We start from the raw sequence: 131122 nt of genomic DNA, 5'->3' as shown, positions 1-131122 counted from the left end.
ATGAATGAGCTTTGTTTCATGTTTTTTGTAGGCTCTTTTCTCCTTTAATTATCAATGCTGTTTTCCTAATTTACCTAACACAAACCAATTCCTGCGGTGATAATGAGAAAAGGAAATCTGATTCTCACCAAATCCTGTAAAAACTAAGAGAGATTTAGGGTATGGTAGAAGAACAGGCCAGGATATAAGGTGAAGGAAAGACGGGGTCCCCATCTCCAGGCCCCCTGGCTCTGGGCCAGTCCCCCCGAAGACACAGGAGCCTCCAGCCCCACATCATCCCGGCCGGTTCTCCTGGTGTTCTAGAAGACCGTGTGAGCATTTCATCAGGGCGCCCTTCTCGCTGGTGTTCAATCTGGTTTCAGCGGTCATATTTGCAGAATGTATTTACTTAAAGTAGCTCTTACAGAGAAATATTTGAGGAAGGTTTTGTTCCTCATATAAATGTATTTAGCACTGCTGGCAAAACGGGGGAGATGGGGTGAGAGGATGGTTTAAACGATAATCCAAAGAAATGAGCCTCTTCTTACAAATGTGTCCTAGAAAGTGACCCTGTAGAGCAAGATCTGAATTCTCCTCACAAAATGCTCCCTCTTCCTAAGTTTTCAGAGGACTTCATGTAAATCAAGTCTGACACTAAAAAACAAAGAGGAGCACCTGGGTGGCTCAGTGGTTGAGCATCTGGCTTTGGCTCAGGTCATGATCTCACGGTTCGTGGGTTCGAGCCCCGTGTCGGGCTCTGTGCTGACAGCTCAGAGCCTGCAGCCTGCTTCAGATTCTGTGTCTCCCTCCCTCTCTCTGCCCCTCCTCCACTTGTAGTCTGTTTCTCAAAAATGTACACATATTAAAAAAATATATTACAAAAACACACACAACAACAAAACCCAGAATTACCAAAAAGAGAAAATCAAGTTGACGGGTTTTTTCCCTGGAGGATTTATTGGCGTGCTGAGTTATGTGCGCAGACTGACCTAGCCCCTGAGTGCCCGGGGGCTGTTCATAATGGCCATGACTCTACTCGATTATTCCATTAACAGAGCGCTCTGGCCGCCGTGCGCGCAGCCCGGGGAAGGGGCTCTGGCCCAGGTGTGACGGACGAGTCTACAAGCGCAGTGTCCTTCTCTGAATACATGACCCAACCCAGCACTCCCCGGGGACTTGCAGGTCTTGGAGAGGACCGCTCCTGTCTTCCCAGGTCCCGGGAACCCTGCCGACAGAGGAGCTACACCCCCTCTCCACCCTACGCCCCCCTCCCCAAGCTCCTTGGGTCTGCTCCCATCAGCCCCTCTGCCCTGGGCCCAGGGGCAGCTGTAGCCATTTTGTTCATCAGAGGAAAGAGCCAATGCCTACTTTCGCCCGCGGAGCTAGGAAATTTGGCAAAAACAGGGTCGGGCGTGTGGAGCTGGGTCATTTCCAGGACGAATAGGTTGCCGAAGCTTCTTCAGCACAGCGAGGAGCTCCCAGTCTGAAATTTTCCCTTTGGGATTCTGTGTCTTTTACAGCGATCCTCCGGCACCCCCCGTAAGTATGTGTTTTCTTTGTCTTGGTTTTAAGGGGCCCCTGTAGCCCAGGGTGTAATGTCCATCTTCCTCACGCACCTGTGAGAATCACCTGGTGGCCTCGTCTGCTCTCTGGGGCTCTGTGGTGACCACGGCTTAGCCTCCAGCCGGCCAGACAGAATGTTGGGTGGGATGTGCTTTGTGTGGGAAGGTCACATGGGGTGGAGGAAGGGGAATCTTCGTTTCGACACCGGGAACTCCAAGGTGACAGCAAGGAGGGCCACCGTGGCCTGCCCCAGCTGTGGGCCAGGGGGCCTGTGGGCTGTGGGACTGCAGAGTCATCAGGATCAGGACTTTGAAGGGAAGAAGGAGAAGAGAGACCTCTAGCAAGGCAGAGAGTTGGCTCTGGGGTGTGCGAGTTGAAGTACACGTCGTGGGCCTTGGCCTTTGGCTTGTGAGTGGTGGGGATGCCCCTGAGCCAGCCAGGCTGTGCTCCCGCGTGTCCTGCTTGGCTCAGAAGGGTGTGGAGCATGATTTAGTCTAGCTTCTGCCACAGAGGGGACCAGGACATGGGCAACAGTCTTTTTTAATTAAAAAATAATTTTTTAAAAGAAATTTATGCTTGAGAGAGGAGTGCAGCTGGGGTAAGGCCAGAGAAGGAGACAGAGGATTTGAAGTGGGCTCTGAGGACATCAGACAGCCCAGTGCGGGCCTCGAACTCACAAACTGTGAGATCATGATCTGAGTGGAATTCGGACGCTGAGCCGACTAAGCCCCCCAGGTGCCCCAAGGGCAATAGTCACATAAAGACCTTACCATCTAACTTTGGGAGACTTGGGATCCCAGTGAAGGGATAGGATAAAGCTTTTTATCCTGCCTGCTCTATTTTCTTTCTTTCTTATTTAATTTTTTTTTTTTTTTTTTTTTGATAGAGGAGAGAGAGAACATGAGCAGGGAAGGGGCAGAGAGAGGGAGACACTGAATCCCAAGCGAGTTCCACACTGTCAGCACGGAGTTCCTCATGGGGCTGGAACTCACAAACCGAGAGATCATGAACTGAGTTGGAATCAAGAGCCCCACACTTAACCTGACGAGCCCCCAGGTGCCTTTCTTGCGTGTTTCCATTCCTTTGTTGAGTGCCTCAGTTTGCCCGGGCTAGATCCCGTGCTCCCCAAAGGCGTTCTAGAGAGGGCTCTGCAGTGAGAACACCTGCATTTGAATCTTGCTTCTGCCATTTACTGGGTGATGGATTTGGGCAAAAAGTGACTTAGATCCTGTGTGTCTCGGGGCCCTTCTGTGTGTAGTGGAGGTAGTTACTATCTCCTTGTAAATGTTACTGTTATAAGCAGATGAGTGAATGCACTTAAAGCGCTTTATATCAGCGCCCTGTGCAGAGTAAGTCTCAACAAGTGGCAGCTGTTACATTTGCACCTCACTGAGTTATTTGAGGAAGGCGTTGAGTCTCTTCCCCCACTTTCTTTTGCTAAGGATACTGAGGCTCAGAAAAGCCGAGAGAGTGTCAGAGCGTTTCCAAAGCCTGGTCTATTTTGTCTCCAGACCTTGTATTCTCTTCTTCCACTTTCCGCCACCCTGCTGGCTGTCACCTGATTGTCCCTGAGGGCATACTGGATAATACAGCCTAAGGGGTTAGAAAACAGTGAACTCAGAACCTTTCCCTGGAGTGACAGGCAGCTAAGATCTCTCGACAGAAGCTGGAATGAGGTTAACCGCTTCTTGTTGAGCCAGCGGGAGATCTTTCTGCTCTCCTTTCCTGTCACCGGAATATCATGTTTGTAAATAGCCTAGCCTATTTAGGAAGCCGGCTCCCTTCCTCTGTCCCCAACTAAATATCCCTGTTCCCTTTTCTCCGGGAACGGACACTTAAAGTGGTTATCTAGAACTGAGAGTATTACCACACCTATTTCAGTGGGGTGACTTCCAGGGACAGACCACGTGTACTGAGAGACGTTGCTGGACGTGCCGGATTCATGCACAAGGGGCTCCCCGTCGTAAAAGTTCATGTGACATTGCACAGAGGCTCAACGAGGGCCACTGATGACGTCCTTTGTTCATCGATTCATGCCGTCCCCCAGCCCTGACAGTTCACTACATTGATTCCAGTGTCGTATGGAATCACTCAATTTGTATGAAGCTCCTACTATGTGCTCAGTGTTGTATTGTGCCCTGCGGGTGAGGTTGGGGCATGGGTGAACTATGTAAAGAGTATAAGATCCAGGGGTGCCTGGGCGGCTCAGTGGGTTAAGCGTCCGACTTCGGCTCAGGTCATGATCTCGCTGTTTGTGAGTTCGAGCCCCGTGTTGGGCTATGTGCTGACAGCTCAGAGCCTGGAGCCTGCTTTGGATTCCGTGTCTTCCCCTCTCTTTACCCATCCCCTGCTCATGCTCTGTGTCTATCTCTCAATAATAAATAAATGTTAAAACAAATTTAAAAAAAGTATAAGGCCCAGCCTGTGCCCCCTCTGGACTCACTAGGGTGATGACATACTGCAAGTGTGACTTTCAAACTCTGTTACAAGCTCCCGTCTTCAGGGCCAGGCAGGACTCATGGCTGTGAAGCCAGTGGGGTTTGAAATAACTGTGTGTGATGGGGACCGGGTGAAGTGCACAGTGGAAGTTGACCCCTACCACTTCCTGCAAGGCATTCACATTTTTCTTTTTTCAATCTTTCAAGTTCAACTCTAAAACAACAAAATGCTCTATGGTCACATCAAGCTGGGCTGAAACTGAATCTTGCCCACAGCCACCTGTTTTGACTTGTATTTAAGAATATCGAATAGATACTGAGTTATTATCCATAGTTTATAGAACTCAATTTTATTATGTCATCATATCTCATTAATTAAATTAATAGGGTAGTATCTGATTATGGACCAAGTACTATGACTTTTCTAGGGCCTCTGAGGTAAGAAATAATGGGTTAGAAACGATGAGGTCTTGGGGCTGAGGCCTAATAATTTATTTTTTGACACTAAGGAATGGGAAGATCAGGTGGAGAAGAGGTTTGGAAAAAGGAAATTGGAATCTGATGAAAGATACGTGTATGGAGAAGGAAGAAACATGCTCTAGCAGTGTCTTCCGAAGTGTCATAAATATCAGGGCAGGTAGTTCAGACTCTGTGCTGTAGGCGGTAAGAAGCCAGTAGAACTTGGGGGATGGGGAAGCAGGCTGTTCATCTGATGATCCTTGTTCAGGGCCATTTGGGGGTGGGTAGAGGCTGGCGGCAGGGAGGCCATGACAAAGCCATTGAAGAAGTCTGGGAATTAGGACAGTAGAATCTGGACAGGGTGGGAGGGTCATAGAGAAGAAAGGAGTCATTAAACCTCAGGGTGGGAAGACTTAATCAGGCAACTTATTTTAACGGTGCTTTCATGGTGCGTGGGGTGCAGGGAGGGGGAGACTGGCTCCCTTAAGAAAGAACCAGCCGGCCTTGGCTGAGTTGTGAAGTGAAGGCGGATTATTTAATCATCAGGAATGAAGCATTGATTGAGAGAATAATTACTCTGCCAACATAAGGACATAGTGGCCTTTATTTTATAGATGTGTAGAGATACATGACCTGAGTGAGATGAACTTTGGGCAGTAGGGCGAGAGCAGGGAACCCTGGGATTATACTGTGCTTTGGGGTGCTCAGAGGCAGTGGGGCCTCCCCTTGGATTTAGCTGTGGGTTCTTGTTTCTGTGGAATATTCTTCCTATTGTGAAGGTGCCATTTTGGTAAATAGAATTTAGAGGATTATCAGGATACATGTTGCTCATTCCAAAATTACGTGGGAAGAGAAGATGGAGGGATGCACCCTGCCCGGTTACCGCGTCTGAACACAGGCTCAGCCTTGGGCTGCTCACTTCACAAAGAGGCAACGCTGTTGCTTAGGGGCTGCCCCAGCCTGATGCACCCACCAGAGTGGAAGGATTTAAGTAAATGAACGAGCCTCCGTAGACCTGCCTTGCAACTTCAAACCGTTTGAGGTCAAAGAGGGAAGACATTGTAATCATCCTACGTTTCAGTGGAAATAAAGGTGATTTTGAAAACACGATACCCAGTTTTGAGAAAAGAGACTACAAAAGAAATTTATAAGGTTGATTTTTGGATAAGCTCAGTTTATTTTATTTTTTTCTTTCATAGTTTATTGCCAAGTTGGATTCCATATAACACCCAGTGCTCATCCCCACAAGTGCCCTCCTCCATGCCCATCACCCTCCTTCCCCTCCCCCCCACACTATCAGGCCTCAGTTTGTTCTTGGCATTCAAGAGTCTCTCATGGTTTGCCTCCCTCCCTCTCCCCCACTGTTTCCCCCCTTCTCCTCCCCCATGGTCCTCCGTTAAGTTCCTCCTAATCCTCCTATACGTGCAAACATATGGTATCTGTCCTTCTCTGCCTGACTTATTTCGCTAAGCATAACACCCTTGAGTTCCAACCACATTGCTACACATGGTCAGATTTCATTCCTTCTCATTGCCATGTAGTATTCCATTGCATACATGAACCATATCTTCTTGATCCATTCATCCGTTAATGGACACTTAGGCTCATTCCACGATTTGGCTATTGTTGAGAGTGCTGCTATGAACATTGGGGTACATGTGCTCCTATGCATCAGCATTTCTGTATCCCTTGGGTAAATTCCTAGCAGTGCTATTGCTGGGTCATAGGGGAGTTCTATTGTTAGTTTGCTGAGGAACCTCCACACTGTTTTCCAGGGGGGCTGCACCAGTTTACATTCCCACCAGCAGTGTAGGAGGGTGCCCGTTTCTCCAGCATCTAGAGTCTCCTGATTTGTTCATTGTAGCCACTCTGACTGGCGTGAGGTGGTATCTCAGTGTGGTTTTGATTTGTCTTTCCCTGATGAGGAGGAGGGATGCTGAGCATCGTTTCATGTGTCTGTTGGCCATCTGGATGTCCTCTTTGGAGAAGTGTCTGTTCATGTCTTCTGCCCATTTCTTCACTGGATTATTTGTGTTTTGGGTGTGGAGTTGGGTGAGTTCCTTATAGATTTTGGATACTAGCCTGATATGTCTGATAGGTCATTTGCAACTATCTTTTCCCATTCCGTCAGTTGCCTATAAGTTTTATTGATTGTTTTCCTTGGATAAGCTCAGTTTAAAAGACGAAGTGGGGGCACTTGAGTGGCTCAGTTGGTTAAATGTCTGACTTTGGCTCAGGTCATGATCTCATGGTCCGTGAGTTTGAGTCCCATATTGGGCTTACTGCTGTCAGATTGTCAGCATAGAGCCCACTTCGGATCCTCTGTTCCCCTCTCTCTGCCCCTCCCCCATTTGTGCTCTCCCAAAAATAAATATTAAAAAATAATTTAAAAATTTAAAAATGAATGTCTTTTAAAGAGGTAACGATTGGATACTATCATGCTTTGCCTTTTTACGTTGCAGGTGTTTTTTCCCCCAGCTTTATTGAGATATAATTGACAAATAAAATTGTAATGTAGTTAAAGTGTACAGTGTGGTAATTTGGTATATGTAAAAATGGTGAAGGGATTCGCACCACTGAGTTAATGAACACATCCATCACCTATGTACTTACTCTCGGTAAATGTCAGTTATACAGTACAGTGCTGTGAAGTATAGTCACCATGTTGTACATTAGATGAAAGTTTGTACCCATTTACCGACCCTTCCCTCTCCTCCCCCATCTCCCCCCCACCCCCGCTGCAGCGGAAACCACCATTCTACTCTCTTTCTATGCATTTGACTTTTTTTTCCCCCCTGATTCCATATATAAGTGATACAATGCAGTGTATTTTTTCTCTCTTTCTCTCTTCTTTCACAGCAGAATGCCCTTCAGGTTCATCTGTATGGTTGCAAATGGCAGGATTTTTGTTTTTAAGACTGCGTGACATTCCACTGTGTGTGAATGTCACTTTCACTTTATCCACTCATCCATCAGTGGACATTTAGGTTGTTTTTGCGTCTTGACTATTGTGAATAGTGCTGCAATGAACCTGGGAGTCACATATCTTTTTGAAATAGTGATTTCATTTCCTTTGTATATGTACCCTGAAGTGGGATTGCTGGATCTTATGGTAGTTCTATCTTTAATTTCTTGAGGAGCCTCCATATTGTTGTCCACAGTGGCTGTACCATTCACATTCCCATCCTTACCAGTAATTGTTATCTCTTCTCTTCTTTGATAATAGACATACTAGCAGCTAAGAGGTAATATCTCTTTGTGGTTTTGATGATTATTTCCCTGACAATTAGTGATGTTGGGCATCTTTTCAGGTACCTATTGGCCATTTGAATAGCTTCTTTTTGGAAAAATGTATATTCAGATCCATTGCCCATTTAAAAAATTTTTAAAAATTTTATTTAGGGGCGCCTGGGTGGCTTAGTCTGTTAAGCGTCCGACTTTCGCTTAGGTCATGATCTCGCGGTTCGTGGGTTCGGGCCCCGCGTCGGGCTCTGTGCTGACTGCCAGCTCAGAGCCTGGAGCCTGTTTCAGTCTGTGACTCCCTCTCTCTCTGACCCTCCCCTGTTCACGCTGTCTCTCTCTCTCTCTCCTAGAAATAAATAAAACATTAAAAAAATTTTTTTATTTAAGTCCAAGTTAGTTAACATATAGTATAGTAATCATTTTAGGAGTAGAATTTAGTGGTTCATCACTTAGAGATAATGCCCAGGGCTCATCCCACCAAGTGCCCTCCTTAAAGCCCATCACTCATTTAGCCCATCTCCCCACTCAACACACCTCCAGCAACCCTCAGTTTGTTCTAAGAGTCTCTTATGATTTGCATCTCTCTCTTTTTATCTTATTTTTCCTTCCCTTCCCCTATATTCATCTGTTTTATTTCTTAAATTCCACATATGAGTGAAATCATATGATATTTATCTTTCTCTGACTGACTTATTTTAAATGGCATAATACACTCTAGTTCCATCCATGTTGTTGCAAATGCTGAGATTTCATTCTTTTTGATCACCGAGTAGTACTCCTTTTGACACACACACACACACACACACACACACACACAAACACCCCACATCTTCTTTATCCATTCATCAGTCAATGGACATTTAGGCTCTTTCCATAATTTGGCTGTTCATAATGCCTGCTATAAACATTGGGGTTCATGTGCCTCTTTGAATCAGCATTTTTGTATCCTTTGAATAAATACCTAGTAGTTCCTTTGCCCATTTTTAAAAAAATTTTGGACATTTATTTTATTTCTATTTTTAAAATAGTTTATTGTCAAGTTGGTTTCCATACAAACCTTTGCCCATTTTTAAATTGGGCTCTTTTTTGCTATTGAGTTGTAGGAAGGCTTGTGTATTGTGATTATGAAGCCCTTGTGGAAAGGTGGCTTATCTTCTCCCGTTCCTTATGTTGCCTTTTCATTTCATTGATAATTTCTTTCACTGTGAAGAAGGTTTTTAGTTTGCTGTTACACCCGTTGTTTATTTTTGCTTTTTTTTTTCTTTTTAAATATTTTTATTTTATTTCTAGGAGAGAGAGAGAGAGAGACAGCGTGAGCAGGGGAGTGTTAGAGAGAGTGTGACACAGACTCTGAAACAGGCTCCAGGCTCTGAGCTGGCAGTCAGCACAGAGCCCGACGCGGGGCTCGAACCCACGAACCGCGAGATCATGACCTAAGTGAAAGTCGGACACTTAACCGACTAAGCCACCCAGGCGCCCCGTTTATTTTTGCTTTAACTTTCACTTTTGCTGTCAAATCCAAACAAACCATTGCCAGGATGGATGTCAAGGAGCTTTTTCCTCTGCGGTTACTTCTAGGAGTTTGACAGTTTTGGGTCTTACATTCAAGTCTCTAATCCATTTTCTGTTGATTTTTGTGTGTGGTGTAAGTTAGGGTTCCAGCTTCATTCTTTTGTATGTGAATGTCCAGTTTTCCCAGCGGCATTTATTGAGGAGACTGTTATTTCTTCATTGTATATTCTTTGCTCCTTTACCAACAATTAATTAAACACATATGCATGGGGTCATTTGTGGGCTCCCTCTTTGGTTTCACTGATCCATGTGTCTGTTTTTATGCCAATAACATACTTTTTTGATTAGTATAGCTTTGTAATATTATTTGAAATCAGGAAGTGTGAGGACTCCATCTTTTTTTTTTTTTTTTTTTTTAACATTGCTTTGATTATTTGGGGTCTTCTGTGGCTCCATACAGAAATAGAAGATTGTTATTTCTGTTTGCAAAAAATACCATTGGAATTTTGATAGAAATTGGGTTGAATCTATAGAAAGCTTTGGGTCATATGGACATTTTAAAATTCTAATTCTTCCAATCTGTGAGCTTGGAGTATCTTTCCATTTATTTATGTCTCTCTCAATTTCTTGCATCAGCGTTTTATGTTTTCATTTATTTATTTAAAGTTTTTAATGTTTGCTTTTGAAAGACAGAACAAGTGGGGAAGGGGCAGAGAGAGAGACACACACAGAATCTGAAGCAGGCTCCAGGATCTGAGCAGTCAGCACAGAGCCTGACACAGGGCTCGAACCCATGAACCGTCGTTGAGCCAAAGTCAGATGCTCAACCAGCTGAGCCAGTCAGGCGCCTTGGGTTCCATCAGTGTTTTAGTTTTCAGAGTCCAGGTCTTATAGGTTCTTGGTTAAATTTATTCCTAAGTGTTTTATTCTCTTTGATGCTAGCCTAAGTAGAATTGTTTTCTTAATTTCTTTTTCTAATAATTTGTTGTTAGTCTATAGAAACTCAACTGATTTTTGTGTATTTTATGTCCTGAAGCTTGACTGAATTTGTGTATTCTAACAGTTTCTCAGTGGTGTCTTTGGGTTTTCTATACATAATATTCTGTCATTTGCAAAGACACAACTTTACTTCTTCCTTTCTGATTCGGATGCCTTTTATTTCTGTTCCTTGACTAATTGCTCTGACGAGGATTTCTTGTACTGTGTTGAAAAAAGGGGGGTGGTGGGCCTTCTTGTCTTATTCCTGATCTTGGAAGAAAAATATGTTGAGACTTAATCATGAAAGGATGTTGCATTGTGTTGAATATTTTTTTCTGCATCTATTGACACGATCATACGACTTTTACTCCTCATGTTGTTACTGTGGTGTATCACCCTTATTAATTTGCAGATGTTGAACCATCCTTGTATACCAGGAATAAATCCCACTTGATCATGGCATATGAACCTTTTAATGTGTTGTTGAATTCAGTTTGCTATATTTTGTTGAGGAATTTTGCATCTGTGTTTATCAAGAATATTGGCCTATAATTTTTCTCATAATGTTCTTGTCTGCCTTTGATTTCAGGGTAATGCTGGCCTTGGAAAATGAGTTTGAAAGTGTTATCTCTTCTTCTGTTCTTTGGAAGAGGTTGAGAAAGATTTGTATTCTTTAAGAAAAATTTATTGTTTCAAGTTTTTATTTAAATTCCAGTTAGTTAACAGTGTAATGTTAGTTTCAGGTGTAGAATTTAGAGATTCATCACTTACATATAACACCCAGTGCTCATCACAAGTGCCGTCCTTAATGCCCATCCCCCATTTAGCCCATCCCCCAATGGCCTCCCCTCTTGGAATTCTCCGTTTGTTCTCTATAGTTAAGAGTCTCTTTTACGGTTTGTCTCTTTTTTATTTCCTGTATGTTCATCTGTTTTGTTTCTTAAATTCCACATGAGTGAAGTCATATATTTGTCTTTCTCTGCCTGACTTATTTCACTTAGCATAATACACTCTAGTTCCATCCATGTTGTTGCAAATGGCAAGATATCATTTTTTTATTTATTTGTTTGTTTATTTTTAGAGAGAGAGAATGTGTATGAGCAGGGGAGAGGGGAAGAGGGAGAGTGAGAGAATCTTAAGCAGCATGGAGGAGCCCGATGTGGGGGTCAATCCCACGACCCTGGGGTCGCAGCTTGGGCTGAAATCAAGAGTCAGACACTGAACTGACTGAGGGCCTAAGTGCCCCAGATTTTATTCTTTTCATGTTTGAGTAATACTCCAGTGTGTGTGTGTGTGTGTGTGTGTGTGTGTACACACACTGCACCTTTTTTTATCCATTTCTCAGCTGATGGACATTTGGGCTCTTTCCATAGTTTTACTGATAGTGCTGCTATAAACATCAGGGTGCATGTGTCCCTTTGAATTGTTACGGAATCTGGTCTGGATCATCTGGTGGAAGAACCAAGCAGCATTCGAAGATCTTGGAAAGCAGGAGGTTTATTTTACACTGGTGGGCTCAGAGGAGATCACTCTCCAGAGGGCTGAGCCTCGAATGCAAGTGGGAAGAGTAATTTATAGCGTCATCTTCCACATTGATGGCGGTTTTCACGTGTGCGGCAAACAGGGCAAGAAGAACCCAGAAGAGGAGTCTCTAAGCCAGGAAGCAGAGCTTGTTTTCATCTTGTCGGCCATCTTATGGTGCAGAACTTTACTTCTTTTCCCAACAGAATCAGCATTTTTGTATCCCTTGAATAGGACTGGTATTCTTTCAATGTTTGGTAGAATTCACTAGCAAAGCTATCTAGATCTGGACTTTTCTTTGTTGGGAAGTTTTGGATTACCCTTGCTTTCCATTTGCATGGATTTTTTAGACACTTTGAGGCACTGCCTCAATGGTTGGGAACACCGGCTCGGCACTCCGGTTTGAGTCCCAGCTGTGTGAATTTGGGCAAATCACCTCATCTCTCTGAGCCATAGGGTCCTTATATGGAAAATGGAAAAGTAGGAAGATATAATACCTGCTTGATAGGGGATTGAAAAGGATAAATACCATTATGCATGTAAAATATTTAGGACAGTGACAGGCACACAGTTAACACTGGGTAGGTGTTAACAATGATGATTATTTGTCTTGAAAATTATAGGCCACTCCACACTTGAGTTAGAATTAATCCTCTAGCTTCCTGGCCCTCTCTGGTTGTCAGTGTCTGGTCAAGAATGTCGACACTTTGGGGCACCTCAGTCAGTTACGTGTCCGACCTTGGCTCAGGTCATCTTCTCATGGTTCATGGGTTCGAGCCCCTCATGGGGCTGTGTGCTGCCAGCTCAGAGCCTGGAGCCTGCTTTAGATTCTGTGTCTCCTTCTCTCTGCCCCTCCCCCACTCATGCTCTCTCGTTCTCAAAAATAAAAAAACAAAAATTAAATACAAAACAGAATGTCGATACTGGAGCCAGACTGCTGTGTGACCCCTGCAATTGAACCTTTTGTACCAGTTTCCTCGCCTGTAGAAAGGGGATAAGAACAGTACTGACTTGGTGATGTTGTTGAGGTTAGATGAGCTAACCTGTGTTAGGTGCTAAGGACAGTGCTTGCCACATAGTAACTGCTGTGCAAACATTTGTCAATAAAAGTGAGCCTCCTCTTTGTTGCTGCTGCTGTTCTGAAACCCTCCCCCTTACCCGCCACCCCCCTGCACTCATTCTGGTGGGAGAAAACAGCTCACTTTGTGCCTGCAGCAGTTGGGGCCAACATCTGAAGAGGAAATGGACTTTTACTTGCCTTTCAGTGTCATCTTTATGGAAGGTGATGATGCCTAAGGATAGAGTATGTGGCAGGGGCGCCGGCGTGGCCCAGTCGGTTAAGCATCTGACTTAGGCTCAGGTCATGATCTCATGGTTTAGGAGTTCAAGCCCTGCATCGGGCTCTCAGCGTTGGGCTCTCTGCTGTTAGCACAGAACCTGCTTCTGATCCTTTGTCCCCTCTTCTCTCTGCCCCTCCCTTGTTCTCTCTCTCTCTCTCTCTGTCTCTCTCACTGTCTCTAAAATATAAATAATAAATAAGCATAAAAAGGGGTGCCTTGGTGGCTCAGTTAAGCATCTGACTTCAGCTCAGGTCATGATCTCGTGGTTCATGAGTTCAAGCCCCACGTTGGGCTCTGTGCTGACAGCTCAGAGCCTAGATGCTGCTTCAGATTCTGTGTCTCCCTCTCTCTCTGTCTCTTCCCCTGCTAACACACACACACTCTCTCTCTCTCTCTCTCTCTCTGTCTGTCTCAAAAATAAATGGTAAAAGAAATAAGCATAAGAAAGAAAAGAATCAGGTAGGTGGCCGTCTGCCAGGAATGGTATTTGAGCAAACCTTTCCTTCTTGCCAGAGGCAGACTCCTGTTCCCTTGCAGCCCAAGTTGGCCTTGCTTGCTTTTCAGATGTTCTCATCCACGACAGGTGGCAATGTTTTCCGGGCTTAACTGGCCCCTCCTGACTTTGCAAAAGAGCTTGAGTTTGTGTGTGTGCTTAATGTGAAGTTGACACATTCTTATCTGTCTTAACCTTCTGGTGACATTAGGAAATGGAGGATTAGCGTCTAAACCCAGGGAATTAAAGCCAATTTGTGGTGCCGGGAAGACAAAAAGGCAAGTGTTGGGGAAGGATCAAGCCTGTGTTCCTCTTGCTCACCGGTGCTGCTTTATTAATAACTTAGGTGTGAGTTACACATACCGGGTCAGAGTTCTTTGACACCTGTCAGACCCACCTGGGTTCCCAAAGACCTGGACATCATTACCCACAGACTCATTCTGGAGAAACACTTTCCCTCCCAGTCTTCAGCTCTGACAAACCTTGCTGCCGGCCTCTCATTATTCTTGCCGAGCTAAGTGGCTGACCTTGGAAACACAAACACTCCTTAAATGAAAATTACATTTGAATGCTTGGAGGAAGATCAAAGTCATCTTTGAAAGGCACGTTGTGAAGAAGGCGTGCCCATAAAATGAAACAAAGCATGTTTACAAAGAGGCAGTGGTGCCTTTTCTCCGGTGCCCTGCCGGGACCAACCGCCCCATTCATGCATGTCAGTTGGTCGTCTCCTCACCTGGAAAACAGGCCTTTTTTTACAGGGCGGGGGTGAGATAAAGCAGATGCTCCCTGGTGCCAGGATTTCAGTCTCCCGCTGGCAGCCAGACCTTTGACTCTGGAATTCCCAGAGGATGCAATTTTGCATTCCCTAAACGCCCTGAAATGAGGAGAGGATGTGACCTCCTCATAACCTTGCCGGGAGCTGTCCCGAGTCCTGAGGCACGGAGGAACGTGCCGCCAGTGTGTCCGGAGAAGGCAGCTTCTCGGGGGGAGAATGGGGGGCGTGTGGGTGGGAGCGGGTCAGGAGTTGGGATCTGGACATGACCAGTGAGAAGTCTGGTTGATGCTGTATATTAGTTTCAGGATTTCTTTGCCTCCATCTTTCGATAAACGGTACTTTTCTCTCTAGGTACTATCACCTGATTGTGCGTGCTGCCCCCCCCCCCAACCCCCCAGGTCAGGGCTTGGAGCCCCAGGCCAGTGAGGCCCTCTAGAGATCAGCGAACCCTCTTTAGATGAGGCCACGGCTTTTCCTTCCCTTTTCCTCCAACAAGATTAACAGAAAGGATATTGGTTTTATCTGGGCTTTGGGGGTTTACTAATAACGGTACGGAACCTTGCAGTATAGTCGGCAAAGTGATTTGTAGATGAATCGTTAGCGTCTGGGTAATATTACCCCAGTTCCTCCAAGTTCCGCGTGGCCTTGGATTTGCCCAGCGAGAGAAGAAACAGTGCGTCAGTGGTGCGGTCAGATCCTCCCGCCTGCTTATGAGTTTTGTGGCCTTGTTTTCCCTGCTTCGGATTCTGTGCCTCCCTCTTCTCTCTGCCCCTCCTCCATTCATGCTCCCTCAAAAATAAATAAACATTAAAAAAAATGTAAGTTTACATATTTTGGGGAGTGCAGAGTGGGAGGAGGAGGGAAGGGGAGAATCCCAAGCAGGCTCCACGCCATCAGCACAGCGCCAGATGCAGGGCTTGAACCCACCAACTGTGAGATGATGATCTGAGCTGAAATCAGGAGTCGGATGCTTAACCGACTGAGCCACTCCCCTCCCCCCAACATGATCTTTTAGGAAAGAGGAAATATTCTAGGTCTTACACTGTTTGAGAATGCCCCATTTTCAGCAAGAGCTTTCCCCTTTATAGAATGGTGGTTGCTTATTACGTTTCACCAGGTTGGATTTATTGTTTGTTCTTTTGACCCAGGTAAGGCCAAGCGGTCAAAGTCAAAGCTATAACCCTCAGCCATGTCAGCTGCAAGGGCCCTAACATTTCTGAACTATTGCAGTTGTGGGTTACCCCTGTAAATGGGGGGTGAGCGTGTGCGGACTTTCTGGGGGGAGGCACTCGCATTTACAAAACACTTTATGTGCTAAGTGCATCGCGTATGTTTTCTCACCTAATGCTTAAAGCAGTCTCCCGGGTGTCCGTGATCCCTGGCTGGGCAGTTAGAGGATACAGAATATTGATCCTGATGCATAGACTCTTCTTTTTTTTTTTTTTTTATTTTTTATTTATTTATTTATTTATTTAAAAAAAATTTTTTTTTAAATTTATTTCTAGGAGAGAGAGAGAGAGAGAGAGAGAGAGACAGCGTGAGCAGGGGAGGGTCAGAGAGAGAGGGAGTCACAGACTCTGAAACAGCCTCCAGGCTCTGAGCTGGCAGTTAGCACAGAGCCCGACGCGGGGCTCAAACCCACGAACTGCGAGATCATGACCTAAGCGAAAGTCGGACGCTTAACCGACTGAGCCACCCAGGCGCCCCGCATAGACTCTTCTTGGCATTGTGTCAAGGCTCTGCATGACCATTTCCTCTTTCCGTTCCAGAAGGGAAGATTCTTAATATGTGCAAAGCCAACACCACTGCTGGCCCACTGCTTGATTATATATAAGACAAACATAATTTTCTCAAGCTATTCTAAGAATGGGGTGTGTTTTTAATATAGGTTCTTGTATAATGATTTGCTGAGGAATAGTCATTTATTAGAGCCGATAACACCATTCCTCTGGAAAGGAGTAGACTGTGGGCAAGATCAAAACCATTGGCGGGGGTGGGGGTGGGGGTGGGCTTGCTCAGGTGCACTTAATCTTGCAAACCAATGTAAGTAATTGTGGTGTTGGGTGTTTCTGTGCCATTGCCTCGAGGAGATAGTTCTCAGTGAGTCTGGCCAGGAAATGACAAACATTTCTGTGAGGCCCTGCCCTCCCTCAGTAGGGCCTAGGGGGTTGTCCATCTGTTTGACTAGTGAAGGCACCAGCAGAACCCTGTGGTGACTCAGATTTGGGCAGGGCATTCCCGAATGCAGCATTTGTAGTCCCACTTCTGAGGGCAGGGACAGTCCTTCAGTGAAACCAGGTCGCCATCATATTGAGATAAGACTACCTCCCTGTAATTTCTGGCCAGCTTGTACCTTCTCCTTCATCTCAGCCATAAAATATGGATGAACTCTTTGTAATTTCTGGCACTGTATTTCATAGTTCAGCCTTATCATCCCCACTGATTAACATGAAGAATAGATTACTTCTCCGCAAGCCCCACTTTTTCATTCTCAAGCATAAACAGTCTTGAAAACAGTAATCCGTTTACGATCTGAATCAAGTGACCCTGTCTCCACCTTCCCACACCCCACCTGAGTGAGATAAGAGATCAAGGAAGAAAGAGGCGGCGGGGAAGAAAGAATGATGGAAGTATTTATTGAGACTGAAATGGAACATTGTTTTTTTATGAGTTAACAGCACAGTGTGTTAAGAGGCTGGTTACAAACTCACTCCAAAATTAGGATGACCTGCAGTTCGCCAACAGCTCTGCCAACTCCAGCGCCTCCAATCAGAGCCAGGGGTGGGGGTGGGGGGGGAGGGGTAGGACCTTTCAGACCCGAGATAAATTATGAATATAGTTGCGTTGATAGTTAGGTTTACCTCCAGTGAACACCACAGTATTTGCAACTTAAAACACACATGGAATCACCAGTCCCTATTTGTGATGTTTACATGACAGCCCAGGTTCATTCTCTTGTATGTTTCGGGGACAGGCGGTCAACATCGAGCATTTATTTACTTGTCCACGATCTTTGGCACATTTTCTGGTTTCTTCAACAGAAAAGCACAGGCTTAAACTGACTACTCAATTCTGCAGAAACAGGATTATTTGGGATCTCAGTGTAAATACAAGTTTTTTTCTGTTAAGCGTTATTTACAAGATGAGAGGCGAAGCGTAGACTTTTTAAGAGGCCATCTTCATACATCAGAAGAAGAATGACAGGACATAGAGTTTAATAAGCAGGGCCGAGGTGACTAGATTGCTAGTTAGGACAGTCCTCCCTGCAGGAGGAGACAAGTTTCACACAATGGAAGAACCTCCCTGAACCACGAATACCAATGTCTCGTGTTGTGTGTACCAACTCATGGACTTACTCTGCGAGAATCCAGGGTAGGGACTGTGCTCTTCTGGCCAATGTGACTTGTTAGATCCATCAAACCCATATTAAAAGTACAACGTGGCTGGCAGTTTGCCACTGTGGTTTGGGTCCTGATGGGTACGAAATGGCAAAGTACCGTCATTTTTTGAGTGGGTATAATTGACCTTGGAAGAACGAAGCCTTCCAGTTGGATTAAAAACACATCCAGCCTTACGTGAGTGACACGTTTGGATACAATCTCGTACAGAGTTGATACGGATTCCCTCCCGGCCGTGAAGCCTGGGAGCTGAAGATGAATGGGCACCAGAGTATCCCCATAATACATGTCTGCTTTGAGGCTGATACGCAGACGTGGAACGGACAAGATGATTTTTCATTCTCATGCTTCTGAGAGAGGAGTTCCGATAAGCCCCAAAGCAGATGTGGATTGGAATCGCAGTTATTATTCAAGTACAAGGAGAGCTCTTTATTTCACATTGACAGTTTGATTCTGATCTCTGTCTGGCAACTTATATGAAAATAATAAATATATACATATATATATATCTAGCTCTATACTCAGCACTGGGGTTATAGTTCAGTGTTCAAATACAGTACCTTGAAAAAAGGACCCTTCTCGCTTCCTACAAGACCCCTCACCCATCTGGAAACTGTTATTGCGGAACTGTGCTGGTCTGTTTTCTTTCAAAGCAGTTTCTTTGAAATTGGCAGGAGATGAGTTAAAAATGGACAATTTGGCACATTAAATGGGGGGTGCAGCGGTGGTAGTATTTATAGGCATTATAATCTATAAAAATGTGAGAAGTCAAAGGAAATCCATGCCAATAGAAAGCTCGAGTAAAAATTTGTAATTAATGAGTCTTTTTTTTAAAAAACCCAAAACACTGGATTGTGTATGAGAAAGCAAGTTTTCTTCCACATTCATGACCTAATCTAACAGTTATTACTCTACATACTTCCAAACTTTGTTTCTCATATTACGTTGTAGACAATGCAGCTTTCCTTTTAATCTGTTTTCTTTCCCGTTACCCACCTCCAAAATCCCAGAACCCGGAGAGCAAAAGCTGTGAGTCCAATATAGAAAATAATCTGGAGGTCTATATATCAAATCAAATGCACAATCAGCCATTAGTGTGTTTCTTTTCCTTATTTAGTGCTTGGATTTGCTAAGAGAGGCCTCTGAGGACGCGGTCCTTCAGCGTTCAAGGTCCCACGATGCCAGGGGTCCTAGAACTGGGAGGTCTGGGTGAATGAGATGGTGTCGGACTTGTCTACCGCAAAGCCTCCGTTGACGTAGGACTTCTTGGTGTCTGGGTCTTCGTTATCCAGGACTGTGGACTCCAAGGCGAAGGGGTTCACAATGTTGACTTCAGATGAAACATCCATCTGCTCCAGTTCCTTCTTGGAGAGCTTCTCCACAATGCCTGTCCCGAACGCATCACCCAGGACGTTCACCATGGTCCTGAACCGATCCCTGGGGGGAAGAGAGGAGGGGTCAGACAGGGGGCCCACATATCATTTCCGTTTGCCACCGGAGGAAGAAAGGGATCTGAAGTGTTCAGTGGGGAATGAAGCAGAGGCGGAAGGTCCCATACTCGTGGCTGGATTGGAGGCTTCTGTCCTCACAGGTCTAGGGCAGAAGGTGGCTCATAAAAGTACAGAATGAGTACACAGGTCCCCGGGGGTGTGTGTTCCCAGCAACTCCCACTGACCTTCTTAAGTCCAGCACCAGTCTCCCCAAATTCCCTCCCCTCCACCCAAAGAAACGTGAATAGAGTCTTCACAGATATTTTGGGGGAGTTGGGGGCGGGGTCAGAATTGAGCGAGCTGCTCACCCCTAACCTCCAACTTGGGACATTCCTGGGCTCTGTCTCGGCTCAGGTGAAAGACCCCTGTAGGGGCGGGGTATCTGCCAAAGGGGGAGGGAGTGTATGTGTGTGCCTCCACGTGTTCCTGTGCTTTTGTGGGTCCCTGTGTGGTCGTTTCTCTGCCCCACTGGGTCCCTCTAGAAGGAAGCCAGCAGGGACACGGTCACAGGTCAGCCGAGGAGCGGCTTTCTCCTTGTGACGCCCCCAGCCGGCCGTAGCCCCCAGACAGCATGGAGAGGACTCAGTGGCAGGAAGGCGCCCTGGTGACAGAATGCCAGAGCGCTGCCTTATGTGAGCTGCACCCACGGGACAGACGTCTGCCCATCTGGGTGCCCTCCTGTGACTCAGAATAAGGCCACGGATTGAACTAGACCCTGGTGTGAACCAGTTAGTGTCCTATAGATCAGACTGGACCTTTGGCTTCTCTGGGTATCTTGGAAGTGCAGGTCATTGGTTCCAGAAGAATCGGGCAAAGGAGTGATGTACAAAACCCACCGTCACCAGAAAGACAATTGCCTGAGGGGTGGGGGGTCTTGGCAAGAGTGGGGCCACCTGGGCTGGGCTTGGGGGAACTAGCCGGCGGCTCAGGGGGGCCCCACGGCACGCCTTCCCAGGGCAGGAGCTTGGGCCTTGCGGGACAGGACCGTGTCTTCGCCATCTCAGCTGCTGCTTGCAAACCACAGAGCACCGGACTCCTGCCAACCCCGGGTGGTTCTGGGTAAAGCCTCGAAGTAGAGCTCTGCTCACTCCTGAGGGGACAGGGGACAGAGCGAACGCAGTGCACTAGGTGGGTATCAAGATAAAGCCGGGGACCAGGCTCCTTCCAGCCTGAACCGTGGGGGTCACACAAGGCACATCCTTGCCCAGAATTTCCACTGTGCTCCTCAGTCTTCCGTGTGTGTGCGTGTGTGTGTGTGTGCGTGCGTGCATGCACGCATATGTGCGAGAGTTGTCGGTATCCTTCTACTCCTAAGCAAACCTGCCATCTTCGGAGCACATCCCGCCCACCAGACCCTGCTGCGGCCGCGCTGCTGGCACCAGCCCCCTGGGCCCCGCGCCAACCTGGCAAAGAGCACAGGACCTCTCCCATCTCACTGATAACGCGGCTGGGCCTCTGAGAAGCTAAGGGATTTTTTTCCAGGTCAAAAAGCTGCTGAGACACTGAACAGCGATGCAAACTCGAGCTGATCTTACCCCAGAGCTCCTGCCACCTCCCCCTGCGGATGCTGAAGATCTCGGGAAGATGGGCTGACTACGAACCAGGCGGTCCTAAACCCACGCCGGGGCCCCCGGGCCGGAGGAGGCGACAGTGGCCTACAGGGTTTGGAATACTCGGTGCAGCCCCTGCAGGTTGTCATCTTGCGTTGCTCTCCTCCCAGGCCCCACTCCCTTCCTGAGCATGACCATGTAGCAGGGGCTGATGGAGGTCCCTGGCCTTGGAAAATCACTGCCTCAAGTCACGAGGAGTTAATTTTTAAGCGCTTTATCAGATGGCCTGGCCGGAGGGAAATGAAAGCAGCAACAGATGGCTCATCAGGCAGCGGCGACCCGTGGACAGGTGACGGCTGGGTGTAGCTTGTGCAGGGCTGGAGGCCCGCCCTCCCAGCCGCCAGAGGCAGCGTGTGTACCCCGACTCACAGGAGCCAGTCGACGGCGATGATCAGGGTGACATCCTCGGCGGGCAGGCCCACGGCACTCAGCACGATCACCATGGTCACCAGGCCGGCCTGCGGCACCCCCGCGGCTCCAATGCTGGCCGCCGTGGCCGTGATGCTGCAGCCAGAACACACGAGCGCAGAAGGAGTCAGACACCGGTCTCCCTTCAGGGCCCGTCCCTGGCCGGGAACCGTTAGTCCCGATGCCCGTGACTGCTGTGTTCCCCCAAACTGGCCTGTGAGGATCTGTTCTGCGCTGAGCACCAGCTCAGCCTCATCAGGGAGCGGTGGGGGACCAAGGGGGTGTCTATCTCCTCCCATGGGCAGATACGGCAAGTGGCTCTAACAGAAGGAAGAGGAGACGAGCTGCCTGAGTAGCACTCAGAAAATGAGCAAGAGGGCTATTCACGAGGAGGGCTATTCACGAGGAAGGTTGGAGTTTGACCACCTGGGTGCTGGTGGCAGGCATCAGCTACCTGCCCACGCATCCATCACCTTCCACAAGCGCCAATCACCTCTCTGCCTGCTTGCTTTTTCTCTTCATCCATGTGTCAGCTAGCCAGTCCTTAAGTGGCATCTCCTATGTGCCAGGGATTTCTGCTGCCTTAAAGGATGGGCAGAGGGAGGGCGGTCCAGGTGGATGGCAAGGGTATTTCAGGGGAAGACAAAGGAACGAGGCAGGGGTCAAGCACGTTTTATGCACTTAAAATTTTTTTTTTTAATGTTTATATTATTGAGAGACAGAGCATGAGCAGGGGAGGGGCAGAGAGAGAGGGAGACACAGAATCTGAAGGAGGCTCCAGGCTCTGAGCTGTCAGCACAGAGCCTGACCTGCAGCTCGAACTCAAGAACCATGAGATGATGACCTGAGCTGAGGTCAGACACTTAACCGACTGAGCCACCCAGGCGCCCCCATGCACGTTCCTGACATCACAAGGCTCCTGGCTTCTGGGAGCTGCCCATTAGGGCACTGAACTGAGAGCCAGCAATGCTTCCTGTCAAGATACAAGTGTTTACTCCTGACTGATCCTTTTGGCCAGGGGATGCACTTGCTGCAAAAGGAAGATGGTTCTGGAACCAGGAGAGGCAGCCAAGTGAACTTCCTTACAACATATTTAAAAAGATCCCTCTTATGGGGAGCCTGGGTGGCTCAGCTGGTTAAGGTTCAACGCTTGGTTTTGGCTCGATCTCACAGTTTCATGAGTTTGAGTCCCGTGTCAGGGTCTGCACTGATGACGTGGAGCCTGCTTGGTAACCCCCACCTTGTGCTATCTCTGTCTCAAAATAAACAAACTTAAAAAAATGTAAAAATAAATAAAAAGACCCCTCTTGGGGTTGAATGGCTCAGTTGGTTGAGTGTCTGACTTGATTTCAGTTCAGGTCATGATCCCAGGGTCACGGGATCAAGCCCTGAGTCAGGCTCTGTGGTGAGCATGGAGCCTGCTTAAGATTCTCTCCCTCTCCCCAATCTGCCCCTCCTCTGCGTGTATGCTCTCCTTCTCTCTCAAATTAAAAAAAAAAAAAATTCTAAAAAGATCCCTCTTGGGTAGGTAAAATGTGGTGCTAGGGGTTCCTTTCTTTGGAAGGTGTGGTTTTTCATCAGCAATAGCATCCTTATTTAAATCTGATTGTTTTTGGAGGAAACCATACCCTGAAAAGCCCCTAAATTTGAATGAGCTTGAGGGGACACCCACTGTGCTTTCTGGACCCATGTTCTCATCCTTAGTCCAAGGAGGCCACTGGGTTGAATGGGGGAAGATGTAGAAACAGTCTATTTAAACTAGAAGAATCCCTGGGGCATCTGGGTGGTTCAGTTGGTTAAGGGTCCAACTTCAGCTCAGGTCATGATCTCATGGTTCACAAATTTGAGCCCCGCACTGGGCCCTGTGCTGACAGCTCAGAGCCTGGAGCCTGCTTCAGATTCTGTGTCTCCCTCTTTCTTTTTTTTTAAAATTATAGTTTATTCTTTTTTTAAAATTACAGTTTATTGTCAAGTTGGTTTCCATATAACATCCAGTGCTCATCACAAGTGCCCTCCTCAATGCCCATCACTGTTTTTCCCCTCTCCCCCACTCCCCATCAATCCTCAGTTTTCAGTTTTTAAGTCTCTTATGGTTTGCCTCCCTCCCTCTCCTTAACTATTTTCCCCCTTCCCCTCCCCCATGGTCCTCTGTTAAGTTTCTCCTGTTCCACCTATGAGTGAAAACCTATCATATGCCTTTCTCTGCCTGACTTATTTCACTCACCATGACACCCTCGAGTTCCATCCATGTTGCTACACATGGCCAGATTTCATTCTTTCTCATTTCCATGTAGTATTCCATTGTATAGATGAACCATATCTTCTTGATCCATTTGTCAGCTGATGGACATTTAGGCTCTTTCCATGATTTGGCTACTGTTGAAGGTGCTGCTATGAACATTGGGGTACATGAGGCAGCCTCATCTCTGTGAGGGGTGCCAAACACCCTATGCCTCAGCACTCCTGTATCCCTTGGGTAAAGTCTTAGCAGTGCTATTGCTGGGTCATAGGTGAGTTCTAGTGTTAAGTTTTTGAGGAACCTCCACACTGTTTTCCAGAGGGGCTGCACCAGTTTACATTTTCACCAGCAGTGGAGGAGGGTGCCCGTTTCTCCACATCCTCGCCAGCATCTAGAGTCTCTTGATTTATTGTAGCCACTCTGATTGGCATGAGGTGGTATCTCAGTGTGGTTTTGACTTGTATTTTCCTGATGAGGAGGGATGCTGAGCATCGTTCCATGTGTCTGTTGGCCATCTGGATGTCCTCTCTGGAGAAGTGTCTGTTCAAGTCTTCTGCCCACTTCTTCACTGGATTGTTTTTTTTGGGTGTGAAGTTGGGTGAGTTACTTACAGATTCTGGATACTAGCCCTTTATCTGAGATGTCATTTGCAACTATCTTTTCCCATTCTGTTGGTTGCCTATTAGTTTTCCTGATTGTTTCCTTTGCTGTGCAGAAGCTTTTAATCTTGATGAGGTCCCAATAGTTCATTTTTGCTTTTGATTCCTTTGCTTTTGGAGATGTGTAGAGTAAGAAATTGCTGCGGTTGAGGTCAAGGAGGTTGTTTCCTGCTTTCTCCTCTAGGGTTTTGATGGCTTCCTGTCTCACATTCAGGTCCTTCATCCATTCTGAGTTTATTTTTGTGTATGATGTTAAGAAAGTGGTCTAGTTTCGTTCTTTTGCATGCTGCCATCCAGTTCTCCCAGCACCATCTGTTAAAGAGGCTGTCTTTTCTCCATTGGATACTCTTTCCTGCTTTGTCAAAGATGAATTGGCCATACATTTGTGATTCCAATTCTGGGTTCTCTATTTTATTCAATTGGTCTTTGTGCCTATTTTTGTGCCAATACCATATTGTCTTGATGATTACAGCTTTCTAGTAGAGGCTAAAGTCTGGGATGGTGATGCCTCCCATTTTGGTTTTCTTCTTCAATATTACTTTGGCTATTCGGGGTCTTTTGTGGTTCTATACAAATTTTAGGATTGTTTGTTCTAGTTTTTAGAAGTTTGTTGGTGCAATTTTGATTGGGATTGCATTGAATGTGTAGACTGCTTTGGGTAGTAATGACATTTTAACTATATTTATTCTTCCGATCCATAAGCATGGAGTATTTTTCCATTTCTTTGTGTCTTCATTTTTCTTCATAAGCTTTCTATAGTTTTCAGCATACAGATCTTCTACATTTTTGGTTAGGTTTATTCCTAGGTATTTTATCATTTTTGGTGCAGTTGTGATGGGATCAGTTTTTTTTTTGGGGGGGGGATCAGTTTCTTGATTCTTTTTCTGTTGCTTCATTATTGGTGTATAAAAATGCAACTGATTCCTGTATGTTGATTTTATACTCTGCGACTTTGGTGAATTCATGGATCAGTTCCAGCAGTCTTTTGGAGTCTGTTGGGTTTTCCATGTAGAGTATCTTGTTGTCTGCAAAAAGTGAAAGTTTGACTTCATCTTTGCCAATCTGATGCTTTTTATTTCCTTTTGCTGTCTGATTGCTGATGCTAGGACTTCCATTGCTATGTTAAACAACAGTGGTGAGAGTGGACATCCCTGTCGTGTTCCTGATCTCAGGGGGAAAGCTCTCAGTTTTTTTCCCCATTGAGGAAGATATTAGCTGTGGGCTTTTCATAAATGGCTTTTATGATGTTTAAGTAAGTTCCTTCTATCCTTTCTTTCAGGTTGTTTTTTTTTTTTTTTTTTTTTTTAAGAAAGGATGCTATATTTTGTCAAATGCTTTTTCTGCATCTATCGACAGGATCATATGGTAAATATCTTTTCTTTTGTTAATGTGATGTATCACATTGATTTATGAATATTGAACCAGCCCTGCAACCCAGGAATGAATCCCACTTGATCATGATGGATAATTCTTTTTATGTGCTGTTGAATTCAATTTGCAAGTATCTTGTTAAGGATTTTTACATCTGTATTCGTCAAGGATATTGGCCTCTAGTTCTCTTTTTTTGCTGGATCTCTGTCTGGTTTGGGAATCAAAGTGATTCTGGTTTCGTAGAATGAGTCCAGAAGATTTCCTTTCATTTCTATTTTTTGGAACAGCTAGAAAAGAATGGGTATTAACTCGTTTTCAATGTCTGGTAGAATTCCCCAGGGAAGCCATATGGCCCAGGGCTTTTATTTGTTGGGAGATTTTTGATAACTGATTCAATTTCTTCCCTAGTTATGGGTCTGTTCAGATTTTCTCTCTCTTCCCATGTGAGTTTTGGTAGTGTGTGTGTGTGTGTGTTTAGGAATTTGTCCATTTCTTCTAGGTTGTCCAGTTTGTTGGTATGTAATTTTTCATAGTATTCCCTAATAATTGCTTGTATTTCTGAGGGGTTGGTTTTAATACATCCATTTTCATTCATGATTTTATCTATTTGGGTGCTCTCTCTTTTCTTTTTGAAAAGCCTGGCTAGAGGTTTATCAATTTTATTTTTTCAAAAAACCAACTCTTGGTTTTATTGATCTGTTCAACTGTGTTTTTTGGATTCTATATTGTTTATTTCTGCCCTGTTTTTTATTATTTCTCTTCTTCTGCTGGGTTTGGGGTGTTCTTGCTGCACTGCTTCTAGCTTCTAGCTTCTTGCTTCTAGCTCCTTTCTGTGTGCTCTTAGAATTTGTATTTGGGCTTTTTTAGTTTCTTGAGAGAGGCCTGGATTGCAATGTATTTTCCTCTTAGGACTGCCTCTGCTGCATCCCAAAGAGTTTGGATTGTTGTATATGCTTTTGGGGGTTTTCCAGACTTTTTCCTGTGGTTGATTTCAAGTTTCATAATATTGTGATCTGAAAGCATGCATGGTATGATCTCAATTCTTTTATATTTATTGAGGGCTGCTTTGTGACTCAGTATGTGATCATTTTTGGAGAATGTACCATGTGCACTCGAGAAAAAAGTAAATTCCATAGCTCTGGGATGCAGAGTTCTAAATACATCCGTCAAGTCCATCTGGCTAATGTGTCATTGAGACCCACTGTTTCTTTAGTGATTTTCTGTCTAGTTGATCTATCCATTGCTGTAAGTGGAGTATTAAAGTCCCGTGCAATTAACACATTCTTAACAATAATATTGTTTCTGTTTGTGATTGTTTTATGTATTTGGGTTCTCCTGAATTCAGTGTGTAGACATTATAATTGTTAGCTCTTCTTGATGGATAGATCCTGTAATTATTATATAATGCACTTCTTCATCTCTCGTTACTGCCTTTACTTTAAAGTCTTAGTTTGTTTGATAGAACTATGGCTACTCCAGCTTTCTTTTGACTTCCAGTAGCATGATAGATATTTCTCCATCCCCTCACTTTCAATCGGAAGGTGTTCTCAGGTCTAAAATGAATTTCTTATAGACAGCAAATAGATGGATCTTGTATTTTTTTTTTTAATCTATTCTGCTACCCTATGTCTTTTGATTGATTTTAGTCCATTTACATTCAGGGTTACTACTGAAAAATATGGGTTTAGAGTCATTGTCTTCTCTGTAGGATTCATACTTGTAGTGGTGTCTCTGGTACTTTGTGTTCCTTGCAACAATTCCCTCATAGAGTCCCCCTTAGGATCTCTAATAGGACTGGTTTAGTGGAGATGAATTCCTTCAATTTTTGTTTGGGAAAACCTTTATCTCTCCTATTCTGAATGTCGGGCTTGCTGGATAAAGGATTCTTGGCTGCCTATTTTTCCTGTTCATCACATTGAAGATTTCCTGCCATTCCTTTCTGGCCTGCTAAGTTTCAGTAGATAGGTCTGCTACTACCTCTGGCCTGCTAAGTTTCAGTAGATAGGTCTGCTACTACCCTTAGGTGTCTACCTTTGTATGTTAAGGCCCATTTATCCCTAGCTGCTTTCAGAATTCTATCTTTACCCTTATATTTTGCCAGTTTCACTATGATATGTTGTGCAGAAGATCGATTCAAGTTATGTCTGAGGGGAGTTCTCTGTGCCTCTTGGATTTCAGTGTCTGTTTCTTGCCCCAGATTGGAGAAGTTCTCGGCTATGATTTGTTTAGGTACTCCTGCAGCCCCTTTCTCTCTCTTCTTCTTCTTCTTTTGGAATTCCTATGATAGGGATATTGTTCCATTTGATTGCGTCACTCAGTTCTCGAATTCTCCTTTAGTGCTCCTGGATCAGTTTATCTCTCTTTTTCTATAACTGTATCTTCTAATTCACATATTCTCCTCTCTGCCTCTTCAATCCGTGCAGTAAAAAGCCTCAGAATTCTTATGGAGCTGACTCCATGACTCATTCACCTGCCCAGTGATGTGCTGTAGATGGCGTTCGAGGGTAAGGTCAAACACAGGCCAGCATTCGTTGACAAGTGTGCTTTCTTCCAGTGGCTGTGGCCACCAATTTACAGTAAATTAGAGATTTCTGGGGCGGTCCCAATTCCTTTGTAAGTTTCAGGCGTACATCATCCTTTACATCTTTTCTGACTTAAGTACTCTTTGGAGAACCTAAGTTTATGTCAATACTAGTTGAAAAAATTTAAACTGAATACATCAGTGGGTTTTCTTTACCAGAAGTGATTTGTGCCCATACCCATTGATCCTTTTTGGAAGTCCCAACACACCATGGTTTACCACATCCCTGTAGCCTGTAGCTGGCCTCAAAACTCAAAATCTATCTTGTCAAAAACTCTGTCCTTGAGCCTTGAGCTAGCTTCCTAAACTTCAGCCATTTGACTTGGCTTTGGTCTGAGACTGGGAACTATACATCTTCAAATGGGGGAAAAATAATAAAAACTTATTCCTTCTGCTTGAACATATTCTACTTTGAGTTCAGAGGGTTTTCATAGAAGAACACACAGTAATCATCATTCGAAAGTACTTTTCTAGCATTGATCTAGGATTTAGACCGGCACTTAGCTCTAAGCAGGCTAGGCCTGGGGTGTGAACTGAATCCAGCACGCATTTTAGCGTCAGGAAGACCTGGCTCTGGGGAACCTGGTGGCTCAGTCAGTTGAGCATCTGACTTCGGCTCAGGTCACGATCTTCTGGCTTATGGGTTTGAGCTCCACTTTGAGCTCTGTGCTGACAGTTTAGAGCCTGCTTGAGATTCTCCACCCCCGCACTCTGCCCTTCCCCCTTGCTCATCCACCCCCCCCAAATAAACATTAGGGGTGCCTGGTGGCTCAGTCATTTAAGCGTCTGACTTTGGCTTAGTTCAGCATCTCATGGTTTATGAGTTCAAGCCCCATGTTGAGCTCTGTGCTGACAGCTGAGTCTGGAGCCTGCTTCGGATTCTCTGTCTCCCTCTCTCCTGTCCCTCCCTTGCTCATGCTCTGTCTCTCTTTCAAAAATAAACATACATTAAAAAAATTAAAAAAAAATTAAAAAACAACAACAAAAAGACCTGCCTCTGCTGTTTTCAGTAACAGCATGTCCTTAGGCAACTTCCCTCTGGATCTCAGCTCTTGCCTGGAGGACAGGGAGATTATGTCTCCCTCGCAGGCTCCACGAAGATTAAATGGAGTAATATAGGGAGGGCGTCCAGTAAAGCACCAGGACACAGTGGATGCTTATAAACTGATACCTTCTCTGGGGAGCCTGGGCGGCTCGGTCAGTTGAGTGTCCAACTCTTGGTTTCCCAGCTCAGGTCATGATCCCAGGTTTGTGGGACTGGGCTCCATGCTGAGTGTGGAGCCTGCTTGGGATTCTCTCTCTCTCTGTCTGTCTCCTTCCTCTCTCTAAAATAATTTTTAAAAAAATTGCCAGTATGCCTCCTTTTCTCCTCTAAGCTATTTGGAGACCCCAAATCCAGTAATTATCTTCAATTGTAAGAATATTTACCCCATCTTCAATCAGTTGTAACCTCTGATTAGTGAATACTATGATAAAACCACAAAAGGGTTTTTATTGGGTGGATGGTGCCTATGTTTCTTTGATGTCCAGCCCGAAAGGACCACGGAAAGTGATGAACTATGGGGTCTCTCTAACCATCAGTCACGTGAGCCACAACTGTAACTTGTCAAGGGAAAAATCACGTTTATTATTTCATTCTGTCCTAGGCAGAGCCAGAGAGGGTTTCAAATTTTAGGTCAGTGATTACTCTGGGCTTCACAGCTGTGGTTGTTGGCTATGGGCCAGCAGTTACTTATTGGCAGTTTTGACTGAGGAATACAGGGAGCACCGGGCTGGCTCAGTCAGTGGAGCGTGGGACTCTTGATCTCGGGGGGTCGTGAATTCAAGCCCCACATTGGGTATAGAAAAACCCACACACAACACTAGAGCAGAGGGACGGGGTTTGATAGGAATTAGTTAGCCTCTAGGCCCAGAGTATATTTCTCTAGCAGTCAGGTTAAAAAAAAAAAGGGTTAGAAAAATCTAGGAAAGTTAAGATTGGGGGTGCGTGGACTTTATCACAAAGTGGCAAATACCCATAAGAATGGGCGCCACATTGCAACCACTCATTGGAAGTCAGTCCAGTGCAGATTGGGTTCCACAGGTCCAGGTCATGATCGCGTAGTTAATGGGTTTGAGCCCCACATCAGTCTCTCTGCTGATAGCTCAGAGCCTGGAGCCTGCTTCTGATTCTGTGTCTCCCTCTCTCTCTGCCCCTCCCTTGCTCACACTGTGTCTCTCTCTTAAAAATAAAAAAAAAAAATTAAAAAATATATATACTGTATTAGAACATTGTTGGAACTTACTTTATGCCTGGAGTTTATGCCTGTGCCACGTGCTGGGGTTGCAACAGTTAAGTTAACTTGGAAAGCTCAGAGTCAACCTGGCAGAGGCCTAGGGATCTGGTTTAGTGGTAAACTTCCACTCTGTACTAAACAGAAGTCTCCGGATTAACTTTCAACCCAATCCATTCCTTCCATGCTGTGAGGTCCAGCAGAATTTCCCATAATGGTGGAACTTATTTTTATAATGATGGAACCTTCTGTGTCTGTGGCTACCATCTTCAACAGTGTTGTTCTGGAGAACTAACAATGGAAAGATTCAGGAGTGGCATGTTCAGCATCTACTTGAGCAGACAATTTCAGTCTTCACTTGAGTAGCATCCTCTGCAGTATTGGACTCTGTTGAACATGTCATCCTTGGAAGTGTCTCTTCTCTAGGTTTCCGGGCCATGATGTTTTTGTGGCTCTTGTCCTACCTTTCTGTTCCTTCTTGGTCTCCCTCCTGGTTCTCCCCTTTCTGCCTGCCTCTCATACAAGGATTTCCTGGGCTCAGTCCTTAGTCTTTTTCTTTTCTGCACAAACCCTCCCTGTGTATTGCTGTCCTAACATTCTCAACATCTCCTGAGGGCTCACTATGTATACAGCGTTCTAAGCATTTTGTATGCACAGACTTAATTACCACCACTTGCATAAAATGTAGGTACTGTTACTATCCTCATTTTATAGGTGAGGAAACAGAAGCTTAGAATAACTTGGCCAAAGTCACAGCTAATCATGGTGAAGCTGAGACTCAAACACAGATGAGTGACTCAATCGGGACCCATGTACGTGGTGACCACCTCTTGCTGATGAGTCCTACTTCCTTACCTGCAGTCAAGAACACATTTTTCACCACAGAGTTCTACCTGGATGTCTTAAAGGCATTTCAAATTCAACGTGATCAACAGCGTGAGCTCTTTATCTTCCCACCAATGCTTCTCTTCCACTAGTACTTGTTCTGGTTAGCACCATTCATTAGTCCAGAACCATCTACCAACCCTGGAGGTCGCCTTAACCTTCCCTGTCCCTCACTCTGAATCCAGCTGACGCCTCTTGAAATTTGGAAGGCCTCCTCCACCCCCAGTGCCTTGATGGAGGCCTTGTAATTCCTTAGTTGGATTTCTGCAGTAATCTCCTAGCTTCCGCTCCTGTCCCCATCCCGTCCACCCGCCATATTGCCAAGTTACCTTTTAAAAATGCACATCTGTCCATATTATGAAAGATCATCTAACCCCTCCATGAGTGCCTCTTACAAAGCCTTTCATGAGATGATCCCTGTCCGCTCGTTTCTCTATGTTCTCCAGGCTGTACTCCTTATGCAGCTGCATCCGATAATCTGACCTCTGTAACGAGACCTCTGCATCCGATAATCTAACCCTTGTACGTGCTTGTCCTTTTATCCCAAGTGCTCTTAGGTTCCTTCCTCTCCTACTAAATTCTTACTCCTCTCCTAAGACTTAGCTAAACTTTGTCCTCTTCCGGAAAGCCTCCTCTCACCTTCCTTCTTTGGGGCCTTCTGTGTCCTCTCACACCTCCACTTATAGCCTGTATCACACCACTCAGCATTTATTTAGATATTTGTACCCCCCGCCTACTGGGGCCTCCCTTAAAGCAGGGCCTGGCCCTTATTCCATCTTGAATCCCTGGCACCTACTGTGTGCCTAGCACCTAGCAGATGCACTGAACTGAACACAGTGATACCTCTGGGTATTCAGACTCCGAAGCAGAAATCTTATACACCGTAATTCCACTTCTGGTAACAAAGTTGTGTTTAGATCTTGGGAAGGGGCTTTAGACCAAAAAAGTCAATCCACCAGTGGACCATTTGTGAGCTCCCTTCCGAGGCGTTTCACTTGGCACAATTCCAGTAAAAGAAATGAAAATGAGTGTGGCCTCACACCCTACCTGATAGTGATGATCTGCCCAATGCCCAAGTCCAGGTCATTCAACTGTGCGATAAACACGGCCGCCACTGCCTCGTAGAGCGCAGTCCCTTCCATGTTGATGGTGGCACCGACGGGCAGCACAAACCTCGTGATCCTCTTGTCCACCCGGTTCTTCTCTTCGGCACAGCGGAAAGTGACAGGCAGTGTGGCCGAACTGGGTGATAAAGGAAGGGGGGGGGGGTGCCTGGGGGCTCAGCCGGTTAACCGTCCCACTTTGGCCCAGGTCCTGATCTCACAGTTCGTGGGTTCAGGCCCTGCGTCGGGCTCTGTGCTGACAGCTCAGAGCCTGGAGCCTGCTTCAGCTTCTGTGTCTCCCTGTCTCTCTGCCCCTCCCCGATTCACACTCTGTCTCTCTTCCTGTCTCTCTCAAAAATAAACATTAAAAAAAATTAAAGAGAAAGGAACTTACTCCAGTGCTCAATCGTTGCCAAGAGAGATGCTTCTATTCCCCAAACTAAACCAAGAGCCCAAAGCATGCTGGCAGCCTGCAGGTCCAGGAGTGAGGAGGCGCCGTGTCCCCCATTCTATAGGGCCCACCACAACCCCTTTCTGGGCTGCAGGCCATGGTGAGGAAATATCCAGCAGGGCGACATGGCGGGGGGTGTGGGGGGGAATACAGAGGTCCCTCCTGGAGTTAAAGCTAGCCACGGCTCTCAGCCGCAGCCAGTAAGAGCTGACAGAGACTTCTTCCAGACACCCCTCCTGCATTTACCTGGAAGAGATCATGAGAGCCGTCAGAAGAGCCTGGGCCATTCCCATGGCGAACCGGAAAGGGTTCTTCCGTACGACTATGAAATAAATCAGCGGGAGAATGACAATGGAGTGGATCGCCAGCCTGGAAACAAGATGGAGAAAAAGCACGTTCATAGATGACACCCCTCCTCCGATTAATCCTTTTTTCCAAACAGCTGTTTTACTCATGATCTATCATTTGATTTTCATTATGACCCAAAAGAAAATGAGAGGGCGGGCAGGGACAGGTGTCTCCATTCCACCAATGGGGATGCGGAGACTCACTTAGAAAAACGAAGTATCTTGTCAGAGTCCGTGGGGAAGCCAGTACTGAATTCACATTTCAGAGCTCACAGAACACTCACCTCATGCCGTCAGGCCTTGTGCATGCTACTTGTGCAACAGGTGCTAAAATGTCGTCACCTGCTGCTGCTGCTGAATTCTTACCCCTCCTCTAAGACTCAGCAAAAGGTCCTCCCCCTCCAAGAAGCCTTCCTTCACCCTCCCAGGTTGGGCAGACCCCTTCCTCCTTGGTAGGTCTGTGGCTCTGCACAAACCTCTACCATACACCCCTATCAGCACCCAGCCCCTCCGTTCCCTGGACCACACTGCTGTCCTGCTGGATGGTGCCCACCATCTAAGAGGCCAGGCAGGGGGTGGTAAGGAGGAAGTCCCTGCTCTCCTCCAGTCACACTTCAGGACTGACCCTCTTTTCTTGGTTAGTCTTGCCTTCCAAAACTATTCCTCATTTCACACAGAGAAACACAGATTACCCAAAACAGGGGGCTTAAAAAAATGAGACCAAGCCAGCAGATGTCATCAGTTATTCAAAGCTGAAACAATAAGAAAGGATCGTTGTAAACACAGATCCTGAAGGTTCATCTTGACGGTCTTCACATAGAGCCTGTGGCCAAGAACTATTGAGAAGCTGAGTTTTCTTCTAGAAACCAAGGTAGGGCAAGAGAAGAGAAATCAGCAGAACTGTGTTAGGAAATGACTGCTTGGACATAGGCCCTGGCCTTGAGAAGGGTAGACAGCCCTGGTTCTTCCCCACCGGGACCCTGGGATTTGACAGTGGCCCCCACACTGGAGGAGCCCCGGCTGCTGCCTGGCACGGCTGTACTTGTGGTAAACACAGCTGAACTCCCCAGTGCACCTGAGTTCCAACGGGTGAGCTCGCTGCTCATGTTGGGTGTCTGGGGGCCACTGACCTGTGGGAGTCAAATGATGATATCTACTCATTCCCTTGGTCCATGTTTCTTAATACCTGTGACGAATGCTGCCCCTGCTTGGTATCTGGGGCCACCATGCCTAACTTATCCACCACACCTCCCCTTAAGGAGCCAAGACTGGGCTGCATTAAATATGCAAACGACCTGTCCCCTGCTGCCTTCTAGCTCTTACACCGTACCTCCCCGCTGGATGAGTTTCCCAGCATGCTCCCTGACCCTTGGGCGATGCAGGCTGCGGCCCTGGTTCAGGCCTTGCCTGCAGGGCCGGGACCACCCAGCTGTCCTCTCGGACTGGCTCAAATCTTTTTCACCCAGACCCTGCCTAATTTCTTTCTTGGGGTTGGGGTACCTGTGGGCTATTCCTACTAGTCTGGTGAGTTTCCATCCTTGAAGCAAATCCCAGGAGAGGCTACCAGTTGGGGTCTGCTCACTCTAAAAAATGATTTTAACACAACTAGTAAAGGCAGCAATGAACCGCGGTCAGGCACTTCTGCCGGCATCCGGCAATTAGTGCAGTGGGACCCTCCTCCAGTGCAGCTGGTCACAGGCTGCCCTCCTCCCCCTGCTCGCTCATCTCTGAACCCCGTATTTCCCTGTGTGGGTGAAGCCCGTCTTAGCCGAAAGGCAGCTTCTCGGTGGCAATCCGCCGGCCCAGAGGTTGCTGCCTCCTCTCCTGAGTCTGCCGTACCCGCTCAGGACGGTGGCCATGTAAAGGCCCAGCTTGCGGAATATCTCCCAGTCTTCCACTTCTATGATCTTGCCGGCAATCAGGAACAAGATGCCAAGCGGCATGTAACTGGAAAGCAAGCACAACAAACAGCCTCCGTTATCTGGTGGCTTCTTGAGGTGGGATCGCCGGGGAGGGCGCGAGCCAGGGCACGTGTGCTCGGCTGAGGGCGCGCCTGCTGCACAGGAAAGCCAATGTTGCAGCCTCGGGCCCTGGTGGACCACAGGCACCAGGCGTTAGCACATCTCAGATCCACCTGAGCTACCCTAGATGGGCAGACTGGGCGAGAACGCGCAGGCAAACGGGTTCATATCCCACACCTCGCTCCCAGGTCGCGCATCTACTGCTGATGGTCACTTCGGCAGAGCTCATCTTGCTTGACCCTCCGTATGTGGCCCCTGTGCTCTTCCTAGCCTCAGTCATCTTGTTCCCCAGGCGGTGGTGTCCGCCACAGAGCAATACAATTAGCGGTGGAAGTGGTCACAGAGCCCTGTGTGTGCAGCCCTCCTGACGTGCCTTGTGTTGGGTTAAGTATCTAACGTGCATCATTTCCCTTAATGTACTTCTCCCAACTGTAGGGGCAGATCTTTATTATCCTGTTTCACAGGTGGTGAAGGTGAGGTTCAGCAGTAGGAAGCGGCTGAAGTCACCAAACCCTTTGAGTCACCTTCACTGCCTACATTCTAGAGTACATAATGTTGAACCGACTCTATACACGTGGGGCAGGGTCACCTAGAGAAGGCGGGCTTTTTGGCATCTCTGGGGGCAGGGTGGCGCCACCAGTCTGCTCACCCATGTGTAGTTTTCACCTGGATGTATCAGGGCCCGTGCATTACCAGCTGCAAGAATTGTGAATATCACTCATGCGCTGGGCCTAACAAGGGAATACCTTGTGTTGTGATGTGCAAATAACCCTTTCAAATCTTTAATAAAAGAAAATTTTTTTCTTTCATAGTTTATTGTCAAGTTGGTTTCTATAATAACACCCAGTGCTCATCCCAATGTTTATTTATTCTTGAGAGAGAGAGAGAGATACAGAGCATGAGGGGGGCAGGGTCAGAGAGAGGGAGACACAGAGTCTGAAGCAGGCTCCAGGCTCTGAGCTGTCAGCACAGAACACAATGTGGGGCTTGAACCCACAAACTGTGAGATCATGACCTGAGCTGAAGTGGGGCGCTTAACTGACTGAGCCACCCAGGTGCCCCTCAAATCTTTAATTTAAGAGTTATTTCTTAGAGGGGCGCCTGGGTGGCTCAGTCAGTTAAGCATCTGACTTAATTTCAGCTCAGGTCATGATCTCACAGTTCTTGAGTTTGAGCCCCATGTGGGGCTCTGTGCTGACAGCATGGAACCTGCTTGAGATTCTCTCTCTACTCTAGCCCCCTTCCCCACCCCCCTCTCTCTCAAAATAAATACATTTAAAAAAAAAAGTTATTTCAGGGCACCTCTGTGGCTCAGTCGGTTAAGCGTCCAACTGCAGCTTAGGTCATGATCTCATGGTTTGTGGGTTTGAGCCCCATGCCGGGATCTGTAATGACAGCTCAGAGCCTGGAGGGTGATTCTGTGTCTCTCTCTCTCTGCCCCTCCCATGCTCATGCTCTCTGTCTCTCAATAATAAATAAATGTTTTAAAAAAAATTAAAAAAGTGATTTCTTAGACAAATGCTGGCTGGGTATAAAATGACAAGGGCTTTGGTAGAAAAGACAACAGCTAAAACCCAGATTCCTGCCAGTGAACGAACTCCTAAGGAATATGCACAATCACTGAATCCTCCCGTGTCTTCCTACTCTGTGTTTGCTCTTCCTGGGCTTCTTTACTCCCATTTTGAGGGGACAACTGTCAGGAGAGGCAGGCTGGCACGAACGGGCATCTGCTCACCACATAATGATTTGGACGATTTTCATGGTTGCATCGCTCAGAGCATTGAAGAAATCCACCAGAATCTGTCCTTTTTCGCCCATTTTCCCAATGACAAGTCCGAAGACGAGGCAGAAGACAATCAAGCCCAGGACATTGATGCCTTCCGAATACGTGCCGACGATTTTGTATTCCTTCGTTTTGTTCTGTGGATCAGAACCAAGAACATGTATGGGTTCATGGTTATAATACTGTTGGCAGCAGAGGCCCCGAAATGGGAAGATCCAACAGCCACACCTACAAAACTAATAATCCACCAGTCTGAGGCCACCGTACCCGCGGACCAAAAAACAAACAACAAAACCTCAAACCACCTATGATGTATCAAGTTTTTAATGCCTCCACCAACTTTAAAGTGGTTTTTTTTTCTTGTTCCCTCTCAAAAAATCCAATCTTGAAGATTTCTTTTGAAGATGGCTTATTCTGGGATGTCTTACAGTTTTAGTAAGAACTGTAGATTCGAGGTGCTTTTCAGGGTTATCTTAACTACTAGCTACATTTGGGGTCTGTGTGAAAAACAGGAATTAATCATGCAGGAGCTGCAAAATATTTGCCAGGGTGAACATTTTTAGGACACTGGACTTTCTGTTGCATCCTGATAGTAAAATACAGGAGCATTCTTTACTGCCTCTGGTCCTGGGTGACCAGGATAGTAGAGAGATAAATATTAACCAAATAGCAGCTACTCTGAACCATTTCGTTACCTTATGCTGAGTAATAACAGCACGAGATATGCTGAGGCACCACCTCCGCTGAGTGGTGTAGCAGGAGATTTTACGGAGATTTCATGGGGAGATAACATGGCCCAGTGGGGCAAGCCAGGTTTACATGGCTGATAAGTTACCAGGGCGCCAACCAGTTTTTACGCTCAAACTCCTATTTATTGAGTGGCCAGAGTGTGCTGACTGCTCTGGTGACACAGAAGTCTTAAAATACAGCTGGCGAGACAAGATTAACTGTGAGAAGAGCAAACCAGTGATAGCAAGATGGTGTGTAATGAACTGCACGGCGAAGCCACAAGTTACAGGCCTCATGCGGAGACTGACTGGGGGTTAGAGAAAGCTAAGCCTGACGGGTAAGTAGGGGCAGCCAGGAGACGAAGGCCAATACCAGAAACGCGGTGTGAGCAGAGGCCAAAGTCCTCACGCCGCAGGCCGCTGCGCCCTGCCTGGAGAATTCCTACTCAAACTAATTTAAGCCTCCGTGCTGAATGCGCCCGAGCAAGTACCCTGTTCTCCCCTACGGCAGTACTCCTCAGTCGTCACAGGCGGGCACAGGCCACGTCTGTCTTCGTACTACTGTGCCCACTGCCCGGCAGGGCCTGGCGCCCGTGGAGTGCTTTAGGGGCGTGTGCGGAGCCACGTGGGCAGGCAGGAATGGGGAGCACCTGAGGCGGGTCTGGATGGGAAAGAGGAAAGGCCACTGGGAAGGGAGCCGGGAAACCGGCGGGGAGCCCAGCCGTGATGGGCCACGGAGCCAACCGGGGTCCATCGAATTTGAACTCCTAAGTCTACCAAACATTTAGTTTTCCCTAAATCGTTCCCTTCTGTGTGGAGGCAGAGAACCTTCAGCAGAGACGTTCTCTAGGACTACAGATGGGCTGCTCGAGGCCCACACAGTCTTGTCTCCAAGGCCGAAAGGCCAGCAGCTCTCAAAGCCCGTGGACTTTATGGACGAGGGGATGGCGAACTCCTGGGAGGAGGCGGCCCATCTTCATTCCTCTGTCCGTGGCGGCACCGGTGAGCCCGCCGGAGTGCCGCTGCCCTCTGTCCTGGAGGGCGGCTCCCCCGCCGAGCTGCGCTGCGTGACGTACAGGGCCTGTACCACGTGGCCCGTCCCGAGCGAAAAACTCCGGACCCTGAACCACGTCTGGGCAGAGAGTTTCAGAGAAGCAAGGAGGCCCGCATTCCATACTGAGGTGGTCTTGCAACTCTAGAGCAAGAGGTGCCCACCTCAATTCAACGGAGCGGCGGCCATCACAGAGCCAACGGGGCTCGCCCTCTCCTCGCGCGGCCCAGCCGCTTCTCTCAACGCTTGCTGGCTACGTTTTACAGGGCGGCCAGCCACCAACAGAGTTAGCAAATGCTGAATCCCTGTGCCCAGGGGAAATACTGGGTCAGGTTCCGGGGGACCAGGGTCCACAACATTTTCATCAAATAACCCAGCATATGACCCTGCTTTAGGTGTGTTTCTGTTCAAAAATATTTGATGTGTATTACTGAGTGATTAGCACTTAACTCCCAACCGACACACTCAGCCTGAACGAAGCTGATCTAATACACGTATATTTTCCACACTGGACACTATAGCCGTCCTGCCCTGAGAACCACAGACAACACCAGCATTATCATTGGGGGACGTTTTACACAGTAAAATCACCATGATAAAGCACAGAAACATGAAGAGTGTGGCATAAACATGCTACTAAAAGGACACTTGTTTACAATAAGAGCTGAAACAAGAAGGCACAGCTTGGGGAGCCCTGGATGGCTCCGTTGGTAGAGGATGTGGCTCTTGATTTCAGGGTTGTGAGTTCAAGCCCCACAGTGGGCTTGGAGCCTACTTAAAAAAAATACAAGAGGAGGAGGAGGCAGGGCTTAGCCTTGTCCAGCCCGAGGGGCATGTGTGCCATGGGCGACTTAAACTTTTCACTGCTGTGTGTGTCTGCAAGTGAGAGCATAGTGTTGATTCGGGATCTGCAAACACGTTTTAGCGAGTAGATGAAGTTGCAGGTAATGAGGACTGACTGTATTTCTGTCTCCTGCTTGCTTGTGACTCAGCCCCTTCCTAGCGGGGAAGGGGGGGCAACAAGGTACCTTGGAAATGGCAGCTGTCATGATGGCTGTGACAGATGGCTGCGTCACGTTCATCGCGGGCTCACTGGGGGTACTCACTTCTTCACGCTTGGTTTTATACTGCACGTTGGAGGGAAGAAAAAGACCAGACAAATAAGAATTTTTCAAGCATCTGAGTTTAAACCATGGGAATATGTGACTTTGGCTAACGGAGTGCCACCAAAGGGTTTTGCCTCTGTCACCTCTCTTGGTTACATATTTTGACAGTACCTCCCATGAGGCTTGGGAAGTAAAAGTGAGACCATGAAATCCAAACCCTGATTCCCAGAGCCACCACTCAGTGATGTCAGAACGTTCTCTCTCATAGTAAAGGACAGATTAACAGAGCAGTAATGGGAAAGAAGGTATAGGGTTTTTTTTTTTTAATGTTTATTTTTGAGAGAGACAGAGCATGAGTGGGGAGGGTCAGAGAGAGAGAGAGAGAGAGAGAGAGAGGGAGACACAGAATGTGAAGCAGGCTCCAGGCTCTGAGCTGTTAGCACAGAGCCTGACATGGGGCTCGAACCCCAGACTGTGAGATCATAACCTGAGCTGAAGTCAGATGCTTAACCGACTCAGCCACCCAGGCGCCCCGGAAGTACCGGTTTTATTTGGAGGTGCTGCTTTAACAGATAGACAGACTCTGTAGGGATCCTAGCAATCATTCTGTTTCTATTTGTTTATTCGTTATTTTTAACCAGGGAGAAACACCTCACTACTTGGATAACTGTAGTCACCCTGACTTTAATAAGCGTCAAGAAATATATGGTTGTTCCAAAATCAACAGTCACTTGAGAGCTAGTGCATGAGTGAGATTTCTGTTGAATTCCCTTCCTTCAGCTGTTTGGTTCTGCAAGCCTTCAGCAGAGAGGTTTAAGAAAGAGCTGGTATCCCATGACGCCAGGCATAAATGTCACTCCTTCGAGGCTCTGCCACCATCACGAAGCTCACAAATGACCACTGTGGCTGCACCGCAAAGGCACCCTTGAAATAGAGGTGGTTCTGTGCCTCTTGGAAGTCGGCAGGGAGCAACTTAACTGCCATTTTGTTGGTACACACAGCGGTCTCTGTTCATGTAATTTATGTAAATGAATTCAGCAGTTTCTGATAGACTCATCTGTCTTAAGTGCACAGATAAACAAGAGAGAAGGGCTGTAAGGAAATGGGAGTGAAGAGATTGTTCAACTGTCCTAGAGACAAAAATCCTGGCTTTGTTATGTCGCCGGGGAGCGGGAGGGTCGGCAACGAATGCGTAATGATGAAGGAAAAGACCGAATACCGGGGACACCGGCCACCCGACCAGCCGTGAGGGTGAGATCCTGCCCTCCCAACAGGAGGGAGAAAGGGACAGCGAGACGAAGGGTTCCTTTTTCAGTGCCTGCATCTGCAGACAGTCTCAGCTTCTCCACAAACCCCACCTGGTTCTCCAAAAAACAGGCACAAGAGCCCACATTTTTAAACAGTCTTTGTTGGACGGGTTCCTGGTGGCTTCACTGGAGCCCTCTTGGGGACAAAGAAGTGTCACGGAAAGGGGGTGGGGTCAGTAACAATGGGACTTCTCTGGGACCTGAGGCCCAAAGCACCTGCCATTTGCTTCGCATTCACATTTGAGGGTGTGTTTCTACCATTTTTGATGGGCTTATCCCACTCCCTGGGTCACAGGAGGGAACAACAGTCCTAACCGCCGAAGCAAGAGTGGAGCCGATCTGAAGGCAGAAATCACTGTTCTCACTCACCTGCTGGAAACAGGCGTGGACAAGGTTCTCTGGGAACATATTCCTGTTGGAGACATGAAAAGCAGTGTCGCATTAAGGCAGAAGTGTTTTGTTTCTGTCACACCCAATACATGGGTGAACATGAGCGGAACACAGAGTACTTACTCTGGTTGCTCTTCTGGTTTCTCCTTTGCAAAACACTTCCTTGTATTAAGATTTTTTCCCCCTGTTGAGCTTCAACCAAGTCTCGAAAGCGCTCTTACACAACCGTCACTCAGCTGATTCACCGAGTAACCGGTCCACTCACTGTCCTCGGTGAAATGATGCACTGGCAGGCGGACGCTCACAGTTAAGAGACTCCTTTAACATCCTGTACGTATCTGTTTTCACTGACGAGAGAGTATGCCTACTGAGAGCCAGCGGCGTCCGCTCCCAAATTCTTTATGCCAACTGAGAACATCAGCATCATGACTGAATTAAAAATGATGTGAGTCAGTGAAAGGGGAGTGTGAGATGGAAGGTGTGGTTTGTCATCAAAACGAAACTCAGTGCTTGGAAACTCAACTGAACCAGTGCCTAAGATTTCCTTGGGCTGATTAGGACTGGAAAGTCCACAGAAATGGAAAGAAAAAACTGGCAGGAAGCGGCACTCAGCTTGCTTTATGGTTTCTAAGGGGTTTGCTGCTCTCTTCGTGAAAAGTGAACCTGGAAATTGTACGTGATGCCTTTATCAGCGCAGTAGGTGCAAGAAAAATAAATGGAGTCACAATCACCAGACACACTGAAAGAAAAGATTCTGGCCCTACCTCAAACACTGGCAAAGAAACACGTTTAAATTTTGTGTTGACAAAATATGTAACGCGCATCTGTGTCATTTTTAAGGATTCTCTGCTCTAACTGCTATCTTCAAAGTAACCAACCAATTCCCAGACCTGATTGCTTTTGAGAAGAGGCCTTCTCCTGTGTAATTAAAAAATGTATTTCTTCAAGTATGCTTCACAACTGACCCCCCAACCCAGCCCAGACAGAATCTTGGTGCAACAAGTGTGTTTTCTGCTTCTCCGTCTGTCCTAAATCCTGACAGAGGAGCCTGTTTTCCCATCCTCCCTTGGAACCATGGCTTGGCAGGCAGGACTGGCTGTGTCATTTCAGGGTCCAGGGCAAAATGAAAACATGCAATGATTCAAAAACTATCAGCAATTTCAAGACAGCGACAGCATTGCATTAAAGCAAGCATGTGGTCCTCTGTGACCACAGTATCACAGGCAGCATGCCCGGGGGGCTGCCCCACTGGCCAAACACTCACCGGATCAGATCCAACATGGCGTCCACCGTACTGACTTCAGGGCTGCTTCCTGTCCTGTCAATCTCATCCACTTTCTGGGTCACGCCAGGCTTGATGCTCACCACCAGCACGATGCCTGTGGCCGAGGAGAGCACCACAGAGCATTAGGAACCTTCCAGAACACCTGGTACCCCTGGCGTACCCTTCTTAGAGCCAGTAGGCATGGTGGCACTGGATAAAACTGGAAGGCAGGCTCCAGGGTCCAGCCGAAATGCTGAGCCTCAGCTGGGACCTTGGGGGCAGACTTGATTATTTTTCCACTTCAATGAACCAGAAGGAACTCTTCTCATGGTTCTTGTTTTTGTTTTTTTAAAATTTAAACAAAGAGGTTGCATTCCAGAATTGGTTCTGGAGACCCTTGCTGATGAGAATATTCTATTTTCTTTTCTTTAGTTTATGAGATCAGCCGAGCCAGGGGTTGGGGTGAGGGTGATTCATTTTCCAACTCAGTTCATTTTCAACCCACTCAATATTTTATGTAACTTTTATCCCCAGATGCCAGTTATTTTCCCGAGGCTCATACAAAACAAGCCTTACCTTCCTTCCATACCACAAGCCTTCAGATATCCGGAAGGCTGCTGTGTAATCCAAAAAAGGGTCAGGGTTAGGAAAAATATGGTTCCCTGTGACTCTCGGGGTGGAGAGGACAGACAGGTGTTACAGGGAGAGACGGTTCTTGCTGTAAGGAACTATCTAAATGAGGAGCATCTGAGGGCACCATTATGGCCCCTGGAGGTAATGGGTTCTTGTCCTTTGACGTGTCCAAGCAGAGGTGGGAGGCTGGCGCACAGACCAAGGTGTCAGAGACTGCTTGACTGCAGGGGGAGAAGCAGCAAGTCTCCGTGTCCTTTATCGGTCCCCCCAAGGGAAATGCCAGTCCACGGCGGGCAGGGTGTCGGGACCAGAGCAGGTCTGATCTGCAGGTGGGAGGAGTCAGCAGGGCAATCCGAGGACAAGGTGGGTGTGGTCCCCTCTTCTCTCAGCGTGGCAGGAGAGGCGCACCTGCTTTCCCCTTCATGCCTGCTTCCCTCAGGAACCTCATGAGGAGTGCGGCTTTGGTGTCAGGCAGGGCTGAGGCCCCCCAGGTGCCCTGCCTACCAGCACTACACCCCGCCGCATCCAACCATCTGTTAATGCGGAGCGGCAGGCTCACGCCGGCTGCAACATCTGAGTACGTTCCAGTCCTCTCTCCCCACGCGGGGCAGCCTTCTTGAAACATCAGGTCACAAAGGGTGGACCACAACACTCTCTTCACAAAAGAATGCCAACGGTACAGGAGCAGCCTCTATTCCCTTTTTAGAACTTTCTCCCTTTTTAAGTAGAATTTATACTTGGCAAGTTGCTGTGAGCTCTCAGTACCATGTGAAATTTGAGATGCACTGAACTGCTATCTTTTTGGAAATATTTCATAATTAGACTCAACTCTACTATGATAGAAGCTCTTGGCTTCACTTCCTTCTAATAAAGGCACAGAACTATCACCCTCTGTTTCTTCCTAGGGACGTTAATAAGCAGCACCCTGGCTGAACTTGGGTCACTATTATATTTTCTTCATAGAAAAGGTGTTGTGTAGACTTGAAGCCCAAAAGTTTCCTTGTACTTTGACAATAGGACTTTCTGATTTAAAAAAAAGTGCATTAAAAAAAAAAGCTCAACTACTTTTAAAGGAAGAGTCACAATTATACAGAAGAGTAAGGAATCAGAAATAGATTTTACCTAGAATCACAGCAATTATCGTGGTACAGAAATAATAGACAACAGCGCGTAGACCAATTTTCCCAGATACGCTGGAATCCAGGGCGGCAACACCTGCGAGGGGGGAGAACTTAAATTACATTTTTGTTTAATTTTTAATTTTATTTGAGAGAGAGAGAGAAAGAGAGAGAGTAGAAGGAGGGCAGAGTTTGACATGGGGCTCGATCCCACGACCCTGGGATCATGACCTGAGCCAAAGTCAAGAGTTGGACACTCAACTGACTAAGCCACACAGGTGCCCCAAATTCCACTAATTTTTTAAAGATTGGCTTCCAGGACTGGTGGGCATTCAATCCTCCAGGTGTGAAAGGAAGAGCCGAGAGCTGGCCTCTGACATCTGCTAGGCCCATCTCGGATGTGTGTCTGGATGAGATACAATGGGCAAAGGAAGGGCTTAAAAACTGCCAACACGGAAAGGAGACGGAAGAGGGGTGAGGTGCAGGCTCCCCTTCCCGATAATCCCGCCACCTCAGCCTGTGGCCAGAGGCTCTTGGGGCTGGTCATGAGACAGAAGGCGTTCCCCTCCTGCATCTGCTCTGAGAACTTCTTCAATGACTGTACGTCACATCACTTCACAGCTTCAGGATAAACCACTTCCAGAATAAAGTATCCAGAAAAAAGTTTATCTTGAGGAATGGAGAGAGTTCTTTCATCACGTGATGAACACTGTGAAACTCATGATTGTTTCCCTTTCTGCCTTTTCTGTCAGGAAGCTTAGAGTCAACCAAAAAGATAACTTTTAAAAGAAATGTTTATTTTTTAGAGAGAGAGTGGTGAAGGGGATCTGAAGTGGGCTCTGTGCTGACAGCAGAGAGCCCAATGTGGGACTTGAACTCATGAACCACAAGATCGTGACCTGAGCCAAAGTTGGACGCTTAATCAACTAAGCCATGCAGGCGCCCAAGAAAACTTTTATGTGTGACTATGAAAGTAATGATATATGTTTATTAGAATAATCTGAAAAAAGGAATATAAAATCACTGCATTCCATCTGTCATAGCTGATATTCTGATGAATTTTCTGTCAATATTTTTTTTTTTTGTAAACATAGCTAAGAGAATTCTATAGTTTTTAATCCTCTCTTCTTAATACTGCATTATGAGCATTTTCTTATTATAAATTCCTCTGGGGGAATTTTAATGTCCACATAATCTTCTGTCTTGTGACTGTACTACAATGTATTTAATCATCCACTTACTGCCGGGGCTTCAAGATAGTCAGGGCCAACTTCAATACTAAATCACAGTAATTTCCTTATTTATCCTGGCCAGTACATTTTCTTCTTCTTTTCAAGATTTTCAAACTGCTTCTAGGTTAACCATCTTATTGTGTACGGCTCTGATGGTGAGACAACTTAAAACATCCACTTTAAATAGGATATAAAAAAATTTTTCCAATTTTTAAATTTCCAATTTAAGAGACTCAGGGCCCCACTGTTAGCTGTATGTAGTCTCAAATGGTGTTGGATGGCCATAAAGTGACTGGATGTCATCTGGAAGTGAAAGGGCTGTCTAGAATGCCAACCACAGCTGTGGAGGGGGTGGCACACATCCCTCTTGCTAGAAACCCCTGCCCTTCACTGAAGATGCTCCTATAAATGGAGCCAAATGATGCAGTTGACTGGGTAGCTCCTATGTGGAAGACCGTAAGTGGTGAGGCAACCAGACCATCCTTCAGCACGCTGTCAGTGGAAGGTTTCAGAGCACCTGGGTGGCTCAGTTGGTTGAGGGTCCAACTTTGGCTCAGGTCATGATCTGAGCTTTGAGTTCAAGCCCCGCGTTGGGCTCCGTGCTGACAGCTCAGAGCCTGGGGCCTGCTTCAGAATCTGGGTCTCCTCTCTCTGTCCCTCCCCCACTCATGCTCTCTTTTTCTCTTAAAAATGATAAACATTGAAAAGGGAAGGTTTTAGACTCTACCCTGCCCTATTTCCAAAACGAGAATCCCACTGTGAATCAATCATCACAGAAAATGACTTCTTGAATCTTCAACATGTGTGACTTGTCCCGTAACCGTCAGCAAAGCCTGAAGTGCAGGGCGGTGGGGAAATTGAGGTTGTCGTGAGGCAGACACCAAGGGAAAGGTAGTAAGTTGGTGGGTTACGGCACGCGCAGGTGGCTTTTGTTTTTACTCCTCACACTACAAAAGGCTTACCTGTTGTTTTTTTTCAAGTGGGAGATTATGCTTCTCACATATAATTGTACATAATCGATGTACAGGACCGATCTGGAAGGAAGCTCATCAGCATCAGGATGACAGAACAAATCAGCTCTCACTGCAAACACTCCTCTGGCTGCTCTTCCGGAAGCTAGTATTTTGAGAGAAGGGATTCTGGCCAACTTAGCGACCACCTAAGATGCAGTAAGGGCCCATTCACCAAGCCCTGGGACAAGACTGTATCATTCCCATGTGACGCGCATACCGCAACAGATACATTCTAGAATAACCCTGATGCTAGACCCTGTTCTCTCTCTGGGGGAAAAATGCACTTCGGTGCTGAGAAGACTTTCTTCTCCTCGTCGTAAGACAATGAGAAATAATGATGCTGAGAGAAATAACAGGAACAAGAAAAAATCAAGATACACTGAAGGCCACAATTTAGAAATGAATGAACTATTTCCTATTTCGCTTCAGTCTCTTAAAAAAAAAAAAAGAGAACAGACAATAATGCAAACGTGTAAGTTTGCTAAATATATTATATGAATATAAAAATGTGCTTGAATATTCCATCTTAGAACTCTGCATTATTTTCATAATCAAATTAATTATTTATACCAATAATGGTTGATTTTAAAAAACAAAAGAGGGGCGCCCTGGTGGCTCAGTTGGTTGAGCGTCCGACTTCAGCTCAGGCCATGATCTCACGGTTTGTGAGTTCGGGCGCCGCGTCGGGCTCTGTGCTGACATCTAGCTCAAAGCCTGGAGCTGCTTCAGATTCTGTGTCTCACTCTCTCACTGCTTCTCCCCCACTCATGCTCTGTCTCTCTTTCTCAAAAATAAATAAACATTAAAAAAATAAATAAAATTGGGGTGCCTGGGTGGCTCTGTCAGTTAAGCGTCCAACTTAAGCTCTGGTCATGATCTCACGGCTCATGGGTTCAAGCCCCCTGTCGGGCTCTGTGCTGACAGCTCAGAGCCTGGAGCCTGTCTTTGGATTCTGTGTCTCCCTCTCTCTGACCCTCCTCTGCTCACCCTCTCTTTCAGAAATAAATAAAAAACATTAAAAAAAATAAAAAACAAAAGAAAATCACCAATTCCACAAAACTCCCCCTAACGTGTATAAGCCCATGGAACCCTGGCTCAAGTGAGGATGTATTTTCAGATGTCCTGCCTCGAGTCAATGTCTAATTTCAGCGGCTCCCAGCCCCAAAGGTGCTGACAAGCGACAGGCTCGCAGGGCAGCTGCGGAACTGTTCTGGGCTATGTTTTCTGTGCTCTCTTCAGGTTTTCTTCCAGCAGTGAAACAAATTAAATCTATGTAGGTAATTGTTTCCAGCATATGTTAATATGTCTTAATTTGTCTTAATGATTTGGCCATGGCTGGTGCCTCTGCTTCTATTCCAGGACCCAGCTGGCAATAAAAGGCTTCATAATAATGAGATTCTTGGTGGGAATATCTTAAACAAATACATCCCCTAAAGCAGTCAGCCAGCTCCTCTCTGCTGGAGTACAGCAACTGTATTGTAGTTACTTTCGGGAAGGGCTGGCTCTACTTCCCACTCGTCAAATCTACCTCAGTCCTACAATTCTGCAGGATAGATCAGAGATGTACTTGAGGGGCACCTGGGGGGCTCAGTTGGTTAAGCATCCAGCTTCAGCTCAGGTCATGATCTCACAGTTTGTGGGTTTGAGCCCCACGTCGGGCTCTGTGCTGACAGCTCAGAGCCTGGAGCTGCTTTGGAGTCTGCATCTCCCTCTCTCTGCCCCTGCCCCACTCACGCTCTCTCTCTAAAAAAACCCAAAAAACACACATTAAAAAAATGTATTTGAACTAACAACTGTACTCCTCTAATTGAATATGGAAAGCCTGTCTGGATGGTGTACACACCTCACCTTCTAGTAACAGCAACGATGCGGAGGATAATTCTAATGAACATGATGGTGACCATACACACCGCAATGACTGCATGTGGAAAGTGTCACCTCCTTTATCCCTCACTGTTCCGTGGTGACGCTGGGATCCCAACCCAGATCTGACCCCACAGGCCATATTCTTAACCACTGTCTCACAAGGGCTCTGTCTGCATGCTGTGAGATTACAGTCAAGTGCTGCCTCACAGAAATGGGATAGTGAAAGTGCTTCCTTCTGTGGTTCTGTTGCAGCGACCACGGGCTACTTGTGGCTAACGAGCACTTGGGATGTGGCTAATGTGTGGGTGCCTGGGGGCTCAGTCGGTTAAGCATCTGACCTCGGCTCAGGTCATGATCTCATGGTTCGTGGGTTCGAGCCCCACGTTGGGCTCTGTGCTGACAGCTCAGACCCTGGAGCCTGTTTCACATTCTACGTCTCCCTCTCTCTCTGTCCCTCCCCCTGCTTGTGCTCTCTCTCTCTAAAATGAATAAACACTAAAAATAAAATTTAAGAAAAAGGAATGTGGCTAGCGTGACTGAGGAACTGAATTTTCATTTTGCTTCATTGTAATTAATGTAAGTAGCAGCACGTGGCTAACGGCTGCCCCACCACACAGCACGCTCACCAGAGTGTCCAGGATTTAGTGGGTGCTCAGGAACGCTGAACGAACAAACCCAAGCTGCACTCCGTTACAAGCTTCAGGACAGCCTCTCTCCTGGCTGGCACGGGGCCAGGGGAGAGATGCCGGTGAGCCATCATCTCAGGCTGTGTTCCCATCATTGCACCAACCGTGTGGCCTCAGGCTCTGCAGCCCCAGTGCATTAAACAAGGTGGCCAAAGAATTCCATATTAGAGGGGGTGCCTGGGGGACTCAGTTGGTTAAGCGTCTGACTTTTTTTTTTTTTTTTTTCCTAGGAGAGAGAGAGAGAGACAGCATGAGCAGGGGAGGGTCAGAGAGAGAGGGATTCACAGACTGAAACAGGCTCCAGGTTCTGAGCTGGCAGTCAGCACAGAGCCCGACGTGGGGCTCGAACCCACGAACCGTGAGATCATGACCTAAGCGAAAGTCTGACGCTTAACCGACTAAGCCGCCCAGGCGCCCCTAAGCGTCTGACTCTTGATTTAGGCTCAGGTCATGATCTCATGGTTTGTGGATTTGAGCCCCGCGTCAGGCTCTGTGCTGACAGCGTAGAGCCTGCTTGGGATTCTCTCACTCCCTCTCTCTCTGCCCCTCCCTTGCTCAGACTTTCTTTCTTTCTCTCAAAATAAATAAATAAAACTTAAAAAAAAAAAAAAGAAATTTGTATTTGATGCTTTCCCTGTGACAGAAAGAATTGCATCTTTTTACAGGTAGTCCCCCTGCTTACAGAGCAAGCCCATTTCAGAGATCTGCCCTGTGGCAGTGATTGGGACTCGGCAGGTAGTCTTAGAAGCCACTTGGCAATTTGGTTCGGTTCCCAGGGAGACCAAGAATGCTTTTTCATACATGACACACCTTCATGTGAGAACGTATCTAGTACCTTGTTTCTCTGCCTATCTTTCCTCCTCATCATTGTGCGTGCTTCCTGCCCCTCCCCCAACCTTTTAGACACCTTTCCCCATGACGTTGTAATACTTTGGAAGACTGTACGTGTTTAGGTACTAAATGTATACATGTGCTTTTTGCACAAAAAGAGTACGTTTCTCCCTCTTATCCCAAAGAGCCAGGCTTTGCTGCCTTGGGAGTGCTTCTGCTCCTGTTGACGACAGGTGGTCTGGCTCAAGGGAGGTCACAGAATGGCACCTTACTCCAGATGTTAGACTCTGGACACAGCATCGCTCCCCCGGCACGCCAGCCTCATTTCAAGTGCTCCCTGGCCACGTGTAGCTCGTGGCTACCGCAATGGACGGCACAAACAGAGAACGTTTCTACCGCTGCAGAGGTTCTGGGAGGCAGCGCTGGTCTAGAATTTTGTGGCACATGCATAAGAGCCAGCATGACACAGTGGTTAAGAATACGGTCCCATCACTTACTGGGGGACAGGTCAAATGGCATGTGCACTTTCATCCCAAACAGGTGGGAGATCACTGTATCCTGGGGCTTCACTCTCAAAAGCCACCTTGATCCCTTTCAGGCCATGCCTCATGCCTGGTGAAGCCTGGCTACCTCTCTCTGTGGCCCATTCCCAGATCCTGTCTCTTCTGGGAGCGGCCACCTGTCTTCTGGGAACTGATGGGTGAGAGGGGACTGCACACGAACACATCACAAGGCAGGTGTGATGGGGTCTGTACGGAAACCAGAGGTAAGGGTTTAAAAATCTTTATAGTAATTGCATGGTGATTTTATGATTATGGAATATAAGCACAAAAAGTAGGGCTAGCATTTTGTTTTTTATATCTTTCCCTCATAACTCATCTTTAGCATACCTACAAAGCTTTGTAGCATAACCTACAAAGGTTACTGATCTGTGACAGACTGGAAATTTAAAAAAAAAAATGGATCCCTCCCATCTATTTAAGAAACTGGATGCTTTACATGAGAAGATGCTCAACATCATTCATCATCAGGGAAATATAAATCAAAACCACACTGAGATACCACCTCACACCTGTCAGAATGGCTAACATTAACAACTCAGGCAACAACAGACGTTGGTGAGGATTCAGAGAAAGAAGATCTCTTTGGCACTGCTGGTGGGAATGCAAACTGGGGCAGCCGCTCTGGAAAAGAGTATGGAGGTTCCTCAAAAAGTTAAAAGTAGAACTCCACTACGACCCAGCAATTGCACTCCTAGGTATTTATACAAAGGATACAAAAATGCTGATTCGAAGGGGCACATGCACCCCAATGTTTTTCAAGAGGCCAAATGTCCATCAACGGATGAATGGACAAAGATGTGGTGTAAATACACAATGGAATATTACTCGGCAATCAAAAAGAATGAAATCTTGCCATTTGCAGCTATGTGGATGGAACTAGAGTGTAGTATGCTAAGCAAAATTAATTAGAGAAAGACAAATATCATATGACTTCACTCGTATCTGGAACTTAAGATACAAAACAGATGAACTTAAGGGAAGGGAAGGAAAAATAAGATAAAAACAGAGAGGGACGCAAAGCCTAAGAGACTCTTAAATACAGTGAACTGAGGGCTGCTGGAGGGAGGTGGGTGGGGGGATGGGCTAAATGGGTGATGGGCACTGAGGAGGCCACTTGCTGGGATGAGCACTGGGTGTTATTATGTAAGTGATAGATAACTAAATGCCACTGCTGAAATCATTATTACACTATGTATTAAGTAAATTGGATTAAAAAAAAAAAAGACACTGGATGCTTTGCAAAGTGCCGGCGCAGAGGATGGGCACGTGGGGTTCTGCAGGAGACAAAGTTGTCCCCAGGCTGAGGTGACGTGGCAGATAACCACATCTGATCTGGGCAGAAAAAGATGAGCAGGATTCAGACAAAGATTCTTTGCTTGACTATACTTTAGTTGGGCCCCGGAACCTTCTCCTAGGCCCGCCTGTGTACTTCTTGCGAAATCCAGGTTTAGCAAGAACTTTGCTAAGTTAGTTTTACCAGAACCGCCACCCTCTACATCTGATCAGTTTCTCTATCTTCCACTGTCTCCCAGGTGACATCTGGGGACCCTGGCCTGTCTCAGGGGCACCTGGGTGGCTCAGTCAGTTGAGCGTCTGGCTTTGGTTCAGGTCGTGATCTCACAGTCTGTGAGTTTGACCACCACTGACAGCTTAGAGCCCCGAGCCTGCTTCAGATTCTGTGTTTCCCTCTCTCTCTGCTCCTCCCCCACGCAAGCTCTCTCTCTCAAAAATGAATAAATGTTAAAAAAAAAAATTAAAAAAAGGATCCTGTTGGTTCAGTTTGGCCGGAACCCTCTAGTACCCCTGATGTTCCCTCTTAGTGATTTTCCACCCACGGACCCCCCATCCTGCTCCTTGGCGATCGATTCCCACTTGCGATGCCGTATTCAGAGTGGAGCCCCATCTCTCCCCGCCCACTGCAAAACCCCTCCGCGTGGTGCCCACACCCGCCGTGACGGTCCTGAATAGAGTCTGCCTTACCACCTTTCACAAGCGGTAACCTGCTAAACATTGATTGAGTTTTGAATTTTTAACACTGCATTTTTATTTCCTTAACAAGTCCCGTTTCCAGTGAGCCCACGCTGGTCTTTTCAAACAAGGGACTGTTTGGAGGCTGGGCTGTGGCCTAGAAACAGGGATACTATCCATGGTTGTCCTTGGAAGTCAGGGGGACCTGCTAGCTCTTCATTTTAAGAAAGCACACTTGCTTTTTACCTTGGGAGGAGGCTCTGATGAGCTGGGGATCCTGGCTTCTGGCCAGAGCTGTAATAATCTTTTAGAACCTTTTATAGAAACACTACAAAGGAAGCAGTCGCAGTGGGCTAAACAATAGCACGTTTTAAAAATAAACACCCAAGGGCAAAAGCCTCCTGCGCGAGCTCACTGATGAAGCTACCACCCACTGGGGAACAAAGTTTTCCTGACAGTCTCTCTCCACCTTGTCATTAAGGTGTCAAAATGAACTCCAATACTGGAAGGTGCTTTTGGTCTGGCATTTGTGGGCACTTCACAATCGGGAATGGAGACAAGACCCAGCGAACTCACTGCTGCATGGGAGTTAAACCCTTTCATGCAGAGGACTCCTGTCCCTCCATCATGAGCATGAACAAGCACGGGCTCAAATCCCAGCCTTCTCTGCCCAGACTTCTGTTTCTCCATCTATAAAAATGCAGGTTTTCGATGCCTCTACCTCCAGCAGGGTAACTGGGAGCAGCACGTGGAGAACCTCACCTTGCACAGCTGCTGTGAAGACTAGAGAGAGTGTGGACAACACACCTGGGACACCGCCCACAACTCAGTTTGCACTCGGCAGACAGCCTCCATTATTACTAAATGACAGGGTCGATACGAGGGGTGGGGCTGATCAAATGCAAGGCCCTCAGCCAGAGGTAGCTTTCATTCCCTCACTTTTCTCCAGAATCCTTCTGTATTCCTTCATCGCACGGGTGCTAAAGAGATCCTTTAAAAGCACCCACCAGGCCATTTCACACTCCGGTATAGCGTCCAAGGACACATGATAACCTGGAAAATCTTTACCCTGCCTGAAGAGACCCTGTCCCCAGAGAGCCCACCTGCCCAGCCCAGGCTGTGCTACCTTCCTGCTTAGTAGTCCTCCAGACCTCCTCAAGAGCAGACCGAGCTCCCTCCCACTTTCTGTGGGCCCCCCCTCTGCCTGACTGCCTTCCCCTACTCCTCACTTGTCTACTTTCAAGTCTTTTCCTCGGGATCCTTCCCTGAGTTATCAGGCCCCTGTGTTTTCCTCATCTGACACCCTGCTCATATCACATTTCACAATTCTTGTCACTGGGCTCATTATTTATATACCATCTTTTGCACTAGACTAGAGCGAGCTCTGTGGAGGGCAGGAGACCCAGATAACCGCGTGTCCATCAATGTGTCGCCAGTGCCCAGCACGTAGGAGCTCAATAAACATGTGCTGGTTGAATGCGTAACCTCGCTACGACTGGGTGCCCGCCCCAGACCCCTCTCTCAGGCTCTGGTCCCTGCACAGCGCAATGTCCCAGAAGGGAACTCGAGACTCTGCACCAGTCCCAGGTGCCCGTGTGTCCTGTGTGGTCTTGGAACAGTCTTGGAACTGCCTTTATCTCTGAAAATGGAAATAAGGTCCCACCTACCTTACAATTTCTTTGGGTTGCTACAGGGATTAAATGCACAAGTTCATTCCCCGGGGTAAACAAGGCTGGCTAGGATCTGGCTTTGTCATTCCAGGGCACAGGGACATCTCTGCAGCCTGGATTAATACTCCTGGGACGTGCCAGCGGGAGAGAAGAGGCAGAGAGGGGCATACAAAATAAATTTCTGTGCACGCCTTGCCCATGACATCTATTTTCCTTAGAGGCATCAATACAAAGAACTCCCTGAAAATAGGTTATATCACCACCCTAGACTATTCTGTGAAGTTAACATGATAAACTGGCCTTCGGTCAGAACCAACGAAAGGTCATATTTGCCGCCTCCGTCAGCAGGTCCACATCTGATGTTCAAAACGTGTGCCACGAAGCAGCAGGCTGGCCTCCGTCAGCCATCCAGGGGGCTGTTCTCAGCATCCTTCAGACCACAGACATTGGTGGTGTTTGTAGTTGGGACCAGTTTTTCCCACGAGCTTTTACAGGAGGGGATGGTTCAAGAAGAACATTGAATACACCTCAGAGGATCTGAGTGACTCAGCTGTTCTCTTCAAAGCCCAAACGAAGGCTTTGACATCTGGATGGCTAACAGCTCAGTGAGACTTCTGTTTTTGTTTTTAACCAGAACCTAATTATCATTGAGCTCTCTTTTGCTTCTCCCTATCCTATAAAACCTGGAGCTCAGGATTCTGGGTAGAAGACACTTACATGCTGGTGAACTTCATAATCTAGTGTCTTACAAAAGTAAATCTTCTTATAATGTTTTCCTTTCTAGAATGAAATCCACTGTGTGTGCTTTCATCTGTATGGCTCAATTCTAATGCCAGCTCTGCAGCTGCCAATGCCAATGCAGGGGCTTTCTAGAAACTTCTGACAGTATCAGGCACACCACGACAAAGTACTATGACTTCCCTGTTTTATAGCTGAGTGTCCAGGTTTCACAGCTAGCAAACGGCAGAGGCAGGATTCACATCGAGGTGGTCTGGCAGGTTTAACCACCAGGCTCTCCTGCCCCTCTATGACCCACACTGACAGGGTTCTTTGTTTGACCACACTGTCAGGCTCCTGAACCTTCTACGCCCATCTGTGTATTTTCCTGCAAAATCTAGTTTTAGTGAGAACCCTGCTAAGTCGCTTTAACCAGAACCCTCAGGATCTGATCACTCTGCACACCTAATCAGGCTCCCCAGCCCCGTCCCCCCCAACCCCCCTAGGTGAGGTCTGGTCACCCTGGCCTGCCTTCAGCAAGAATCCTACTAGGTTGGCTTAGCCAGAATCCCCTTACCCTTGAAACTGCCTCTTCGTAAATTTCCGTCCCCTGATCACCCAACCCTGCTCCTTGGCTATCAATTCTCACTTGCTGATGCTGGATTCACTTGGAGTTGAGCCCCATCTCTCTCCCCCACTGCGAAGTCACACCACACAGAGGTCCCCACGCCTATCAGGATGGTCCTGAATAAAGTCTGCCTTAGTACCCTTAACAAGCATCACTGAATTTCTTTTTCTTTAATAATACTTCCCCATCTGATGCTTGATCAGGGTGTTCCTCTGCAGAGAACGGCACAGGTGGCTGTCACTGCTAGATAGACCCCTGATGAAGGCACGTGCTCACCTTTCCCTCTCCACTCCTCTTCCTCAGGTGGCCAGCATTCTGCTCACAGCCTCGCTATCCCCACGACGTCCATGCAGGCTGCTGTTTTCTTCCGCTGGAGTCCCTGCCCTCTTCATCTGACCCTTGTCTTTTCTTCATAAGTCCACCCCAGGTCCTCATCCCCCTGAAGCTCTTACCACAGCACATTATAATGTACTCGCTCTTTCTCGCTGGAATAGGACCTATCTTTATCATATGTGTGTAGCACAGAGCCTGGGACACTGAAGATGGAATGAATGAATGAATGAATGAATGAGTGGTATCCCAGGTCCATGCATTCAACACATAGAAGGCTTCTTAGAATCCCAGATGGTTTTTCACTCCTTTTCTTAAGAAACAAAATCAGGTTAACTTCTAGTTGAGTGGAGCTGTGAGCCAGTGAAGAGTGGAGACGCAGGAATAAAGCTCATTTATGGTTGATTCTCTGGCGCTGATATCTCAGAATTAGATTGATGCAAGGCATACTCTCCCCTTGCCACGTTTCATTTTATTACCGCGGCAAATGGCACGCTCGCCGTGGGAACTCCATTTCTTACGCGTTGGGTGCCCCTTTCTTCTTTGCAGAAAAGGCATTACGGACATCAAATTAATATAGTAAGTCCTCTGGCTTCAATAGCTGTGTTCTAACTCAACATGAATTTCCTGATGATCTTAGGAAAATGCTTCATTCATGCGTACAAAGCTGCTTCCTTCATCCTATTTTTCAGTTCCCCAATAAGGCTTGGGAAGGTTGAAAAGAAGCACTTAAATGCAGGCAGAACCCAGTGGTTAGAGATGTTGCAAATGAGGCAAGAAGCGCATCCGTGGTCTGTATGGTGTGGGCCACTGCCCTGCCTTCCCAGCATGGAACTGTAAGTTTAGAGGCCACCTTGAAATGGCAATTTTCTCCAGATGAAAGTGTGCAAGAAACTACCAACGTTTCCAGAAGAGCACACAGACTCCTCCCACCCCCAAGAGCGAAAGGGGACATTAACCACTCTCAGCTCCCCAACAGCAAGCCGCACGACCAAGTGACACATGCATCTTCCGCTCTTCCACCTTCTTGGCCACGCGGGGCCTCATGGACCTGACCAGCAGAAGTCCTGTGGTCCGTGACCGGGTGAATGGCAGGGACCTCACCCTGTCACAGGTGGTTTTCTGTTCATCTGTTTTCATGTAGTTGGGGTTAACAAATGTTGAATTTAATCAAACTCTGTTTCGGGGGGTGGGGGGAGGGGCATATGGCATGGTTCTTTCTGCCAGAGGATGTGGGATCGTACCCAGGTTCACAGCTGCTTATGAGTAAATGAATACCTCGCTTAAAAAAAAAAAAAAAAAAAGGACTTCCCCAGCCTACTCGATCCAATGTGTCCTCTCCTGCAAAGCCTGAATTTCAAAAACAGGTGTCTCTGGGGTGCCTGGGTGGCTCAGTGGATTGAGCATCCGACTTCGGCTCAGGTCATGATCTACAGCTCGTGAGTTTGAGCCCCTCGTTGGGCTCTATGCTGCCAGCTCAGAGCCTGGAGCCTGTTTCAGATTCTGTGTCTTGTGCTTTCTCTCTCTGGCCTTTGCCTGCTCGTGTTCTGTCCCTCTCTCTCAAAAATGAATAAACGTTAAAAATAATTTTTTTTTTTTAAATAGTTGTCTCCAAAAACCTTGACCAACTTCACTTACCCTGCCCCCCCCTCCATGCCTCAGTGCCTCTTCAGGGCATTTACACTCACGGCTTCATAGAAGTAGGATTTGCTCGCTGTGCCGGTTTATTTTGCCACAAAGGTTCTACCTCAACTACACTGCATCTTGAGAATTAGAATGTAGCCTTATCCTTCATCTTGGCCAGCTGCTGGCTAGCCTCCTGTTACTGCAAATAAATGCTTTTTTGGCACACAGCCACGCCCATCACTTACATATTGTTTATGGCTGCTTTTTTGTGACAGCTGCTTGGGAAGCTGGACAGAGAGCATGTGGCTTGAAAAGCTTAAAATATTCACTATCTGGCCCTTTACAAAAACAAAAAACAAAAACAAACAACTGTGCAGATCCCTACTTGCTACATATTTTACATCTGACTGCTCTTTAATAAATATTGTTTTATCTAAGCCTCTATTAGCGTTATTTTTTCTTGGTTATGAAGTAGTGGAAAACTTCAGGCCTTAGAGTTGAGATCAAGCCCTAAAAATTTGGAACTCCTGATGTACAGGGGCTGGAGTGATAACCATTTAAAGTCTGAAACAAGTTTTTTTTTTTTTTCTTAAATCATTAAAGGGTGGAGTCTTACATTTATCCTTGAAGAAGCTTCCCACAAATGTAAATCTAATACCCAAGCAGTGCTCTTGTCAAAGGGGGAAAGTTCATCGATAAACATAATGCAAGAATCCTCTACCAAAGTCTCATATTTGGTACATGATTTGTCCAGGAGGTGAACTCAGTGCTCTGACCCAGGGACCAAGTGGTTTGGGATGGAGGGAAAGGAGAGAGTTTTCTTGGCTTGGTATAAATTCGCGATGTACTGGACTGCAAACCCACAGTACAAACCAAGTATGGTGTGGGTGCTTTTGAGGAGCCAACATGCGGAGGGAATCCGGATAAGGTGCCACAGGAACGGGCAGGAGTAAGCACTTGCTCTCAGGACAAACTGCACAGGAGCCGGCATGGACTCAATGCAGCCCAACCTGGACAGAGTCCCACGTGCTGCAGTTGGGGGGGTAAGCCCCAACCCCGCAGGTACGAACGGTATCCATTCTGGTGTGGGTCTCCTGATGGGGCCCACAAGGCAAACCGTCCCTATGCACCTGCAGAGAGGGTTTCCTCTGAAGTGGATTTTCCTCGTCGGTAAATATCCAGGAGGAGGTCTGCTCCCAGGATGAGGCAGGAAGACCTGTGTGATGGTGACATTTTTCCTTCTCAAAACCTAGCGTCAGGTGGTGGCGAGACCCCCTTGGGGGCACCAACACTGTTGGTGTTTCACCTGCTTTTATTCCGTAAACTTTCATAAAGCTTTGACCCAAGGAACAGCCTGTGAAGAACTAAGTTCTCATGCCTGTCACAGGAGAGAGGGACAAAGGGGGAGCTCCTCAGGGTCGGAGGCATGGTCGCAGGCACAGGAGACACCAGGGAGGCAGCTGTGCCCGGGGGAGCACTTCTGGCCCAGGTGGTGGCGGCCAAGAGGCTCGATGGAAAAGATGGGGGCCTCACCCTGAGCATAGCTAAGGCACCATCTTGGAGCGATGCTTTGGAACCTCTGGGAGCCGGCTGAGCGGCCGTTCCCTTTCCTGTGCTGGCCATCGGAGGCCCCGGTCATCATCATCATCTGTGTATTAAAGAAAACGTGCTCCGGGGGCGCCTGGGTGGCTTAGTCGGTTAAGCGTCCGACTTTCGCTTAGGTCATGATCTCGCGGTTCGTGGGTTCGAGCCCCGCATCGGGCTCTGTGCTGACTGCCAGCTCAGAGCCTGGAGCCTGTTTCAGTCTGTGACTCCCTCCTCTCTCTGACCCTCCCCTGCTCACGTGGTCTCTCTCTCTCTCCTAGAAATGAAAAAAAAAAAAAAAGAAAAAGAAAAAAAAGAAAACGTGCTCTGGATTTAAACTCACTGGTTGGTGAGACCTGGACCAGGGCTTTCCACAGCCACAATTCTCAGGAGTGTCCATAAGTCATTTCTCTTGCTAATTCCCCGGTGGTCTGATACCAGCACAGCTCAGAAACCTAACCGTTAACGGGGCCCAAACAGATACTCTGCACATCACAGGACGCATGTCCCTCAGGACATCAATTACAGGAAGGATTCCGTTAGTGTCTACACTGCCCGTCTCTAAAAATGCCCTGATGTTACATCCACTGTGCTTTTTTCTCTTTTTTTTTTTTCTGTTTTAACTAAATTCTGGACATTCTGTCATTCTATCCCTACATAATTCCATATGCATTGAAAAGGACATTTTCTTATGTAACTAAATGCCATTATCACCACTAAGAAAATTATCAACAATTTCTTGATACCATCTAAGCCTCTATGCAAATTTCCCTGATTAATGTGACACGTCACACTCATCATCACATGAAGGATGCCTCTGTTTAAAAAAACAGCTATGAAGTATTTTTATGTCAGCAGAGGCTTTGATGCCAGAGGGTTCCCCCGCTACTTATTAATTCATCAAGACAGTTTCCTTTATGCAGAAGCACAGATTACTAATCGTAGGTCTTAATTTTTTTCTACCTCTAATTTGTGTCCTTAGTGCATCCATTTAACTCTCCCCAGCATCCAACATGCATCTTTCTTTGTCCTAATAAGTGTATAAAATAAGCTACCGATCTGCTGGGTTTATAAAGGCTTTTGAAATGTGAAAACTGCTCTTCCTGTGTATTTCCACAGCCATCCTCCACTTTACCCTCCTGGCTCCGTGCTGGGCTGGGGAGGCTGAGGACCACTGCGGGGTCTCGGGCAAGGGCCACGCACCAGGGAAAAGGTGGAACAGAGCTACAGGGGGACACAGAGCACAACCTGTCTCACTCTGGGAGAAAGTGGGAAACGGGGAAAGGAGGAGAAGGGGAAGGAGAGAGAGAGAGAGGGAGGAAGAGAGAAAGAATATAAAACCAACCAAACAAAAATAACAAACAAAGGAGCGCCTGGGTAGCTCAGTTGGTTAAGCATCCGACTTCGGCTCAGGTCATGATCTCGTAGTACGCGAGTGTGAGCCCTGCGTCGGGCTCTGTGCTGACAGCTAGGAGCCTGGGGCCTGCTTCCGATTCTGTCTCCTCCTCTCTCTCTGCTCCTCCCCCACTCATTCTCTGTCTCTCAAACATAAAAAACAGACCATAAAAAATTAAAAAAAAAAACAAACCCATGTATTCACCTTGAAAATGTAAAGGAAGCGCAATGAGTCATGTTTTCTTACTATCCTGATCCAACTGCCTTTAACTATTTGGTTTTCATCCCGACTTTAAAAAATGCACATAAATTTTAATAAGATTTGGATCATATACAACATCCTATTGTGTAATTTATTTTCCTATTTTACACCATGTTAGAACATATCTACACGTCATTAAATGTTTCCAAGGTTTTTTTAATAGTTGTAGAGAATCATAACTTAGGTGTTTAACTTCCACTGAGACAGCTTATAATTCACCACCGTTATAGAAGTAATGCTACCATGGACATCCTTGTACCTAAATCTTTGAATGTATCTCTGATTATTTACGAGAAATTCTGAGAAGCAGAATTACAAAGTGGAGGGATCAGAACATGTCCCAAGCTGCCCCCCACCAAATCTGTTCCAAACTGAAAATGTATGAATGAGCCCGTTTTCCCACAACCGTGCCTGCACTAGTGATACTACTTTCCCCCTTTAATCTGACAATTTAGAACATGAACATGGGCTCACTGTTTCCATCCTGCTTTGCTCATGTCCCTTGAATCTTTCGCTCAGGGCAACAGAATGGGGTAGTGGTTCTGCACTCTGTTACTCACTTAACTGCCAGGGGTTTGGTAAAGGAAAATGTAGAAATATCCAGGGGGCATCTGGGTGGCTCAGTTAGGTGTCGGACTTTGGCTCAGGTCATGATCTCAAGGTTCCTGAGTTCAAGCCCTGAACTGGGCTCTGTGCTGACAGCTCAGAGCCTGGAGCTGCTTCAGATTCTGTGTCTCCCTCTGTCTCTGCCCCTTCCTGCCTGTGCTCTGTCTCTCAAAAATAAATAAACATTAAAATTTTTGTAAAAAACTTTCCAAACCTATGATATAGCTTCAAAAAGCAGCTGGGCTCTGTGGTGAGCGGAGTGCTGAGGGCTGCAAATTATTTTCCTAGATTATCTGTAAGGCTGAGCTCGCACACGGAACAGCCCAACTGCAAAAATATCACTAGTTGTTGGCTGCCAGAAGTGATACATATTTCAAACACCACATATTATACTAGTATATTCATACATGTATTTTTACCTCTTCTCCCAAACTTGGTTTAACGCATGAGTTTTAGATCTGCTGCCTAATTTGGATCAACTTTCCATACGTTCCTCCACAGACCCAAGTTTTAAGTGGTATCGATCATCAAGTGATTTATGTACCTCATGCCAAGTGCGTGCAAAGTATAGTATTCTATGTAAAACTGTGAACGTTTTCCTTGGGAGAGACTCTAAAGCTTTCATCATCTTTTCAAAGGAGCCTCAGAAGAGATTTAGAATCTTGATGCTGAGAAAATTCTAAGGGGCCATAAAGGCAACCCCTACTGGGCCAGCAGATAAATGAGTGCCATAGGCGAGGGGTCAGATGATGGGGTGGGGGGCTGTGGTATCCTCAAACGTATTAGCTTCAAACTACATAGAGTAGCTGTCTCTTAGCTCCAGATCACTCTTGGCCTGGGGAGGTGGGGGGACATGGATCCAGTGTTTTGTGATCTTAATTCTTTTCAGAGGAAGCCAGAAGTCCAGATGCCTACATGAAATCTTCCAAACTTCAGATGCTTACAATAACTTACAGTTGAACGGATAAACAACACGCGGTACAAAGCACTGGCCTGCTGATTTGGCCCTCAGGCTGCAGGGCCTAAAAGAAGCCAGGCATTTCAAAACATAATTAAATACATACATAAAAATAATTAAACACTCTTTTTAGGCTGGTAATAAGCCAAGGATACCCAGACCAGGAGATTCTAATCTGACTGGAGTTTGGCACTTGAAAAGTTCAAAAGCCAAACCTACAGCTCAGTACAGCAGATGCTGGCCCCCCGCCCCCCGCCCTAGACCAACATCCAATGTTCCACACAGATCAGCCCCAGGTCTTCGTAGCGGTGGTGGGGGAAAATGTTCTAGAAGACGATGCGTCAACATTCCTAACTACAGGATTACATCAAGCCTGGGTTTTTCAAGTGGACAACACTAGCAATGATCAGGCCACATTCTACCTATTGCCAGAGCAAAGGGAAGTACAAGAAACTATGGAATGCACTAGAAGCTTACTGCACTCAGACAAGGGACATTTCTGTAAGGCAAATTAATCTCCATCTCCACCAGGGCGCCTGCTCTGTAGACACACCTTGCAAGAGAACGGCCGCTCAGGGAGAAAGCCTTTTCAAAGCCAACTGTGTCATAAGTTCAGATTTGCTAGGCTTTTAAAATGCGGTGCAAACCCATAATGAAATGTTTCCTGCAGCACAGGGCTGTGAGTTTTCAAGGGCAGGTATGAGGAGGAGGGGAAGCACAGCGAGGAAGGTAGAAAGAAGCCGAGGGCAGGTGCCGAGGGCGGGTGGGGAACCAGACAAGTGAACCACTGAAAACAGCTTCCAAACTGACGCCCACATTTCGCCTGGGGACAATGGCTGACATTCTCAGTGGCCAAATATGGTGCCTGTTTTTGTTTTGTTTTTGTTTTATTCCTGTGTCCTGGGTAGAGTGTTATTTATAGTATGTTTAAAAATGGCACCTTGCGGGGCACCTGGGTGGCTTAGGTGGTGAAGCGTCTGACTTCGGCTCAGGTCAGGATCTCAAGGTTCATGGAGTTCGAGTGCCGCATTGGGCTCTGTGCTGACAGTGCAGAGCTCGCTTCAGATCCTCTGTCCGCCTCTCTCTCTGCCCCTCCCCTGCTCACCCTCTCTCTCAAAAATAATAAACATTAAAAAAAGAAAAGAAAAAAGAAAATGGCATCTTCCTCACAAGATATCACGTGGCTGGCCCAATGAAGCTGTGAGCTGTGGTGGACAGTGTCTGGGCAGAGCAGTGTCACTCTGTGAGTAATGCAGTATTTCCCCGCGAGCCAATACATACTTTCCAAGTAAGCAGAGTGTGTGTGTATGAGGCATCAAATGCATTTCAATTTTTTCCATAATTAGAAAAGAACAACTTAAGAGACAGCTCCTTAAATAATCACAGAGAACCATCAGCTTTCTCACGGTACCTGTAATCATGCTGGATATAATTAATGGCAGAATGACGAGCTTCAGCATCCTCATTAGAATTTCCCCAGGAAAAGCAAAGTAGAATTTCTCCAGACTAGACAGCTTGCTGTATTCTCGAACCAAGACTCCGATGGCAATCCCTAAGAGAAGCAAAGACAGGAGAAAAGAAAAGAGGAAGAGCAATGAGTTCTTTTGAACACATTTCTATGGAAAAATACCCCCAGAGACCCTCACATTTTAATGGCATGAAAAATAGTTTAGATGATCTTCCATGAGTCTGTAAATTTGAGACTTAAAAAACAAACCACATTTTAATGAATAAAAAGTATACATTTATTCATCAAGTCTATAAAAAATATTCCTCACTTGGAAGCTTTTGTTTTTTATCTCTTTTATCCTCCAATTATAGTTATTATAATAACAAAACATCCCAAATCCTGCTGGGCAGGAAAAGAAATTCATCATTTTATTCAACCCAATATGACTATTTTGTTTTTACACACTCCCCTTATTCTTGGTTTACCTTAGGTATTTTACATTTTATTTACTTGTCTGTTTTTTTAAAGTAATCTCTACTGCCAACCTGGGGCTCAAAGTCATGACCCTGAGATCAAGACTCACATGCTCTACTAACTCAGCCAGCCAGGCAGCCTAGGTGCCTTAGGTTTTATAGTTTCCATACCGGTGTTGATTTTATAGGTTACATACAGTGTTCATTTTATAGTTTACATACCAGTGTTCATTTTTCTCATTTTCTCATAAACTCATGGTAGTTTTTATGATACTCTTTGTGTATGCAACTTCTGTAATTTTATTAGCAGTATAATGTTCTCTTGGTTTGCTACATTCACACACTGTTGAACCACTGTGTTGTCTAAGGCTTTCTGTATCTTTTTTAGTTATTTCTAGATAACAATGTGTCCAAATTGGTCTCAAGAGGCTCCTGAATCTGTGCTGTGGACACTAAGGCTTATAATTATGTGAGTGTAGGAAAATGTTCAAAATAAAGAAATGTTATACAGTGGACCCCTGAACAATGCTGGAGTCCGGGGTGTCAACCCCCACACAGTTGAAAATCCATGTGTAACTTCTGTCTCCACGAAAACATTAACTACTAACAGCCTTCTGTTGACTGTAAGTCTTACTGATAAACAAAAACAGTCAATTAACACATGCTTTGTATGTTACGTGTATTGTATACTGTTTTCTTATCATAAAGTGAGCTAGAGAAAGTATGTTACTAAGAAAGTCATGGGGCACCTGGGTGGCTCAGTTAATTAAGTATCCAACTTTAGCTCAGGTCATGATCTCAGTGCTGATAAGATCAAGTCTCGCTTCAGGCTCTGGTTCTCTCTTTCTCTCTCAAATATAAAAAAAAATTAAAAAAAAAGTCATAAGGAAGAGAAAATAAATTTACAGTGCTGGACTGTATTTATTGAAAAAAAAATGTGTGTAGATGGAGCTGCACAGTTCAAACCTGTGTTGTTCAAGGATCAAGTGCACGTTCTCCGAAAGCGTGCCCTCAGAGGTGTCTACATGAATTCTTTCCTTGTGCTGGCTTTGCTAACTACAAATCTCAGATTTCAAACGGTCCTAATATCTAACTGCCTTACTCCTTCCCACTCCTACACTCTGCTCCTTCCCAGGTCACCCCTTTTAATTTTTATTTTCATTTTTTTTTACATTTATTATTATTATTATTTGCAATCTCTACACCCAACATGGGGCTCGAACTCACAACTCTGAGATCCAGAGTCACTAGTTAGGAGCACCATGCCCTTCCAACCCCCTCTTTTTTAAGTCAACAGATAAGATGGACTGCGATGACTTGTACATCTTTTTTCCTCCGCTAACCAGAAATACAGTGACAAAGGGTAGAAAGAGTCAAGGAGGGGATAATTGGATATGGTCCTTTACAAACTCAGACAATGAGTCTGAAAATTTACAGTTGCTTGGGCAAGTTAAGAGCTAGAGGGTAATGAAAAGAGATGTGAATTATAATCAACACTAGAGTTTTCATTTAAATCCTGCTGTGCTCCCTGTGGCAGTTAGCAGGCCGAATAAAGGAGCCCCACACGGTATAGCCACATGGTAACCTTATCCCTGATTTAATTTTAGTTTCCTACACATTCCACCTTTGTCTTGATCTCTTTGTTCATGCAGGCATTTCTAAATGTATTTCTGATCAGCCATTTTAAAATATTTTTGGAACAAACACACTCAAACCCTTCTCTTATTATAGCTAAGACACACACACACACACACACACACACACACACACACACACGTCCAATTTCAATCCTAGTTGGTTCGTATTTCAAAACCCAGGGCTAGAGACCCCTGAATGGTTAAGAATGCCAAGGATTCAAAATATTTTAAGTGAATTTTAAAAAAAACATGTCGTGCTCACTTCCTACTTCATAAATTGCCTATGTTCCGCTGTTCTATATGAAACATACGTCTTTTACGCTGTAAGGATATACTCTATAGTACCAGCGTTTAAAAAAAAAACCCAAACAGAGAGACATTCTCTCTCATACTATTCAGGCTGTCTCAAGTAAACGTGTGGCTTGTACGTCAAAGGCGGCTCTGTATGTAAAAAGAAAGGAGATGTGTCTTTGCTCAGAAAACAGCTACAGAAGCACTCTGTTGAGGGGCAAAAGAACTCCATGAGCTCCAGTCTTAGGGTTTATATTACTGCTGATTAACTGTGCCTCTAATCATTTCTACCCCAAATAAATGCAGGGAGATGAGAAAGGAAAGCACTTGCTGTTTTTCAGCCTTTGTCCAGATGTGGGTTTTATGGGAGAGATAAAAGAATTACCACAAAGCCATTTCAGAGCTATCAGAGGTGGTGATCACCAGGAAAAGGTTACTGTATTTAGTACTGAAAACTTTGTATCAAGTATGTTCTTAGAGTTGAGTATCACAAATTCTAAGTTCTTCCTCCCTCCTCCCTCCCCTCCTCTTTCCTTTCCTTTCCCCTCCTTCCTTCCTTCCCTCCCTCCTTCATTCTTCCTTCCCTTCCCTCCCTTCTTTCCTCTTTCCCTTCCCTTCTTTTCTTCCCTCTCTCCTTCTTCCCTCTTCCCTTCTTTCTTCTCTCCCTTTCCTTCCTTCCCTCCTTCTTTCCTCCTTTCCTTTCTCTCCCTTCCCCTCCTCCCTCCTTTCCTTCCTTCCATTTTCTTTCCTGAAAAGGAGGAGATTGTAAATACCAATCAAGACCCGGAACAGCAGTTGAGAGAGGAGCCCTGGGCCAGAGATGTCACCCTGGGACCCTCAGGTGTAAGAAGTAGCTGCTGGGGAACCTCAGTCAGGAGCTACACCTTGTAAATGGGTGTGTTTTATCTTGGTCTCAAAGCAGTTTGGAAAAACCAGATGTCTGATAAGAAAAAATCACTGGAAGAATGTCCAGGTCGCAAGATGAGGTCAGGGTTTCACAGGGCACAACCCTTCTCTACCTTCTTCCAGAGCCAGAATCTTGGACTGGATTCAAGAGCACAGAGAGGTCTTTAAGGTCAAGGCTGCTAAGGATAAGAGCTCACCAGGAGGCAGATCGGACCCACGTGGTACGGCAGCTCCTGAACCAGGGAAGGGGAGAGTCAAGACGGTGCCTGAATGGTGCAGCGCTACAGAGGCCCTCCGCAGGGCCAGCACGGGAGCCTGAGGGTAAGACTGTTACCAGGACGTCGGTAGCCCCAGAAATTACCAGGAACTCACTCTTGGGCAGCTTTCCCTCACAAAGGCAAGAAGATCCCAAGCAAGGAGTGAGGCAGCTGGGGAGGAACCCCACGTTAGAACAACAGGCTCAAGTTCTGGCTCCATCAGTTTACAAGCTGTGTAACATGGGCCACAATTTAAACCTCTCTCTTCAGGGCAAAAGGCTTGGATGAGAGGCCTTCAACGTCCCTTCTAATGCTCAAGATGCTGTGATCATCTCTGAGCCTTGGTGTCCTCAGCTTTAAAATGGGCTCATATGACCATTTCATTAGCTCCTACAGCTGGCCAGGCCTTCACCACTTTTTATGCTGAGTGTATCTGTGAAACGGGGAAGGAAGATCCTAGGCGGGTAGACATTAAGACCTCAACTAGAGGTTTATTCTTTAATTTCATGGTGTCACCATCAGCTGCCAGTCCAAGAGCCCTACCACGAAAGAAATGGGGTGATTCTTTTCACTCTAAGCATATACAAAATTACTGTTCATGACATAATTCTAGAGGGGCGCCTGGGTGGCTCAGTCGGTTAAGTGTCCAACTTCGGCTCAGGTCATGACCTCACAGCTTGCGGGTTTGAGCCCCAGGTTGGGCTTCTGTGCTGACAGCTCAGAGCCTGGAGGCTGCTTGGGATTCTATGTCTCCTTCTCTCTCTACCCCCAACCCCATCCATGGTCTGTCTCTCTCCCACTCTCTCTCTCTCCAAATATAAACATTAAAAATGTTTAAAAAAAAAAAAATAATTCTAGAAATCGCAATAAGAGAAAAAGTCACACGTAATGATTTATACCGGCGTATGATCCCCTTCACCCCCATCTCCAGTTTTATCCGGCCTTTGTTCTTCTGCACATGTGGGGTTTTTTTTTTTTTTTGTAGTTATAAAAATTAATTTGGTGATAGTTGAATGGCATTTGAGTCAGGTTTATGAAAACAGCATTGTTCCTGTTTTAGGGTATTTTCAGAAAAGAGATTAAAATCTTCTGTGTTTTTTTTTTTTCAATCAAAGCCCCAGAATAGTTCTCTGGTACACGGACTGACTTTGGCTTGATTAAATAAGAACTATTGGCAGAGGAAAAAATATTTTTAATTATCACTGAAATAGTTATCAGCCATGCCACCATGCTATGCACCATATTAGGCAAATTAGCAATATGCCTTCTTGCCCTTTGGGAGCTAATCTAAGATGAATGCTAATAACCAGAAAATAAGAAGTACAGACTGAGTAAAGTTTTTACCAAATGGCTATGTGCACACACTGAGCAGATGTCAGGATGGTTTCTCTATCCTGTCCTTCCACTGAAGTATAGCTGCACCCCTTTCTCATCTTCTTGTTCGGAGCTAAGTATAAGCTCTTGACATGAGCCTTGGCTCCCCAGAGATGCCTCTGTAAAGCTCTATTTTTAAACCCTTAAAAAAATGTATTTACTGCACAAGCAGTATTATCCCAGTTCTACTGGAAATGGTAAGTTCAGAAACTCACTCCCAATCTCACCAACTCAAACGTCTGCAAAGTGAAACTGTTTCCATTTCTTCATATACTGTTCAGGTGAATCGTGACACAATGGTTAACAATTTCTGAGTATATACTTCGTGTCGGACTCTGCGCCAAGCCCTTCAAATGAATTCCCTTGGGTATTTTCTTGTAATTTTTTTAAGTTTATTTATTTATTTTGAGAGAGACAGTGAGTGAGCAGGGGAACAGAGGGAGGGAGAGGGAGAGACAGAATCCCAGGCAGGCTCTGTGCTGCCAGCACAGAGCCCGATGTGGGGCTTGAATCCTGACCTGAGCCAAAACCAAGATTCGGACACTTAACCAACTGAGCCACTCAGGCGCCCCTCTCTCTTGTAATTTTTAATTGCTGTATAATTACAGGGCTGGGAGGCAATTTTTTTATTGAGATAAAATTCATACAACATAAAATTTATCATCTTTAAAATGTACAACTCAGGGATTTTTAGGATGGTCACAGTGTTGTGCAACTGCCACCGCCATCTAGTTTGAGCGTGTTTCCACCAGGTTTACCATGAGCACCCGCTCTCCCACCCCCGGCAAGCACTAATGTGCCTTCCGTGACCTGCCTGTGCTGGACATTCCGTATCAGCGGAGCCCTTCAGCACGAGGCTGGGATGGTTAGTCTTACGTGTCAACTTGGCCAGGCTGTAGTACTAGTTATTCCGTGAAACACGGATCCAGGTGAGGCTGTGAAGGGATTTTACAGATGTGGCTGACATCGACAATTAGTCCACTTTAATTAAAGGAGGTTACCCTTGAGGACCTATGTGGTCTCCTCCTGTCAGCTGAGGCTGATGAGCAAACACCGAGGAGGAGAAGAAGAAATTGTGCCTCAAGACAGCAGGCCCTACTCGGTGCCGCAGCTGCAGGCCTGCCCTCTGCATTCCAGACCTAAACGAACCCACGCTTATGTGAGCCAAATCCTTAAGTCAGTCTCCTGCATGCATACGCAGGACAGTCTGTGACTCAGGAGGACCCCGACTGATACCACGGCATAGGTGGACTCTTGCACTTAGTGTGTTTTCAGAGTTCATCTGTGTTACACAGCACATGAGCAGTTTTGTTTTGTTCTTGGTGTTTCTCCTTGAACATCAGATCATAGGCATTTCCTCAGGCCGCACAATTTCATCTTTTTGAGGCGCTGGATAATGCCACTTTGGAGGGACATACTTCTTGACCACCACCCAACTGTTAAACATTTCAATTGCGGACAATTTTGTTGAATGTTAGCGACTTTTTCTGACAACCAAAGGGTCACGCACAAACTATGATACAAAGGCTGGAGTTACTGTTCGTTTTCAGGCTCCAGGGAGGAAAGTACATTAAGCGCATCCTTTGAAGTATCTAATCCAAGAAGAAGCAAAAACAAGTGCACAGTTATTAATGTTCAAGTATATGCCAAGTACTGAGTGCAGAGGTCCTGAGGGGGAGGGGATAAGAATATAATTTTGTTATTACTGCAGTGATAAACAGTTTGCTTCATGGATGGAACTGTCCCATCAACAGGAAATGTGGTCTGTGCCGTTTTGTCAACAGCGATGATGCTTTATGCTGAATCACCTCTCCTGTCTGTTCACCACTGACCATTAAGAATTCAGCCTGGCTCAGGAAGAAAGTTGATTTTGTTGAGGGTCCATAAAAGGTTTCTATGTCTAGGGTGCCTGGGTGGCTTAGTCAGTTAAGCGTCCGGCTTTTGCTTAGGTCATGATCTCGCGGTTCGTGGGTTCGAGCCCTGCGTCGGGCTCTGTGCTGACTGCCAGCTCAGAGCCTGGAGCCTGTTTCAGTCTGTGACTCCCTCTCTCTCTGACCCTCCCCTGCTCATGTGGTCTCTCTCTCTCTCTCCCCTAGAAATAATAAATAAAACATTAAAAAAAAAAGGTTTCTATGTATCCATTAAAATGTGTAATATCATTGGCATATGTTTGAAAATTTGACTTAAATGGTATCAGTCTGGATATAGTCTTTTGTAGTCTGCCTTTTCCTTTTGAGATGTTTTCACTCTATGATAGAGACCTATTCATATTAATACAGGTACATCCGTCCTAACAACGTGTTTAGGACTCCTACACCACACTATTGTGTTTTTGTTTTCTGTACCATTAAATTCTGTTCTTATCCAATGATTTTGTTACAATTTTTTTTTTAGAACAGGTTTGCCCTATTCTTTCTCTAACTTTGTGAGTTGACTGCTTAGTATATTAGCATGTTTGTTTCAATATATGCATGTAAGAGTTTACATTTCCTTCTAAATTCTGTTTGTGTTTCCTAAGTTACTGCATAGTAATAACTTGTTGGGTGTTTAGTTCTGAACGTCTTGCAATTGCTATTGTGATTTCTTCTTAGATCTGTAAATTCTCTAAAAAGATGCTTATAAGTATCCAAATATATGAGGATTTGGGGGCTTTTTAATATTCCTTCTAATCTCTGTGATACACTCTGACCGATTTTCTAGTACCTACTTTCCAGCTTATGCATCTTGACTTGGGTCGCACTTACTTGTTATTTCACTCATCTGCCAAGTTTCTAATTTCTGGAACTTACTGTATCCTTTTCAGAGTATCCTTCTTCTATTTCCAAGTTTTTATTCATTTGTTTCTTTTTGCTTGTTTTGCCTTTTTGTTTTGTTATTTTTTAAAAATTTAAATCCAAGTTAGTTAACAGAGTGTAATAATGGTTTCAGAAGAATTTAGTGATTCATCACTTACATATAACATCCAATGCTCATCCCAACAAGTGCCCTCCTTAATACCCATCATCCATTTAGCCCATCGCCCCACCCAACCTCCCCACCAGCAACCCTCAGTTTCTTCTCTGTATTTAAGAGTCTCTTACGGTTTGTCTTCATCTGTTTCTCTTTAATCACTGAAAAATTAAAAAAAAAAATTTATTCTTTGAGAGAGAGCGAGCGAGCAAGGGAGGGTTAGAGAGAGACACACGGAATCGGAAGCAGGCTCCAGGCTGTTAGCACAAAGCCCAATACGGGGCTCAAACTCATGAACCTCGAGATCATGACCTGAGCCAAAGTTGGACGCTTAACGGACTGAGCCACCCAGGTGCCTCCCTCTTTAATCATGTTAAACACACTTAGTTTTCTTTCAGATTGCTGTATTATCCCCAGTTTTTGGAATATGCATTCTCTTGCTTGTGGTGTGTTTATTAACTTGTGTCATTTCCTTGTGTGGTTTATAATTTTTGACTCAGATTTCTCTTTTGGGGTGGGGAGGGGGCAGCTCTTTTGGGGATTTAGGAGTTCCAAGACCACTAGGACAGTTTTCCGGTTAGTTTTTCAGGTTAGGAAGTTGGCATTCTGTAGTGGTATAATTTCAGATCACACACTCAGTTAAGTCTGCATTTTAATTTTTCATAGGTGCTCCTCTTCCCCTGTTACTCACAGCCAAGGGCAGATGGCAAGCTTTCCTGAGGGTTTCCTAAACCACTGGGCAGAATTTTTCTGGTATTCTTTTCAAGCACAGTGCCAATTTATATTTTGTTTTAACATTTTATTTTATATTTGAGACAGAAAGCGAGTGAGCATGCTAGCGGGGGAGGGGCAGAGAGATGGAGACAGAATCCGAAGCAGGCTCCAGGCTCTAAGCTGTCTGCACAGAGCCCGATGCGGGCCTAAAGCATAGGGCTGAATTTTGAGAATCTAGGCTTTACACAGAGGTCTGGTAAGATTCTAGTTCCTTTACTCATATGGTCCAAGATCATAGCTCTTTTTCCCATGTGGATATAAAAATCCCTGTCTCCCATCATTACAGCCTATAATTGGATCTAGACCTTAACATCATTACATCACTTTTTTACACTTAGGCCTTTGAGAAGTTCCCTTTTACTTGATGTTACATGAGGGTTTTCCTTTATTTCTTTTGAGTTTAGGTTTGGCTATTTATTGATATGGAGAGGGGGATTATATTTCTGTGTTTGAGATGGTAGGGATTAAGCCATATTAGCTCAACCACCATACTATTAGATGTTACAACACCTCCAATTATTTATTCCTTTTCTTTCGAATATGACCACTTTAAGATGGATAAAAGAGCTCATAAAGATTAAAGCTGAGAGTCCCACAGAATACAGGAAAGAGCTTGCTGTATGAAAGCCTTGCTATATTAAAACATTCACTGCTGTTCCAAGTACTGCCATGAAACCTCATGGGATCAATTAGCCAACAATCATTTACAGACCACCTAATTCCTGAAACACACTGGCCGATGGGAAATAGAGATGAGAGTAATGCATAATCAAAGGGCCTTTAATCTGCATGATGAAATGAGGCATGTTAAATCACGTGAGACATCTTGAAGGAAGAAACTAATTCGGCACTAACTCCAGGAGGCAGGTTCTGTCGTCAGATGATCTGTGTTCAAACACTGGCCTCACCAATTAGCTGTGTGCTCTCGGGCCAAATACTTATCTCGCCCCCCGTGCCTCTATTTTCTCATCTGTAACAACAGGCATAATAAAATGCCAACCCCATAAAGCCACTGATAGATTTTAAAAATGAGACTATCTACAAAGTGCTTAGAATAAACAGTACCTGTCTCACATAGTAAGTACTCAGTCGATGTGAGCTATTACTACAGGCTATACACTCGTCACAGGTTTTCTCATGAAATCCTTAAAACAGTTTATGGCTCTCATGGGGGGGGGGTCATGGTCACTGAGCTCGAAAGCAGTGGTGTCAGAGGTAGAGGGGAGAAATTCACATAAAATATCTTAAGTGTGCTAAGTTTACGAAGTTATTCCCTTAGACTATGATCTTTATTTCAGTAGAAAAATATTTCCTTTTATTTTACCAATGACAAAAATTTCTGGGTTAAAGAAATGGCACACAGGGTACCCAGGAGATGCACTAAATGTAAGTAAAGTATGTTCATCTCGATACTACTTGCTATTCCTGCAATAAAAGTCTCCGGATCTCAGCACCAGAAGAAAAAATTAAAAAAAATATTTTTGGTGTCTTCTGAGGTAATTTTCATGGTGTTTTCAACGACCTAATTAAATTCTGCAAATGTTTATGGTCCAAGGGATGTTAGGTGCACTGGTGCCATACAAAAGTGGACGGCATGAGACCCCTTCCCTCAAAAAGGGCCCATCACGGGGGCGCCTGGGTGGCTCAGTCGGCTAAGTGACCGACTCTAGATTCTGGCTCAGGTCATGACCTCATGGTTGGTGGGATCGAGCCCGGCATTGGGCTCTAACTGGCAGCGAGGAGCCTGCTTGGGGTTCTCTTCCTCCGTCTCCGAAGGGGACAAGGCCGAAGGCAGGCTCCGCAGAGAATACAGACAACCGTCTCTGGATTCCTACGCAGTTTCCCGGCCTGAGGGCACTTCGGGGCAACGCCGGCTGGTTTTCACCACGCGGCCACGACAGGAAGCTGTAGCCAGTGCCAGGACGGCACCCCGCAGGCCCCACCCATGGGAGCCCCGGGAAGAGAGAGGGAGGCCGGCCTCCCCCCCCACCCCCCAGCGGGTCTCCGTACCAGGCAGAGCGCAAGGCGAGGGCACCCCGGCCGGCAGTGTGCCACGCACGCCGCGCAGCGGGAAGGCCGGGGCGGGACGGGCTCGGTCCCCCTGCGCCCACAGCTGTCCCCGCGGCCCCTTCGTGGGCCGCCAGCGCCCCGCCCTCTGCGGCGTCCCCCCTCCTCTGCCGCAGCTCGGGGCTCTCGGACTTCCACGCGGGGCAGCGGAGAGCGGTGGCCACAGTGGCCGCAGGGCAGCGACCCAGCCCGGGCTGAGCCCAGGGCAGAAGGAGGAGCTTCCAGCCAGGCCGCCCCTCCCAACCGCGCATGCGCCGTCAGGACGAGGCGTGGGGTAGGGGCGGCTCCTCTGCCCCAGAATCCGGCTTAAAAAAAAAAAAAAACTTTTTAAAAATGTTTATTCATTTTTGAGAGACAGAGAGAGAGAATGGGAAGCAGGCTCCAGGCTTCGAGCTGGCTGTCAGCACAGAGCCCGACGCGGGGCTCGAACTCACGAACTGGGAGATCATGACCTGAGCCGAAGACGGACACTCAACCGATTGAGCCACCCAGGCACGCCCAGAATTCTGCTTTAAGAGCAAAAGACCCCTTAATTCCTGCAACCCGTTGGCCAATAGGGAATTTTTTTTTGCTCTTTAAGAGCAAAGGACAAAAACCTAACCTGGAAGCAAAACCAAAGTTTCCATCCCACCATGGGCAGAAATGCCATAAACCCTCATGCTTCTGTGCCACATGCACCCTCAGCCTCACGGCACCTGCCAATAAGGGGGACGTGGACCATGGCGTCCTCACGCAGAAGGACGTATGTACGACATCACTATCGAAAGGAAGCAAACAAAATGGTTCCTTTTCACCCCAAACCCCACTTCTGAAGGTAAGTTCCAGCCACCCTCCAGATATGAATAATCAGATCTGAGGCAGGGCTTCGTAGAGACCGCAGCATGGCAGCAAAATGCAAGCCTTCTTGAAAAATTTTGCTTTGCAATTGATTCAAGAAAGGTAGGTACACAAATCATGCATGTGATAAGGGTATACACACAATTCTTACTACTCAACAATTAAAAAATGGGCAAAGGAGGGGCACCCGGGTGGCTCAGTTGGTTAAGCACTCAAATTCAGCTCAGGTCATGATCTCATGGCTTGTGGGTTTGACAGATTTCACTCACTCTCTGTCTCTCTCTCTAAAAAAACAAACATTAAAAATTTTTTTAAAAATAGGCAAAGGATTTGAATAGACATTTCTCTAAGGAAGATACACAAATGGCTGATAGTCACATACAAAGAGGTTCCATATCATTAGTCATTAGAGAAATGTCAAATGGAAATTACAGTGAGATCCCACTCACACTCATCAGGGAGGCTCTCCAAAGAGCAAATCAACACAACAGAAAACTCTGGGTTGGTGAAGGTGTGGAGAAACCGAATGCTCCTAAATTGCTGGCGGGTGTGTAAAACAGTGCCTTCCCCATGGAAAACTATACTTCCTCGAAAAGTGAAACTTAGTCACCTCATGACCCAACAGTTCCACGCCTAACAACAGACTCAAGGAAATTTAAAACACACCTTCACACAAAAACTTGTGCTCAAATGTTCATAGCAACGTTATTCATAAGAGCTCCAAAGTGAGAAATAATAAACGTCTATCATCTTAGGACAGGATGGAGACATGGTGGCGTCTCTAAGCACTGACACTTTATTCCGCTCTGAACTGAAGTACAAACACCCGTGGGGTTTGGATGCACCTGAAGAACTTTATGCTCCGGGAAGCAAGGCAAACACAAAAAGTCCACATATGACATGTGATCCCATTTATATGAAATACCCAGGACAGGCAAATCCGTAGAGACAGAAAGCAGATTAGTGGCTGCCATAGGATGGGGGTGAGGGACAGGTATGGGGTTTCTTGTTGGGGGGGGGCGATTGGAAGTGCCCTGAAATTACGTTAGTAATGGCTGTACAACACAGTGAATATACTAACAGCCATAGCACCGCTTTTAAATTTTATGTTGTGAGGAGCATATCTCAGTTAAGAAAACACATACACAGGAGTGCCTGGGTTGAGTGTCTGACTTCAGCTCAAGTCATGACCTTGCGGTTTGTGGATTTGAGCCTCATGTCGGGCTCTGTGCTGACAGCTCAGAGCCTGGCGCCTGCTTCGGATTCTGTGTCTCCCTCTCTCTCTGCTCCTCCCCTGCTCTCTCTCTCTCTCAAAAATAAACATTAAAAAAAAAAAGGAAAAGAAAAAGGCAGATGATAATATTAACTATGATTCATTTCCATTTTGATTGGCTAACAATTTGATGGCTTTTTCATGGAGTGGAAGAGAGACAAAAATATAGGGAAACTTCTTTTTTTTCCTTTTAAATATCATACTAATAGCGCAAAGATTGCCAAAAATGTGGCATTTTGTTCAAACTTCCACTTAGTAGGCTATGCATGAGCTTCTCATATCTGAAGGCCTCACCATCTGGAAATAACTATTTGAAAACTCCAATGAAGCCAGACATGTTTATTAACAGCTCAAAAGAAGATGATCAATTTAAAGAAAAGTTGTGATTACAGATTGCATCATGGCCCACGAAGGAGATGTATGGGAGCTTAATTTTCAATTACAGGGTAGAAAAATCAATGAAAAAAACCAACAGAAAACTGGGATTATTCTGAGAACAGTGTGACCTGAAAATCCCTGCAGGAGAAGAAAAATCAAACTAATGGCCACCGGGGGGGAAAAATCAGCAGTCACTAATTAATAACATCCAACCTCTTCCCTAAGTTCTCTGGATGGTACACTCATGGTCCTGGAGCTCATGCCATTTAGACTCCAGGTGAAGACACGGTCATATCAAAAATGTGAGTATGTTGGGGCTCCTGGATGGCTCCGTTGGGTGAGTATCCAACTCTTGGTTTTGGCTCAGGTCATGATCTCAACAGTTCTTGAGAGCAAGCCCCACACTGGGCTCTGTACTGATAGCGCAGAGCCTGCTTGGGATTCATTCTCTCCTCTCTCTGCCTCCTGCCCCTTAATAAATAAATAACTTATTAAGAAATAAATAAACTTAAAGAAAATGGGGGACCCGGATGGCTCAGTCGGTTAACCGTCTGACTTTGGCTCAGGTCACTGTCTCACTGCTCGTGAGTTTGGGCCCCCTGTCGGGCTCTGTGCTGCCATCGTTGGATTTTGCATTTCTCTCTCTGCCCCTCCCCTGCTCATGTTCTGTTTCTCTTTCTCTCTCAAAAATAAACATTAAAAAATTTTTTTTAAATAAAAATCAAAAAATAAATGTGAGGATGTCACCCAGATCTGGAGTTGAGTCTTAGCTCCTTAAACCTGTTAAGACATAGTATCCTTAGCAGCCAGAGGGATTGACAGTGGGATTTCCCGAGACTGCAGGCGAGGGCTAAGCGGGATAAGGAATGCAGAGGGTTTCGCCTCGCCCTGGGCTGGAGGGCTCAGGAAGTGAGCAACAGGTTGATAAGAGCAGCAGCAGAAGCAGAAAGAAGAGCTTTCCAAGCTTCTACTCGGGTACAGGTGAAAACCAAACGCAAAGAAGCATAAGGGAAAGGAGACCCAGGAATCTGGGATCTATTTCCGTTTCTGCCACGACTTTGCTTTTTGGTTGCTTCATCTAAAAACGTCAATGCAGAAGTTTTCGTTTTACAATGTATTTATCACATTCTCACTTGGTCCTATTTCCTTGAAGATCTTCTAATTAGAGATATTTCAGTGAAAAGTTTTGAGGCCCGGAGGACCCAATGCCAGTGCAGGGCTGAACAGAAACTTCTATTTAGAGCTGGCAGAAGCTCAAGTTTTATTTATTTATTTCTTTTTTAAAAACGTTTTATTTATTTCTAGGAGAGAGAGAGAGAGACAGCGTGAGCAGGGGAGGGTCAGAGAGAGAGGGAATCACAGACCGAAACAGGCTCCAGGCTCTGAGCTGGCAGCACAGAACCCAACGCGGGGCTTGAACCCACGAACCGCGAGATCATGACCCAAGTGAAAGTCGGACGCCCAACTGACTAAGCCACCCAGGCGCCCCAGCTCAAGTTTTATTTTAAGCTTAGCTTTTAATTGTCTTCAAACTCGTGAATACCCACCAACACCAGTCTCAGAAATATGGTAGGAAGGGGCTGAAGAATAGAGGCAGACAGAATAGGAGGAACGTGACATAAGTTAGATACAAGTGGCCCAAACTTTGCTCACTATTTACGTCCTTGCTCTGGGACGGAAGGCGAATAGTAGCCTCTCCGTGCCTGAGTGTTGTCATCAGTCAAGAAGGAAGGGTTCCTGACTCAGAGTCCTAGGGTGGGGATTAAACATGATGAAGTATAAAGTGAAAAAGATTCTCCTCCTTTTGTTTTTAAATGTTTATTTTTGAGAGAGAGCACGCACTCAAATAGGGGAGGGACAGAAAGAGAGACAGAGAATCCCGAGCAGGCCCTGAGCTACCAACACAAAGCCTGACTTGGCGCTCGAACCACAAGTTTTGAGATCATGACCTGAGACAAAACCAAGAGTGGGCCATGTAACCAACTGAGCCACCCATGCGGCCTCCGCTGGCCCCCCCGCTCTTCTTTCTTCTCCCTTCCCAGAGGGTGGGCCTTCCCAGTCACTTCTACCTTTCCCCTTGGGAAGGGGAGGGACTCGTGTTGAAAGGAGACTGTGGGAGCAGTGATCTGACATTTGTCCCCCTTCTCCGATGGACCAATGTGACTGATGGCTCCTCCAAGTCAAAGAAGCCAAAACCACCACAGTGACAAGTCGTTGGGGCCTCTGTCACCATAGAGTCTTTGTCAACTGCCCTAAAATCAAAATGAGGAACCACTCTGTTCTTTTTTTTTTTTTTTTTAAATGTTTTATTTATTTCTAGGAGAGAGAGAGACAGCGTGAGCAGGGGAGGGTCAGAGAGAGGGAGTCACAGACTGAAACAGGCTCCAGGCTCTGAGCTGGCAGTCAGCACAGAGCCCGACGCGGGGCTCGAACCCACGAACCGCGAGATCATGACCTAAGCGAAAGGCGGACGCTTAACCGACTAAGCCACCCAGGCGCCCCTGAACCACTCTGTTCTTAAATATAGAGTTTAAATACATTTTAATGGCTTTTCACTTTACATGAGAGACTGCAAACGTCCACGGCTAGGGGGTCAGAAGAGCAGTGAGAGAAGCATGGCTCGGGGTCTATGCTGGCGCAACCGCTCCAGCCCAGCGTGGTCATGTGGAAATGAGGGTCTTTAGTGGCCTCATCTCCTGAGTTTTTTAAGAGAAACTAAAAGGGGCGCCTGGGTGGCCCAGTAGGTTAAGCGCCTGACTTCAGCTCAGGTCATGATCTCACCCTTGGTGAGTTCGAGCCCGTGTCCAGCTCTGTGTTGACAGCTCAGAGCCTTGGGCCTGCTTCAGATTCTGTCTCCCTCTCTCTGCCCCTTCTCCTCACACTCTGTGTCCTTCTCTCTCTCAAAAATAAACAAACATTAAAAAAAAAAAAAAGAGAGAAACTATGAATCTGAATCTTGGTGTGAAACCACTCAAATTTTAAATGTGAAGCTTAGGGGCATCTGGGTGATTCCATAGGTTGAGTGTCCGACTCAGGTCATGATCTCAGGGCCGTGAGATGGAGCCCTGGGCTAGGGTCTGCGCTTAAAAACAACTGTTACACTCCTTCAGGTCACATCGAATACAAGCCAATTTCTTCTTCTCTTTAAAAAGAAAATATTTATTTATTTATGTAGAGAGCATGACCATGTGAGTGCAAGCAGGGGAGGGGCAGAAAGAGATGGAGGTGGAAGGGTAGAGAGAGAGGGAAAGAGAATCCCAGAGCAGGCTCTGCCCACGCAGGGCTTGATCTCACAAATCACTGAGATCATGACCTGAGCCGAAACGAAGAGGCGAATGCTTGAGCCACCCAGGCGCCCCAAGCCGTCTCTCGTTCCTGTTTTCCCACTAAAGACAGTATAGGAACACGACAAATCAGACAAGGGAGAGCCACCATGCTCAGCGACAGCAAATAACCGCAGTGACTGGGAAACCATCACGACCATGATGACCTCAAGAAGCATCTGGTGGCCCTGAGCGGGTCTTACTTGTGCCCTGAGTGACGTCTTCGTGCAGCACGACGGGCAGTGCAGTGGGGTGAAGCTAACTAGAGGGCGATGCTCCTGGCCGAGACCACACGCTCCAACAGGCAGGACGGGATGCGTACAATGATCACAGACCAGAGACCTTGCTGGTCTGCAGGAGAGCTACCTGAAGTCACCGGAATTCAAGGGCACCCTGAGAGAACCATTTTCGCCTGGATTAGGAGAGGCAGCAGCTCAGATGAGCCTTTGATGTGAGAATACAATTCAACAGGCAGGGATTGCTCCTGAGGAGGAAGGAGAGTGGGGGACACACCCTGAAACCAAGGGGGAAGGGGGAGGAAACATTCAAATGCCTCTGTCCTAAGCACTTTTAATGAACTATACAAACGACCCCTGGAAGTAGAGTCTTTCTTAAGCACTTTTATAGTCCATTAGTTTCTGTAATCTTTGAATCTAATAAGTCTTAAATTTTTAATTTGTTTAGCAAAAAAAATTTTTTTTCATGTTTATTTTTGAGAGACAGAGACAGAGTGCAAGCAGGGGATGAGCAGAGAAGAGGGAGACACAGGATCCGAAACAGGCTCCAGGCTCTGAGCTGTCAGCACAGAGCCCGACATGGAGCTTGAAGCCACGAACTGTGAGATCATGACTTGAGGCTCCCCCCACAACAAGCCTTTAATTTACAGATAAAGTAACACACGAACGGTCAGGAAACTTGCTCAAGGTCACATGGCGAGCCTGGAGACCCAGGTCGGTCTGACCCCACAGCGCTTCCTGTTCGGTCCTCAGTGGGGTGGTGTAGAGAACTACAGAAAAAAATTGCCTATCATGAAATGTCCAGAATGCCTGCGAGGAGAGTATACATCTCTGACCCTTAAGCCCCTTCCTTATCAATAAGCTCATTGTCAGGATTAAATGGGATGAACCACTGTTAACCTTTAAAGTAAGATACAAACATTAGCTATTAGGAGAGATGATGAGCAGGCACGGAGCACAGGCAGGCACCGGCGGGGGCCCAGACTGGAGATAAACCTGAAGTGTGCAGGACGGATTAGAACACGGAGGAAAGGCAGTCAGGAGGCTCTTCCGGGCTGGAGGGTGGGAAAGGAGCCTCCATCAAGAAGGATGAGAGAGCAAAGTCAGGAGAAGCGTGAGAATCCCACATCCATGGTTCCGGTGGGGGGAGATCTTGCAAGACGGTAAGGGCGGTTCATTTTGGAGATTGGGTTGAGGGGGGGAGTATGAATCACTTTGATACTTCATCTGCTTCCCAGACAGAAGAGGTCAAGTACAGCCACTCTGACTCTGCCATGTCCCCACTGCGAGCCCTCTCTTATTTTGCCCTGCTTCTGCTGAAACGAAAGCCACCAGACTGGGGCTCAGTCTGGAGGGAATCAGCTGGTGTGTACTGTATTCGACTGTCTAGATGGTCACACCATTCAGGGAAAATTCATACCAGCTTCTTCTGAAGGCACGCAGGGGGTGAAGCACTCAGCTTCCTGAAGTCACACGGATCCGATTTGGAGAGATCATAACCCGAGGCTCCCCCCACAACAGGCCTTTAATTTACAGATAAAGTAACACACGAACTGGCCCTTTCACAGAAGTTGCAGGTCACCCCCTCTTTCCTGGTGGCATCTCACAAGAGACGAGCAAGAGGAGCCTTTGCACCAGTGTGTTCTCTCCAAGGGTCTGGAACTGAAGGCCAAGTACAGGGATGTGGCGTGAATTGAGAAGCACACTTTGAGGTGGATAGAGGGAAGGACCTTACCTAATGACTTGTTCACGTACTGTTTTACTTGAGCCAAGACACCTAACTGAGAGGTGGGTTGGAGGGTCTAATTCCTTGTACCATGCTGGAGACACACAGGACAGACACAACCAGAACCCATGCTCCCTCCTGGCCTTGTGGGGAAGATGCTTGATGTGGCCAAACAGGAGTCCCGTCTGGCTAGAATGGTAACTCTTTACCAAGAGGAGGCTGGGGTACAGGGAAAGAATTCTGACTACACCATTCTGGGGGAGCACTCTAGCTCCCCACCTCTGGACACCCCCCTCCACACTAGTGTTGGTGTTTCCCAAGGAGTCTGTCTTCCACGCTTTCTTTGGCGAAGAGGATCATTCTCCCAGGGTGATCCTATCTGGTCTTAGAGCTTCAATTTCCATCTCTATTCTGTCCCCCAAGCACCGGACTCAATATACAATTGTCTTCAGGGAATCTCTGCCTGGCTCTACACCTCAATATGGGAAAAAGTAACTTATCCTTCCTTATCCCAGAAGAGCTCTGACTTTTCCTCCTGGGTCATCCTGGTGGTTTTAAAACAGGTCCACAAGTCATTTGCCACTCTTCCCACCCGGATGTACAGTCTCTGTCCCTTGCCCTTGAACCTGAGCAGGCACTATTAATGAGAAGACAGTAGAAGTGAGGCTGTGTGGACCCATGGCTAGGTCAAAAGGGCCAGCCTCTGATGGTCTCTCTTCTTGGGCCACTCCCTTTGAAGTCCTAGGTACCATATAAGAAGTCTCCCTGACCTGAAGCTCTCATGTTGGAGACACCACATGGGAGACAGAAAAAAGAGAGCAAGACAGAGACAGAGAGAGAGACATACACCAGAGGAGCCCCAGGCAGCAGACAAGTGATGGACCCTCACCTGACTCCCATCCAGCTACCATCTCTCTGCTGTCACAAGGAGGGACCCTAAGAGAAAACTGCTTAGCTGAGCTTTGCTGACTCTCAACCACAAGGACTGATAATATGACTGATGTTTAAGCTACTCAGTTTGGGAGGGACTAGTTACATAGAAATAGGGCCCCAGAAGAATTCCGTCCTTACCTGCCTAAACTGTGCTGTCACTGCAAACACTTCCTGAAGGCTGGCCTCGGCTTAACTACCTCTGATGGATCTTGACAACTCCGTGAGGTAAATTCATTTTCAGTGAGAAACTGAGGCACAGGAAGTGAGACACCGTGCCTAAGACCCCACAGGACAAGTGACACGCCTGAGCTCCTGAAGTAGTGTGGGTCCAAAGTGGCAGACTTCGGGGACATTCTAGACGACCGGGTGCCCCATCCAGGGCCCAGAGCATTGAGGAGCCCCAGGTTCTGCTGATTCTACTGGCTACAGTGCTCTCCAATGCTCCTCCCTCCCTCCCTCCCACCCTCACTGACACCGCCTTGGTTCAGGACCAGCTCACTTCTCACCAAGACTAATTCCTCAGCTTCCTTACACCTTCCTCCTCCAAAACCAAAGCCAGAACCAAAGCCAGAGTGATCTTTCCAAGATGCAAATCTGGCTGAGTCACTCTCCCGCGTAAAGCCTCTTCAGGGCTTTCCCATCACGAGTGGCTCCCCAGCTCCTTGGTGGAGCCCCACCCCGCCCCGCCGTGGTGCAGTTCTGCCTCCGTCGTGGTCTCCAAGCCTCCCCATGTTGCCACCTCTGCTTTCCCTCTGTACCTGTTTGCCATTTCAGCTACTTCAAAACACAGCTCTAGGGTATTTGCAAAGCCTTCCCAACCTCCTCCGCCTTCCACGTGACAAGGACGCGTCTGTCCCAGGCCAGATAAGCAGCAGGCCCCGGCTTGCCCTGCAGATACACAGAGCTAAGAAGTGCCCTTTCTGCACGCCCAACAGCGATCGGAACCACGAGATCAGCTATCCTTGGTGGTAATGACGGCAGCATCAGACCACTGCAGGCTGTGCCCTCCACAGGAATCACACACCAGAAAGCAGAAACTCCTCGCCATTAAACACGGATCCAAACAATGGGCCTGTGTCCAGCAACCTGACTCCTGAGGCTTGCGCATGTCAGTATTTATCATACGGTAAATACTGGCACTTTGTTTTTAGCATACAGTCCTATGATTTTGAAAATGTGCTAAAATTCTTACCACCACCACCAAAATTAGGATGTGGATTATAGAAGAGTTCCATCACCCCAAAGAATTCTGTCATGCTGTATCTTTATAGACAGACAGAAGGACGCACACACATCGTAATGTCTGGCAAGCACTAATCTGTTCTCTATCACTACGGTTTTGTTGAGAATGTCCTGTGAATAGAATTCCACTTTATGCAGCCTTCTGAGACTGGCTCCCTTCACTGAGCATAATACTGTTGAGATTCATCCAAGTTTTGATCATGTCAATAGTATGTTCCTTTTTCTTGCCAAATATAGCACATCATATGGAAACACTGCAGTGTATGTATCCATTCACATATTGGAGCATACGTGAGTTGTCTTGTTTTGAGTGATTATGATTAGAGATTCTACAAACATCTGTGTACTAGTTTTTGTGTGCATGTAAGTTTTTCTTCTAGGTATATACCCAAAAGTGGGATTGCTGGGTCATATGGTAAGAACACGCAGAACTTTATAGAAGAGGCCGTCAAATTGTTTTTCTGAGACGCTGTAGCATTTCACATTCCTACCAGCAATGTGTGGCTCCACATTCTCCTCGGCACATGCTACTGTGTTTTTTATTTTAGCTCTTGAGTGTTTTCGGAGCGCCATCTCCCATGGTGTTAATTTGGATTTCCCTAATGGCTAATAAACCTGAACATCTTTTTTTGTGTTTGCCATTGGTGTATCCTCTCTGATGAAGTGTCCATTCAAATCTTTTGCACTTTTCTTTTCTTTTTTTTTAATGTTTTATTTATTTCTAGGAGAGAGAGACAGCGTGAGCAGGGGAGGGTCAGAGAGAGAGGGAGTCACAGACTCTGAAGGAGGCTCCAGGCTCTGAGCAGGCAGTCAGCACAGAGCCTGACGCGGGGCCCGAACCCACGAACCGCGAGATCATGACCTAAGCGAAAGTCGGACGCTTCACCGACTGAGCCACCCAGGCGCCGCTCTTTTGCCCTTTTCTAAAGCTTGGTTGTTTTCTCACAATTCTGAATTTTGAAAAATCTTTTTTTTTTTTTTTAAGCTTATGTATTTTGAGAGAGAGCACACACAAGCAGAGGAGGGGCAGAGAGACAGGGAGAGAGGGAATCCCAAACAGGCTCCACACTGTCAATACAGAGTCCAATGCAGGGCTCGATCCTACAAACTGTGAGATCATGATCTGAGCCAAAATCAAGAGTCGAGGTTTAACCAACTGAGCCACCCAGGTGCCTCTGAAAATTCTTTATATGTTCTGGACACAAGTTCAGATCTGTTAGGTGATGTGCAATTATTTCCTCCTGGTCTGTTGATTGTTCATTATCTTTTATCTTCCAGCTCTGCAGAGGTATAACTGAAATTAAAAACTGCGTATATTGAAGATGTACAAGTTGAAGATTGAATGCTTATTTATTCTCTTAACAGTATCTTCTATAAAACACATTATTTTTTATAAAGTCCAATTTATCCTTTTTTTTTTTTCTTATGACTTGTGCTTTGGATATCTGAGGACTCTTACCTAACTCTAGGTCATGAAGATTCCCCCCTGCCCAGAAGTTTTATATTTTACCCTTTTATATCTGTGATCCACTCTGAGTTAATGTTTGCATAAAATGTGTTATTTATGTGGAAGTTCATTTTTTTTTTTTTTTTGCCAGACAGGTGTACACTTGTTCTAGTACCGTCTGCTTACAAAACTATCATTTCTTCTTCAAACAGTTTTTGCACTTCTTTCAAAACCCAATCAGGCATTTCTGCAAGGGTGTATTTCCGGGATCTCTATTCTGTTCCACTGATTTACGTGTCTGTCCCTTCAGAAATACTACACTGTCTTGATCACTGTCTTAAAATAGTAAAGTATAATTCTTTCAAATTTCTTATTTTCAGAAGTGCTCTGGGGCACCTGGGCAGCTCAGTCAGTTGAGTGTCCGACTCTTGATTTTGGTTCAAGTCATAACCCCAGGGTACCGGGATTGAGCCTCGGGTCGGGCTCCACGCTCAGCCCTGTCTGCCACTCATTCTCTCTATCAAAAAAAGAAAAAAAAGTCTTTCAAAACTATTTTAGTAGTTCTAGATCCTCTGCTTTTTCACATAAAGTTTAGAATCCTCTTGTCTGATGTGTCTACAAAAAAAACTGCTGAGATTTTGATCAGAATTGCATTAAATCTATAAATCACATTATTGTGGGGGAATTCAATCATTATTGTGAATCTTCTAATCCATGAGCAGGTGTATATCCAGTTAATATTTTATTTTTGGAGCTATTATAAATAATATTTTAATAATTTCTATTTCCAACTTTATGTTGTTAGTGCAATAAAAAATGATTTTGGGGGACGCCTGGGTGGTTCAGTCGGTTAAGCGTCTGACTTTGGCTTAGGTCCTGACCTCACGGTTTGAGCCCCGTGTCAGGCTCTCTGCTCTTAGCACAGAGCCTGCTTCAGATCTTCTGTCTCCTCCTCTCTCTCTGCCTCTTCCCCACTTTCAGTCTGTCTTTAAAAAATAAACATTAAGAAAAGTTTTTTTAAATAAAAAAATGATTTTTGTGCATTAACTTTGTATCCTGCAAATGTGCTAAATCATTTACTAGTTTTATGAGTTATTATGTAGATTCCCTGGGACTTCCTATGCAGAAAATCATAGCATCTGTGAGTAAGGGCAGTTTTCTTTCTTTCTTTTCAATCTATGCCTTTTATTTCTTTTTCTTGTCCTGGTTCTGCACCCAGTGAGTTACTGAATACAGGCGGTAAGAGTGAACATTCTTGCCTTATTCCTGATTTTAGGGGAAAAGTATTCAGTCTTTCACCATTAAATATGATATTAACTGTAGGCTTTTTACAAGAGAATTTTTAAGAGTTTAATGCAAAAATTCAACTGTCATCTTTGCTTAATTTTTCTTCTCCTCTCTCAGATTTTAAAGTGGTTTCTGCGAGTGCCTGGGTAGCTCAGTCAGTTACACATCCAACTTCAGCTCGGGTCACGACCTCGTGATGGTTCGTGAGTTTGAGCCCCACGTTGGGCTCTGTGCTGACAGCTCAGAGCTTGGAGCCTGCTTGGGATTCTGTCTCCCCCTCCGTAAACCTTCCCTGTTCGCGTGCTTTCTCTCTCTCTCTCAGAAATAAATAAAACGGTTGCCTGGGCGGCTCAGTCGGTTAAGCATCCGACTTCAGCTCAGGTCATGATCTCACGGTTCAGTTTGTGAGTTCGAGCCCCGTGTGAGGCTCTGTGCTGACAGCTCAGAGGCTGGAGCCTCCTTCAGATTCTGTGTCTCCCTCTCTACCCCTCCCCTGCTCACATTCTATCTCAAAAATAAGCAAACATTTAAAAAATTAAAAAATAAATAATAAACATCAAAAAATAAAATGGTTTCTATCTAAAATTCATCAATTTCAAGGTGTGTGGTAATACCTAAACAAGTTCAAATGTGTCTGTAACACTATGAATACAATAAAACCTGACCTATGATTATGCACTAATTGCACTCAGGAAATAGCTTAGGAACACAAAAGATAAAAGGCAGGGTATTTGTTGTAACTGCAACCTGATATTATCCACTGTCCCTGCAGCTGACAGCGCCCCCTGTGTCTCTCAGTCGGTCTCAGCTGCAGCTGGTCGTGTAACTGGCTCAGAGCGTGGGGGGGGTGTGTGTGGGGGAGACTCTGGCCCCTGCCAACCAGACAATCACATTCCCTTCCTCTCAAGACTGACTGAGGGGTATATGACCCAAGTAGGGCTGCCTGAGACTCAGGCCAAGGCATGGGAGTCTTGTTGGAACCGTCGGATCAGAAACGTTCTCTTTTCTGCTGGGCACGAAGAGGGAAATGCAAACCCTTAGCTGTCCTCACAGCTATCTCACCGCCTCCGGGAGAGAACAGAGGCAGGCAAAACCTCCATGTAAAGGGGCGCCTGGGTGGCTCAGTCGGTTAAGCGTCCGACTTCGGCTCAGGTCATGATCTCACGGTTCGTGGGTTGGAGCCCCGCATTGGGCTCTGTGCTGACAGCTCGCTCAGAGCCTGGCCTGTTTCGGATTCTGTGTCTGTCTCTCTCTCTGACCCTCCCCTGCTCGTGCTGTCTTTCTCTGACTCAAAAATAAATAAAAAACATTTAAAAAACAAAAAACAAAAAACCCCTCCATGCAAAGACAGAACCGGCCAGGACGGTATGGTCTGAACCCCTGCATCCAGCTGTACGTGAAGCCAATTACAATTTCTGAGCTCTGAAATTATCTGAGCCATAAATTCTATGCCTCGCCCTCCCCTCTCCTCCCCTCCCTTTTGTCTTAATTAAGCATGTTTGACCTGGATTTTCTGTCACTTCCAATTAGGTGGGTCCTAAATTACAGGTGGGGAGACAGGGTGTCACTGGTATCCTGGGTGTCTCCAGCATCAACCGCATCTGTCATGCGCATGCAAAACAAAGCTGGCTGATGTTGGGGCAAGGCTCCCCCGACGACGTGGAGGCCAGGAGGCTGGGCTGTGGGACAGGCCAGGGCGGGAGACGTCAGGCAGGTGCAGAGTTCTAGAGGCTGCAGAACCCATCATGCCACTCATTCCCATAATGCCCATAAGCAGCAGCCACCGGTATGAGCAGACATCCTCGCACTCACTTCTCGGCCACCATTCACAGACCTGGTATCTTTTCAACACTTTTTTTTTTTTTTAGCTAAGAGTGTCCTAAGGAAACCTTTTAGCACTCGAAGCCATATGGCTCTGTGCTGGTTATTCTCTCTTTGCCTTTCAGATTTAACTTCTGTCCTTCCTCGCCCTGCTTCATGTCCCAGGAGGCTGATCTCTACAAAGCGTGTAACTCAGGGTTCCTTGTCCTCTGGTTTTGGGGGAGTTTAGCCAAAGAGAGGCACTATCTGTAGATCTCAGAGAGAGAGAGAGGGGTCAGAGTTATTGATTACCTACCTTGCCATGGTTCTAGCAGTGCGTTCCTGAGGCCACACAGTCATGAGGTCCCTGTGCCACAGCTCCAGCCCTCACTGGATGCGGTAATACTGTCCCCTCCTCGTGGCTGTTCAGGCTTAGAGGAGCTCACAGCCTCCCGCAGGGATTACCCCTGGGTGCCTCACCATCTCCTGATGGTTTCCTTAACCCTCCTCAACTCGGGAAACGTGCCCTGATTAAATTCTGTTCAGTTGAAAAGTTTTGAGGGGTGTCTGGGTGGCTCAGTTGGTTAAGCATCCAACTCGTGGTTTCAGTTCAGGTTCATGAGTTCGAGCCTGCTTGGGACTCTCTCTCCTTCTCTATCTCAATCTCTTGACCATGAGCCACCCCAATGCCCCATTTTTGTGCCCTTTTTTTGCATAGATTCCCCTCTAAGAAAAACCTTTTGTCACTATCTTTGCCTAGTGAACTCCTATTCACCCCTCAAAACCTAGTAAAAATGTTACCTCCTCCAGAAAGCCCTTCCTGGGCTGTCTGCCCTGGAGGAATGAGTCTGTTCTTTGGCCCCGCGGAGCTACCTCTGCATCTGTTATCCCCTCTAACAGAGCCAGTCTTGGCGCATCCCCTCTTCTGAAGCTCCTGACGCATAAACACTGCAGGCCCCCTTCTGTGCTCCCACTGCCCCAGCATCAAGCCTGACCCCCCACAGCTACTGGATCAAAACCTGCTGCATTGAGCAGAATCAGGGATGCAGAGCTGACATACAATCACATGCCCAGGAGGCCACTGCGTTTTCTACTCTGTATTCAACAAACCTGCTTACAAAAGGCAGGAGAAAATAGCGGAGGGGATGCGACTGGCTGAGCGTGACAACAGGGCCACAGGAATGGGGATGCAAACTCTGCGACATTGTCCAGGGCCATCCAACCCAGAACGGGCATCATAAATATGGCCTCTCCGGGAACTCCTGACCATGGGATTGTCCTCCTTTGACAATGGCCATGGTAACGCACCCATGTGAAGCGGGATGCCTGGTTCCTATGCCTCTGGACCTCTCCCAGGTTTCTGGGGTTCCAGGAGTCCAAAGAGCCGCTTGGGTTCAAATGAGGATGAGGTCATTGTAGAACCAGCCCACAAGAACGCAGTGTCTACAGTGAAACGACTGGCTGAGAGGCCATTTGTGGGCGAACCTTTCAATCTGGGAACAAGCAGACGCGCGCTCTCTCTCTCTCCCTCAAAGGTGTGTCAGTCCCTCATTTGTAAGGCTGGGTTATTTCTGAGCTACATATCCATGACGTGACTTGTGGGTGTAAAATCTCCCATTTTCTACCATATGTGATAATCTCATGGATGAGGTCACCTCTCGTGGTCTGTGGAAGCTCTTCATCCACCTTGTGATTACACTCTATTCTCTCATTGGTGCCTGTGCAGATACTTGGCCTCCAAGTCACTGGAGGAATCATCAGTTCTCGCACCCAGACTCGTACGGTGTGGACACACCTCTTCCTCAGGTCTAACACCTGAGGTCTGGGTACTACCTCTCTACATAACCAGTTTTACAACTCCTGTAAACACCTTCTCGGCTCATTACACAATCTCAGAAAGCCTTCTCCCCATGAGTAAACGAAATCCAACCATCTTCCCCACTGCTGGTTTTAGTCACGAGCAACTGGAGAGACTAAAGGAAGAGATGGACTTCTGGCAGAAAGAAGGCAGTCAGCTGCCCTGGATTTTCTAGAACTTTCCCAAGCCTGGAATTCCCAGTTTGAGGAACCTTGCACCCAGAAGGCTCAGTCTAAGTAACTGGGACTCCCCGACGTTCCTCAGCTGTTTCCTCACCTCTGCTTAGAAAACGTGTGTCCCCTTGAACTTTGGTCTGTAATGAACCCCACCATGCTGCCTCGCTGCCCACTGTTTACCTATCTGCCCTCTGTTCTGTGGAGCTGTTATTTTGAACCATCCTTCCCCCACCCCCACAAGGGCCACAGAAATATTCACATTTATTTTCAAGTGCGTTAAGACACATTTGAAGAATTTTATGGTATTTCTTTAATCAAAATCAAAATGGTTCCCAGCGTTAAGAGGTTGGGTCAGGAATCTGTCTATAAATACCTTGGATACTTCTCTTAATCTTCACTGGAAGAAAGAAGGCAAAGATAGCCAACTTGTTTGATTATTGTTTGTGAAAGAAAAGAACAATCATGTTTTAGAATGTTAAACATGCCATATAGTCAGTCAAAGGAGCCCAGATGCCTTTTCACACAGAATGAGAGTATGGCCCCAGAAGACACACAAAGATGATATTGTGTCTTCAACGAATAACACTGTACCCAGGATCCAAATTTCACCCTCTGCACCCTTCCCCTTGACAATAAGAGACTATAATAAACATTTATAAGGCACCTGACAGGTTTATAAAGTACCACGTAATAGCTTGTTTGAGAACAATGGATTAGATCGAAGGTCTAGAAAGACCTATGAATGCATTCCAGGTGACCACCAGAGACCCCCCAAAATCAAACATGGGGAGTATCATCTTTTCACAGTAATAATTTAAGGGTTTTATTTACTTCTGGGATCTCAGAAGGTTTTATGTTGTGAGGCTCTTTTAGCCCCCTTTCTCGGGATCGTTCTTATGGGCCACAGATGGTGCCCGGGGCATGGGGGCGGCTTGTGAAGGCGGAGAAAGGAGAAATCTGAGTAAACAGCCCCAGCTGCAAACCCACCTGCCGTGATCCCCCCACCCCTTCCTCCAGAGCCCAGAGCACCGAGAAGCAGAGCAGCTTTGGCAAAAGCCGAAGGAAGCTCAGGGCCCTGCCCTACAGTAGGGAACTTCTTCGTTCTAGATCTTAGATTCACAAAGTCCTGTCTTCTAAGGTTAGGTTATTCTACTTGAGGTTAAAGAAGCAACCAAACAACTCAATCGTTTCCATTTACATGACAGTAGATGTAAACTCCCCCCCCCCCCCCCCCCCCCCCCCCCCGTCCCAAATAAGGAAGCTGGTTGGCAGTTACTGGAAAATACTAATGTTCAGCACAGGTGGCAAACTAGTTGCGGAGGAGACCTGGGCATGTTTCCCCGGGTCTGTGGCTTCTGAGCTGGCAATATTTCCATCTCCATAGAACTCAGAAGTTCCCCCCACGATGAGAGGTCAGGAAATTCTCCAGGTGTAAGAAAGGAATCAATGAAGAGGAAGCAGAAATGGGGCCAACCTCTTCCATCTCCGGGTTGACAATTAACTTTTGCCAATAAAAAAAGTAAAAACCCACCTTCAAACTCTTTAATGACCGAATTTAGTGTTTATCTAAGCAGTTCAAGCTCAAGGTCTACTGGAACAGGCAGCACAGACAGACTAATTAATTCCTTATCATAGAAAATCATCTCTGGACAGGGAGGGAAACAGGCAGAATGTGGACAAGGATGTAAAAAAGATGTGTGTGTTGGGGGTACACTTAGAAATAAATTCACAGGAATCACTAAATACCACTTTCAAAAAAGCTCTATCATTCAGGGCTGATTCAGCTTTATGCCATGACCAACTCTGGCAGACCTAACGGATCTTTTGTCATCAGTCCAAAGAATTCCCTGGAGGGGCACCTGGGCGGCTCAGTCAAAATTGGACCAGGTCATGATCTCACGGTTCGTGAGTTCGAGCCTCACGTCAGGCTCTGTGCTGACAGCTCAGAGGCTGGAGCCTGCTTCAGATTCTGTGTCTTCCTCTCTCTCTTTGCCTGTGCCCCCTTCTCATGCTGTCTCTCTGTCTCTCTCTCTCTCAAAAATAAACATTAAAAACATTTAAAAATTTTTAAAAATAATTCCCTGGAGTTCAAGGCTGGTTCTGGTGGTGGTTTCCCGAAATGGACAAACCTTCAAGGTGAGGAGATGCCCTCCAGTCTGGTAGCATTGAGGCAGTGTGGAGCTCACACAAAAATGGCTTCCAACACTGTTAACAGCCAGGTTTCCTCTTACTCTGAGATCCCCACACTAGAAGGAAAGTGTATTTGGGGTGACTCGGGCTTGATAAGAGTTCCTGAGGTCTTCAGTCAAGAACCCACAAAACTAAGCAGTTAATTAGGGGGTCAATGAGAGGCTCACCAAGAATTTACCTCTACTTTGATGAAACGCAGTGAAAAAAAGATTAGGGGGCATCTTCCACGAAGTAGGTGCACTGCTAGATGCTGTGAGTATGACAGACCCAAATGAGACAGCACTTTCTTCTATCCTCAGGAAATTGAGGTAAGTTTTTTTTTTTTTTTTTTTTTTTTTATTTCTAGGAGAGAGAGAGAGAGAGACAGCGTGAGCAGGGGAGGGTCAGAGAGAGAGGGAATCACAGACTGAAACAGGCTCCAGGCTCTGAGCTGGCAGTCAGCACAGAGCCCGATGCAGGGCTCGAACCCACGAACCGCGAGATCATGACCTAAGCGAAAGTCGGACGCTTAACTGACTAAGCCACCCAGGCGCCCCTATAAGGGTGGGTTTTTTTTTTTAAATTTTTAAAATTTTTTTTATAAGAGAAGTTGTAAAAACACAACAATACATTAATTACACAGTAGTTGCACACAATACTGAGAGTGGATGCAAGACAAGATATGGGCTTTTGTACTTAAATGGTTATCTCTATGTGGGCTGGTAATATTCTAATCTTCCAGCCCGAGAATCCGCCTACACCTGCTCCAGACCATTCCCAGCTTTCTCCAGGAGTTCCTTCTCAATTCTACCTCTCCTCTATCAAGGCCCAAGGCAAGATGTAGCTTTCTTGCAGCATTTACCACATTTAGGCTACTGCTAGTGGTATGTGCATGCACACTGCCTGACACTCTGAGACAAAACACAGACGTGAACCCCAATAACACCAACACTTGCTCCATTTGCACTGAGCTCCTAATTGACTGCTAAATGAATAGATCCTCCTAATCATAGACAACACTTTTCATCTTACATGTCAGCTTACTTTGATTGACAGGGGTTGCCTGGAGGGTAGTTTTGGGGATTCTGAGGCCACAACTGAGCTCCGTGGTAAAGAGTGCTGTCATCAGTGATGTCTGCCACAGGGCAGAGTTTGGGGAGAGGGGGTGCAAATGCAGTGTGATGTGGGGATATAAATTAAGGGTTACCAGAGCACAGAGAAGGCAGATTAGCTCCAGCTGAGTGGCCAGAGAAGTCTATACGGTAAAAGTGGGAATTAGATGGTCCATCTTCAAGGATGGGTAGGATAACAGCGGGTGACACACATGAGCAAAAGCATTAGAGCAGCCATTATCAGGGAAATACAGCTCAGAACCATGATGAGATGCCGCCTCACGCCTGTCAGAGTGGTTAAAATTAATAATACAAGAAATAACAAGTAATGGCGAGGACGGGGAGAAAGGGGAACCCTTGGGCACTGCTGGCGGGAAGGCAAACTGGTGCAGCTGCTGTGGAAAACAGTGGGGAGGCTCCTCAAAAAGTTACAAATAGAACTACCCTACAACCCAACAATCGCACTACTAGGTATATACCCAAAGGATAAGAGGTACAGCTTTGAAGGGGCATATGCACCCCAGTGTTTACAGGAGCACTGTCAACAACAGCCAAATTATGGAAAGAGCCTAAATGTCCACTAACTGATGACAGGATAAAGAAGATACGGTATATGTACACAATGCAATATTGCTCAGCCATCAAAAAAAAAATGAAATCTTGCCATTTGCAATGATGTGGACGGAGCTAGAGATTATTATGCTAAGTGAAATAAGTCAGGCAGTGAAAGACAAACACCATATAATTTCACTCATACGTGGAATTTAAGAAACAAAACAGATGAACATAGGGGAAGGGAAGAAAAAAATAAAATAAAAACAGAGAGGGAGGCAAACCAGAAGAGACTCCTAAATACAGAGACAAACAGAGGGTTGATGGAGGGGTATTGGGTGGGGGATGTGCTAAATGGGGGGTGGGCATTAAGGAGCCCACTTGTTGGAGGGTGCACTGGGTGTTGTATTTAAATGAGGAATCACTAAATTCTAGTCCTGAAACCAATATTACACTACATATTAACTAACCAGAATTTAAATAAAAATTTGAAAAGCAAAAATAAAAAAGCATTACAGCAGAAAAGAACATAGCGAGGAAAAGCAATCCGTAGACAAGCTCTACTAGAACACAAGTTCAAATAGAAGGCTTTGTGGAGGAGAATGGGGGAAAAGGTAACCACTGTGGACGGCCCCAAGTTAAGGACATGATAAAGAGGAGCCATGAACTAGACAAGGGAACGAGAGGCTTTATTTAGATACCAAACAAGAGTGAAATCTAGGAGCATAATTTAAACCATCCCTTAGGTGTATCAAGATTTGCTAGGAAGGAAGGAGCCTTGCTTAATTTACTCTGGGAGTCAGACAGTCCTGGGTGTAAATCCCAGCTTTGACTGGGACCTCAGCCACAGAAAAGGCTTTTAAGTTTCCTTCTCCTCATCTGTAAAAGGGTAAACTTCCTACCTCATTGTATCAAGGGTCAAAGGAGAAATAAATGTGCATAAAATTCATAGGAACCCTCCGACAAATATTAGCAAATAGCAGGCTTGATTAACCACAAGAGAAGTAACTTTTCAAAGGAGAAAATGTGTCTCCCTCATTGTCTCATGATTTGGGGAATCTTGTAAGAAACCTGTAAAGCAGTTAAGGGAATCAGAAAACAACGAAGTCTACGAAATACCCAGAGAGACTGAGCAAAATCAGTTTATCTTCCAGGAACGGGAAGAGGTTTGGAGATCAGGCTTTCCGTGGTTAGATATTTCTGGTGACGATGCATTTTTATTTTGTTGTTGACTTCATTCTTTACTGAATTATAAGTAACCAGGTAACTCTCAAGCAACAGAACAGCAATAGAAAGATAATCTGTTTGTATAATCTCACTTAAGCACTCTTCCCGAAGGGTTTCCTCCTTAGTTGAGTAAGCAGATGAAGTTTCAAAAACCCGAGAGCACTGAACCCGGGTGGTATTCTCAATGCAGTTCCAAGAATAAGCACACAGTGTGGACATGCCCTGAAGTCCTTTCTGAATGGAAGTTCCGGCCCCAGAGACCACCACTTTGAGGCCCTCACATCAATATGCGGACCTCACATCGTCACATGATGCTCACGTCAGGATCCTTCCTAGACACACGAAGATGTGTGGACACAGTCAGGGACCCTGAGACCAAGAAGGGCTGGGGGAGCAGAGACCTCAGCCTGGGTGTAGAGGAGCGGGCTCTGGGTCGGTCTTGTCCTGGCTGAGCAGATGTCCAGAACTCACACACCCCGGGGCTGGGACCTAGGACAGGCAGCACGAAGCGTCTGTGGGCTGGGTCAAGGTCCGTCCATCTCGGGAAGTGCAGGAGCATTCGCTGGAAAGGGAATGTTCTACCTCTGGCAATGGAACCGGCAGTTGGCAGATACTTTTCGAACGTAGGGTAGTAACATTTCTCGCAACGAGTGAGTCACCAAAACACTTCCTTTCCATCAACAGAGGTGTTACTGTGGAGTGGACTAATTGCAACAGAGCGCTCTTTGTTGTAGTTCGGGCTGTTTCCTCAGCAAGTGTAATGAATTAGCTCCTTCTAAATCTATGCACTGAGCTAAACGATAGCTCCAAAGTGAGTTACTGGCTTAATAGTAACTGTCTCCAATACTCTCTGCTATTAGATGTATGTTTAATATTCTAAATAGGAAAGGCCACAGAAAATATTTGCTTCTGTAACAGACACTGCTGCCGGGGCGTTTAAATGGGCCACGTGACGTCATCAAAAATGAATTCATTTTCTTCGAAAGTGCCGGAGTCCCCACAGCATACGTTACTCTAGGTTTCCAGCACCACCGGCACGGGAGATGTGCGGGTTCTCAGGCGAACAGAGCTACCCTGGCACTAGGCCACCGTGTCGCGGACTCCCCACAGGACAGCTACGCTGAGGCTCAGCTCTGGTAAAGGTAATCATGATTTCTCACAAGTAATTAATGTGGAAAGCTTTCTCTCTTCCCAAGCAAGTGCTCCAGGGCTCTTAGCCGTCTGAGCTACTGTATTCTGATCTGGCACAGAGATCAGATCTTTCTTTTTTATTTAAAAAAATTTATGTTTATTTATTTTTGTGACAAAGAGAGAGGGAAGGGAGGTGTGTTGGGGGGTGGGGGGAGAGGAGGATCTGAAGCAGGCTCTGCACTGACAGCAGAAAGCCCAATGCAGGGCTTGAACCCACAAACCATGAGATCCTGACCAGAGCTGAAGTCAGACACTCATCTGACAGAGCCACCCAGGCTCCCCTAAAGTTTCCTTTGTTTCCTCTGCCTGCTGTTCAAATATTTGACAGGTGGGTACCTTTGATTCTACAGAACCTTTTTGTACTACAAAAACCAAACACATCTCACATTAAGCAGTATCTAACAAGACACTGAGTATCTCTGAACAATCTTCTCTTTTCTATTAAGTTGAACAGACACATATGCACATGTGCACACACCGTCTTTCCCTTTCTCTGTACGTCAGCAATTTACCCTCAAGGTCCTCCCGACAGATAGAACGTGTATACAACACAAGGTGTCCAGTCTTACACCTGCAATAATTTTTTAAAGATTCATTTTGTAATGTGTGCTCGTATAACTTTGGGTGGGGTTTTGGTCTGACAGACTTGAGGTGTTTACCGTACAGAGAACCACCAAAAATCAGAATCTTCTGGGTGAGTCCCAAATTCCCCTTGGTTCTGATTTGGTTTCAAAAATGAAAGCGTCAGGCACAGACATTCAAAGCCCAAAATTCTTTTGCTAATTCTTTAATATGCGGAACTCAGGCCAGCTAAGGGGCCTCTTCCCTAAGGTTCGTAACTAAGCAGAGACATGCAAGGTATGTGTATCCAGCAACAAAGTAAGTTCATGAGGCCTCATGTTCCTGAATAATCTCCTGCTGACATGGGACGCTGCCCAGGTAATAGTCTTACATACAATTTACATTAGTATTATTCATTATTATTTTTTTTTTTTACAGTAGGCTCCATGCCCAAAGTGGGGCTTGAACTCAGGACCCCTGAGATTAAGAGTTGCATCTTCTACTGACTGAGCCAGCCAGGCACCCCCAATTTACATTATTAAACCCAATTCACAGAGGTTTCTAGCTGACTCAACATCAAGGTCATTTCGTCCTCCCCTAATGACTTTCCCCACCCTGTGCCCTATGGAGGAGGTCCTCTGGCTCCTAGCCATACACGGAGCAATGATGATATAATCACTGAGCTACAGGATCTGAGCTAGAAGGAACCTCAGAGATTGTCTACCCCAGGGTCAACAGTGCCCCTGCTCTCTGCTCCTTAGCCCTTGGCAGACCTCCACCTCATCCGAACTCCTTTTCTTTTTGATAAGAAACAAAGACCCAGAGTTTAAATATCAGGTACACTTTCCTCCATAGCTCTTACATGTGAGTCTCATTACTTTACCATCCCATTTCATTTTCCAGTGTCTGTTAGGAGTGGTAGGAGTGATTTTGCCCTCAAGGGGTCTATAATCTAGTTACATTTTTATATATATATATATAATAAATATATATCTATTTTTGAGGGAGACATTGGGGGGGGCGGGACAGCGAGGCAGGATGAAAAGGACCTGAAAGGGCTCTCACACTGACAGCAGCAGGCCTGACGCGGGGCCTGAACTCACAACTGGAGATCATGACCTGAACCACATCTGGATGCTCAGCTGACTGAGCCACCCAGGCGTCCCTATAAATCTAGTTTTGAGCAAGAAAAGATTAACATGCTTGATATATATGTAGACTGGTGTGTTAATCTGGGTCACTGATGCAGATCAGAGGATGCCGAAGCAGGTAGAGGAGAATTTATGGAGGAAACGGAGTTCAAGCCAAGTTTGGGACTCATTTATTCACTCAATAAAAAAGGACAATGTCTTACTCTCTGGGTCATAAATGGCCCAATAAATCAACAAATGTATTGCATCTACCAGGCATTGTGACAGGTGCTATGGGTTCAGGAGGTTCACAGATTAGCGGGGGAGGCGCGCGCGCATGAGCGTGCATGCGCGCACGCGCGAGAGACTCTAGCTGCAGAATAAATAATACATACAAGTAGACAGTCCTTCTGAAGCAGGTTCCACGCTGAGCACAGAGCCCAATGCAGGGTTTGGTCCCATGACCCTGGGATCATGAGGAACTGAAATCAAGAGTCGGACGTTGAACGGACTGAGCCCCCCAGGCGCCCCCAGCAGATATTCCTTCTGCACAGCGGGAGGGCACAATAGTTCTTGAACAATCCCGTGGCACTTCTAGGAAGGACTCCCTCTCCTCCTAGAGACTGCCACTTCCTTCCCCTACAGGACCAAATTCAGCCATACTCCATCAGGGTACCCTGCTGAGCACCTCAAGTTCACTGTCATTTCTTTTCCACTCCCACTGTTGCTGCACAGCCGAGGCCCCTCTCTCCTCTGGCCTGGACATGGACGTGAATCCCCCTGGGTAGTGTGCCCACCTGTAAGACTGCCCTCCCAGGATCCATTCTGCACATCATCTGCCTCCGTGATCTTTTCCAAGCACAGCTCTGATCATGTCATCGCCAACCTAACCCTCAGACCAGGTCCGAACTCCTCGGCGTGGCATTCTAGGCCCTCTAGGGCCTGCCTCCTCAGCAGCCTTGCTCTTTTTGTTGAAAGGGTCCCTCCCTCCATCACATCCTCTGCCACAGTCATGCCGCATCTCTCTGCTAGAAGGCAAGAGAGGCAGACTTTGAGTAGCCGGGCAGCCTCATGAACAGAGGCGTGAGGGTGGGTCTGAGCCCAGAGCTGAGACAGCCCAGCTGATGAGGCAGGCAAGACCCTCCGGAGCGAGTGTTCCCCCAAGGGCACACCCCGCCCTTCCCAGAGTCCAGGAGCCATGTTTCTGCCCCTTCCCAGTCTCAGGCGGAGAGAAGGACACCACAGACCCAAGTGCGCAGTGCGGATTCCACATTCTCCACCTGATTCGGCACTCGGCCACACTCCTGATTCCCAGGAGGGCCAGCAAGGACCAGGTGTGACAGGGAGATGGGGAGCAAGCCAGAGGTGACTGTGGCTAGGACCTCCCCTGTGGAGTCTCAGTTTCCTCATCTGTCTGTAGGCATCTATAGTTTCCTCATCTCTGTCTCTATCCCTACTTATATTTTATAAGCTTATGTATATAAGCAATACCTACTTTACAATTGCAAAGCTTTTTGACTTTTTTCATAAGCATTTCCTAATATTTCACCAGCCATCGCAGAAATGCGATTAGAGGGGTATAATAAATCAAGTACATAGTAGGTGAGGCACACCAGCCTCCTCAACCAGCCTCTGTTTCCACCGTTGCTTCTGCAGTCTGTGGTCAAAACAGCGGCCAGGACGAGCCGATTAAAATACAACCAGACCATGTCACGGCTCTGCTCAGAACCTTTCCATGGCTTCCCAGCTCTCAGTACAAGTCAAAGTCCTTAGAGGAGCCCACAGTCTCCAACTAGTCTGTCCCCTCCAGCCTCCAGCCTCCCTTCCTTCACTGCACCCCTTGTTCTTTCTCAAACAAGCCAGATGCTCCCCAAACACCCACTTGAGCACAGGAGGGTTCCGTCACCTCTTCCTAGTCTGCATTCAGCTGTTACCTTCACAGTGGGGGGCTTCCCTCTTGCCCCTTTAAAACTGCAACCCCCCTCCCAGTCCCCTCTCTGCTTTATGTTACTGGAGAGCGCTCTCCCGTCTAACATACTGTAGTTTACCTATTTATTCTATTTATCTCTCTCTCCACTTGAATGTAAATTCCACGAGGAAAGGGGTTTTTATTGTTTTGTTCAGTGCTGTGTGCCCAAGCCCTAGAACAGTCCCTGTTGAATGAACAAATGCTTTAAGTGTTCGTCCCTGCAGGTATATTCCAAGGCTGAGCTGATTAAAGGCCCAGCAGTACCAGGCATGGCAGCTTCCAGACCACACGAGCTTTATCAACAACGCTATGCATTCTGGAATGTTGCCACATGCAAGCCTCTGTGAAGGTGGGGGACAGCCTGAGCGGCAGCCAGCCCATCATCAGAGGCTTCACAGACGCACAGAAACAGAGGAAGAGAGCATATACCATGACTCAACTTAGCACTGCCAGATAGATGCTACCAGAGCCTTAGAATAGGAGACAATGAGCCGGGGCAAGGCTATCACCAATAACGTGAAAGCACTGTTCTCCATTTCAGACAATGGAATGTCAATCTCTAAATGATTGCTTCCTTAGCGTGCTAGAGACATTATTCAGAATGAATCAGCTCTCCAGCTCTGTCATGTAAATAACATCTACTTCCTTTCCTGAAAATCAGTAAGGTGGAAATCAGGTTTTTTGAATGACTGAAATAAAGCACATCCTGGATGGAAAGATCAAGCTAGATGCTGGGAGCAGGGTTAGGATTTCACGAGAGCTTTGCCAACATATACACGTGGTCCCTGACTTACGGCGGTCCCACTTAGGGCTTTTCAACTTTACGGTGGTGCGGAAGCCATGCCTGTTCAGCAGAAATCGGACTTCAGATTTTGAATCTTGATCTGCTCCTGGGCTAGCGAGATGTGGTACAATCACCAAGCTGCAGTTCTGACAGCGAGGCCATCATGAAGATGCACAACGACACACTCACAACCATCCTGTACCCAACAACCACGGTTCCTTACCTCCGGCACCATGTCCAACAAACTATATGAGCTGTTCAACACTTCGTGACAAAATGGGCTTTGTGCGAGATGATTTTTCCCAACCGTAGGCTAAGGTAAACGCTGTGAGCGCATTTAAGCTAGGCTAGGCTAAGCCATGGTGCTCGCTCGGTAGGTTTGGTGTGTTAAATGCATTTCTGAATTATGATACTTAATATCTTCAATCTATGATGAGCTTATTTGGGACCTAATCCTATCATAAGTGGAGGAAGATATGTGCATGATATGATCATTATTGGGCTACGTGAATCTGAATGCTCTGACCCAGAGTGTTACACCTGGTGATTCTGCTTGGACGGATTTCCCACGTGGAGCACAAAAATTCTACCCATAGAATTTCTGTCTGTTTAAATGAATTGAGAGTCAGGCTATGGGGCACAAAACAAAATGGTTTATCCTATCCATATCTTTTTGAAAAAAAAATGAATGCTCTTTAATTGCATTTCCCCTCACATCTCAGGTCTTAAAAAAATCAGAGGCTTTAAGCTAGCTCATAAAAACCTTCACCCCCTCATTTCAATACTCAAAATATTTTAAAGTGTCAGATCTGCTGAATTATAGCAGGGAACCAAACATTTGGAGGGCTCTGATCAGAAGGGGACATTCTGTCAGGGTAGTTAACACATTTAACAGTTTCTTCTTCTTAAAAAAAAGGTCCAGAAAAGAGGCTGCAGAACCGTGCTTGTGATTTTCTGTATCAATTAAGACTGTTTTAAAAATAAGCTTACTTGGGGCACCTGGGTGGCTCAGTCCATTGAGCTTCATGATCTCACACTCATGAGTTTGAGCCTCGCCTCAGGCTCTCTGCTGAAGGCTCTGAGCCTGGATCTTGCTTTGGATTATGTCTCTCTCTCTCTCTCTCTCTCTCTGCCCCTCCCCAACCCACACTCTGTCTTTGTCACACTCTCTCTCAAAAATAAACATAATACATTTTTTTTAAATAACTAAACTTACTCTCAGTTTATATGTGGACTGAGTCTCGCTGTTATAAATTAGTTGTAATTTCATTCTGAGTAAACTGAGCTAGCCAACAGAGGTATGATTTGCACTCAGACCCAGTGTTCAGGAGAAAGAAAAGAAAAAAAAAGGAAGACCCCCAGGGCAGGGGTAAGGCTAACAGGGATATCGCACACTGGGGGTGGCCCCAGGCTTGACACTTCCCAGACCAGGGGCAGAAAGGAAACCTTCCCGATCGCCCTGTGCTGCTCCTGGAGGAACAAATGTCTGGAGAGAGCACTTAAAATTTTTATATGGCGGCTTTCCTTTCTTGAGAAGAGTGTCTGAATCGAGCTCCTGTGGCTCACTCAGATTAGAAGCTATTGGAAAGTGCCCCGATGCCAAAGGCCACATCTGCAATACGGGCGTGTAATCCCTCTTGACTCTGAAGATGTATTTATGCAACGTTTCCGAAGCCCAGGGAACAACCGCTCAAAATCCTTTACAACCCCTCGCCCGGGGAATGGGTACACTGAACAGTGGTGTGCAACACTTTTTCACCAGATGAGAATTTGAGGCTAAAAAGGCAGGGTAATTCCACTTTTACAAGGAATTGGGAGGCAAATGCCAGCCTTGGGTTATCCAGTAACCATCCTTAAAAAGGGTTTAACAATTAATTCTGGACTCTTATTACTAAGAAAACAAACAAGGATATGGTATCTACTTAGATGCATGGAAATCGAATCCGTCTCTCTGTGGTTTCTTATTTAAATGCAGTGGGGGCAGTATCCTGCCCCTAAAAACCTTCCCTGGAGACCCCTAAGCCACTTGGCCTTTGGGGGAAATGGAGTAAAGCAGGTAAGAAAGACCTGCTTCCCTACTTCTTTCCTCCCACAAATGGCCTCTGCTGAGGCGCTTCCAGGATGTTATGTCTCTACTAGCAATCTGACTTTATTTTGCCCAAGGTTCTGGAGGAGCACATCTGACTGAGGATTCCACAGCTTCCACAGGGTTCCGGCACAGGGGCATCAAGAGTGGGAGGGGTCAATGTCAAACACAGATCAGCAGAAGCATCCCGGACAAGGAGCAGCTGGCCCACCCCCCTCCGCAGCAAACCCAGCTCCGGTTTCCAAAGGGAAGGTGGGGACTTCAAAGGAATCTCACCTGCTGCTGCAAGTCCCCACCTGTGTGCGCTCAGAGAGGGAAAGGGACTCCATCCCCAAAGGCGAGCATCCCGGAGCCCAAGTTGGGCGCCGGGCAAATTGGCAGAAATTCGTAGTCTACACAGGAACAACTCCTACCTCCGAGCAATAGCCACACATCAACCTGGTCCAGTAATCTGTCAGGAGTGAATCATTTAAATACACCCTTGTCTGGAAGCAAGCGAATAGGACTTGAAAATGATTTTCAATCGAAAAACAATGCGGCGAGCAAGGCGGCTCCGGGAGGCTGTTCGGCGGGTTACCGGGGGCGCGAAGGAAGAAATCTCGGCTCTCTCGTCTTTCTTCCCCCCGTGACCTCCTGGGGGCCATAACCGCACACCCGAATTCTGGCAAGAATTTGGCCCGGCGGGAGCGGCACACCGTCGCCCTCCCTCCCCTCGGGGCCCCGGCCATCCCTGTGCTAAGGTGCCTCTTCCAGTCCCCCCCCCCGCCCCCCAAGAACCGTAATCTATCCTCAATCCCCGTCCAGGAAAAAAAATGGGGGGAGGGGGGATTAAAACCAGAATAAATCACGTTTGCTTCCAAACGGGAAGAACCGAGAGCTACTCGCTTCCCCTTCCCGTTCCGAGCCCCTCGGATCATTCTGGGTAAAGCGGGCCCCGCACGGGAGTCCCCCGGGGGCTCGGCGGCTCGCACGCGGGGAAGCCCCCGCACGGCCCCCGGGCCCAGCGGGCGCCTCGCCCCCCGCCCCCGCCCCGCCGGGCCCCGCACGCGGCCCGGGCGCCGGCAGCGCCTGAGGGGGTGCCTCCCCCCCCCCCGCTCACCGAGCACCACCGCGGCCACGGTGCACAGCAGCAGCCAGTTGCTCCTCAGGAAGCGCCTGCAGTCGCGCCCCTTCCTCGCCGGCTTCCCCATGGCGGGCGCGGGGACCGGGGGCCGCTCCTGTGCGCGGGGGGCCGGCGGCGGCGCGGGCGGGACGCGGGCGCGCCGGGGACCGGGTGCGCGCCGGCTGCTGCGGCCGCCGCGGTCGCTGTCACCGTCGCTGTCGCCGCCGCCACCTGAGCTCGCGCGCCGCGCCCGCCGCCCGGGCCCCTCGCCGGCAGTGCGCGTCGGGCGCGCCCGGCTCCTCCCGCCGCCGCCGCCGCCGCCGCCGCCGCGCTCTGCGGCGCCCGGCCAACCAGCGAGGGGGGGGGAGGGCGGAGCGGCGGGCCGGGCGGCCGAGGGGGCGTGCGCCGCGCCGGGGGCGCCGGGAGCCCGCAGCCCCTCCCCCGCCCTCACCTGGATCGCTCGCGCTTTTTTTTTTTTTGTCCTGCCCGACCAGCTTTTCGGATGCAGGGCGGCCCCCCTCCCGGCCCGGAGGGGCGGAGCCACTGTGGTTCGCACCTCCGCCTGCACACACCCCCGCCCCACCCCTCCGCGGGCTCCACGCCGCCCGCCCCGCGGCCCCGCGAACCCCTGGCCGGTGGGGGCGGGGGGGGGGGTGAGGGAAACTGAGGCCTGTCGTGGGGCCCTCTGCTCCCCGCCGCACCCGCGGGTGTGCCCCCAGTCTGGTGAGCCTGAAGCCCCTAGCGGGAGGGGCAGGTGGGGTGCTGGGGGAGGAACGGGGTGCAGAGCAGGACTCGGGTAACCCTCACCTCTGCCCCCCTCCCGCCCCCAGCCTGTGTTATGAACTCTCCTCTCCGAGCAGCGGGCGGCGAGGTTGGGCTGTCTGTGGACACAGGGCTTGGAGGGGGCCCTCTTAGAACTTGACTGTCCCTGGGGCCGCCAAAGGCCCCCAAACTTGAGACTTGGCAGAGTAATTAGGTCTGAGCGCCCGGCCGTGCGGGGAGACGGTGGGCGGGCCCATCCCTAAGGCCAAATGCACTGGAAAGGCAAACAGGGGAGATGGAGAAACCAGGTAAGTGGTGCCAAGTATGTTCTGTGAGGCTGAGCGAATTTTCGAATTGTATTTCGTTCTTCTACCCCATTATTTCACCCTCACTGAAACCTTTTCCTCTCCTTTCCTTTCTTCTATCACCGCCTCCGCAGCCCCAGGGTGCCTTCTCGCCAGCTTTCCTGACGTTAAGTAAGCCCTGCACATTTTTGTTAGTCTGGTGTCTACTCGCTGAATGGGGAGGGTGGGGGAGCTCCCCAACTAGATTATCTGATGATTAACACCCCACAATTAGAGCTTCATTCCTTTGGCTGAAATTGATGGAAGCATTCTTAAAGAGAATTCATTCAGCTTTATGAGCCACATACACTTTAGTATGAATGACTTTGTCAGCTCCTTTCTAGAAAATACATTTTGAGAGAAGGAAGGACAGAGGAAGACCAAGGTTTTTGTGTGCCTGAGGAGGAGCTGAGGAAACGTCAGGAGGGAAACTATCACGAAAGAGGGGAGAGCGATATTCATCCCACAATAAAACCAGAAATACACAGGTGTCCAACATGAAAGGAAGGGCAAGTATATTACAGGATGGTCATGCAGTAGTACCTTATGCAGCCTATAGAAAGGAAGTTTGTGCAATTTCTAATTGCACAAGATAGCCCACATTACAATATTATGGGAGGGGGGGAAGGAAGATTAAATTGTATATACAGTTTGGTCAAAGTCATGTAAAACAAACATATAAAACAAAATCAAGTGCTTTGGGAAAAAGTCTAGAAGGAAATATGCCAAATTTTAACACTGGTCATCTTTGGGTGCTAATAATACCTTGTTGGAATCTTTTTGCTTTCTATCTTTCTGCATTTACCAAAGTGTTTACCATAAATATAGTCACGCCCATTACAGTTGCGGGTAGAGCTTTATTTAAGAGAGAAACAGAACCCAATGAGAGAGAAAAAGGTGGAAGAAATGAACATGAACTTGTACCTCACAACTTTTTGAGGTGTATTTAAGAACAATTAGGTTTAAATCCCAGCACTACCACTTACCAGCTGGGCACCTTGGGGCAAGTTGCTTAAATTTTCTTGGTCTCAGTTTCTACATCTGCAAAATGGAGGCATTAATACTCTTTGTCTTGTGGGGGTCTCTTAAGAGTTGAAGACAACGTGTGTGAAAGACTTAGTGCCTGGCAGGGAAGTACCGTCACTAGTTTTACTTGGAGCCCACCGAGCAGGCATCTGTTACTCCCTCTCGCTTGTGGCCTGCTTGTTACACATGAACACACCTGCAGTGCTTCAGACCCACTAAGAACTCTTGCATATTTATAAATAGTCATTGCCTTTTAAAGTTGGAAAGGACTCTCAGTCTACTACATTTTCACACTCAATGCCTATATAGTGCATAGTTGCTTTATGCTTATTTTTTATGTGTATTTATTTATTTTGAGAGAAAGAGTGAATGCCAGTAGGCAAAGGGCAGAGAGAGAGAGAGAGAGAGAGAGAGAGAGAGAATCCCAAGGAGGCTCCATGCTCAGCGTGGAGCCCACAGCACGCAGGGCTCCATGTCACAACCATGAAATCATGACCTGAGCTGAAAGCAAGACTCAGGTGCCAACTGAGCCACCCAGGAGCCACCTATACTTATTTACGTTATGCAGTTTTAAAATAGTGTAGTATTAAAGTGAATAAGACCAAAACATATACACTTGTTTTGAAATAATAAAAATCTCCTGTATTGAGAATACAAGTCAAGAATCTCAGAAGTTCTAAGCGGGTGGGTCAGGTGAATTGTACACTGTGTCTACGCTTGCTGCTCCGTGGCAATCCCACTTTAGCTGGCAATAAAAAATAATTAGAAAGCAGACTCAATGCACGTAGCATGTGCCAGGCACCTTTCCAACCACTTTGATCCTCCCAACAACTGAGTGTGGTAGGGACTGTGGTTCCCTCATGGGGCTGTCGTAAGAATCAGATGAGATACTGTGTGTCATCATCCTCTTCGTTTTACAGCTGAGGAATCTGGGGCAAAATGAAGGTTAAGTAACTTCCTCTAGTTCGCTCTGTTAGGGAGACGACAATCCAGGTGAGAGACGTGGTCTCTGGCGCAAGGTGAACGCACCAACTCTGTGCGTGAAACAGCCATCTCTTAGATGAGGAACAAATACAGAATTGTCACAGCGAAATTGCTTGAGTTACTCTATGCGAGATCTTCAGGAATCCATCCGTCCGTATCCAGGAGCCACGAGGCTGTCCTGGAGTATTGTGCTCACACGGAAGCGATCTACATTTTATGGGGCGCCGCGTGCACTCTTGAATTCACTCTCGGTTGCTGCTGTTGGCTCCTAATGTGATTTCCTTGCCTCATCTTAGGCAAAGATAAGATCATCACTTATAGGTATGAGAAGCATCACTTTGGAGAGGGAGGAGATTGGAGACCCCTAAGGCATAAGTTTTACTTTTTTATTTTCATTGCCTGTGATAGTCATAGACACAAATAATCTCAAATTGGACAAGAGCCAGGAGGCATTTTTCTTGTAAGTTGTCCCCTCCAGGGGATCTTCACCACTCAGGTCCTGGAGCAAAATCGTCACTCTCCTGAGGTAAGACCTTAAAGCCAGGTAGAAAGAATTGTTAGGACTTTCCCCCTTCAATAGGTGTTAACATCCACTTTTTTTCCCCTGACCCCACCCCTCAAACCCCTTTACCCTGCTGATATAAGCCTTTGGCTGTTTCTTAATACATTACATATTGCCAGTGTGCTTTAAAAAAAATTTTTTTTAATGTTTTAATTTTTTGAGAGAGAGAGAGAGATTATAGAGTCAGCGTGAGCAGGGGAGGGTCAGAGAGAGAGGGAGACACAGAATCGGAAGCAGGCTCCAGGCTCAGAGCTGTCAGTACAGAGCCCAACCTGGGGTTCGAACCCACGAACCGTGAGATCATGACCTGAGCTGAAGCTGGATGCTCAACTGAATGAGCCACCCAGGCGCCTCCGCCCCCACCTTTTAAAAATAACATTTAAGTAACTGGCATTTCATTTATTGTCTTTCTTTCTTTCTTTCTTTCTTTCTTTCTTTCTTTCTTTCTTTCTTTCTTTCTTTCTTTCTCCCCTTAATTGTTGACTCATGGACTCTCTTGTTAGTTATTAGAGAAGAGGGACTTTGACTTTGCCATACAAGGTTACATCGTCAGGGGACAGCATGGGCTTATATATTATTCGGGACAGAAGTGAAGAGCATGCGGAGACAAAAAGTAAGGCACCAGCTTCTGATCAACTCTAGAAATAGTATGCTGGTTGCATTCTGCCCTCATAAAACATCTGCACTTGGGTGGTTTGTCCTCATGCTGCGGTGATGGGGAGAAGGAGGTCATGGGGCCCCAGAGTCTCCTTCAGCATCTGTGGCTGTGCGACCATTCATGACTGATGGATAGTAAGAAGGATGCCGTCAGCATGGTTTGACACCCATTTAGCAATCTCTTCCTTGTTGAATTCATCTTGCAATTATAAATTAAAAGGTAAACTGTAATTTATTAAAGGGTCACAATAATTCTCCAAGAAATATTTTATAAAGATGATCTGGCCTGAAGAGACTTATATATTATTTAGATGTCCTTGAACTCCGAATTCAACAGAACTTTGCCCATGGGCTGTATTGCTTACTCTGGCAAACTGAAGAACAATTCTATTTCACTTTAGAATCTACATCTATTTATCTATATCTATATATATATTTATATCATGTATCTATATCTATATAGGAAAAAGGTATCTGCTACATAGAAACTGTGTGTCCTTCAACAAGTCATTTAACCTCTCTGAACCTCAATTTCCTCATCTGAAGATACCATTTGAAGTAATAAATATGAATGGCCAATACATATTTGAAACATGAACACATTTCAATCTCATTAGTACTCAAGGAAATGAAAATTAAGATCAGTATTTCTTTGCCAGCTAAACAAAGATATTTTAAAATGTATAATATTAACATTATAAATTGTAAACCTAGAGAAAGTTTGCAGAAATGGGCAGTGTCACATACTGCTGGTAGAGCTAAAAAATGCTATGACTTCTGAGGATAATTAGGCAATTTGTAATGTCTTCCATCAAGAGTGTTTATATTCTTTAACTCCATCATTCCACCTCTACAAATTCCCCCCACCCAAAATAGGGCTGTCCATACCAGCTCAGTGGGAAACAATTAAATTACGAAATAATAAAGTGGATTGGCTCTAGATGGATTAAGTGTGTACAGATACACTTAATGTCAATTCGATATCTTAGCAATAGAACACCATTCAGGTATTGAAAAGCCTATTTCAGGAAAACACTGAATTACATGGGAAAATGGTAAAGACACAGTTGTTTTGAAATGGCAAAAGTTGTAAAGCAGTGGGTGAGTTTTTTTTTATAACGAGGCTATAGTCATTTATTATTTGTGTACCTAAAAATATGAAACTTAAAATATGCATATTTTAATTCTACTTAAATCTGTGTGTATGTATAAGAGTAGTAATATCAATGTTATTAATGTACAAGCACATGTTCTTTGCCCTGCTAGCCCAAGATGTTGATATGCTTGGGAGATTAGGATTTGTTACAGTAGGAATTGAAAGAAAAAAAATATGCTAACATTCCACTTTTGCAGGAAGTGTGGGATTAGGTAGCAGGAGAGACTGTTATCATGGGGAAGAATGCTTCATATTCTTTCATCTCCACTTTAAGAATATCAAAATCCCATACAGAAATGCTGATGCATAGGAGCACATATACCCCAATGTTCATAGCAGCACTCTCAACAATAGCTAAAACATGGAAAGAGCCTAAGTGTCCATTAATTGATGAATGGATCAAGAAGATGTGGTTTATCTATACCATGGAATACTTCATGGCAATGAGAAAGAATGAAATCTGGCCATGTGTAGCAACACGGATGGACCTTGAGGGTGTTATGCTGAGCAAAATAAGTCAGGCAGAGAAGGACAAATATCATATGTTTGCACGTATAGGAGGATTAGGAGGAACTTAACAGAGGACCAAGGGGGAGAAGAAGGGGGGAAATGGTGGGGGAAAGGGAGAGAGGCAAACCATGAGAGACTCTTGAATGCTGACAAAAACTGAGGACTGATGGATGTGGGGGAGAGGGGAGATGGGCATGGAGGAGGGCACTTTTGGGATTGAGCACTGGGTGTTATGTGGAAACTAATTTGACAATAAACTATTTGTAAAAAAAAAAAAAAAAAGAATATCAAAATCCCAGCATGGAAGGTCCATCTCATAGAGCTCTCCTATCGTGTAGGAAATAGAGACACCCGGTTACCTACAGCAGCTGTCACTCTGTTGCAGCAGGAGGTGAATACATAGGAGAATAGAAGAAACGCTTGCCCCTTTCTGGTTAAGGGAATGGGGGGGGGCATGAGAGGAGACCAAAGGGAGAGTAAGAGAGGTGCTGGTGTGATTTTCTCTCTCCAGGCTTTGTCCAGGAAGGGGGTATATGTCAGAGAAAAGAGGGTGGCAGCTCTGTCCCGTACCGCCCGTTAGGGGGCTGCCTCCCTGGCTATCCCTTACCAATCTGGGGGGCAGCCACGTCAGCACAAATGTGGAGGAAGGGGGAGGATCCGAGGCTTCAGTTCCCAGCCACCTTTGGTTCCTGGGGGGCAGGGATGCTGAATTGAGAGCCGTTACTGGTCGTTGTGGTGTAAGGTGACGCTCACAGTCTTGGGTGGGAACGGATAGGTCCCATGTGAACTGGCCCGATGCAGAGACTCATTTATTTGCTACTAGCAGCAGCTGAGGAGAGACTGAGGCTGTGGTAAATGTCCCTCAGCTCTAACGAGGCCGAGAGAAAGAGCAGAATACATCTTCCCAATTACAGCTTTCAACCATGACATCTCACGGGGCAAGTTGTAACCAGGGACAATGCTCTGGACACCAGGATCCAGATGCGTCCATATATTACATTGGATTGTTAATGTTTTAAAGTCTCTTTTCTATGACAGATCCCAGCCCCCCACCCCCCGGCCCATCTCATTTGTTTGTCTAAGAGGGGGCTAGGTCATTTGTACAAAATTCTCCACATTCTGGATTTCGCCGATTGCTTTTCCATGGTGCCAATTCATGTTTCTCTGTCTCCGCTGTTTTTCCTCTAAGAGAGTGGTTAGATCTGGAGATTTGATAGTTGGCAATGCTAAAATCGAATGAACAGCGGATTCTGATGTCAGCCTGATTCACCCATAATCAATTCACCATCAACCTTTTGAATATAGCGTTTGCATCTGTTAGTGATGCTTGCTTAAGACCATTTTATTTAATTTGTTCTAATTCTATCATTCCTCTGAATACATTTGCTGGCATTCTTCTATAAAAAGGATTTTTACCTCATCAACTAATTGGTTACCCTGAAATAGAGTTTGCACAGAAAAAGCAGGATCCGTGGTTAATTTTTTCCCTTTATTGGTTTCTCTCAGTAATGAATTGGTGCACTAGCAGCCTTCAAGGGCGACAGATGAGGTTTTGTTTCCTTGTTTTTTAAATCAGTGTGATTATGAGCATGCAGATTGATTGACTGATTGATTTGTAATGTTTATTTAGTTTTGAGAGAGAGAGAGGAGGGCACTTGCAAGTGAAAGCGGGGGAGACCCAGAGAGATGGAGAGAGAGAATCCCGAGCAGACTTCGTGCTGTCAGGGCAGAGTCTGATACAGGGTGCAGTCCCACAAGTTGTGAGCCAATGACCTGGGCTGAGATCAAGACTCAGTCACTGTAACCACCTGAGCCACCCAGGCACCCCAAGAAAACGCGGATTTATGTTTTGGGTGCATTTGTAAGTTTCAGTCTGTTACAGTCATGATTCTTTTCCTTGCTCAAATTGTCCCATCTGTGGCTAATGGGAGCCCCTCATGTTGGCTCCTGTGTCTTTTGGCAAAACCGTTGGTCTTCAAATATTGTTCTTATTTTCTGGATCAGCAAGATGTTCCAAGACCCTCTCGTACATTTCTTGCCCTGGAACTGGAATCAGCCATTTCTCCAAAGGTTCCGGGCTCCTTTTCGTGGAGAATAGTATTTAGAAACTATAGTCTTGGTGCTGGGGGTGCTCATTGTTACCGGGCTCTCAGTGTTTCTAGGCCTTTGAGTGGACAGCACTCAGAAATACATATCTCATAAAAAGGGGCAAATAATGAGTTCATACTGATGTCTCCTATCCATTTTTTTAATTATCATAGACTATTCATAATAAATATATTTTCTTAAATTTGCAGTTTTGTGTCATTAAGTGCATCCACACTGTTTTGCAACAATTGCCACTCTCCATCTTTCCCAAACTGAAACTCTGCCCATTAAATACTAACCCCCCACTCCCTTTTTTCTCCAGCTCCTAGCAACCCCCTTTCTACATTCTGTCCCTGTGGCTACTTGTGCTCTCGCGACTGGTTTGTTTCACTTAGCGTAACATCCTCCCGGGTGATCCGAGTTGGCTGCCAGAGTTCTTTTTACAGCTGAATCACGTTCTGTGGTATTTAGGTACCACATTCGTTTATCCCTTCATCCATTGGTGAACACTTGGGCTGTGAATAATGCTGGTGGGAAAATGAGTGTATCAGTATCTGTTCCAGTACCTATTTTTAATTCTTTTGTGTACGTATCAGAAGTGGAATTCTAGGTCTCACGTTTTGAGGGGCGGCCATACTCTTTCCGACATTGGCTGCACCGGTTTACAGCAACGTAAGGGTTTCCACTTTCTCCACATCCTCACCAACCTTGTTATTTTCTCTCTGTTTGTTTTCATGGTAGCCATCCTAATGGGTGTGAGCCAACTCAAATTTAACACTACAGAATTTTGATTAAACTTCTATTTTACTCTTATATCACTTTTTTCATTATTGTGAGGATCTTGGTTCTTAAAGACATTAATTCAAGTATTGATTTCCTAATCCTAGAATGTGCATGTAATACTAAAATAAAATATATATATGTACATGTATATATATACATATATATGTATATATCTCAACATTACTTCTAATAATAAGACCACTGACTACAGCTTAAGATTTCTTCATGGTTCTTTTGCCCCTGGAACATATCTCTAGAGATATATGCAGCCAAATTACTGTGTGTCTTAGTCACTTAAAGCAATTCTCTTCCCTGTGTGGTTATGACATCAGTTCAATATGCAGTTAGGACCATGGGTTTCCATTTGTTCTGCAATTTTAGAAGTTGTTTTTAAAAAAATCTCATAAATTTTATTTTTTTAATTAAAAATTTTTTTAATGTTTTTATTTACTTTTGAGAGAGACAAAGAGACAGAGCATGAGCAGGGGAGGGGGAGAGAGAGACACACACACAGAATCCAAAGCAGGCTCCAGGCTCTGAGCTGTCAGCACAGAGCCTGACGCCGGGCCTGTACCCACGAACCGCAAGAACATGACCTGAGCCGAAATTTGGTGCTTAACCGATCAAGACAGCCAGGTGCCCCTAAAAATCTAATAAATTTTAAAGTACGTAAAACATAACCTATAAATCAGCATAATCAGAGAATTCTCATTTTACTCTTGGTTCCCTCTCCCTCTCGCCCTATGCAACACTTCGTAGACATCTATTGCTACTCGGTTTATCCTTCCGTTGGTTCTTTTTAGAAAACACAAACCAGTATTTATATTTCTATTCTCCTGCCCCTGATTACACAAAGGTAACATTTTCTAAGCCCTGCCCTGTCCCTCGCTTTCCTTCCATTTATTCTGTTGCTCACTCAATATGATACAGGGATCTTGTTCATTCCTTTTTCTGTTCAATAGTCCTTTGTGTAGTTGTTGGTATAAAGAAGTCTTCCTCATTCCTTTGAACTGCTGCAGAATACTATGCTGTGTGGCTGTACCCTTCATTTTTTAACAGCCTTCCCACTGACAGACCTTTGATTTGTCTCCAGGATTTTGCTATTACAAATAATATCACAAGAGATAGCATTGCCCTCCCTCAGTAGTATGCTGACAAGTGTTTGCTAACAAGTTCCCCAGACAAAAAAAAAAACAAGAGACAGAAAAAGAAAAAAAGAAGCAGCCTTGATTTTTAACATTTGCTGAGTTCTATGGTAAAAGATTTCCATCATGGCCAGTTTTAAGTTACCAGCATGAAATCATGGAATTCAGAGTTAGGAAGAGATGTACAGTAATACCATTATGAAATATTTCTACCATACATATAGAGCGGATGTAAATAACCTTAAGGGCACAGATAATAGTCAAAGGCCATAAAAATAAATAGGAAATAGTGAGCTTTTGAGTATTTATTGCCTTTGAGTATTTATTATTTACTTAGCTTTACATCTATATGATTTTGTTTTTTAAAATGGAAGTGCTTAACAGCCGACTCACAGATATTTCTGAAAATTAAACGATTGGCTCTTGGGAGCCACTATAAGCCCTCATACCATTAAATCCACACCTCATTTTAATACCTGAATAGAAAGTTCTATATGATGAAGCTAGAGATCATCTGTTTTTCTCTCAGGAGGAGTTCAAAGGTAGGCAGCCTCGTGCTTGTGCTGGAGCTCCATGGTCATTGGGATCCCATGCTCCTTCTTCCTCTCTGCTCTGCTGTCTTAGCCTCATGGTCCAAAGTGGCTGATGGAGTGCCAGCTGTCATGTCCATGTGCCAGACAGCAGGAGGAAGGAAGTGAGGAAAGGCAGAATAGTTACACTACTCTATGGAGTCAGTTAACTTTAAATTTTTTCTTTAATATTTGTTTTTAAGAGAGAGACAGAGACAGAGACAAAGAGACAGAGAGAGAGAGAGAGACAGGGGTGAGGAAGGGAAAGGCAGAGAGAGAGAGAGGGAGACACAGAATCTGAAGCAGGCTCCAGAGTCTGAGCTGTCAGCACAGAGCTTGACATGAGGCCTGAATCCACAAACTGTGAGAACATGACCTGAGCTGAAGCTGGTTGCTTAACCTACTGAGCCACCCAGGCGCCTGAGTCAGTTACTTTTTAGGATAGTCCCGGGGCTCCATCCTGTCCTCTGCTTACAATGTGCCATGTAGCACTTGGCTACCTGGTCATATCTAGCTTTTAAGAAAAGCTGGAAAATGGGGATGATTGTGCAGATTGTGGTCTCAAATAAAATCTGTTACTTCTCTTACTAAATAAGAAATAAATAACTATTGGGTAAGCAACTAGCAGTCTGCACCCCCTCCAACTAAGTATTTTAAGCTCAGCCCCTTCAAATAACTGCATTTTACTATGTCCTGTCTCCATCTCTTCTCTAAAGCCTAGTGCTTATGCTCCAGTGATCATTTTGAGTACAATATCACATACTTTCTGAGATTATTGTTCTGGTGTTTTACGTGTATGTCAGCCTCCTACTTCCTAATCCACTAATGCTTATATTCAATTGTAAGTTCATATAGGGAACGTCTATATTTTACATTTCTTTTTTATTTCTCTTACCTCTTAAAAATAATTTTAAGGTGTAAAATGAAGTCAGCGATATTTGTAGTCTTATTGGAAGAAGTAAAGAAACAATACGTATGAAAAATTAAAATATACAGTGTCTTCTTCTTTTCCATTATTCCTTCCTTCCTCTGGTTCCATATAAAGGGAAACCTAGGGAAGATGGAATGTAAAGATTTTGCTTGGCTGGAGAATGCCACATGCAAATTACTGGCATCTTTCAGGACCTCGAGTTAGAGAGACATCCACTTGTGTTGGGTCCGATTTTCTCTGTTCTGGGCATATCATGAGAATGACTCTTTAAGTACATACCTATTATCCTACCTACTATTAACATATTTTCTTGTCTTTGAGCTTTGCAATTATAAAATCACACCTCACACTCTATTGGGTCTGGCTTCTTTCAATCCACATTACATTTGTGAAATTCATCCCTGCTGTTTTATACACAATAGTGTTCTCTGTATGACTGTGCCACAATTATTTACCCATTATATTGTTGACAGACATTTGGGTTGTTCCCCAGTTTTGGACCACTAAATAACGCTGCTTTGAACATTTTTGTACCTGTCTTTTGGTGCAATATGTATGTGTTGGGTCATAGAGTATGCATGTGTTCAGCTTCCTTAGATATTTCCAGATGGTTTCCAATGTGGCTGTACCAAACTATGCTCACATCAGGACTGTGTGAGAGATCGGTTGTTCCCCATCTTTACCAATACTTGGTGTTTATAGAGAATTCTGTGGTATTCCACCCAGACCCTTCTTTGTGGCCAAAGTGCTCATTCGCTTAATTATTGGTAATGTTGGTGGTGCATTTCCTGTAGGCAAAGAGTGTTTCCACACCCAAGGTCATGCGCCTTCCGCTGGGAGTGACACATACAATGATGTGTGGTGTTTATGATGGTGCTGGTGGTGATGGTGAGGTAGAGGCACTTTCCAAGGGCCATCCCAACTTGAAAGTTTCTTGCAAGATTAACTAAGGCCTGTATTGCAGGATTCTCCCCTCTGCCCGATCCTACTTCCCTCACAACTTAGAGATATTTTCAAGAGCATCCCCAGTCAACCTCCTTGCATACAAATTTGAACGTACCAGAATATGTTTCTCTGGGAAACTGATCTATGACAGTATTGCCAGATTTTTAAAAATTTTAATTTTGGCCATTCTGGTGAGCTTTACTTCGGGTGAGTAATTGTGGCTTTACTGTCCATTTCTCCAAGGGCTAATGAGAATCATCACCTTTTCATGTATTTAGTGGGCCTTTGGATGTCTCCTCTTTCATGAAGTGTCTGTTCAAGTCTTCAGTCACTCTTCTATCAGGCTGTCCATTGTATTCTTTTCTTGATATGAGCCATTTACTGGATAGATGTATATCGAGGATACCAAAAACATGGTGGAGAATTAGGGGGATCCAGACTTCCTGCCCATATCTCTCAAACAAAGAAGGGCTGAAGCCAAAGGACTCTGAACCCCAATAGCCTGGGAGGAAAGGAGACGGAGTCTACTAGGAAGACAGCCTCATAGGTGTGTGATTGCGAACTGGGGAAGATAAAAACAGGTTAGGACACCGAGGTGCTGAGGGGAGGGAGCCCCTTCTGTGGAGAGACAAAGGGAAGAGAAAGAGCGGCTGGGGAAGTGTAGGACTGTATCTGGATAGATGTGTTTCAAGTATCTTTTCTGACCATGGCTTGCCTTTTTACTCTCTTAATGATTTCGTCTGCTTTCCTGAATTTTAAAATTTTAACATAATTCAGTTGAACAGAACTGTGTGTTAAATTTGGTGAATACGCGTTTTAAGAAATATTTGTGCACCCCAATAGCATGAAGATATTATATGTTCTATTTTTAAAGCTTTATTGTCTTCTCTCATTTGATCTAAAATCTTCCTGGAATTCATTACTTTGAATGGTGTGAGGTAGAGATCAAGATCCATTTTTCTGTCTATGGAAAGCCAGTTAATCCAGCAGCATTTATTGGAAACACCATCCTTTGTCCATGGCATGGCAGTGTCACTTTTGTTTATGTGTATGTGAGGATCTGATTCTGGACTCTGTTTGTTTTTTATAATTTTTAAAAAATGTTTAGTTTTGAGAGAGAGACAGACAGACAGAGGGCGAGCAGGGGAGAGGCGGAGAGAAAGGGAGACACAGAATCTGAAGCGGGCTCCAGACTCTGAGCTGTCAGCACAGAAGCCGACGCGGGGCTCAATCTCGCAAACCACGAGATCATGACCTGAGCTGAAGTGGGACGCTCAACCGACTTAGTCACCCAGGCACCTCTGGACTCTCTGTTTCATTCCGTGTATCTATTTGTCTGTCTTTCCACCAATCCCTACTCTGTCCAAATTATTATAGCTTTATTATTAGCTTGGATATTTGATATACTCTATTTATCTTTCTCTCTCTGTTTCTATTTCTCTTTAAGGAACAAAAGAGAATGATCCTATTAATGATCCTTTGGATTTTCATGTAAAGTTTAGACAGTTTGTGAATATGCACAGAAAAACTTTATGGGATTTTGTTTTTAGATCAATTTCAGGGAGATTTGGCATCTTTAAAATATACCAAGTTTATGGATTTTGAGTCTTTAAATACATGAGCTTGATCTTGATATGTTCCTTCATTTCTTTGGGTCTTCTTTAGTTTTTAAAAATAAATGGAGTTTTCTGTGTAGAAGTCTTGTGCATCTTTTACTAGGTTTTAATATTGTAAATGATGTCTTTAAATTTTTTTAATTTTCTAATTGTTTTTTAATGATATCTAGAATATGCAATTGATTTTTGTTATATTAATCTTCTTTCCAGCAGTCTTGGTAAATTCATTTATTAATTCTAATAAGTGTTTGTATATTATTTTTGATTTTCTGGATATACAAATATGTTATTTGTAAATAATGACAATTTTAGTCCTTTTTAAAATCTCCTCTGTTCCCTTCCTTTTCTTGTCTGGTTAAAACATTGAATAGATGTGGTGACAATAGACATTCATGTCTTCTTCTCAGTCTTAGGAGGAAAGCTTTAAATGTTTCCCCTTAAATAAAATGTGAACTATTCTCTATCAGATTCTGAGAGCTCCTTCTAGTTAGCTAAGAGTTTCCTCAATAAGTGGGTGTTGAATGATATCAATCAAGATTTTTTTGCACCTATAGAGATATTTTTTTTGGTCAATATGGTGAATTATGGTAATTATAATTGAATGTTAAACACTTGCATCCTGGAATGAGCCCAACTTGGTCATGATGTATTATACTTTTTATGTTTTTTCTGTATTAAATTTGCTAATTTAAAAAATAAATGTTGCTTCTATATTCATGAGCCATATACTAGCATATTACTTTGTTCTCTTACATTGCCCTTGTCAGGTTAGAGTATAAAGGTTTTGTAGGCTTTAGGACTTAGCTAAAGGTTATGTATTGTTTTTCTTTCTCTGGAAGAGTTTGTATAGTATTTGTTCTTTTTTTCCTTTTAAATGTTTGGAAAAATTCACTAGATAATCTTTTGTTATTTTCTAGCTGAATTCCACTGAATTCATAAACATTCTGAATGATTTTAATATTTGAAAATTTTTGGTGCATATTTTATGGCCTACCATCTAGTCAATTTTAGGAAATGTTCCCAATGCCTTGAAAATAATAAGTGTTCTGCCATTGTTTGGCTCTGTGTTTCATATATGTTAATTATATCTTTTCTTAATTGAGTTATCTAGATCTTCTATGTACTTACAGATTTTTTTCTTATTTATTCTTTAAGTTATTAAGAGATGTAAGTTAAAATGTTTTATAACTGTGAATTTGTCTATTTCTTCTTTTAGTGCTGTCAGTTTTTGCTCTCTGTATTTCTGAGTTGTGTTATTAGATGCATACAACTTTAGAATACATAATTTTGTGTTATATTGATGCTTTTATTTTTATGAAATATTACTTAGTCCATAGTAATGCTTGCTATCTAAAAGTCTTCTTCTTTTCTAATACTAGTATAGTTATGCCACCTTTATTTTAATTAGTGTTTTCATGATATAGACTTTTCTATAATACTCTTTTTTTTGAAAGCAGCACATCTTCTTTACAAATCATCCCCACCATAACTTATGTAACTGACCAGTCCAGACTGCCCATTGCTAGCTGGATTCTACATGGAATACAGAGGTCTTCCTAGGGGTTTCTGGTATCTGGTAGATCCATGGTCACTGAGCAGATCAGCACTATGGAGGGACCACTATATTCCTCTGTGGAGCTTGACTTTAGGCTGTTTTCTGGGAAGCTGGGTGAGGTGCTTGTGAAGCTACTTCTCAGTGACCTGAGTCTACAACTTACTTTCCACAGCTTCCAGTGAGAGACAGTGGTGTGGCCACGTGTCATCTGATATTGGTGAGTTTCTTATTTATATTCAGATTTGTTCAATCTGTTAGAAGTCAGCCTTATGTAAGACATGATTTTAAAGCAGCTCACAGAAAAACTGGCTGCACAGATTTAGGTATAATTCTGGAGAGTGGACCTACTGGTCCATTGTTAAAAGGAATTTGCAGAAATTGAGAAATTATTAGAGGATGCCAGGTTATATAATCATTAAATATACTCAGCCTGACAGAAAGGTGAAGGGGACACTTTACTTTATTAAATATCCCTCTTTATCTTTAGTAAGGCTTTCTATATAAAAATATTCTTTTCTAATATTTGGGTAGTTATACTACTTTTGTTTTAATTAATGTCTTCATGATATATAATTTTCCATATTCTTAAAACTTCTGTGTCCTTATTGTTTAAAGTATCTTTTTGAAAGTAGGCAACAGTTGGCTTTGATTTTATTTTCAGTTTGAAAATCTTAGTTCTTACATTATGTAATTTATTTGTGCTTAATTCAATTACTAATATATTTTGAATTCTATCAACTTAATATTTGTTGTGCCTGTTTTATGCTCCTTTTTTTTTTCTTTTATTGCTTGCTTTTGTTACCTTTACTACTTACTTCATTACTTTTTGGCTTAAAAATATTTTTTATCATTCCAATCAACTTGTTCATCATACCTTCTTTATTTCTGGAAGTTATTGCTACATTTATTTTTGAATTACTAGTGTCTAGTATAAATTGATACTTCCACATAATAGCAAGACCTTGGAACATATGAACTCTACCTGTGATGTTTATGTTATGCATTTTAACCTTATACAAATATAAAACTCCATAAGACAGATTTAATAGTAATAGTATTAGTGGTTTCTTCATATAGTAAACATTCATTTAGGTTTACTTAATGTTTACCTTTTCTGGTGCTCTTAATCCCTTCCTAAATTTTGTATTTCTGTTTGGGATCATTTTTCTTTTTCCTGAAGAATTCCCTTTATTAGTTCTTATAAGTTTGGTCTTTTGACAGTGAATTCCTTTTTTCTTTTGTCTGGAAATGTCTTTGTTTCACTTAGACTTTCGAGGAATTCATTTGTTCTTGTCTCAGCCCCTGCTCTGGCCCGGTGCAGACACTTCATGCTCACGCACCAGCTCTGGCCCACCTGAACCTTGGGAGGGTGTTTCATGCTTGTCTGATGACCGTGGACCAGTTATTCCTTGGGCAACCCAGAGAACCTTTTCATCATCCCGTGGTCAGTAACCACATCTCTCCCAGCCTTGGGATGAGGGCTGTCTTCTAAGTTTGTTTATCCTTGGGTACTTTTCCTCAGGGTTAGTGCATTCTGTAGCATTGTCTTTACGTCCTTGTAGTTACTCCTTTGTTGGAATCAGCTCTTTACATCAAACCTTCTCTCTTTTAGTTACTATGTGATTTCTCTCTACTGATGGACTTGAACACTCTGGACTCTGATTGGGACTTAAATGATACATCAATCTGCATCCCCAAGATACACTCCATTGATTATGATCCATTATCATTATTGGATATATATTATCCAATATATTAGACATATATTATTAGATTAAATTTGCCAATATTTTGTTAAATTTTACACCCATGCTATGAGAGATGATATTCTATAATTCTGTTTGGTTTTAATGTCTTTGTCAGGTTTTGGAATCAGAGTAAAACTGGCCTTATAAAATGATTTGGTGTTCTAACTTGTCTATTTTCTGAAAAAGTATGTGTAGGTTTGGTATTATTTCTTCCTTAGCTGTTGGATGGAATTCACCAGTGAAGTGTTCTGGGCCTGGAGTTTCTTTTGAAAGTTGTTCACTGTGAGTTAAGTTTCTTTAATTGATACTAGGGTGTTCAAGTTTTCTGTTTCTTATTATGTCAGTTTTTGATAATCTGTATCTTTCAATGAATGTGTCCATCTCATCTAAGTAGTCAAATTTGTTGGCATAAAGTTGTTGACAATATACACTTACATCCTTAGTGTCTTTCAGGTCTGTAGTGATGTTTTTTTCTTTCAATCCTGGTGTTGGTGACTTGTATCTTTTCTTCCTATTTTTCTTGATCCGTCTGGGTAGGAGCTTGTGAATTTTAACATCACCCCCCATCTTGCCCCACCATAGAACCAATTTTTGTGTTCATTGATTTTCTGCATTGTTTTTCTGTTGGGTAGGCCTCATTTTTGAGATTCTTTCACCTCTGTCATCTTGTACTCTAAAACCCTAGCTGTTAAGGCAATTTTCTAATGATGGCAAATAAATTTAATGCCTTCAAAAAGATTCCATTTTTGTATTTTTTCTGGCTTTTCAAGTAGTTCTCAGCAGGAGCACATGTTACTTCTTTACAGCAAGAAGCAGAAATCTGAGAGGAATAATTTGGAATGGCTGGTATTGCAAAAAGAGCACTGATTTGGAGGCAGGATTCCTGGGTTGAAGACTTTCTCTGTTGCTTACTAATATTGATAGTAATGACCTTCGACAAGTCAACTTGGTTAATCATGTTTCCTTGTCTATAAAATGGAGATGGCAATAAAATTTTTCATAAAAATGTTTCTATAAGTATTAAAGTAATTCAAAGTAAAACTATTCATATAAATTATGACAAAATTCATAAATATTCTGTGGCTCATATTTAATTTAAACAACTGTGGACACCTTGAAAGCAGGGCCTGAATCTTTTTATTTAAAAAAATTTTAAAAATTTTTTTTAACGTTTTATTTATTTCTGAGAGAGAGACAGCGTGAGCAGGGGAGGGTCAGAGAGAGAGGGAGATACAGAATCTGAAGCAGGCTCCAGGCTCTGAGCTAGCTGTCAGCACAGAGCTCGACGTGGGGCTTGAATCCACAAACTGTGGGATTATGACCTGAGCTGAAGTCGGCCACTTAACGGATTGAGCCACCCCGGTGCCCTGGCAGGGCCTGAATCTTTTTGATCATGAGTACTTAACAAGTAGCATAATTCCTGGAACACATTTTGGTATTTGATAAGCATTTGTTGAGCTCAACCAAAGCTATTTTACATTAATGATTAAAGTTCTCACATACTGACTCAGAGTAAATGCATACATGCTGTATGTCCATAGTTCCTGGCGACATCTGGGTTAATCCACATCATGCTGAATTATTACCAATATGTCGACTAAGAATGTATGCAATGCTATTTGTAAATTTCCTGTATTATTCATATAGGATTATCCTTGTTATGGTCACAAACAAAAAGATGTGTGAAAGATCTATAAATGGTGGGAAATCCCCATGGATTGTCTTACAGGAGGAAGAGGTGGAAAAATGCCCTGATTCTGGTAACACTATGGGTTGAGCGTGCAGATAGAAACATGTTCCTAAAGGCCACATCCTTTACAGTTTCTGCAAATGGGTCTGTCTATTCAGAGGAGTTAACTACCTACACTACCTACAACTGACAGGGTTGTGTTTTACCTAACCACCGTTTCTGGTGGGTTATTCCCCTCCACATGTATGCATTTTCTCTCATCAGTTTTATTTCATTTTTAAATTTTATATTTATTTTTTAAGGTTTATTTATTTATTTATTTAGAGAGAGAGAGAGAGCACAAGTGGGAGAAGGGCAGAGAGAGGGAGAGAGAATTCCAGGCAGGCTCTTTGCATTTAGCACAGATCCTGATGTGGGGCTTGAACTCACAAACCATGAGATCATGACTTGAGCTGAAGTCGGTGGTTAGCAGACTGGGCCACTGAAGCATCCCCTTCTCATCAGTTTTAAATTCAAGTATGGGGGCACATGCGTGGCTCAGTCTTAACCGACTGACTTCAGCTCATGGTTTGTGAGTTTGAGCCCCACATCGGGCTCTGTGCTGACAGCTCAGAGCCTGGAGCCTGCTTTGCACTCTGAGTCTCCCTCTCTCTCTGCCCCTCTCCTGCTCATGCTCTGTCTTTCTCAAAAATAAATAAACATTAAAAAAATCAAAAACAAATAAATTCAAGTATGAAGTTCATCAAGTTAGATTAGAGCTCCCCCAGCTTCAGTACTATGCACATCACTCTCATAATTCTTTTCCACATCTAAGTACCACCTAAAGTATTTACTTAAGGTTTTCTTTGAACTCATTTTTTTTCTTTTTTTTAATGTTTTTATTTATTTCTGAGAGAAAGAGAGAGAGAGAGAGAGTGTGAGCAGGGGAGGGTCAGAGAGAGAGGGAGATACAGAATCTGAAGCAGCTCCAGGCTCTGAGCTCCCAGCACAGAGCCCAACGCGGGGCACAAACCCACGAACCGTGTGATCATGTCCTGAGCTGAAGTCGGTCTGTTAATCAACTGGGCCACCCAGGTGCCCCTCATTTTCTTTTTTCTAAATGGATATAATTTAAAAGAAACTTAGTATCACTATTATAAATTGAAAATCAATACCACTTTCTAAGATCTTGGTAAAAAATAAAAAACAGTGAAAACAAAACAATTTTCTTAAAGTTATAAGGGAGACTGTTGCCTATTGAAAACTCTGAGCCCTAGGCCTCCTCTCTTTATTAAAATAACCAATAGTTAGAGGGCTGTTAAGGGCTATCTCAGCTGAGTTGTTATCTTTGGTAAAATAAAAAACCTGAAAAGTAATTGAAAAATGAGTGATTTCTTCACTGTGTGATTCCATTTCATGTAATGATTTGCAAGCCGGTAGGCAATACCTTAAGGCGTTTCATATGCCATACTTGGAGATAACACTGAGTTAGCTCATCTGCAAGGTGTGTTTCAGCTTTCCATATCTATGGTGTTTCAAATGTTTTCTCTTACAAGCATTTGTGTATTTTCCCCTCAGTTCTCATTCATGCAAACTGTCCCTGACTTACCCCTCATGTACAAATGATTCCTTTCTACCAGTGACCCCCCCATTCTTCTTAGTGTTGAGAATCACCATGAAAAAAACTTGAAAATTTTGTGTAAGAAATAGCAAAAGGGGTGAAAATCAGTAAGTGATTGGAAGAAGGTGACTCAGACAAAATTCATCTTGCCTCCTCAACCTTGTGTAATTTCACCTATTTTTGCAAACATTTTCTTTTCATTTCCTTGTGTGTCCCCTCTGAAGTTTATCTGAGTTAAAATATGTGTATTATCTGAAAACAACAGATGTTTCCAGGAGGATTAGAGGTCATTAGTCATCGACACTTGAGTATGAATTAATCCAATCAGTTTGTTTCCTTAATACCTGAGATTACCTATAATGAAAGGGAGAGAATTAAGTAATTTTGATGGGTAGTTTATTTTGGGGGCATAAAAGCAAAGAGGGTTGGCTGGGAAGGCATGTAGAGATAGATGGGACATAAAGATCAGAAATTCCCAAAGGTGGGGCGCCTGGGTGGCTTAGTCGGTTAAGCGTCCGACTTTCGCTTAGGTCATGATCTCACGGTTTGTGGGTTCGAGCCCCGCGTCGGGCTCTGTGCTGACTGCCAGCCCAGAGCCTGGAGCCTGTTTCAGAGTCTGTGACTCCCTCTCTCTCTGATCCTCCCTGCTCACGCTGTCTCTCTCTCTCCTAGAAATAAATAAAAACATTAAAAAAAAAAAAAGAACATCCCAAAGGAAAGTTGAGCATAGTTTAACATTTTTCTCTCTTTCCTCTCCTTACTGTCACCTTAATTTCTGTTTTAGAGACTCAGAGGTCAGATTAATATAGAATATTATACAGTTGAGCTACTTCTTAGATCAAATCAACCTCTAAAGGCCAAGAAAGATCCCTCCACCCCCCGCTGTGCCACCCACTAGTAAAATTGCTCCTAAGGGAAGCTTTCTTTTCTCTTGTGTTTTTAGTGACCCAAATTTGGTAACCTGAGACCTGTATGTACAGTGCTGCACAGACGACGGGTAATTAAGATATGTTATTACTTCCGTCTGCCTTCGTAAATCTGCAGTTGGGATAAAAAAATGTCAGGAAGACTGTTAGTATGAACAAGAGAAAAGTTCAGTTTTACATATTATGTTCCTGTGCTTTTCAGGTTCTGTGTTAGGTGTCCATCACTTTAAATGCTTATTTTTTATTTATTTTTGAGAGAGGCAGAGAGAGAGCACGCGCGTGCAAGCACATGAGCAGGGGAAGGGCCGAGAGAGAGGAGAGAGACTCCATGTTGTCAGCGCAGAGCCTAGTAGGGGGCTTGATCTCATGAATCGTGAGATCATGACCTGAGCCGAAATCAAGAGTCGGATGCTTAACCAACAGGGCCACCCAGGTATCCCCAGGTATCCCTTTAAGCGATGATTTCCAAGCAGGTTCTAGCTCAGTGCTTTTCTAACTATCTGTGGTGAAGGACCAGGATTGTATGTATGTATATATGTATGTGTATGTGTGTGTATGTATATGTGTATGTATGTATGTGTGTGTATGTGTGTCTGTATTATTCACCTCTGACGTGTGGCAGGCCAACCTAGTATCCCCGCTCATGCCACATGTGACTCACCACAGTAGGCTGCCGGCACACACCCTGGCCTGTTACCTTGTTCAACAAGACAATTCAGCCAGTCCTGAGCTTGGAAATTCTGGCAATGTCAAATTGCTGTAAGAGCTTCTAAGGGCTTACTCCTAAATTTCTGGGCTTATCTCACTGAAGACTGGTGAAAAAAGTTTACAGACTATACTTCGAGTAGACTAGCCTAATAAGTATTCTCTGAGTGTTCCTTTTATAAAATGACAGGGCGCCTCTAGCTCTGGGCAGTTCTTTTATTGATCTACAGTAAATGCAATCTGACAGTGTATTTCATAGACAAAAATTATCTGGGAATTATTGGTTTCTAACATGAATTTTCTGACTGCCTTGGAATACTCTTGTTGTTATTTTCATTCTCTTGAACTCTACCAGAAAATTGAGAGCCCAGAAAATGTGGAGATCTTATTTTATCATTTTTAAACAATTATTGTAATTTTTTAATTTTAAAATTTTATTTTAATTAATTAATTTGAGAGAGAGAGAGAGAGAGCGAGCACACAGAAGTAGGCAGAGGAGAGGGAAAGAGACAATCTTAAGCGGGCTCCATGCCCATCTCAGGGCTCTATCTCATGACCGCAAGATCATAACCTGAGCTGAAATGAAGAGTTGGACGCTTCACCACTGAGCCACCCAGGTACCTCATAGTTTATATTAGATAAACAAAATATATCAAATAATTTATAAAGCACTTTCTGCCTGTTTGAGTTAAGCTGCAGTAACAAATGGTCTCCGGAACCTGGGAGCTTTATCCTGGTGAACACTGATTTCTTACTCATGCCAAGTGTCCATCATGAGCAGGTTCAGCTTGGCTCCGATTGATTAATTTTAGGGCCCACGCTGACAGAGTATTTCCAGCTTTGTCACTTCTGATCTTGTCAGGAGAGGAGACGGAGGCCATGTGATGGTTCTTAAAGCCCTACCCAAAGGTGGATACGTTACTTTCTCTGATATTTCAATGGCCAAATAAAGTCACATGATCAAACCTGACTTCAGTGAGTCTGGGATGGATAACCTCCCAGAAGGAGGGGCCAGGAAGGAGGAGCAGCAAAGAATTCAAACACTAATAATTCCTACAACCTGTTAAGATTTGAATGAGAGGTGGGGGAAGAGGAGAGAGGCATTTCAAAGTGTGAAGAATCTATTCCATAAATGAAAAGATAAAATTCCTTGTACCAATTTGCAAACATTTTACTCTGTCTTTTTTCCTCTGGCTTTATTGAGATGTAGTTGACATATCACACTGTATAAGTGTAAGGTGTATAACATGATGATTTGACATATATATGTATTGCAAAATGATTACCACAATAAGATTAGTTAACACATCCATTACCTAACATAGTTCTGATTTGTTTGGGTCTGGTGAGAGCTTTTAAGATCTACTCTCTGAGCAACTTTCAAATACATGATATCATATTGTTAACTATAGTCCCTATGCTGTATATTACATCCTCAGAATTTACCTTTTTTCCTGAAAATTTTTTTAATGTTTATTTATTTTTGAGAGAGAGAAAGTGAGAGAGAGAGACAGAGGGAGGGTGCAAGCAGGGGAGGGGCAGAGAGAGAGAGAGGAAGAGAGAGAATCCAAAGCAGGCTTCAGGTTCTGAGCTGTCAGCACAGAGCCTGATGTGAGGCTTGAACCCATGAACTGTGAGATCATGACCTGAGCCAATGTCAGACACTTAACTGATTGAGCCACCCAGATGCCCCAAGAGCTTGTTTATCTTAAAACTGGAAGTCTGTACCCTTTGACTGCCTTGACCCCCTTCCCTCCCCTTTATGCCCTCCCCTCCTACCTCCCTGTGTAACCACCTATCTGCATCTGCTCTCGGTATCTATGAGTTCAGTTTTGTTTTTTTAGATTCCACATATAAATGAGATCATATAATATTTGTCTTTCTCTGTCTGACTTATTTTACTTAGCATAATGCCCTCAAGGTTCATCCATGTTGTTACAAATGGCAGAATTTCCTTCTTTCTCATGGGTAAATAATATTCCATTGTGTGTGTGTGGTTTATGTATATGTATATATATATATATAACCTTTTCTTAATTTGTTCATCTGTCAGTGGAAACTTAGATTTTTTTCCACATTTGAGCTATTGTGAATAATGCTGCAGTGAACATGGGGGTACAATTATCTCTTTCAGATAGTGATTTCTTTTTCTTCAGGTATATACCCAGAAGTGGAATTGCTGGATTATAGGGTAGTTCTATTTTTCATTTTTGGAAGAATCTCTCTACTGTTTTCCAGAGTGCCTGTGCCAAATTACATTTTTTTTCTTTCTCTTTCTTTCTTTCTTTCTTTCTTTCTTTCTTTCTTTCTTTCTTTTTAAGTTTATCCATTTATTTTGATAGAGAGAGCGGGTACAAGGTAGAGAGGGGCAGAGAGAGAGGGAGAGAGAGATTTCCAAGCAGGCTCGATGCTGTCAGCAGAGTCCAACATGGGGTATCAATCTCACAAACAGTGAGATTATGACCTAAGGGGAAATCAAGAGTTGGACATTCAACTGACTGAGCCACCCCAGCACTCCCCAAATTCATTTTCACTACCAGTGCACAGGGTTCTCTTTTCTCCACATCCTCACCGACATTTGTCACCTCTTGTCTTTTAGATAATAATCATTGTAACAGGTATGAGGTGGTATCTCATTGTGTTTTTTATTTCCCTGATGATTCATGATATTGAGTACTTTTTCATGTACTGTTGGCCATTTGAGTATTTTCTTTGGAAAAATGTGCTATGTGGGGTCTTTGCACATTATAAATTGGATTATTTGTGGGGTTTTTGTTGTTGTTGTTATTGAGTTGTAGGAGTTTTTTTTTTCCATTTAGTTTCTTCTAATCTTTATTATTTCCTTCCTTTTACTGGTTTTAGGTTTTGTTTGTTCTTTTTCTAGCTCCTTTAGATGTAAAGTCACGTTGTTTATTTGAGATTTTTCTTGCTTCTTGAGGTAGGCCTGTGTTGCTACACAGCCTTTGCTGCACCCGAAAGATTTTTAGACTGTTGTTTTTATTTTCATTTGTCTCCATGTATTTTTTGAGTTCCTCTTTGATTTCTTGGTTGACCCCATTCATTGTTTAGTAGCATGTTATTTAATTTGTATTTGTGTTCTTTCCAGTTTTTCTTGTGGTTGATTTCTAGTTTCATAACATTGTGGTTGGAAAAATGCACAATATAATTTCAATCTTTTTAATTGGTTGAGATGTTTCTGCAGTTCTTCTGTGTTCCTTCTCTTGTTCTCTTCTCTCATGGTTTGCTGGCTTTCTTTGGTGATACACATGGATTCCTTTCTTTATTTTTTGCATATCTATTCCCAGTTTTATATTTGTGAGTGCCATTAGATTTATGCATATAGCAGTCTATATTAAGTTGATTGTCACTTAAGTTTAAGCCCTTTCTTTTTTTTAATAGTTTATTGTTAAGTTGGTTTCCATATAACACCCAGTGCTCATCCCCACAAGTGCCCTCCTCCATGCTCATCACCCCTCTCCCCCCCACCCCCATCAGTCCTTAGTTTGTTCTCAGCATTCAAGAGTTTCTCATGGTTTGCCTCCCTCCTTCTCCCCCACTATTTTTTCCCTTTTTCTCTCCCATGGTCCTCAGTTAAGTTCCTCCTAATCTTCCTATATGTATAAACATATGGTATCTGTTCTTCTCTGCCTGACTTCTTTCGCTCAGCATAACACCCTCAAGGTCCATCCATGTTGTTACACATGGCCAGCACTAAAGTTTTACTCCCCCCACCCTGCCCTAACCTTTTAGGTATATGGTGTCATACTTTACATCCTTTTATTTCATGGATC

The 131122-nt window shown here is 45.3% G+C and overlaps 1 protein-coding gene across 1 annotated transcript; it reads right to left on the bottom strand.

Moving 5' to 3' along the window:
- Window positions 1-16913: 16913 nt before the first annotated feature.
- On the bottom strand, window positions 16914-105117 carry SLC1A1 (solute carrier family 1 member 1). Its single transcript, XM_039230870.1, has 12 exons — window positions 105027-105117; window positions 63864-64004; window positions 44522-44614; window positions 42767-42881; window positions 41482-41524; window positions 39728-39826; window positions 36873-37057; window positions 34956-35063; window positions 33016-33138; window positions 32263-32457; window positions 21169-21303; window positions 16914-19136 (listed from the first exon to the last, which is right to left on the bottom strand). The coding sequence occupies exons 1-12, from the start codon at window positions 105115-105117 to the stop codon at window positions 18890-18892; spliced, it is 1575 nt and encodes a 524-aa protein (XP_039086801.1). The 3' UTR covers window positions 16914-18889.
- Between the last annotated feature and the right edge of the window lie 26005 nt (window positions 105118-131122).

This window comes from Hyaena hyaena, unplaced genomic scaffold (assembly GCF_003009895.1).
Source record: "Hyaena hyaena isolate Hyena2069 unplaced genomic scaffold, ASM300989v1 scaffold_51, whole genome shotgun sequence".
Classification (NCBI taxonomy): domain Eukaryota; kingdom Metazoa; phylum Chordata; class Mammalia; order Carnivora; family Hyaenidae; genus Hyaena; species Hyaena hyaena.
The sequence above is the reverse complement of the archived record's forward strand: the minus strand, read 5'-3'. Positions and strand labels throughout refer to the sequence as shown.

Excerpts from the sequence above, each read along its gene's own strand:
- SLC1A1 (XM_039230870.1), bottom strand. The coding sequence starts at position 105,117 with ATGGGGAAGCCGGCGAGGAAGGGGCGCGACTGCAGGCGCTTCCTGAGG. Across the intron at positions 35,064-36,872 it reads ATCGTCCAAATCATTATGTG|TTACATGCCGCTTGGCATCT; the intron begins GTGAGCAGATGC and ends CTTGCTTTCCAG. Across the intron at positions 32,458-33,015 it reads GCTCTCATGATCTCTTCCAG|TTCGGCCACACTGCCTGTCA; the intron begins GTAAATGCAGGA and ends TTTATCACCCAG.